This window comes from Rhinopithecus roxellana, chromosome 8 (genome assembly GCF_007565055.1).
Source record: "Rhinopithecus roxellana isolate Shanxi Qingling chromosome 8, ASM756505v1, whole genome shotgun sequence".
In the NCBI taxonomy this organism is placed as follows: Eukaryota; Metazoa; Chordata; class Mammalia; order Primates; family Cercopithecidae; genus Rhinopithecus; species Rhinopithecus roxellana.
Genome location: NC_044556.1, coordinates 77,291,869 through 77,434,686, shown reverse-complemented (window position 1 = coordinate 77,434,686; position 142,818 = coordinate 77,291,869). Strand labels below are relative to the sequence as shown.

At 47.4% G+C, this 142,818-nt stretch overlaps 3 protein-coding genes, 1 non-coding gene and 2 pseudogenes across 4 annotated transcripts; 4 read left to right on the top strand and 2 right to left on the bottom strand.

The window, feature by feature from the left end:
• Positions 1-2,260: 2,260 nt before the first annotated feature.
• Positions 2,261-3,174, top strand: LOC115899245 (annotated as a pseudogene).
• Positions 3,175-26,295: 23,121 nt separating this feature from the next.
• Positions 26,296-60,237, top strand: MFSD4A (major facilitator superfamily domain containing 4A). Its single transcript, XM_010362471.2, has 10 exons — positions 26,296-26,610; positions 37,358-37,556; positions 38,259-38,519; positions 41,512-41,680; positions 42,403-42,518; positions 43,566-43,739; positions 49,690-49,837; positions 55,109-55,179; positions 56,457-56,577; positions 57,743-60,237. The coding sequence occupies exons 1-10, from the start codon at positions 26,381-26,383 to the stop codon at positions 57,796-57,798; spliced, it is 1,545 nt and encodes a 514-aa protein (XP_010360773.2). The 5' UTR covers positions 26,296-26,380; the 3' UTR covers positions 57,799-60,237.
• LOC115899375 lies at positions 52,408-52,514 on the top strand. Its single transcript, XR_004059098.1, has one exon. It is a non-coding gene; the product is annotated as a U6 spliceosomal RNA (small nuclear RNA).
• A 12,143-nt stretch (positions 60,238-72,380) lies between the features above and the next one.
• ELK4 (ETS transcription factor ELK4) lies at positions 72,381-88,108 on the bottom strand. Its single transcript, XM_010362472.2, has 5 exons — positions 87,854-88,108; positions 80,104-80,319; positions 76,361-77,233; positions 75,294-75,410; positions 72,381-72,930 (listed from the first exon to the last, which is right to left on the bottom strand). The coding sequence occupies exons 2-5, from the start codon at positions 80,308-80,310 to the stop codon at positions 72,832-72,834; spliced, it is 1,296 nt and encodes a 431-aa protein (XP_010360774.1). The 5' UTR covers positions 80,311-80,319; positions 87,854-88,108; the 3' UTR covers positions 72,381-72,831.
• Positions 81,891-82,543, top strand: LOC104661716 (annotated as a pseudogene).
• Positions 88,109-113,799: 25,691 nt separating the features above from the next.
• On the bottom strand, positions 113,800-138,046 carry SLC45A3 (solute carrier family 45 member 3). Its single transcript, XM_010362473.2, has 5 exons — positions 137,826-138,046; positions 120,426-120,827; positions 118,759-119,544; positions 117,792-118,057; positions 113,800-115,614 (listed from the first exon to the last, which is right to left on the bottom strand). The coding sequence occupies exons 2-5, from the start codon at positions 120,595-120,597 to the stop codon at positions 115,177-115,179; spliced, it is 1,662 nt and encodes a 553-aa protein (XP_010360775.2). The 5' UTR covers positions 120,598-120,827; positions 137,826-138,046; the 3' UTR covers positions 113,800-115,176.
• Between the last annotated feature and the right edge of the window lie 4,772 nt (positions 138,047-142,818).

Here is a 142,818-nt window from a genome sequence, read left to right as displayed (position 1 = left end):
ATGACACCACTTGGTGACCAAGTAATTTTTAAAATAATTATTTGGGTTTTTGTTTGTTTGTTTTTATTTTTTGAGATGGAGTTTCACTCTTGTTGCCTAGGCTGGAATGCAATGGTACGATCTCAGCTCACTGTAACCTCCGCCTCCCATGTTCAAGCAATTCTCCTGCCTCAGCCTCCCAAGTAGCTGGGATTACAGGTGCGTGTCACCACACCTGGCTAATTTTGCATTTTTAGTAGAAACAGGGTTTCACCATGTTGGTCAGCCTGTTCTCGAACTCCTGACCTCAAGTGATCCACCTGCCTCAGCCTCCCAAAGTGTTGCAATTATAGGCATGAGCCACTGCACCTGGCTAATGTTTTTAGTAATTATGAAAATGCTTTCATGCCCAGTAGCGCTTGTTGCCTCACCTTCTGTGAGGGAGACAGAGCATGCACGATTTCCCCAATTCAGTGGATGGGGAAACTGAGGCTTTGGATTTTGAACTCCTTGCACATGGTTGGTTAAGTGGCAACACTTGGCTTCCTATCAGGCACACCCCTGCCCCAATGCTGTGCACCATAGGTCAGTGACTCTGAACTGCTTTATTTGCCAGCTCAGGTTTTAATCCGTTTCAGCATTGGGGCAGTGAGCAGTGGCCCCAGGGCTGGCAGGAGAGCCAGAATAAGCAGATTTGACTTCTAATCTGACTCACCCAACTGGTTCAGAATGCAGCCAAGCGGGGAAATTTGGGTGAGCTCCTCCTCTTCCCCTCCCTTGCTTGCTCTCACAGTTGTCCTCTAGCCCCTCTCTCTACCCTCCCTCGCCCCCCCATGTTGGGGCGGGGTCCTAGGAGGATGTGAGCCCAGGGACACGCGGGCGGGATGTTTTTCTCCTCGGCATTGTTCTCCCATGCCCATTGTATGCGCTGAGAGCAGCACGTCACCAAGTCGCCTGGCAAGCTCTCAGCAGAGTTGGGGAATGTTTCCGGAGTGGACTAACCCATTACCAATGGCCGAAACTTTTTAAAAGCTCTGGCATTTCTTTGGATGGCCAGACTGGGAGAGCCAGAGAAGGAAGGACTTGGAAACTCCTGACTTTGAGGCTAAAGGTCCCAGGGACCTTGGCAGAACCGTAGTTTGCCAAGAGGCCGTTCAGACTGGGCCTGCCACCCAGTGAGGGATCTGGGAATGTCACATGGAGGGGAAATGGCAGGTGGGGCAGTGGATGGAGGGCTCAGCTGGAGGTGTGGAGGGAGTCAAAATTGTATTATATTTTGTTTACAACACCTGACCCCAACTTGGAACTTGGGATGGCTCACACCTGAGTATGGGAAAGGACCTAGTCACCTTTGAAAGCTTCACTGAGCTCCCCCCAGAGGAAGTGGAAAGTCAGAATTGTTTTGGAGCAGGTCAGTGTTGGCCAGTGGGTGAGCAATGCTCAGCGCTCCCAGCAATTTCCTCCCAGAGAAAGTATTCCTCTATGCATCCCTCTCTTTACCACTAGACTGGGGGTGCCATCTCTCCGAGGTGCTTTGCGTACATTTCCTCATGGTTTGATTGGTCTTGTGAGGATCAACTCACAGCAAGACCAATAAGCTTGTGTAGTAACCCATTTCTTATAGATGAGGAAACTGAGTTTCACAGAGGCTGAGATTGCTCCAGACCACACAACTACTTTGTGGCAGAGCTGGGACTGGAACCCAGGTCTATGACACTCCAAAGTCCATGTTCTACAACAGAATTTCTCAAGCATTCATGTGCATAAGTGATGACTGGGGTGCCAGCTGAGAGTGCAGATTTCTGAGCCCTGTCCCCTCTTCCTCATCCTAATTCAACAAATCAGAGTTGGAGGCAGGGATCTGTATCTTTGACAAATAACAGGTGACTCGGAAGCTGCTGGGGCACAGGTTGAGAAACACTGCCCTGGGGCTCTGTTGTTTTTTGAGACAGTCTTGCTCTTGTCACCCAGGCTGGAGTGCAGTGGCATGATCTTGGCTCACTGCAACCTCCATCTCCCAGGTTCAAGCAATTCTCCTGCCTCAGCCTCCCAATTAGCTGGGATTACAGGCATGTGCTACCTACCATGCCTGGCTCATTTTTTGTTTTTATTCTCCAATTTAAAACTTTTAATTAAAAAGTAAACTTTAATGTCAAAAATTCAAATTTGGGGAGGGCAGAAGTATCACACACAAGGCTGTCACGTCACACTTGGAGGGTTGCACAGCAGGCTGGGCAGAGGCGCTCCTCACATCCCAGACGATGTGGGGCCAGGCAGAGGCGCTCCTCACTTCCCAGACGATGCGGGGGCTGGGCAGAGGCACTCCTCACTTCCCAGACAGGGCGGCAGCCAGGCAGAGGCACTCCTTACTTCCCGGACAGTGGGCAGCCGGGCAGAGGTGCTCCTCACTTCCCAGACAGTGGGCAGCCGGGCAGAGGTGCTCCTCACTTCCCAGACAGTGGGCAGCCGGGCAGAGGTGCTCCTCACTTCCCAGACGGTGGGCAGCCGGGCAGAGGCGCTCCTCACTTCCCAGACAGGGTGGTGGCCAGAGAGAGGCGCTCCTCACTTCCCAGACGGTGGGCAGCCGGGCAGAGGCGCTCCTCACTTCCCAGACGATGCGGGGGCTGGGCAGAGGCACTCCTCACTTCCCAGACGGTGGGCAGCCGGGCACAGGCGCTCCTCACTTCCCAGACAGGGTGGTGGCCAGAGAGAGGCACTCCTCACTTCCCAGACGGTGGGCAGCTGGGCAGAGGCGCTCCTCACTTCCCAGACAGGGTGGCGGCCAGGCAGAGGCACTCCTCACTTCCCAGACAGTGGGCAGCCGGGCAGAGGCGCTCCTCACTTCCCAGACAGTGGGCAGCCGGGCAGAGGCGCTCCTCACTTCCCAGACAGTGGGCAGCGGGGCAGAGGTGCTCCTCACTTCCCAGACAGGGTGGCAGCCAGAGAGAGGCGCTCCTCATTTGATGCCTGGCCAATTTTTGTATTTTTAGTAGAGACGGTGTTGCACCATGTTGACCAGGCTGGTCTTGAACTCCTGACCTCAGGTGATCCGGCTACCTCAGCTTCCAAAGTGCTAAGATTACAGGCGTGAGCCACCGCACCCACCCGGGACTCTGTTTTATGACTTCAGCCAAAAGAGCGACAACCTGGTCTGAAAACACAGGCGCAGCCCAGGGCCCTGCTGAGCCCTCAAGGGGTGGCCCTCATCCCTCACTCCACCTTGATCTATGGAGTGAAACCCAGAAGTAGCCCAGTCTCTCAGAAGGCAAAGGACCCATCTTCTGCCTAGAAAATCTCCCATTGCACTTTATAACATTTTCAACCCCCAAAAGAGAAACCTGAAACACACCGGAACATGTATTCATCCCTTAGAGGTTTATGGGCCCCTTGCCATGAGTAAGGGATTGGGACAGATACCACTCAGGTGGGTAAAGCAAGTTTCTCAGAGATGGTTGCATCAGAACCCTCCTGCTTCAGAATTATCTGAGGGTTTGCTAAGAATGCAATCTACCCAGACCTCCAAAGTCAGAATCCCTGGGGGATGAACTCTGGGAATCTGCATTTTAAATACTCTCCTCAAGCAATTTTGTAGCAAGTAGAAGTTTGAGAAGTGGTTTCCTGAGAGTCTGGGAAGAAAAGGAACTGGGAATGCTGTAGCTTTGGGTCCTGCGGGTTAAAGACCCTGGTAAGACACCCAAACTACATTTGTCAGCCAGGAATCCCTGGGGTGCAACTGTGGATTTGTGAAAGGAGAGCTGTACGTGGCATGTGGAGGTCTGGGTTTGAATCCTGGCTTGGCTACTCTGTGATTCTGGGCCAGTGACTTAACCTCATGGAGCTCAATTCCTCACATGCCAAATGGGATACTCTAGTCCACCTCCCAGCATCACCACGAGGACCTATTGACATGCCGCAGCTCCAAATGAACAGCGTCGGCTTGTGTTGGAAAGAGCTCATTCTGCATGATGTGGCTCTAGGCAATGCCATCAATGGGCTCCTAGTAGCCTCGAGCTGGAGCAGACCCACTTCACTCTGCTGGGGAGCCAAGGGCTGGGGTGGGGTGGCTGGTTAGAGTTCAAAATCAGACTCTGGACTCATGGGGTGGCCCAGGGTACCCAAAGAGGGTCAGAGCTCAAGTTGTACCTCACAAGACCCTGAAGAGGACAGTATAGCCCTGGCAGGATAGCCTTGTGGTTAAGGGCATAGGCTCTAGAGCCAGAGGGCTCAAATCCTGGCTAGAGTACTTGCTAGCTGAGCGACCTTGGGCCACTTACTTCACCTCTCTGTGCCTCAGTTTTCTTATGTGTAATATGGAGATATAAAAAACATACCCACTTCCCTGACACAGGGGAAAAGCCCTCAAAATATGTCACACATATTAAGTACTAGGTAAATATTAGCCATTATTGACTATTAATGGAAGGATTTTATGCATGGGGAGTCTTTTAATGGTTGACTTCATAGTCACAAATGTTATAAAGTGCAATGTTATATATATATATATATATATATATAGTTATATATATATATATATATATATATAGTTATATATATATATATATATATATATATAGTTATATATATATATACACACATATATATATACACAAATATATATATATACACATATATATATATATACAATGTTATATATATATATATATATAAAGTGCAATGAAAATGTTATAAAGTGCAATGGGAGATTTTCTAGGCACAGACCTGTGTCTGTGCAGGGCTGTGTGCCCTCCACGTCCAAGTTTCTCCCTGGCTGTCCTAATCTGGAGATGATGTCGAAAATGGAGCCAGATGTCCAAGTCTTCCAGCTGGGATTTATCCTCTTGGTAAATCTGCTAGGATATAAGGATGAGGATGAAAGCAACGGCAGCCAGATTAGGAAGCATCTTTATTAGTATCTCTTAAACAAAGGCTTAAGAGAAAGCATAGATGGACATAAAAGGAATTCAACACCTGCTCTTCTCTTTTTTTTTTTTTTTGAGGCAGAGCCTCACTCTATTGCCCAGGCTGGAGTGCAGTAGCGAAATCCCGTCTCACTGCAGCCTTGACATCCCGGGCTCAAGCCATCCTCCCACCCCAGCCTCTTGAGTAGTTACAACTACAGGTGTGCCCCAGCATGCCTGGCTAATTATTTTACTACTTGTAGAGATGGGATCTCAATATATTGCTCAGGTTACTCCCTAACTCCTGGGCTCAAGGAATCCTTCTGCCTTGGTCTCCCACAGTGCTGGGATTACAGGTATGAGCCACTGCACACGGCTTGCTCTTCTCTTCCATTTCCTTTAGGTTCAGCCAGGCATTGTGGCTCACACCTGTAATCCCAGCACTTTGGGAGGCCAAGGCGGGTAGAGCACTTGAGGTCGGTTCAAGGCCAGCCTGGCCAACATGGTGAAACCCCACCTCTACTAAAAATACAAAAAAGCCAAGTGTGGTGGTGCACACCTGTAATCCCAGCTACTCGGGAGGCTGAGGCATGAGAATTACTTGAACCCAGGAGATGGACGTTGCAGTGAGCCAAGATCATGCCACTGCACTTCAGCCTGGGTGACAGAGCAAGACTCCATCTCAAGAAAAAAAAAAAAACCGGCCAGGCGTGGTGGCTCACACCTGTAATCCCAGCACTTCGAGAGGCCAAGGTGGGCAGATCACCTGAGGTCAGAAGTTCAAGACCATCCTGGCCAACGTGGTGAAACCCCATCTCTACTAAAAATACAAAAATTAGCTGGGCGTGGTGGCGCGTGCCTGTAATCCCAACTATTTGGGAGGCTGCGGCAGAAGAATCCCTTGAACCAGGGAGTCAGAAGTTGCAGTGAGCTGAGATGATGCCACTGCACTGCAGCCTGGCAACAGAGCGAGACTCCATCTCAAAAACAAACACAAAACAAAACAAAACAAAAAACCCCAATATTTCCTTTAGGTTCAACTTCCATGTGGACTGGGGGCAGGGCCTGGGTAAGAGATGGGTGCAGGCAGTCTGTGAATTACGGGATCTTTGCATGCTGAGAAACTGGGAAGGAATGGGATTCTTTGCCAGCTATGCTCTTCTCCATGAAGCTGCTAAAAGGCAAGGAACCATCTCAAATCCTCTGAGAGGAAAGGAGACAGATTGGGGTTGGGCCCTGCTTCAGTCACTCCCCTGCTCCTGTCTCCTCCCTCCTGCCCAATTTTCTTCTGGACAGGTGCAGGCAAGAAGACTTGGAAGGTTCCCAGGAGGGAGTGGAAGTGTCAGGACAAACGTGTTACCTGGGCTCCCAGCCCCACTTTCTCCAAGATTACTGATGGGATGTGAGAAAAAGCCCTCTCCTGCCCCTCTCCTGAGACCAACCAGCCGTCCCGAGAGCACTTTCTCCTCCAGCTAGACCTCTGGGGGTTGGTCAGTACCCATCCTTGGTTTGGAAGATGCAGCTCTGTCTGAAGGATGCTGCTGAGTCGAGGGCCCCCTGAGTGGAGAACAAGCACTGCAGTACATCTGGCAGAACACCCTGAAAACAGTGATGCACAGAAAAGAGACACCGTGGTGAAGAGAGGCCTGTGGCCAACTCGGACTCTCGTAACCCAGCCATCTCACAGAAGGTGGAGGAAGCAACAAGGGCTTGTGGTCATTCAGCCTGCATTTGCCAGCACGCGGCACACCCCATGAGTCAAGGCGGGGGCCATCCCAGGTGGCAAAGGGACAAGAAGACAAGGTCCACACCCACTGGGAATCCAGGTCATTGGGAAACAGTTGGCTACATGGGCACAAAGGAAGGAGCCGCTGATTCTATCTGGAAGGGGGTAACACACGAGCTGCACAGTGGAGGCTAGTTCACATTTCTGCAGGACAGAGGAGAATAACCAAGGGGCCATGTTCAGAAACCACTGATCCTGCTGTGCTGGGGGAGGCTGGGAAATGATAGGGGAGGAGGATGGAAATGCATTGAAGACACTGAGCTTGGTCCTGTGCACCATGTGGAGAAGGGCAGCATCCATTATTTTTTTGCTGATTATTAGAATTGATATGTTTATCATACAAAAATTGAGGGAGAAACAGAAATAGGATAAAGAAAATTAAAATCACTCATATGCCAACTACCTATAAATAACCACTGCTAGTTAATATTTTAATGCTTTTGTAAACCAAGAATTTTCTAGGGCAGGTGTCAATTAATTTAGAGGTTTATTTTCACCAGGTTAAGGATGCATGCCCAGAAGACAGGTCTGTGCCTGTCTCCAAAGATGATTTTGAGGGCTTCGATATTTAAAGAAGAAAGGGTGGATGTTGGCAAAAGAGGAAGAAATTTTTAAAAGGCATGGGGAGATAAGAGGCAAATGGTTGCATTCTTTTGAGTCTTTGATCAGCGCTTCACGTGTGAGAGGTGGGTAGAGGACTAGTCACCTATGCACTCATCTAGCTCAGTGAATCTGCGTTTTTACATAAGATAAAATAAACATAGGGACCAGCATGGTGGCTCAAGCCTGTAATCCTAGCACTTTGGGAGGCCAAGGCAGGTAGATCATTTGAGCTCAGGAGTTCGAGACCAGCCTGAGCAACCTGGCAAAACCTAACTTCTACAAAATATGCAAAAATTATCTGGGCATAATGACACATGCCTGTGGTCCCAGCTACTTGGGAGGCTGAGGTAGGAGGATCACCTGAGCCCAGCAAGATGGAAGCTGCAGTGAGCTGTGATCACGCCACCACGCCCACTCTATAATCTCTTGCTTTTATAAACAGTGCTGCAATAAATAACTTGGTACATATGTCATGTTTTACATGTACAACTCTGTATGCATGATAACTTCCTGGAAGTGAAATCGCAGGTCAAAGGGCAGGGACAGTTATAATTTTGGTGGATATTGCCAAATAGCTCTCCATAGAAGTGATGTTAATTGCTTTAAAATGTCCTTCTTTTGCTGTAAACGAGGGACATAATCAAGTCTGAATTTAGAGCCAGTAAGGCTGGATTAGGGGAGAGTCGGCAGGCACCAGCTAGGAAGCTGCTACAGTCGTACAGGATAAACCGCCTGGAACTGAACTGTGGGCCAGAACCGCTGGACTAAGGCAGTAGAAGAAGCTGGACCCCTGAATCCAAGGAACATGCCAGACTTAGAACTGACAGGACACAGACATAATTGGCATTTGCAGGTGAGAAAGCAAAGGTCTCTGACACAGACGAGTGGGAAGCTGCATCTGAAGTCAGAAACGAAAGTAGCCCAACAAGCTGGGCATGGTGGCTCACATCTGTAATCTCAGCACTTTGGGTGGCCAAGACAGGAGGATTGCTTGGGCCTGGGAGTTCAAGACCAGCCTGGGCAAAAAAGGCGATCCCTGTCTCTATAAAAAATACAAAATTTAGCCAGGTGTGTTGGTGCGGTGCCTGTGGTCCCAGCCACACAGGAAACTGAGGCTGGAGGATCACCTGAGCCAGGGAGGTCGAGGGTGTAGTAAGCAGTGGTCATGCCACTGCACCCCAGTCCAGGCAACAAAGCAAACCACTTTCTCAAACAAAACAAACAAACAAAAAAAGAGCCCAACAGAGAAGGATGGAAGCTCTTAGATTTCAGGAACCTCTGTTTCACACAGGGAGAGATATTCATTACGATGATGAAACTCTCAATTTGTGTCATTCTCTTATGTTAGGAGAATGACCATTCTGAAAAAGATAAAACACACACATTAAAAGGGAATTGAAATTTTCCATTCATGGGCCAGACATAGTAGCTCACACCTGCAATCCCAGCACTTTGGGAGGCCAAGGCAGGTGGATCACCTGAGGTCAGGGGTTCGAGAGCAGCCTGGCCAACATGGTGAAACCCCGTCTCTACAAAAAAAATACAAAAAATTAGCCAGGTGTGGTGGTGCACGCCTGTAATCCCAGCTACTCGAGAGGCTGAGGCAGGAGAATCGCTTGAACCCAGGAGGCAGAGTTTGCAATGAGCCAATATCGCACCACTGCACTCCAGCCTGGGCAACAGAGTGAGACACTCCAGAAAAAAGAAAGAAAGAAAAGAAAGAAAAGAAAAGAAAGAAAGAAGGGAGGGAGGGAGGGAGGGAGGGAGGGAGGGAGGGAGGGAGGGAGGGAGGGAGGGAGGGAGGGAAGGAAGGAAGGAAGGAAGGAAGGAAGGAAGGAAGGAAGGAAGGAAGGAAGGAAGGAAATAAAATGAAATCTGCCAGCTGACCAGGCTGGCTCACTCTTAAATATGAAAAGACAAAGATCGTCAGACATTGAAAAATGACCTTAGCATGAAAAAGAGACAAGGATAAATGGCGGTGGAGGTCAGGGCAGTGCTCCATAAGAAAGAGAAATAATTTAGGAAACGGAAGACAAAAGAACATTTTAAATATTTCAGGCATTTTCAGATAGATTGGAGAGGTGTTACATCCCTAAACAAGGACAGGATGCTATGAAAAGCAGTAATCAGAGAATAAGTGTGAACTACTGGAAATTAAAGATAGGATCACAGAAATAAAAAAGTCATTGGAAGGTGTTGGAAGGTAAGAGAATTAGTTTTATATCCAAATGATAGTATATCTAGATCCTAAAAATTTCCTTAGAGGTAAAAAAAGAAAGAAAGGTTACCTAAAAATTTCCTTAGAGGTAACAAAAGAAAGAAAAAAGAAAGGGTACCTCTAAAAATATAGGCATCAGAGGCTGGGCATGGTGGCTCATGCCTTTAATCCCAGCACTTTGGGAGGCCAAGGAGGGTGTATCACCTGAGATCAGGAGTTCGAGACCAGCCTGACCAACATGGAGAAACCCCATCTCTACTAAAAATACAAAATTAGCCGAGCATGGTGGCACATGCCTGTAGTCCCAGATACTCAGGAGGCTGAGGCAGGAGAATCGCTTGAACCTGGGAGGTGGACGTTGCAGTGAATTGAGAATATATATATTTGCCTCTCTCTCTCTGTATATGTATCTATCTATCTATCTATCTATCTATCTATCTATCTATCTATCTATCTATATGCATCAGACTGGCCTCAAAATTCTCACCAGCAAAGGCTAGAACTATGCCTTCAATATTCAATGACCAAAGCAATTTTCAACCAAGAATTCTATATCTGTCCAAATTACCATTCAAATGTGAGGGTGGAGCAATGATACTTTCAGACACGAGGGACTCAGTAAACCTACATACCACACACTCCTTGAGAAATTAAAGATGTGGTGCAGCAAAATGAGAGCATAAACAAAGAAGAAACAAGTAGAAGAAAGGAAGAGAAGGAGGGAAGGAGGGAGGGCTGCCCCAGGCCAACACCTACACCTATGTGGCGGAAGGACAGAGGGCTCTGTGTAACCAGATAGATTACATGTCTGTAATCCCAGCTACTTAGAAAGATGGCTTGAGTCCAGCCTGGGTGACATGGTAAGACTCTGTCTAAGAAAGAGAGAGAGACAGAGAGGGAGAAAAAAGAGAAGGGAAAGAAGAAGAAAGAAAAAAGGCAATTCGAAACTCTTATGAAAAACTAGAAGAAATGAAAGAAAATTCATCACAGGACATTTTGTGGCTCTGTAATAAACAATGTTTGTAACATTTAAATCCAATAAATAGTGTTTACATTTTGTGACAATGTAAATATTGTTTATTACATTGAGGTTAGGAGTTCAAGACCAGCCTGGCCAACATGGCCAAACCCTCTCTCTACTAAAAATACAAAAACTACCGGGGTGTGTTTGTGCACACTTGTAATCCCAGCTAGTTGGGAGACTAAGGCAGAAGGATCACTTGAACCCAGGAGGCGGAGGTTGCAGTGAGCCAAGACCATGCCACAGCACTCCAGCCTGGGTGACAGAGCAAGACTCTGTCTCAAAAAAAAAAAAAAAAAAAAGTAAATGTTCAGGAGATAGAAGTTGGGAAGGGTAGCCTAAAGGGAAAGGTAGGAGTGATGATATCTTTATCCTATAAACAGTGAGTGAAAATTACTATCAACAGCTAGTGGGATGAAAAATAAAGATGTAGTCACTTAAAGCAACAGAGGTAACTGACAGATTTATTTTTATTTTATTTAGAGGAATTAAATAAGAACAATTATATAACTATACTGAGAGTAGGGTGGGGGGAGGGTTGTTTGGATTAGATATGTGAACTAAATCCTCATTTTTGATAAATTATTATTATTATTATCATTGTTTTGTGTATATGAGACAGGGTCTGGCTTTGTCACCTAGGCTGCAACCTCCGCCTCCAGGGTCCAAGCGATTCTCCTGTCTCAGCCTCACAAGTAGCTGGGATTACAGGCACGTGCCATCACACCCAGCTAATTTTTTGTATTTTAGTAGAGACAGGGTTTCACCATGTTGCTCTGGCTAGTCTTGAACTCCTGAGCTCAGGCAATCCTCCTGCCTCGCCCTCCCAAAGTGCTAGGATTATAGGCGTGAGCCACCATGCCCCGCCTCATTTGTGATAGTTATAAATTAATAGAGGATGTTTAAACTTGAAAAACCAAGGAACAGTGGCATTAGCATATTATTTAGAGATATGGAAGTTACTCCCAGAATAAAGAGCTAAAAGAGTTAGAAGCAGTTGCCTCTGGGGAGCAAGACTAGAGGTGGGAGGGATGAGGTAGGGGACTGTAAGCTCTTCTGTTCTAGTTTATTTTTAACCATGTGCATGAATTACTTTGATATAAAAAATTTTAAGTGTGTCACAAGACAGATACAAAGGTGGAGGGTGAGAGCTTTTGTGGCCGTAGATGAGTTCTGGGGGCCCGATTCAGATGAGACACTGGAGTCATGAAATCCCTTGCAGGTAGGACTGAAAAACAACCTAGATACATGAGGACACTGGAGATGGGAAAACATTCCGATTTTTACCAGGAGACAGAAGGTATTTCTGGAAACTATAGACCAAACGGCTCAATATAGAATCCTGGCAACATTCTAGCACAGATTATTAAACAGATGGCTTGGGAGTGCTTTGTGACTTTTTATTTATTTATTTATATGCCACCTCATTCCAAAAAGAGGAACCTGTAGTGGCTTACAGAAATACATACTATACTACAATATAAAAACATTTCTTTAAACGAGGAAAGGGTCTCAAAAAGTTAAACACAGAGTTACTATCTGACACAGCAAACCACCCCACTAGTATGTACCCAAGAGAACTAAAGCATATTCACATAAAAACTTGTGCATGAATATTCTCAGCAGCATAATTCATAACAGCCAAAAAGTAGAAACCCAAATGTCCAAAAGCTGATGAATGTATAAACAAAATGTGGTATGTCCATACAATAGAATACTATTCAGTCATAAAAAAGGAATAAAGTACTGATACATGCTACACCATGCATGAACCTTGAAAACATTATGCTAAGTACAGGAAACTGACACAGAAAGCCACACATTGTATGATTCCATTGATATGAAATATCTAGAACAGGCAAATCCACAAAGACAGAAAGTAAGTCGAGGGGAAGAGAGAATGAGAAGTGACTGCTAATGGGTATGGAGTTTCTTTTTAGGGTGATGGAAATGTTCTGGAATTAGTAATGATGGTTATACAATCCTGTAAATACACTGAAAACCACTGTACACTGTACACTTTAAAAGGGTGAATATTATGATATGTGAATTATCTCAATTAAAAAGCTTTATTGTAGAAAAAGTTCAAGAAAGGAGGGTGTATTCATCCATTCTCACACTGATATAAAGACATACCTGAGACTGGGTAACTTATAAAGAAAAGAGGTTTAATTGACTCAGTTCTGTGGGCTATACAGGTTTTTGCTTCGGGGGAGGCCTCAGAAAACAATCATGGTGGAAGGCAAAGGGGAAGCAGGCACATCTTCATATGGCCAGCAGGAAAAAGAGAGCAGAGGAGGAGGTGCTACACGCTTTCAAACAACCAGATCTCATAAAAACTCACTCTTGAGAGAACAGCAAGGGGGATGTCTGCCCCCATGATCCAATCACCTCCCATCAGGCCCCTCCTCCAACATTGAGAATTATAATATGACATGAGATTTGGGTAGGGACACAGACCCAACAATATCAGAGGGTGAAGAGAAAAAGACAAAAAATAAAGTGGAACTAAGTCAATATGTAACACATACACCACAAAATTCTTTATAGGTGATAAAGATGGACCATGGCTTTGATCTTGAGATTTGCAGCAGCTACCACAAACCTGGAAAATAGTGTTAATTAAATGATTCCTGGAATCCATAAGATAAACATGAACTGGTTGTTCAGGAGGATCATGGCCTTTTTTTGGTGCTGATGCCCAATAGGTATCTCTTCGTTGTGTCTTCATAAAGAGGACCCATTGACAACAACATCTCTCCATACCTCCAGTGACAAGAGTCACACAGTTATATCCTAGGGTCACTCAAATTGGACACAAAGCCCAAGTATAATTCAATAAACGCACTTTAGTGCGGGGCCTAAATGGTACAGGATATGCAGGCAGTTCTTCAGTGGTAAAATGTGGATTTTCTGGAGCAGTGGTTTCCAACCCTAGCTGCACATTAGGAAGCCCTGGAAACTTTTGCAAAATACCAACACAGGACTCCACCAACCAGAGATTCTGACTTTTTCTATGTTTCCAGGGGATTTTAATATATAGCCAAATCTGAGAACTGGAGATCGATAAATTGTACATTTTTCATGAAATCCTCTATAATAAATACTATTTCTTGCCTCAGAGTTTCATCAACTCAAGGTTATAATACTTAAACATATTTTTATGTAGCTAATATTTTCTGAATGCCAGCTATGTACCAGGCAGGTGCTGTGCTCCAAGATGTAAGGATAATTGTGTGACCCAATCTCTATCCTCAAGGAGCTGATCCAGTATTGATTCGGGTTACAGACACCTCAGCTGCTCTTCACAAGGGAAGATAGTGAGGAGATGCAGAGAACAAAAGGCAGGCACCCGGGGCAGCTCTGGGTGGGCGGAGCACTCCCAGAAGAATGAACAACTTAGTTGAGTCCCAAAGGAAAGATTAATTACGAAAAAGGGGGGTGGGAGAGTGGTACATTGTGGTCAATATTTTTCTCAATAATTTGGATGACTATTAGTAACCATTCTATATGAATGTGAGGTGCCATGATTAGTCAAGAACAGCTGGAGGAATAGCCCCTTGCTACGTGACTGAATGGGAGACAAAAGTGCACCCGTGGGGGACAGGAACTCAAACTAAAATTGACACTCCGGATCAGGGGAAGGTAACTAAGAAGGGTGAGCAGTGCCACCCTGAGTGTTTTAACAGAGGCTTCACATGTGTTATCGTGTAATCCTACATCGACATTTTATAGTTGAAGAAAATCAGCCTTATAATGTCAAGGTAGCTGCCTTGAGTTGGCACAGCCAAGTGTGTAGCCAGAACTCAAGTCTAAGCCTGTCTCACTCCAAGGTCCAGGTTCTTTCTGTTATTCCACATGTATCAAGTCCTGTACTTAGATTCAAAGAATCAACTGCTCATAGACAAGTTAGGAAGTCTTGGTTCAACTGCATTTTCTGTGGGGGAAAATGTTAACAGCTATCAGCTTATGCAGTAGTCTTAGATGTGTGTATTGGAGTTGAATGTGAGAGGTAGACATTCTCATGGGAAGGATCCAGACTTTGGAGTCAGGCAACGCAGGCTCGAAACTCAGCTTTGCTACTTATGCTGTGTGACTTTAGGGAAGTTACTCTGCCTTCCTGAGCCTCACAGTCTTCTTATCCATAAAATAGGGATAATAATGCCTACCTCACAGGACCATTGTGAAGATTAAAGTTAATTTATATGCACGGGAATGTTTTGCAAGATAGACCATATGTGAGGCCACAAAATAAATTCCAATAAATATTAAACAATCAGGCTGACTAGGCTGGGCATGATGGTTCACGCCTGTAATTCCAGCACTTTGGGAGGCCAAGGCGGGCAGATCACTTGAGGTCTAGAGTTCAAGACCAGCCTGGCAAACATGGTGAAACTCCATCTGTACTAAAAACACAAAAATTAGCCGGGCGTGGTGGTGTACGTATGTAATCCCAGCTACTCAGGAGGCTGAGGCAGGAGAATCGCTTGAACCCAGGAGGCCACTGCACTCTAGCTTGGGCAACAGAGAAAGACTCCATCTAAAATATGTGTGTGTGTATATATATATATATATATATATATATATATCTGGCTAGCTACAGTGGCTCATGTTTGTAATCCCAACACTTTGGGGGGCAATAGGATTTCTTGAGCCCAGGAGCTCAAGACCAGCCTGGACAACATAGAGTGAGACCCCAGCTCTATGAAAAATCAAAAAAGAAATCGAAACCATACCAAGTATTTTCTCAAACTACAATGGAGTGAAACTAGAAATCAATAACAAAAGGACCCCTGGAAACTATACAAATACATGGAAATTAAATAATACATACTTGAACAATGGGTCAATGAAGAAATTAAAAAGGAAATAAAAAAAATCTTGAAACATGAAAATGGAAACACAACAGACCAATACCCACAGGATGCAGTAAAAGCAATACTAGGAGAGATGTTTATAGCAATAAATGCTTATATCTAAATAATAGAAAGGTTTCAAATAAACAACCCCATGATGCTCCTCATGGAACCAGAAAAGCAAAAACAAATTGAACCCAAAATTAGTAGAAGCAAAGAAATAATAAAGATCAGGGCAGAACTAAACAAAATAGAGACTAAAAATAGTACCAAAAGATGAAAAAAATGAAAACTTGTGTTTTCTAAAGATAAACAAAATTGACAAATCATTAGCTAGACTAAGAAAAAGAGAACACCCAAATAAATAAAATCAGAAGCCAGGCACTGTGGCACATGCCTATAGTTCCACAACTTTGTAGGCTGAGACACGAAAACGCTTGAGGCCAGGAGTTCGAGGCTACATTGTGTGATGATCGTGCCTGTGAATAGTCACTGCACTCCAGCCTGGGCAACAAAACGAGCCTCCATCTCTTAAAAAAAAAAAAAAAAAAAAAAAATCAGAAATGAAAAGGGAGACATAATTGACACCACAGAAATACAAAGAATCATTAGAAACTATTATGAACATCTATATGCCAAAAAATTGGAAAACCTAGAGTAAATGGATAAATTCCTGAATATACATAAACTACCAAGATTGAGCCAAAAAGAAAACCTGAAGAGACCAATAATAGGTAACAAGATTGCAAGACTGCACCAATCATGCCGCTGCATTCAAGCCTGGGTTACAGAGCCACACCCTGTCAAAAAAGGAGAGGGGAGAGGGGTCTTACACAAATTCTTCTCAAATTATTCCAAAATAATTAAAGAGGAAGGAATTCTTCCAAACTCATTCTATGAGGACAGCATTTGATACCTACCTAATATCAAAAACCAGACAAGGACAAAACAGAAAAAGACAACTACAGGCCAATATCTCTGATGAACATAGATGCAAAAATCCTCAACAAAATATTAGCAAACAGAATCCAACAACACATCATAAAGGTAATAATACACCATGATCATGTGAGATTTATTCCAGGAATGCAAGAATGGTTCAACATTTGCAATTCAATAAGCATGATACATCACTTCAGCAGAATAAAGGACAAAAACCATGTGATGATCTCAATAGGTGCAGAAACAGGATTTAATAAAACTCTACATATTCTCATGATAAAAACTCTCAACAAATTAGGTTTAGAAGAAACATACCTCAATACAATAAAGGCCATATATGATAAATCCACAGCTCACATCATACTGAATGAAGAAAAGCTAACACCCTTTCCTCTAACAACTAAAACAAAATAAAGATGTCTATCCTCATCACTTTTATTCAACTAGTACCGGAAGTCCTAGCCAGAGCAGTTAGGCAAGAGAAAGGAACAAAGGGTATCCAAATTGAAAAACAGGAGTCAAATTGTCCCTTTGCAGACAACAGGATTTTACATATAGAAAAATCTAAAAGACTACACACACACACACACACACACACACGCACACACACACACAACCTCTTGGAACTGATAGACAAATTGAGTAAAGTTGCGGATACAAAATTGACATACAAAAATCAGTAGTATTTCTATATGCCAATAATTAACTAGCTGAAAAAGAAATCAAGAAAGCAATCTCACTTATAGTAGCTACAATAAAATAAAATACCTAGAAATAAATTTAACCAAGGAAGTGAAAGATCTCTACAATGAAAACCATAAACACTGCCAAAAGAAATTAGAGACACAAAAAAATGAAGACATCTCATGCTCATGGATTAGAAGAATTAATATTGTAAAATGAACATACTACCCAAAGCAATCTACAAACCCAGTACAATCTGTATCAAAATACCAATGACTTCTTCACTGAAATAGAAAAACAATCCTGAAATTCATATGGAACCACAAACGACCCTGAATAGCCAAAGCAATCCTGAGCAAAAAAAAAAAAAAGAAAGCTGAAGGCATCACACTGACTTCAAAATATACTACAGAGCTATAGTGACCAAAACAGCATGGTATTGGTATAAAAACAGACACATAGACCAATGAAACAGAATAGAAAACCCAGAAATAAATCCATGTATTTTCAGCCAACTGATTTTCAACAAAGTTGCCAAAAACATACCCTGGGAAAGGATAGTCTCTTGAATAAATGGTGCTGGGAAAATCAGATATTCATATGCAGAATAATGAAATTAGACCCTCATCTTGCACTATGTATAAAAGTCAACTCAATGGATTACAGACTCAAACATAAGATCCAAAACTACTAGAAGGAAACATAGGGGAAATGCTTCAGGACATTGATCTAGGCAATGATTTTATCCATAAGACTTCAAAAGCATAGGGAACAAAGACAAAAATAGACAAATGGGACTATATAAAATGAAAAAGCTTCTGCACAGTGAAAGAAACAATCAACAGAGTGAAGAGACAACCTGTAAAAAGGGGGGAAACGTTTGCAAAGTATTCACCAACAAGGGACTAATATCCAGAATATATAAGAAACTCAAACAACTTGACAGGCAAAAAAAAAAAAAAAATTAAAAAAAAAAAATTAAAAAGTGGGCACAGGATTAAAAAAAAAATAGACATTTCTCAGAAGGATACATACAAATGGCCAAACAAATATAGGGGAAAATGCTCAGCATCACTAATCATCAAGGAAATATAAATCAAAACTGCAATAGGATATAATCTCACCCCAGCTAGAATGGCTGTCATTAAAATGATTAAAAAAAAAAAAAATCAATGCTGGTAAGAAGGCAGAAAAAAGGGAACTCTTTTTTTTTTCCCTTTTTTTTTTTTTTTTTTTTTTGAGACGGAGTCTCGCCCTATCGCCCAGGCTGGAGTGCAGTGGCCGGATCTTAGCTCACTGCAAGCTCCGCCTCCCGGGTTTACGCCATTCTCCTGCCTCAGCCTCCCAAGTAGCTGGGAATACAGGCGCCCACCACCTCGCCCGGCTAGTTTTTTGTATTTTTCAGTAGAGACGGGGTTTCACCGTGTTAGCCAGGATGGTCTCGATCTCCTGACCTCGTGATCCACCCGTCTCGGCCTCCCAGAGTGCTGGGATTACAGGCTTGAGCCACTGTGCCCGGCCAAAAAGGGAACTCTTATACACTATGGGTGAGAATGCAAATTAGTAAAACCATTATAGAAAACAGTATGAAGGTTCCTTAAAAAACTAAAAATAGATCTACCTACCATACAATCCAGCAATTCCACTACTGAGTATTTATCCAAAGAAAAGAAAATCAGTACATCAAAGAGCTATCTGAATCCTCATGTTTATTGAAGCTCTAGTCACAATAGCCAAGATATGGATTCAACCTAAATGGACATCAACAGATGAATGGATAAAGAAAATGTGGTTTATATACACAATGGAATACTATTCAAACATGAAAAATAATGAAATTCTGTTATTCACAGAAACATGATGAGTCTGGAAAGCATTCTATTAAGTGAAATAAGTTCAGGAACAGAAATATAAATGTAGCATGATTACATTCATATGTGGGAGCTTAAAAAATTGAGCTCATAGAAGTAGATAGAGATAGGATTGTGGTTATTAGAGATTTACAAGGGTAGGGGGATGGGGAGGATAGGGTGAGGATGGTTAATAGATACAAAGTTACAGCTCGATGGGAGGAATAGGTTCTAGTGTTCTGTAGCACTGTAGGGTGAATATGGCTTACAATAATTTAGTGTGTATCTTTGAATAGTTAGAAGACAAGATTTTGAATGTTCGCAACACAAGAAAATGATAAATATTTGAGGTGATATATATGCTTATTGCCCCGATTTGATCTTTACATACACTACATACATTATACCTGTATCAGAACATCACCCCCTGTCCTCAGACTGTGCAGGTAAAAAAAATACTCTGTACCCCATAAGTATGTACAATTATTCTGTGTAAACTAAAGATAAAAGGAAAAAATAATGTATGTGCAGGCAAGGAAAAGGTATTTACAATACATGTAACTGACAAAGAACTCATATCCAGCATATATCAAGAACTCCTAAATAAATTTCAAAGAGATGGACAACCCGATTTTAAAAGTAGGCTGAAGACTCAAAGGGATATTTCAAAAAAGAGGATGTGCAAATTGCCAATAAGCATATGATGAGATACTGAACCATATTTGTCATGAGGGAAATGCAAATGAAAACCTTTGAGATACTAGTACCCTTACAGGGGAACAGGGAGGAAGGGAAGGGAGAGGAGAGGGGAGGGAAGGACTGACAATGCCAAGTGTTGACAAGGATGAGGAACTAAAACTCTAGTAGGAGTGTACACTGGAACAACCACTTTGAAAAACTGTCTTGCTGCATCTGCTAAAACCAAACCTATCTGTGACATAGTAATTTCACTTCTGGACATAAACTGAATAGAATTGGAGCTTCTGTCCACCAGAAAATAAGCATACAAATGTTTAGAGTAGCTTTATTATAGCTGCAAACTGAAAACAGTCTGAATGTCCATCAATAGTAGATGAGAAAAATATACTGTGGTATATCCATGTAATGGAATACTACATAGCAATGAAAAGAATGAACTACTGCTCTCACATACATAATGTGGAGCAAGTACACTACTGTTTCTGGCATGGGTGCTGGAAATGTTCTATATCTTGAGGTGGATGGTGGTCACATAGATGTGTACACATATAAAAATTCATCAAGCTATTTAAGACTTGTGCACTTTAATACATGTAAGTTTAACCTCAAAACAGTAAACTAAAAAATACTATATGTCATGTGTTTGGCATGGAGTGGACACTGAATAAATAGCTGTCAGGATTTGTAGAGAAGAGGAGGCAGCAAGCCCATTGCACTGTGCACTGCTCAGACCATTGGGGAGCCCTGGGTGCAGTGCTGGGAGCCACCCTATTTGAGAGGGTCGCTGACCATGAGAGCATGGCATGACAGTACAATAAGAATAGCAAGGGAGTACTTGGTAAATGAGAAATGGCTGAAGGAAGCAGAGACGATGGTGTCAGGAATAAGACTTCAGAAGAACATAGAGTGTATTCCAATAGTGAATGGCTCTCTGTAGAATGGGAATTAGATTTCTGCTTTGTGGCTCTAAGGCAAAAGCAGTGATTCTCAAACTGTAGCTGTATCTCAATCCCCTGGAGGGCTTGTTAAAACACAGATTACTGGCGGGCACGGTGGCTCACACCTGTAATCCCAGCACTTTGGGAGGCCAAGTCGGATGGATCACTTGAAGTCAGGAGTTTCAAGACCAGCCTCGCCAACATGGTGAAAACCCATCTCTACTAAAAATAGAAAAGTTAGCCAGGCGTGGTGGCACACGCCTGTAATCCCAGCTACTCAGGAGGCTGAGGAAGGAGAATCACTTGAACCCAGGAGGCGGAAGCTGCAGTGAGCCAAGATCACACCACTGCACTCCAGCCTAGGTGATAGAGCTAGACTCTGTCTCAAACAAAAACAAAAACAAAACAGGTTACTGAGCCTCACCCCTAGAGTTTCTAATTCAGCTAGTCTGGGGCAAGACCAAGAGTCTGAATTTCTAACAAGTTCCCCAGACATGCTGCTGCTGGTGGTCCAGGGACAGGCTTTGCCAGCCACTGTTCTAGTGCACAAAATGAGGATGGCAGTTTGTGTTGTTGTTTATAATAATAATAACCATGAGAATGTATTGGGAACGTGGTGTACCAGCTCCTGTGTTACATACTGTCTATATTTTCTCACAGTAAGGGGTTCTTATTCACCCCATTTAAGAAACAGGGAAACCGAGGGTCGGCTTCTCACTGATTTCACAGCCTGGGCTAGATTCTCTGATTCCAAGCCTAGGCGTGCTCAAGCTGAGGCCAGGTGGCTACCTGCAGGGATGCTGTAAGTGGAATCCCATTTCTGAGTGGGAAGTTGCACTAATTTCTTTATTTTATGTATGTATGTATGTATTTATTTATTTTGAGACAGAGTTTTACTCTTGTTGCCCAGGATGGAGTACAATGGTGAGATCTCCGCTCACTGCAACCTCTGCCTCCTGGGTTCAAGTGATTCTCCTGCCTCAGCCTTCTGAGTAGCTGGGATTACAGGCATGTCCCACCACGCCCAGCTAATTTTGTATTTTTAGTAGAGACGGGGTTTCTCCATGTTGGTCAGGCTGGTCTCAAACTCCTGACCTCAGGTGATCTGCCCTCCTCGGCCTCCCAAAGTGTTGGGATTACAGGAATGAGTCAACACGCCAGGCTGGTTGCACTAATTTCAGGGGGTCCTTCCAACTGTCCTTTAGACTAGCTTCAACTAGCACTTTTAAGGACTAGCACCTAGTAAGCACCAACTAAATGCCAGACACTAGGCGACACCTCTCCAGGGTGTTTATGGCCACTGGTCTAACTCTAAGATGTTTCTGGGTCATCTCACCTCCTCCTGTCCCTCCCTTTCTTGGCACTTGTGTGACCACTCCCTTTACTCTCCAGGCAGGCTAGCACTAAGTAGCTCATCCGGATATTTGGTAAAGGAGGCTCTTTGTATACACACCCACCTCTGCTGTATTTGCATTCATGTGCCTTAGGATGGCTGGGCCATGCAGGTATAGTCCTTGGCACCAAACTATCTGCCATCTGCCCCATGCCAACCTCAGACAGAGCCTTCCAATCCACCCCCACACTCTGGCCAGCAGAACAACCATATAGGGAGTGACAAGACAAAATCTGGAGATGGGAGAGGGTTGGCTTCATGACCCTGAATGGCCAGAGGAACTGCAGGATGTGCTTAATGACCTTGAGCAGGAGACTTCACTCTACTGCTCCTGCCTGGCCTCTGCAGAATCTGTGAAGCAGAAACCAGAAGGCCCTAGGGACAGAGGGCAGCCCCAGGTCACTAAGAGGATCCTGCTAAGCATGAAATCAAGCCCAAGTCCCAGTGACTCCCCACCAGGCTGATGAGAATCAGGCCTCTTCTCTTTATATCTTGTTTAAATATTTAAGGTTTTCAATTCTAACAGAAACAGTAACAAAAACAAAATACACTACATGGGTTTATATACTAAGGAATTTCTGCAGCTGTAATGCATGTGAAAGGATAGTGGTGAGGGTATCTAAATCTTATTTCATTGTTTGCTTACTTTCTCCTGTGTGTTTCCACGACATAGATTACCTATAGATGGTCCAAGATCTGCAGGTGATTTATTGCTTCTCAACTTCCAGGTATAAAACATAGGAGTTAGCCGGGTGTGGTGGCTCACGCCTGTAATCCCAGCACTTTGGGAGACTGAGATGGGCAGATCACCATGGGCCAAAATGGTGAAACCCTGTCTGTACTAAAAATACAAAAATTAGCCAGGTTTGGTGGCGTGCACCTGTAATCCCAGCTACTTGGAAGGCTGAGGCAAGAGAATCACTTTAAACTGGGAGGCAGAGGTTGCAGTGAGCTGAGATTGCGTCATTGCACTCCAGCCTGGGTGACAGAGCAACACTCCATCTCAAATAATAATAATAATAATAAATTAAAAATAAAAGAATAAATAAAAGGTCGGGCGCGGTGGCTCATGCCTATAATCCCAGCACTTTGGGAGGCTGAGGCGGGTGGATTATGAGGTCAGGAGATCGAGACCATCCTGGCTAACACAGTGAAACTCCGTCTCTATTAAAAATACAAAAAAATTAGCCAGGCGTGGTGGTGGGTGCCTGTAGTCCCAGCTACTCAGGAGGCTGAGGCAGGAGAATGATGTGAACCTGGGAAGCGGAGCTTGCAGTGAGCCAAGATCATGCCACTGCACTCCAGCCTGGGCAACAGAGCAAGACTCCATCTCAAAACAAACAAACAAACAAAAGCACAAGAGTTCAATGTAGTATAAACACCTCTCACCAAGGAGTCAGAAATCCAGGTACCCAGTGATGAACCAATCCTGTGGTCCTTGCCTTGGAAGGGCGGCACTAAACAGAGAATGAGCACCAGGATAGATTGGGAGCCCCAAAGAGGGAGCCTAGGAAGGTCAGAAAAAGGCTTCTGGAGAGCCAACCCTTGAGGCAATAAATAGATTTCAGTCTCCAAGAGCTTAAGAACCCTTTACTCCCACAGATCCTTTATTCCAATTAATGCAACATTTCCATATTTGGGAGTCTCAGATCACTTTTCATGGCTTGTGAGGGTGGGGGATAATTCCCTTCTAATTTATAAGGGGGGAAATCAGAGAGTAGTTAAAGAAGGATGCAAGGTTTTGCCCTTCAAATTTAAGAGTAACCACAAGGTACCCAACTAAGAACTGACATTTGAATACACAGCACAAAGGAAAGACTGGATAGCCTCTGCCCTTGGGGAACTTGTAACTTGGAGATAGGACATGTAAATGTCAAGCCAAAAGTAATTACATAATTTTTGTGCAAACAATTCACCTCACCAGCTATTTATCCAGGACTTGCTATCTGCAAGGCATTCTTTTATGTGAGGCACATGAGAAGGGGTGGAGTTAGAACACAGGTAAATATGCTACCAGCCCTTAGGAACTCATGATTTAACTGGCTCCTGGAAGGGGCTGGAGGAACAGTCCATGGAATGTAATACCTGGCCCTGTGAAGATGGGGTAGAAGTACAGGAGTAGATGAGAGTCTTGCTGGAAATGAGAATTTAATAGAGTTAATTCATCTGGGAAAGATGCTTAGAGGAGGTGGACAGTGTGTGATGCTGGAAAATAGAAGAGACAGAGAAAGGGATGAAGAAAGCAATAATAAGTAAAACCTTTTCACATATAGACTTGTTTTTCAGACCCTGCTCAAAAGTCACCTCTTCCATGAAGCCTTCCCAGGCAGAATTAGAGACACTTATCTCTCCAGGCCCTCAAACCGCCCCATTATAGAACGTACCTCACTGCTGTACAGTGGCCCCCTGTCTCTGTGGGTTCTGCATCTGTAAATTCAACCAACTGCAAATCGAAAATATTTGGGAAAAAAATTCATCTGTACTGAACATGTTCAGACTTTTTTCTTGTCATTATTCCCTAAAAAATACAGTATAACTATTTACATAGCATTGACAGTGTATTAGATATTATAAGTAATCCAGAGATTATTTAAAGTATACAGCAAGGTGCTGTAGTTGGGGAGCGCCATTTAGGGAAATTATGGAAGGATTTCAGGTGTTTGGGCTAGAGAAGCAAAATCACTAGAGCAAGGTCATTTTGGGTGTGAAGGACTTACATGACAGAGCAATTAGATTTGTTCTGTGTGGGGCTGTGGGGAGCAGTTACAGGGCGGAGCATTTCAATTTTGCCTGAGACCCTTTCTACAACCAGAGCTCATCCACACTGCAAGCAGAGCCCCTGGGAATATGCAAAGTCCCCAGCACTAGAGGTGTCAGTCAAGAACAGGACTGGCAAGCATTCAAAGGCAGTTATGGGGAGGGGACAGGGGACTCAGTTGGAGGCTACTCCTTTCAACTCTGAGCTTCTATGGTTCCTGGAGTTCTGTGATAGTGGCAGAGAAGACTCAGTCAAAAACTTGTGGTTATGATGTGTTTAGTGTTCCCCGCCCCCCAGAGGGTAGCTTTTTAGTTTATTATAATTACTGTGCAGGCCCCCCATCATCACTATCAAATAGGTACTTGTCATTACCCACAGAGTGATGAGCCAGAGGGACCCTGGGACTCTCCCCTCTCTGGGGCTCACTATCCAAGGAGGGATGGGGCAGATGCAGGGGTGCCACTGTGAGATGGGACCAGTACCTGCAAGATCAATTGGTTGCCCCACATCATGCCAAGTTGTCTTGGGGACACCCGCCCACATACCTCCTCAGTCTTTTCAGCCCTGGTCCCCCTGGTGGGCCAGTGAACATGGTGTCATGGCTCCTGTCACTACTAGAACACCTGGGCAGAGGTGACACCGCAGGGCCTAACTGTTCTGCCTCTAGGAACCAGATCCTGGCTCCCTTAGGAGCGGGACCACACAAAACCCACCAGGAGCCCGAGGCTACCTGATGAAGGGACAGCCTAGGTCAGCTGCAGGCTCCTGGAAGGACACCCAGTCTAGAGACTAATCAACCCCTACTCACTGCCAAGGCTTTATCCATCGAAGAAAGGATTTTCCCCAGAAGTCTTTTTAATTTTTTTTTTTTCTAGGAGATTACTTCAGAATTCCTCCTGGGGTTCCTCCAGGACGCGGTCCTTCCTCTCTGCCCTCCTCTAACTAGTTAAAAGGAGAGAGACAGAGAGTCAGCATAGACCAGCGTCATCCTCCTCCCTCCCGCACCTGGCCAGGGCAGGGATGGGATGAGGCTGGGAAGGGCCTCATCTCAGGCCCTTCCAGGGAGTTTAGTGTGAGGAAGATGTTGAGTTTCTAGGGTTCTCCTTCTAAAGGGCAATGTGATTAACCTCTTGGGGTTCTAATGAAAGCCATGCATGAATACTCTCCCAAGAAGAAACGTATGTACAACAAGATTTTGCCTTCTGTTCTGGGGGAAAAGGGGGTGCCGTTAGACCCTCGAAGTCCATCTGTGAAGCGCCTAGGTTTAAAGGGGTCCGGGTTTCCTCCACTGCCACAGCCCGGGTGCGGGGAGAGGGCCCCTAGCCTCTCTCTGGAGATACAGGATGTCTCGGGCTCTACATCTGCCGGGCTCTAAAATGGGCGCTCGGGCCCCTCGGTCCCTGGGGGCTGCATCCGGAGGCTGGCGGGACTGGTCGAGGGAGAGCGGGCGGGGGGCAGCGCGGCTCCCGGTTGGTCTCCGCAGCCGGGGGAGGGCGAGCATGTGCGCTCGGGTAGGAGGGGGAGGCCGGCGCCTGGCACCGCACGGGGAAGGCGCGGGAGCGGACGCGCTGCCCACCCGCCGCAGACGCGCCCCCGCCGCCGCCCGGGCCCGAGGGCGGGGCCCCTCGCTGGGGCGGCCCCTCCCCGCCCCTCCCTCCCGGCCTCGGGCCTCCCCAGCCCGGCCGGCCCTCCCGCGGGCGGCACTCGGGCACCGGGCTCGCCGGGACCAGAGCCGCGAGCCCGCCAGCCGGCGCCATGGGCTGCGACGGCCGCGTGTCGGGGCTGCTCCGCCGCAACCTGCAGCCCACGCTCACCTACTGGAGCGTCTTCTTCAGCTTCGGCCTGTGCATCGCCTTCCTGGGGCCCACGCTGTTGGACCTGCGCTGCCAGACACACAGCTCGCTGCCCCAGATCTCCTGGGTCTTCTTCTCGCAGCAGCTCTGCCTCCTGCTGGGCAGCGCCTTCGGGGGCGTCTTCAAGAGGACGTGAGTGCCGCACCCGTTCGCCCCCGCCCCGCGGCCCCCGGCACCCACCCTCGCCGGGCCGACCCTTCCCTCCTGCCCTGCGACCCGGCCTCTGCCCCAGCCCCGTGGGGCTGCCCGTCGCCCCCGCCTCCCGGCTGCGACCACCCCTCCCAGCTCCGCCTTGGCGGAAGAGCTGCCTCCCTTCCTCCCTCCCCCGCAGCTCTCCCTGGAAAACTCTCTCCAGAGACTGAAGGTGACTTCTGGCTTATTTATTTGTCATCACTTATCCCTGTGAGAGGATAAAACCAGTTCCCACCTGGTTCCCCCACCCACCGCCCCGTGGGGAGAGGAGTGATAGAGTTTGCAGAGGTGGGGAGGGTGCCCCTCTTACACAGCTCCTCTGGGGTTTATCAGTAGCCCCGGCTGCCGGGGGCAGGATTGGCAGTGAGGTGGAGGGATCCTGGGAGGGCCAGCTCTGTGGCGGTGCGGGGTGCTGAAGGTGGCCTGCAGCTTGACTGATTCCCAGGGCCAGGCTCCACTGTAGGCAGCTCCACATCAGCTAACACAGGCTGTCCCTTCCCCCGGGTAGCCACGGAGTCGGTGGGTCCTGTGTAGCCCTCCTCCTGAGGCAGCCAGAACATGGTTCCTGCATTGGCCTCCGAGACACACAGAACCTCACCGTTAAGGCCAGGTTGGGAGGGGCAGGGCACTTTACCCATAGCTTGGTAAGGTGACACTCCAGCCTGGTGCCAAGGTTCCTCTCCACTCCCCACCCACCTCATGCTACTCCTGCTTGGCCTCTGCCCCAGGACAGGGCTCTGGACTCTCCCTGGCACCACCGCCAGAAATCCCCCTTTGATACCATTGCAGCGCCTTATTCTCTCGACTTAAATTGAACAGGGCCACCTCCGGGGGCCCTTGTGGAAAGACAGCAAGATTCACTCTTCCAGTGCAGCATGGAAAACAGAGACCCATAATAGAATAGGGAATAGATGACTTGCAAGCCAGAGGCTGTTGTGTGATTTCTCCAGTCCCCAGCTCCTGGCTGAGTGGTTTCCCAGATCCCATGGACTCAGTCGAGCAAGCAGCCGGCCTGGAGACAAAACCACAGTTGGGCTATCCCAGAGAAACCCCTGGAGGGGCTGTAATGGGCTGTGCTCACGCCTAGAGGTGTTGGTGAGGGCAGGTGTTTCCATCCATCCACCTCGCTTCCAGAGCTGGTGGAGGGAGCACAGGTGTCAGTACAGATGGACCCCCCCCCCACTTTAAGCCTTAAAAACATGACCAATTTTGGAAGTGATTATCCCCATTTTCCCCAAATCCTCTTGTAAACCAAATTATTCTCCTCTTAAAAAGCAAGTCTCCTTGTGTACACCAGTGTTTCATGGGTGTGGTACAGGATTGGAATATACAGAAGATTCAGAAAATCTTAAGAAAAAGCTCAAGATTTATTCTGCCTAGAGGTTTAATTAGAAACCAAGGTAAAGTATCTGTGGCTAGCACAGGTTTTTTGGTTTTAAGTACTTTGACTTACAAAAGCTCCTTTACCTAGAACTTTTAAAGAACATATGTAGTGCAAAGAACACGAAGGGGAATGAGGATAATTTGAAATGACAGGTTGGCAGGGCAGGGTTTGTGAAGCCACGCAGAGATGCACACCCACCCAGCTGGGCCATCTCTCCCTGGGTAGCTTGGTGTCTCCCTCAGCACTGCTTACCCAACAGGGGGCTCTGAACAGGCAGCAGAGAGAACCCTGCAGCAGGAACTGGCTCACAGAAGAGAAAAAAAATCATGGTAACAATGATAACTAACTTTATTCTGCACTTACTGTGTGCCAGGCACTGTTCACAGTACTTCACATGTATCAGCCCATTTAATCTTCACAACCACCTTGCAAAGTAGTACTGTTATCTCCATTGTATGCATAAGGAAGTGGAGGCACAGAGAGGTTAAGAAACTTGGCCCACAGCACATGGTTGTTAAGAAGAGGCCTAGCCAGAATTTGAACACAGGCGTTGTCTCTAAAACAGATACTTAGGCAATGCCTCTTGTTTTGTGAGTAATCAGTGTAAACTCTGCGGATCAGGCACAGGTTTGGGATGAGTAGCCCTGAGGATGCTCATGGGCTGGGTGTTCCTGAGCTCTGACAACTTCTAGGAATGTAATGGTGACCCTCTGGGGCTTCCTGCTGAGATCTTTGGGGGGTGGGGTAGATCCTATCAGTGGTTGAGGTTTGAATTCTGAACCTCAGTCCTCCCACCCCCAAGACAAAATGCCATGAAGAACTCTTGCCTTTGGTTAAGAGAAGAGCAGATATACAGTGGAAACAGAGGGATGTCCGGGGTGGCCTTGAGTGTAGGCGACAGTCTCCCTCCACCTCGCTGACTCTGGGCAGCGCTCATCACAGTCTCCCATCCCCCCCAACAGAAGCTCCACCAGCCCTGCAACAAAGCTTTAAAGCTGGATTCCGTGGGACCATGTCTCAGTTAAAATGCAATACCCCTGCAAGCAAGTGCTTTGCAGCTTAAGTGATTACCAGCTAGCGCTCTCGCTTGGTTTATACTTGTGAGTGGGGGATTGCTTTAACAAATCTGTGAGAGCCAGCTGTTGCGGGGGAGTGGGGGAAAGTTTAGGATGACACATAGGAGAGGAGAGTTGGGGGCAGTGTCTTTCTCGTGGGTTCCTACTCAGGTCCTGCCTACTGCTGGGCCCAGACTGAGGGCGCAGGCTGAATGGGGCTTGTGGATGCCTCCATAGGGATGTACTTTGGGAGGACTACGTGCGGAAGGTGGAGAGCCTTGGCTATTGGAGTGGGTGCGGGGGAAGACTTGAGCTCAGGGCAGCACCAACTTGCTCACTCTCTCAGAGAAAAACTAAAAGCCACCTGTTTGGCAAGGTGTGTAGGTATGTGCTTTGTCAGGCAGGAAAGGGGAAGGGGTATTTAGATTAAAGGTTGGGATTTGTCCTGGTTTCTTGGGGACCTGTCTAACCATCCTAGGCAGTTGGGAGACCCCTTTATCTCAGAGGCATCAGAGTAGGTAAACAACTTTCAGAGCTTCCCCAGGCTTCTCACAGCCTCACCTGGGCCTCTCCCCAGCCCATGCTCTCTTAACAGAGGGTTTGTCAGAGGATTTGTTGAGTTCTTCCTCTCTTTGCCCTGTTCTCTTTCTCTTTCTCCCTCAAATTCCTTCTAATCTGCAAGTCCTACCCTGCCCCAGACCTAGCTATGACTCCCTCCTGGCCATTGCATCAAACCCTGTCTTCCATACACTAGTTGTACAGGCCACCCCCGGATATGCTGGCCCCCTCCAGTCCCTGGAACACAGGACAAACCAGCTTCTCCCCCTGAGCTGGGCCCTGGTTGGTCTCCTATCCAGAAAGCCTCTGCCTCTCCCTCCAGCACCTTGTCTACCAATCAGCATGCAACAAACCTGTGCCAAAAGCCTACTGAGTGTCCAGCACCAGATATTGTCCTTGCTTTAAAAATCAGTCTCAACATGGGGCTGTCATATGGTCCCAACTCCCAAGTATGATCCCCAAATAACTGAAAATGTATGTCCACACACTAAACCTGTACGTGAATGTTCATAGCAGCATTATTCATCCCAGTCAAAAAGTAGAAACAAACCAAATGTCCATCAGCGGATGGACGGACAAACAAAAACGTGGTCTATTCAGCCAGGTGTGGTGGTGGATGCCTTGTTGTTCCAGCTACCTGAGAGGCTAAGGTGGGATGCTCGCTTGAGTCCAGGAGTTCAAAGCCAGCCTGGGCAGCATAGTGAGACTCCAGTGTCAAAAGAAAACAAAACAAAAATGTGGTGTATTGGCCGGATGCGTTGGCTCACTCCTGTGATCCCAGCACTTTGGAAGGCTGAGGCAGGTAGATCACCTGAGGTCAGGAGTTTAAGACCAGCCTGGCCAACATGGTGAAACCCTGTCTCTACTAAAACAACAACAACAACAAAAAAACCACACACAAAAGTTAGCTAGGCATGGTGGTGCGTGCCTGTAATCCCAGCTACTCGGGAGGTTGTGGCAGGAGAATCGCTGGAACCCAGGAGGCAGAGGTTGCAGTGAGCTGAGATTGTGCCATTACACTCCAGCTTGGGTGACAAGAGTGAAACTATGTCTCAAAAAAAGAAAAAAAAAAGTGGTATATCCATGCAATGGAATATCAGTCAGCCATAAAAAGGGATGAGATACTGACACATGCTATACCACAGATGATCTGGAAAACATTATGCTAAGTGGAAGAAGACTGACACAAGAGATCACATATTATATGATTTTATTTATGTAAAAGTTCAGAATAAGGAAATCTGCAGACACAGAAACTAAATTAGTAGTTGCCTGGGGCTAAGGGTAGGGTGTGGAGATGAATGGAGAGTGACTACTAATGAATATAAGATTTCTTTTTTCTTTTTATTTTTTGAGACATAGTCTTGTTCTGTTGCCCAAGCTGAAGTGAGGTGGCGCAATCTCGGTACACTGCAAACTCCGCCTCCCGGGTTCAAGCAATTCTCATGCCTCAGGCCTCCCTAGAAGCTGAGATTACAGGCATGTGCTGCCACACCCAGCTAATTTTTGTATTTTTAGTGGAGACAGGTTTCACCATGTTGGCCAGTCTGGTCTCGAACTCCTGACCTCAAGCAGTCCACCTCCCTTGGCCTCCCAAAGTGCTGGGATTACAGGTGTGAGCCACTGCGCCCAGCCTGGATATAAGATCTCTTTTTGGGGTGATAGAAATGTTCTAAAGGTAGATTGTAGTGATGGTTTTACAACTCCAAATATTCTAAAAACCATTAAATTGTATGCTTAAATATGTGAATTTTATAGTATGTAATTTATATGTCAATTTTTTTTTTTTTTTTTGAGACGGAGTCTTGCTCTGCCACCCAGGCTGGAGTGCAGTGGCCGGATCTCAGCTCACTGCAAGCTCCGCCTCCCGGGTTTACGCCATTCTCCTGCCTCAGCCTCCCAAGTAGCTGGGACTACAGGCACCCGCCTTGTCGCCCGGCTAGTTTTTTGTATTTTTAAGTAGAGACAGGGTTTCACCGTTTTAGCCAGGATGGTCTCGATCTCCTGACCTCGTGATCCGCCCGTCTCGGCCTCCCAAAGTGCTGGGATTACAGGCTTGAGCCACCGCGCCCGGCCCCTGTCAATTTTTTTAAGTTAAAAAAACCTCAAAGCCACGTTAGGTGGCTCACACCTGTAATTCCAGCACTTTGGGAGGCAAGGTGGGAGGATCACTTGAGGGCAGGAATTCAAGACCAGCCTGGGCAACAAAGTGAGACCTTGTCTCTAAAAAAATTTTTAAATTAGCTGGGCATGGTGGTGCACACCTGTAGTCCCAGCTACTCAGGAGGTGGAAGTGGGAAGGTCACTTGAGCCTGGAGGTTGAGGCTGCAGTGAGCCATGAATGCACCCCTGCGCTCCCACCTGAGCAACAGAGCGAGATCCTATCTCAAAAACCAAAATAAAAATCTCAAAACTTATCCCACCCATTAATTCACTCATTCAACAAATACCTCTTGAGCCGGATCCTGTTTTAAGGGTGAATACGACAGACAAAGTAAAAGTCACTGCACTCATGGAGCCCACACTCTAGAGAATTTTACATTGTGAAATGAAGGCAATCAAGCAGGGTAGCATGGAGAGTGGCACATTTTGGGGGCTACTTAGCTAGGTGCTCAAGGAAGCCCTTTCTGGGGAGGTGATATTAAAGCTGGCTCTTGCGTGACAGGAGAGAGCCAGGCATGCAAAGAAATTGAGCGAGAGGTGTTCCAAGTGAACAGACTGCAAGTTCAAGCTCAACCAACATCTAAGGAGCACGCCCTGTGTGCCCAGCACCAAGGTGGGCCCCAGGGGATGCTGTCATGCACAAGTTACAGCTCCCAACCTCAGAGTCTAACAGGGTGGTCCTGCCGTAGCTTGGAATCTCCCCAAAGACCAGTTTGTCTGCCCCCCCTTTGGATCTCTCCAGCTTTAACATGGGGTCTTGAACAACTGGAGTATCAGTGTGAAGGCTGGGGTGACCAAGTTTGAGGGGGGCCTTTTTACCCCTGGCCTTACCCTCAGTCTCAGCTGCCCCTTCCCCATCAGCCTGGCCTGAGATAGAGTTACTAGCCTGCCCTAGCTCCCAGGGGGACTCTTGTCACCTGGTTTCTTGTCCTAGGTCCCCAAACCATCTCCTTCTGGGCTGTTGCCCCTTTGGGTGTGGATAGGGGCTAGGGACACTTCCATCTGTGACTCTTCCACAGTTCTGCTCTCTGCACCTCTCCCCTGGTCCTTTGAGGAAGGGGATTATCCAGGCTAGGAGGGGAGAGGCAGGAGGAAGATATCCTGAGCATCCCTGCTGGGCAGAGGGATCACCTGGGACAAAAATGTGAAGAGAATGTCAATGCCATCAGGCCCTACCCAGGGTGGCATGGGGGATGGGCCTCAGCAGCATTCTTCCCCACCCCTGGGGTAGCAGGCAGGAGTGGGCTGCCTGGCATCTTACTTCTCAGGACCTTCCCCTGTTTCGGAGCCAACCATTCCCTCCTCTTTTCACAGAACCAGGAAGGCAAGAACAGGTGCCCAAGGCAGAGCCAGGTCAAAGTGATCATGTGTCCCCTGTGGATAAGGCAGAGCATGGGGCTGAAGGGGGTAGCAGCAGCTCAAGGTCACCCAGCAAGAGGGGCTGGGTAGGGACTCCAGCAGAGCCACAGCTCACCTGGGGAGATCTGGCTCCCCTCCTCTTCCCTCTCCCACTTAGACCTTCTATGTGGAGCCATTAATAAGTAACTTGGTCATTTCTGAGACCTCCTGAAGTATGTTTTCCAGACTGTCCAGGCTATTTCTTGGGTCTCTCTGGGCCTTGGGGAAAGTGAGGCTCTTTCTGTAATTGGCCTGAATTAACCTGTGAGCCCAGGACCAGGGGAGGGAAGATCAATGCCACTCTGCCACTCTGCTGGCTTTGCCTGGGTTGGGAGCCAAGACTTTGGATCCTGGCTTAGTTCTACTGCTCTCTTTTCCCCTATCTGGGCCTCAGTTTTCTGATCTGTAAAATGAGGGACAGGACTCATGTCATTGCTGCCACCTTAGCTGGGATGCTGCCCAGGGTGGGGAGTTAGTGGGACAGGGGACAAGGGGCAGGAGCAGGGGTACCTCCCTCCAACAGTTCCTGGGCCAGCCTCCCAGGGTCACCTCAAAGGGCCCTGCAGCAGGAATAGGGGCAGGCCTGGGAGGGTAGAATCTGGGAGCTGGCACTGGTCTCTGTACCCTGTCAGCTCAGTGTAGTTCTCTGAGCCCAACATTGCTCTTTGAGGAAGTCAAGGCCAGCAGGGAGGCAGTGAGCACCTGGGAGGGGTGGCAGGTGGCCAGGGGAAAAATCCCAGAGAGTGAGCAAAGGAGGATGAAATGTCACATCACATGGACTCCTCCTGGCAACCTCATGCAGAGCTTGTTATCCCCATTTTACAGCAGAGGAAAGTGAGGCTCAGAGGGGCTAAGCATAAGTGGCTTGCCCAAGCCACACGACTGGGAAGTGGCCGAGGTGGGCCTAGAACCCAGTATTCTGATTCCAGATCCCACTCCATCCTGGATGCCAAAACTGTTTTGACATGGTTATTCCCTAATTTTTAATGATCCACATTCCTAGAAGGGGCTATTGACCAAGCCATTTAAAACAGGCAATAAGTGTATTTCAGTCTGGCTCTGGGATGTGTCTGGAACTTCCTTTTCCTTGGCAACAGCATATCATTCTAAAGAAATTTGTTCAGGCTGATGTTTGGAATGCCCAGGCACAGCCCTGTGGAAGCATCTGGGGAGGGTGGGCAGCCTGGGATCTACAGACAAGATTTCCTGTGGTACAGATGTCCCCATTTATTGGGAACAGGTCTCCATCGCCCTAACCTCTAGGCCTATCAAGCTAAAATCACAGCCCAGGGAGATGCAGGGAGGGGATTTCCCAGGCGTGGTTCTCTCCAGCCTCCCTTTTCCGTCTTTTCTGTCTTTATTCCTCCCTCCTGCCTGTGGCTGAGCCTGGGACAGACCATGTCCCCAGTGGGCACCTAGTGTCCTTCTCAAGAATGACAGGTGAGATGAGACAAAGAGCAGCAAACAGGACAGAGATGAGACCTGGACAGGGCTTCCTGACCCCTTCCAGTCCTTCCTGACCCCTTCCCCTTTTCCCGATCCCCCACTGTGCACCTGGCACCTTCCTGGCAACCCATCCCTACATGATTCTTTCTCTGCCTCTGTCTCTGTCACCCCTATCAGATAAACTAGCAAAACTCCCACATCAGCCTCCCAGCAGTGCCTAGTCCCTTCTACCAGGCCATCCTGTGTGGGGTGGCAAGACAAGCATTCCCCAAGCACTGCGCCAGTCACTAGCCATATCCAGGAACCTGGGTTGAGCATCTGCAGGGCCGAACTTGGGGCCAGGCATGGCTTCCACAATGAACAGGCGGAGGCAGATGCCTGGGGAAGCTGGTGGTGGAGCCAGCAGTGATGCTCACGAGCATGTGGAGCTCTGCTAACCCCCGCAGAGGGGTGTTAGAGGCGCATGTTCTAGAGACTGCAGCTGCTCTCCAGTGCTTCCTAGCCCTGCCATTCAACGCTCTGCAGAATCTGGCCTCCTATTCTCGGCTGGCGCTCCCCTCTCCAGCCTGGCTGGGTCTGTGGCTCCCTCCCCTCCCCTCCCCTCCTGCATTTGCACCTTCTGAGTGGAGCCATTAGTGAGTAACTCGGTCACATACCCATACACATGCACCCACATGTGCACACACACACTCCTCCCTGGAAAAGCAGCATAGCATAGGGACTATCAAGCCAGAAGACCTTGGTTAGAGTTCAGGCTCTGTCTGCTGCTATCTTAGCCTTTCTCAGCCCAAGTTTACTCACGGGTCAAATAGGCACAACGACAAAGCCTGCCTCACAGCCTTGTCATATGCACCAAATGACAAACGTTAGCAGTTGTCGGCAGACCACAGTAGCACTCGCTGTTATCCTGGTTTCCTTTCCCATACCTCTGCGCAGCCCCCGCCCATATCAGTTCACTGATCCCAGATCCCGTTCCCCTCAGGACTTTGCTGCAGGATGCATGATTTCACCACTTCCCTGCAGGACTGAAAGGCAATAATGATAATGGGCTAGTTCTTCAAGAGAGTTTTTGCACTTGCCTTGGGGCATCCCTGCTTACACAAAGTGATGAGTGAGGTGGTAGAAATGTCATGTCCTGGTACTGGCGTCAGTGGGGGGACCTCTGAGAGTGCAGACAGGTGACCCTCTTGCTATTCCTGAAGTCAGGCCACTCAGGAGGCTGCCTAGTCTGTCTTGTCCAGGGAAAGGGAGGGGAAGAGAGAGAACTATGATGAGCAGCCTGCTGTTTCATCAGCCGCATGGTGTGTGTTAGCATTGCCTCTCCATGACGCACTCTCCCTCCATCTCCTTCTAACAGCTGGCCTTGAGGTTGGTCCCCTTCCCCTCCCCCATGAGTTCTGAGTTGGGAACACACTGGGGTCATGACTGTCATGATCGGTAATCTCCCCAGCAGATCAGCCTGGAAACAAGAAAAGAGAAAATAATGAACTGCTGCTATCAGCAGAGCCGTTCTGATAGAGGATTTAATCAAAGATGGGGCAAGATGAGATGGCTGAGGACCAAGGCCAAGAGCCAAGGGGGTCAGGGCAGAAGCTCTGGAAAGACAGCCTGAGGCCCTCCCCTTTTTTTTTTCAGTGTGAAACTCCGAGAGGCCTTTCCCCCTCTGTCTCTCAGCTCCCACCTTTCCAGGTCCAGCAGCCACAGTGGAGGCTGATGAAGGGGCTCTCTCACTTTTCATAATCTGCGAAAGTTCCTCTACAGTCTCCAAAACCTTCCTGCTGCCCAATCTCTCCTCTCCGACATTAGACTTTCAGACTGGTCTCAGAAAATACAAGTCTTAATCCTTTCTCTGAGAGTCTGGTTATTGGGCAGAGTGTCCTAAAAAAGACCTTGACAGAGCCTGAGACACTCCATCCATTCATTCACTCATTCATTCATTCACTGGTAGGGTAGCAGGCCCTCCCCCTGCCTCCTGTGGGCTTTTCTATTATCTGAAGAAGGGGAAGATCAACACGGTCACCTCTCAGTGACCACAGTGGCCACAGTGCCTCCTTTCCCCACGTCTGCACATTTGCCAGGCACAGAGCCTGAGACCTCTGCCTGCTACAGGGGTCACAAAATCACCTGAATACCTGGGCTGTGGGTGCTGGTGCGGGTGGCTCAGGCCGGGTGCCTGTGAAGTAATGGCTGCCTTACTATTCCTGTGTGGAGAGGGCACAGGGCAGCCAGTGCCAAATCCTGCACAGGAGGAAATGCCCAGCTCAGGGACTTCTGGGCTCAGGTTCCATCCGGGTCCCACCTGCGGTTGCATGCCTGTGGCACAGGTCTCTTGAGATGCTCAAAGCAGGTTCCTTGTAAAGGGTGGGAAATATTTTTGCATTTAATTGCTTTTAAGTAAACCATTTAGGGTTTAAGGAAATAACATACAAGTGTTTGTCAATAGAATAATAGTGGCTAGGCTTTGTGAAGTGTCCTGCAGCCACCTTGTGAGGTAGATTGTTATCTGAGCAGACGTTGACAACTTGCCCACAGCTAATAAGTGAGCAGCTTCTTCCTCAGCTCTCTTCCTTTTCTGCCAGAGGGGGAGAAATGTCTTGGCTGCCCAGACCACCCAGTGAATGGAGGAGAAGCGGGAGGGGATGCTTCCAGCCCCCTCCCCTGACATCACCCTTCCCTCCTGCAGCCTGGCCCAGTCACTATGGGCCCTGTTCACCTCCTCTCTGGCCATCTCCCTGGTGTTTGCCGTCATCCCCTTCTGCCACGATGTGAAGGTGCTGGCCTCAGTCATGGCACTGGCGGGCTTGGCCATGGGCTGCATCGACACCGTGGCCAACATGCAGCTGGTGAGGATGTACCAGAAGGACTCGGCCGTCTTTCTCCAGGTGAGCCCAGCCAGCAGGCACAGGACTGGGAGCTGGGGAGGGTGTGGGAGCTCTCTAGGCCCCCTCAGTCTCTCTCAGCCTCCTCCCCCAGGGAGCCACTTACCAGCAGGGTTAGTAAGTTCTGGACTCCCATCTCTAAAGCAGAGCAGTGATCCCTGCCCTCACTGCAGGGTGTCCCATGAGCCTCAGCGCTCAGGAAAGAAAACTTTATGAACTGGAAAGAGCGTATGACTCAGGGCTTGCCTCCCCTCTCCTTCCCCTCCTTCCCTCTCTCTCCTTTCTTCTTCCTTCTCCCCCCAGGATTCAGCCAGTCCTTCCCTTTTTGTGCCTAGGATTCAGCCAGTCTTTCCCTTTTTGTGCCCCCTTCCCTTTAGAGTGTTAGCTGGTGGATGCTACCATGGGGATCAGTCCCAACTGGGGATTGACAGAGATGGGGAGGGAACTGGGCACTGTCACCCGAGTCATCCCAGGCCGGCAGCGTGGTTGAGAGAGGATTGTCACTCCTCACGTCTCCTCACCTTTCCTGCTTCCTACCCCCATGGCTCCCTACTCCAGGGCTGGGCAGCAGGCCCCAGATGGGGCAGAGGGTGGGATTGGGGGAGGGGGCTCAGTGTGGGTACTCTGGGCTGGAGGCCAGGCCACTGCTTCCCTGGGCTGAAGACTGAGCCACGCCCCTACCTGCCACCTCTCCTCTGTCCCCAGGTGCTCCATTTCTTCGTGGGCTTTGGCGCTCTGCTGAGCCCCCTTATTGCTGACCCTTTCCTGTCTGAGGCCAACTGCTTGCCTGCCAATAGCACAGCCAACACCACCTCCCGAGGCCACCTGTTCCACGTCTCCAGGGTGCTGGCCCAGCACCACGTAGAGGCCAAGCCTTGGTCCAACCAGACGTTCCCAGGGCTGACTCCAAAGGACGGAGCAGGGACCCGAGTGTCCTATGCCTTCTGGATCATGGCCCTCATCAATGTGAGTGTCCCTGGGGCGGGCCGGGTAGGGAGCTAGTGGACAGTCCACACATCCCAGTCCACCCCACACCCAGTGCAGATTCTTCAGATGCTGAGAAGCGTGCTGGGGCTGAGGTGTGCATCCCAGAGGCAGGAGGATGGGAGGACTAACCCTCCCCGGGATCCCCCACGCTACTCCACCTGTGATTGCAGTTCTCAAGGAAGGTAAAACAATGAGCAGGCTGAGCGCAGTGAAAATCAGGGTCAACTGTCCAATTATCTGAGGCTCTGTGGGAAACTCGTTTTTTTCTCCAAGGCCAGATGAAGTGGGCCCTGGACAGACCCTGGCAGGAAGTGGCAGGTTTTTCTCTGGGGCCTTTCATCGATGGTGGGATTCTCTTGTACCCTGCTGTCAGGGACTCCTGTGGAGGCTAGGGGACAGACAAGATGGCCTCTGAAGGGCCCTGCCTGCCACGGCAGCCTGTGGCAGGAACAGTGAGAGACCCCTTCACTCCATGACTGCGTCAGATACCGAGGCCCGCTTTGTACACCCCTGCCAAGTCAGCACTGACTCAGGCCTCTGGCTGGAAACCTCCTCTGGTGCTCTGCAAACCCAAGTTGGGATCTCTCACGTTAGCCCATACTGGAGCCAGAGCGTCAGGTGGGGAGACCCTCTACCCACATCCGCCTGGCTTGGGGAGGACAGTCAGGAACACCAGAGAAGCCCTGGCTCCTGGGCTGGGGGTGGGAAGCACTCCAGTGGCCACTGTCATGGCTGTGGGGTGGAGGCACCGTGCTGCTTGTCATGGTGGCTTAGAGCCTCTCTTTGCAGTGGGTGGACTTCTCAGCTCTCCTGGGGCAGGTGGGCTGGACTCAGGCACTAGAGCAGCGGCCCAGCTGCTGCTGAGCCTCAGAATATGCCACACACATAGCACTGAAGGGAGCCTTTGAGACCACCATTCCAGTGAGCAGCAGGGCAGGGGTAGGGGTGTCATGCCATCACCAACTCAAAGCCCTGACAAGGGACTGGTAGGGGGCTGAGCCCGGCTGGAAGCCCTGACCCTCAGCATAGACCATCTACCGGCTGCCCCCTCATCACCGGTCCTTTTCCTTCCTTTCCTTTGTAGATTTCCTTTCCCTGGTCGGAATCTCCTCTGGGGGCTCTCATAAACGCACCCTCTCCCTCTGCTCCTTCCCTTTCCAGCCCATGCCCATCCAGTCCTTCCAGGAGGGACCTGTGAAGGGAAGGAGCAGTGTCAGTAGAACCTCTAGGCTGGGACTCCCAGACCAGGAAGCCGGAAGGTCCGGCTTAAGCCCGAGGTTTGTTCTCTCTTGCCCCACGAGGTGCAGACTGGAGGGACTTTGTTTGCTGCAGGATTTCCGGACTTTTTCTGTTGGTTTGTGTCTGAAAATAAACAGTCCAGCACAGAGGAAGATGAGGCTGTGCATATACTCATGAGGGTGCACACGCACACACACATGCACACCCCACCTGTCCTTCTCTGACTTAAGGTGGGGCTGCCTTCCCTGAATGGAATTCTTATAACATCAGGCATGTTCCTGCCAGCAATGCCAGCCAATCCTCTGTGAAGCCCTTCCCAGCACCCACCTCCCTGGAAAGCCCCACCTGAGTGATCACACCTCTCGTACAGCTGTTTCCCCTTGGCCTTCACTCAGGCACTCTGCCACTACAGGCCTCTGTGGGTGGGTTTCCTGTTTCCCCCCTCACACTGGAGGGAGGGCTGTGTCTCCTCCATTAGGGCTCAGCAGGGGCTGTTCTCTCCCCACTCAGGCCTGACTGCCAGGGGCCACGTCTGACCTTGACGTCTTTTTGAGTGTGCAGAAAGGCTCCCAAGGTCACCATAGGGAGGTGCCAACACAGGGGTGGTTTTTGTCTTTCACTCCTGTTAGGTGACTTTGGGAAATACTGGTGAGAGCCAGCCTGCCTCCAGGGGCAGGGAAGGGCTCCCCTAGAACAGCACCAGACAAGGGCTGGCAGTCTGCCGGTCTTCCATCTCTACCCTGCCGGCCTCTCCCATGGGCCGGGCAGACCCCAGTAGCTGGGTGCTCTCACCAGCCTCTAGGAGACATCCGCAGCTCCCTGGGCTTCCTCTCTTTCCTAAGCAAAAGGAACTGGGCTGAAGCTGCAGCAGGAAGGACAGTAGTTAGACTTGAAGTGGTACTTCCTGGCAGCCAGGGTGGTGAGACATAGGCAGGGGCCTCTGAGGGAGGTGGTGGAGGCTTCCCCAGGCAACCTCAGAAGCAGGAGCCATTTCCCACTGCTCTGAAGGAGTTCTGATTTAGCACAAATAGCAGCAGAAGAACATTGGGCTTATGTGTATGGGCTGCTCATAAACATGCATTTTTTCAATCAAAAGGAGACCACGTTTTTGTTTTCAAGCCCCTGAGGAGAGCCTCTGTGCCCTGCTGGGATAGACATCACCAAGGCGGCTCCTCAGGTGGAGATAGCGCTGGAAGAATCAGGATGCCAGGCTCTGTTCTGGCTTTGCCCTGAGTCCACTGTGTGACCAGGGCAGTCTCTCAGTCTCTAGTTTATCCCTCGGATCTCTTCCAGTTCTAACAGGTTATGACGAAGTGATAACATCCCCCAGCATATTTTGTGGAGATGTGATGCCAAAAGCAAAGCTGCTTTGTAAAGCATCATGTGACCCACCAGCATGAAGGAGTGTGAGGTGTGACGCTCCAGCAGGCTCACCCCCAGCACCTCTCCTGGGCCAGCAGAGAGTTTGAGTCTAAGCTCTGCATGTGACAAATACCTGTCTTTTCAGGGAAGTGAGTATGTTGATCAGGCAGGAATTACACCAAGCCTCCCCACTCCTACCTTGGTCAAGGCACCTGGCTTCTTAGGTAGGGATGGCTCAGCTCTTAGCTGGGCACCCTTGGAAAAGAGCTGTCTTCTCCTAGGACTATGCACATGCAGTGTGTGCAGAGGTCAGGCATGGGAAGGGGGAGCCTCAGGGTAGGGCTCTCCTGACCCTCCGCCTGCTCCCCAGCTTCCAGTGCCCATGGCTGTGCTGATGCTGCTGTCCAAGGAGCGGCTGCTGACCTGCTGCCCCCAGAGGAGGCCCCTGCTTCTGTCTGCTGATGAGCTTGCCTTGGAGACACAGCCCCCTGAGAAGGAAGATGCCTCCTCACTGCCCCCAAAGTTTCAGTCACACCCAGGTAGGGGCTAAGATGAATTTGCATTCTCACAGCCTCATGTTGAGGCTTCCTTGGTAACCCCTCTGCCAGAGAGAGTGAATCTAGATCACAGGTGATTTTTTTTTTTTTTGAGACAGAGTTTCACTCTCATCACCCAGGCTGGAGTATAGTGGTGTGATCTCAGCTCACTGCAACCTCCGCTTCCCGGGTTCAAGCGATTCTCCTACCTCAGCCTCCCAAGTAGCAGGGATTACAGTCGCACGTCACCACACCTGGCTAATTTTTGTGTTTTTAAAGTAGAGATGGAGTTTCACCCCATTGGCCAGGCTGGTCTCGAACTCCTGACCTCAGGTGATCCCTCTGCCTCAGCCTCCCAAAGTGCTGGGATTACAGGTGTGAGCCACCATGCCTGGCCACAGGTGATAGTCTTTTTTTTTTTTTTTTCTTTTTATGGTGCAACCTGGCCAAGAGACTGAGGAAGGCAAGCTTCTGGCTCCACCCTCCATTCTGCTCAGCCTTGCCTTTTGTTATGTTGGGCAAGTCACCTGACCTCTCTGAGCCTTGCTTCCACCAAGACTGGGAGATGGACAGGGGTTGTCCCTAACAGAAAGGTAGTAAAAGTGGAGGTAGTAAGTGGGCCCCATCCTGCTGGGCTCTTCTGACTGCCAGCCACAGCCCTGGGACGTGCAGAGGGAGGGAGCAGAAGCTGAGATTCACCCCTGTTTTTCCTGTGCCTCCTGCAGGGCATGAGGACCTGTTCAGCTGCTGCCAAAGGAAGAACCTTAGAGGAGCCCCTTATTCCTTCTTTGCCATCCACATCACAGCCGCCCTGGTCCTGTTCATGACGGATGGGTTGACGGTGAGCCTGCCTCAGAGGGCGCCCCCTACTGGGGGACCCTTCACCCCAAGACTCCAGTCTGGGAAAGGCAAGAGAAAGAGAGGAGCATGCAGGTTTCCTGGAGACCTCTTCTGGAGTACAGTTGATTCAAGAATTTAATCTAAAGCCCTAGGGAGACTGACTCCAGAATCAGTCACAGCGTGTTGGTACTATGGGCTTCTGTCTTGGTCAATTGTTTTTTATTTTTGTTTTATTTTTGTTAGTGCTATATAGGTAGGGGCCTAACTGGTTTGTTGTCAAGGACAGGCTACCTGCATTTTTTAAAGGGGTGGTGCCCTATTCCCCAGTTAGAGGTCATGCTATATAAACGCTAGGGCACTTTGCTTCCTGGAATACATTACAAACCTGGGTGTCTTGAGCCAGTGTTGTAAACAAGCTTCAGGTGGAATTTAGGCCCAGCTGTTCATTCCACTAGTGACCTCTGTTACGTTAGTCAGCACCTTTTTCCAGAAACTTCTTAGGATTATATTAGGGCAGTCGTAAATGGCTGACCAACTGATTGCCATATGATGGCCTCTCCAGAGAAAAAGCCCCAAGAACTTAGATGACCTGATGGAAAGTACTCGTGCCAGTACTGGTTGGCTTCTAGCACTTGGTGTGACCTTGGGCAAGTCACTTCTGTTTACTTTCTCATCTGTAAAACCAGATGCTTGCACACACCTTTTTTTTTTTTTTAAAGTGGTGTTCTACTCTGGTTGAAGTGGGGAGCAGTGCCTGTCTGCCCAGGCCCTGCGGGCACTCCCATGGAGATCCAGAGCCACCTCTCTGGAACACCTAGGTCTCCGCGGTGCAGTCTGTAAGCTAATGCACCCCAGGTTCTGTCCTCAACTTTGGCAAAGTGTGCTCTGTGGCCTTGGCTTAAAGCCCAGCACTGGCTGAGCCTCTGGGAGCGGGAACAGGCAGTCCTCCTTCTGCCCTCACCACACCTGCCCAGCCTGGGCTCCCTTTGTGAGAGTCGTTGTCTGGCTGGGCTGCAGGTGGGCTCAGCGGCACCCGGTCTCTCCACAGGGTGCCTATTCTGCCTTCGTGTACAGCTATGCCGTGGAGAAGCCCCTGTCTGTGGGACACAAGGTAGCCGGCTACCTCCCCAGCCTCTTCTGGGGCTTCATCACACTGGGCCGGCTCCTCTCCATTCCCATCTCCTCAAGAATGAAGCCGGCCACCATGGTTTTCATCAACGTGGTAAGCAGCTGAATAGCCTCCTCTCACTTCCCCTCCTGGGAGAAGCCTTCCCCTCCTGGCCCTACCGGAGGCCTGCACTCTGCCAGCAGGATGGGAACTCAGGAGTAGAGGGAAGACAGGAGAGAGAGGATGACCAGGAAGGGGTGGGAGCCTAGGAGGTGGAGCCTACCTGTGTGACCATGAAAAGTCTCTTCCCCTCTCTGGGCCTCTGATCTTATACCATTAAAACATAAAAGGAAAGGTCTGTAGGAGGTGCTGGCTGCAGTGTGTGGAGCCCCTCTCAGCCGACAACCGGCCACGAGGATGAGGAAAGCCAGTGCTGGCCCTGGTCCTCCTGGGTTTACCTTGGTGCCCAGCTGCTCAGAGCCCTCCAGTCAGTGGAAAGCTGTGGAGGCCAGGGATCCTGCAGCCTTCGGAGTCACCACCTCTGGGCTGGGGCCTGGGGATTTGCATTCTGTAGCTCTCCCAGGGGATTCTTTTTTTTTTTTTTTTTTTTTTTTTTTTGAGATAGGGTCTCACTTTGTCACCCAGGCTAGAGCTCAGTGGTGTAATCTCAGCTCACTGCAACCTCTGTCTCCCAGGTTCAAGTGATTCTCCTGCCTCAGCCTCCCAAGTAGCTGGGATTACAGGAGCCTACCACCATGCCTGGCTAATTTTTGTATTTTTAGTGGTGATGGGGTTTCACCATGTTGGCCAGACTGGTCTTGAACTCCTGACCTCTCAAGTGATCCACCCGCCTTGGCCTCCCAAAGTGCTGGGATTACAGGAGTAAGCCACTCTACCCAGCCCTAGGTGATTCTTAAGTAGGCAGAAGGGCATGGAGGATGGCCTTCAAGGAACCGATCTGCCTGGGAGGCAGGAGGTCTGGGCCTGAGCAGTGGGTTAAGACTCTTGCCTTGGTGTCCATCCACATCACCATCCATGACACAGGGGTCCACATTACAGACTCCTGCCAAATAGTCTAGTCCAACCTCCCATCAGGCTTGAGCCACCTCTGTAACATCCCTTCCAAGGGGTCCGCTGTCTGCTTAAACACCTCTAGTAACTGCAACTCACTACCTTTCCAAGTAGCCCAATGAGGGTACTAAGCCCAGGAAAGAAAGCATTTCCTTGGTTGAATTTCTAGCAGAGAGGGGGTTTGGACATAATGTTGCAGTTTCAGAGACAAAGATCATGATCCCTGAGAAAGGCCTTTGGATTTGACCTTGTGCCACTTGACCCTCAAGAAAGAAATTTCAGTTCAATGTAGATGGGAGGTGGGTGGGTAAACCCAAACTCAGGAGGTTGAGGGTGAGAGGGAGATGAGCAGTGGAGGAATTTGCATTTCTCTTTGTCAATATTTTTGAGTTGAAGGGAGTTGTGTTCTGCAGGACTCGGGGTGGCATGGGCCTGTTTATAGTAGAGGATGAAGGGAGGACACCTATTAGGAAGAGGAGTCTGTGAAAATACCATTGTGGGAGAGTAACTGAATGAGGAGGGCCCTGACAGAGGGGAGGTGGGATGGAGAGTGGGAGTGGAGGAAGCGCTAAGCTCAGCAAGGAGGAAGGTCCCTGTCCATGGAGCTGGGGCAAAACGATGTCAAAGGGGAAAGGTTCCAGAAGAAGAAGGGCACAGATATGGTGGCCAGTCCTGGCTTCCTTGTCTAGGTCAGACACAAGGCCAATTGCTAAGACAGAGGAGAGTGGGTGGAAATCTGGGTTTGGGAAAAATAAAGGTCTGAAGCATCCACATGTGTTAGGCATTGCCCATAGATACTCACCTGGGGTGCTGGGTTTTAAAAAGGGAAATCAGGTTCCTGGGCCCAACCCAGACTGAGTGAATCCGAATGTCCCGGAGAAGGCATAGCAATCTATATATTAAACAAATGCCTCACGGGAATCACATCATCCAGCAAGCTTAGGAAAACACTGTCCTAGAACAAGTGACTCCCAAATACATTAGATTCACTGGAACTGCTTTTTGAAAACAGGATCATGAAAAGGCCAGGCGCAGTGGCTCACACCTGTAATCCCAGAACTTTGGGAGGTTGAAGCGGGCAGATCACGAGGTCAGGAGTTCAAGACCAGCCTGACCAACATGGTGATACCCCATCTCTACTAAAAATACAAAAATTAGCCAGGGGTGGTGGCATGTGCCTATAATCCCAGCTACTCAGGAGGCTGAGGTAGGAGAATCGCTTGAACCCAGCAGGTGGAGGTTGCAGTGAGCCGAGATGGCGCCACTGCACTCCAGCCTGGTAACAGAGCGAGACTTCATCTCAAAAAAAAAAGAGAAAATAGGATCATGGACCCTGTACCCCAGAGATTCTAATTTAGGAGGTGTGGAGAGGAGCCTGGGCCTCTGGCTTGTTTTGGAAGCTTTCCAGGTGCTTTTGTGGGCACCCTGTTTGGGAACTGCAGCTGAGTGGCCCTGAGCAAGCCTCTCCTGTGTAGATGTGATGTGCCTGTGTCATATTCACTGTGACTATTTCTGAGTATTCCTCTCTAGGTTAAATTAATGGCCACCTGTTCTTAGCGTTCTCCTGGAGCTCAACAGCTACTTCCTGACTTAGTATGTTTGTGCTGTGTGCAAAGCCTCGCTGCAAACTGCAGGCCGCCAAATTCTGGAAGACAAGGTTCTTACTTTCAGAGAACTTATGGCCGGCCAGAGGAGGGCAGTGTGCCCTGGCACAGATGGAGGGTGAGGGGGTGTAGGCAGTGGGGATGCAGGCTCAGTGCCAGACTGAGTCACTGGCTGAGGCAGGGGCCACACCGCGTGGGAAGAGAGTTGGTGGAGCTGATAGTTCGCCCTGGTTGTATTTAGTCTTCTATCACCAAGGCTAAAATAAGACTTGGGTGTCTTTAAAATTTCCCCAAATCTGGGGATTTTCAAGGTGACAGTCTTTGAGGCTTGGCTGGAAATGCATGTAGTTTGTACATGGGATAGCCAGGTGGAGGAAGAGGAGCAGGAGTGGTGGCTTCCAAACCCCGGCATCTGTCCCAGGCTCCTAAGTTGAACACTGAATATCAGGAAGGGGCCAGCCCCTGAAGGCAGGAGGTGAGCAGGCCTGGCTGAGGTTCAAAGGCCCATGTTCAAAGGCCTGGGTTAGGGGGTAGGAGGCTAACTTCGGGGGAGCATGGTAGGCAGGGTGGGGCATGGGGAGCAGAAAGAGATGAGGATGGGGAAGTAGACAGGGGCTACATCCTCAGAGTTTTGTAAGCCGGGCTTTGAATTTCATTCTAAGTGGGCAGGAAGCCAATAGAAGGTTTTAAAAAGGTCTGTATTGCATTTTCTTTTTATTTTTTTGCATCTCACAGATACATTTATTCATGCTATGAAGTAAACGGCATTTATACAAGCATCCCATGATATTTCACATTTCCATCTAACATAGCTTGCATTGCATTTTTAAAATTTATTTATTTATTTTTTATAGAGACAGGGTCTCACTATGTGGCCCAGGCTGGTCTCGAACGCCTGGGCTCAAGCGATCCTTCCTGCCTCAGCCGACCAAAGTAGTAGAAGTAGACAGGAACCACCATCTCCAGCCTCTTGCACTGCATTTTAAAAGTGTGCTCTATGTGGAAGAACAGACTGTAGCTGGCAAGAGTCAAGCATGCACTGTCTGTTATTGTAGTCCAGGCACAAGAGGGAGGCGGTTGGGTTGGGGGTAGTCTGGACAGATCCGGAGCGGTGCAAAGATTGAACATGTTTTTTGAGGTGGTATGGACAGGACTTGCTGCTGACCCAGGTGTGGGAGGAATCAAGGACCTTAGACACAGGACTTGAGCAACTGCATGACTGGGATGCTCTCACAGGATTGGCAGAGGAAATTAAAAGTCCAGTTTGGGCCACATGGTTAGTCATCCAGGGACTGACTATATCTAAGGGGCAGCTTTAGGTACAAGTCCGGAGTCCTGCACACAGCTCATGGCTAAAGGGATAGATGTAAGGACGCCTGCTATAGAGGCAGGTGAAACGTGGAGCAGAGCACTGCGGATATGGAAGAGCCAGAACAGAATCCTGGGCCACCTCAACATTAAGAGAGTGAGCAGAGGGGGTAGCAAGAACAAATGGATCTCAAGGACCATGTTCCATGCCAAAGAAAGACATGACCTTTGGAACCACAGATAGGCTATTACTTTCATATTTTTACTGCATGAAAGAAGTCTTTTGTCTTTCCATTTCCATTGTGAAGGGAAGGTGTTTCTCTCTTTCAGCCACTGTTTTGTGGTTGATCCCTCCCCAGGGCAGGAAGTCTGTCTGGGTAAGGCCTCTGAGCCTCGAGAACACCTTCCACCTAACAGATCCTGTGGCAGAGACTGAAGGGCTGCTAGAGGAGCATAAAGGCCTCAAGGATTAGGAGCACCGCCTTTGATTTTCCAATTGGAGTAACTCTCCCAGGATCGGCTCCCAACTCTCCGAAAGTCTTTTCCTTTCTGCATGCCCAGAACTGGAGGGGTTGGGAGCTGGATGAGATTTCTTGCCTAGCTCTATAGTCCGTACTTACTTTTTAAAGAAACAGATGTCCTCATCCAGGAGATTTTTACCTCAAAGCCATAGGCTGCTACAGATCCTTATTTCCTGAGATGTCTAAGAAAAGCCCACAGAGAAACACTAGGACTCATATTTGTCTGATGCACCACAGTGTACAGAGCCCCTTCATTTATATTATTTCACCACCACTCTTTAGTGTGGCTTTTGTAACTATTCCTATTTTGCAGATTAGGAAGTTAAGAATCAGAGCAATCAACTACTTCCGGGTTCCACAGCCGGTAAAAAACACCATTGGGACTTCCACCTGGGTCTTCTGACCCCAAATATTGTGCTGCCTGGGTTTATTCCCGGATACATCTTGCATAGAAGTGACTCAATGCAGACATAAAAACGTGTTTAAAGAACTTAGAAATATGGTTATATTAACAAAAATATGCCTGAGTGACAGAGACCTTGACTGAACTAGAAAGATTTGGCCGGGCATGGGGGCTCATGCCTGTAATCCCAACACTTTGGGAAGCTGAAGCAGATGGATTGCTTGAGCCCAGGAGTTCAAGACCAGCCTGGGCAACATGGCAAAATCCTTTCTCTACTAAAAATACGGAAAATTAGCAGGCCTGGTGGCACGTGCCTGTAGTCTCAGCTACTCAGGAGGCTGAGGTGGGAGGAACGCTTGAGCCCTGTAGGTCGAGGCTGCAGTGAGCTGAGATGGCACCACTGTACTCCAACCTGGGCAACAGAGTGAGACCCTCTCTCTCTAAAAAAAAAAAAGAAAAGAAAAGAAAAAAGATTTCTGGGTCTCCAACCATAGGTTAGCATCTGCCCATGGGAATCTGAGTCAAATCTGAGGGTGCCAAGCTGAGCCACTGACCCTCTCCCTGGGAGGCTGGCTAGGATTCCCAGGGATCCTGCTGCCACCATCCCTCTTTCCCTGCTATCTGATGGCTTCCCGTCTGTGCACTGTTGGCTTTCAGAAGAGAAGCAGCTTCTCACAAAGAAACAGAGGACTCTCCTACCCCCAGGGCTGGCAGGGCAGAGAGAGCTGATGAAACTGGCTTGGGTAGAGTTCCAGTGGTTACAGATGAGACCTTGGGGACAGGTAGTCCTCAGTCGCCAAACGCTTACGCAGGGTGTGCCGTAGCTATTAGGGGAGATGTCTAGGTGGGGAGATGTCTAGGTGGGGAGATGGCTAGGTGGGGAGATGGCTAGGTGGGGAGATGGCTAGGTGGGGAGATGGCTAGGTGGGGAGATGTCTAGGCGGAGTCTCCTTTCCACGCTTCCTTCCGGATATCAGAACGGTCCCGGGAACACTGCGGTTCCCGCCTGGTCCACGGGGTGGCGCGCGGGTGACACAGCTGGGCTCCTGGGGCCAGAGAGGAAACGCCGAGTCAGGAGACGCTGACTCCTGGCGGTTCCTCAGCACGGATGCTCAGCTTTTCGCAATTCCTAACCGCCTCCACCTCTGCCGCGACAGGTCGGCGTGGTGGTGACGTTCCTGGTGCTGCTTATTTTCTCCTACAACGTCGTCTTCCTGTTCGTGGGGACGGCAAGTCTGGGCCTGTTTCTCAGCAGCACCTTCCCCAGCATGCTGGCCTACACCGAGGACTCGCTGCAGTACAAAGGTGAGGGCCGGGCCCGAGCCAAGAGGCGCGCTCTAGCTGCGCGCTGCCGCCTCGCTCTGCGCCCTCTGTGTGCTCTTCTAGGCCAGCACCATCTCCCAGCGAGAACGCTGCCCTAGCTCCCTGGAGAAATGAATGCCCCGCTCCTGACTGGCGGGAGCAGGCTCACAACGGGGGTCATTCTGACCCGCTGGGCTCCCTCCATTCAAAATGATCCCCGTAATGGTAGGATTGCAAGTCACAGAGAGCAGTTAAGCTTCTTTTTCTATCTGCTTTGTGCCCATTGTAACGTCTGCTGACCTGCAGCTGACATTTTGTGCGATATGCATGTGCTGGAAGTGCCAAGTTCAAAGAGAAGCAAAGATGCACAGGAGAAGTTATGGCATAGGAAAGGCATTTTGTAACCTAATTTTCAGTAACAGTACGTGCCTGCCTCGTGGCTGTGGTGGATGTTGTTAAAAACATAGAGGATTAGAACACTGACTGCACATCTGGTTTCAGGAGTGACACGGCCTCTTTGATGTCAGAAATCTCGAATTCTCTCTACTAATCTCCCTCCCCTTTCCCTAGCCTCCCAAGTGCCTATAGCAAAGATCTCTTTTTTAATGAGTTAATTAAAAATAATTATGTTTTGAACATCACCAGAGACGCACCAGAGGCTGGAAAACCTTAAATTGCTTAAGATGAGCAATTTCTGGCCGGGCGCGGTGACTCACGCCTGTAATTCCAGCACTTTGGGAGGCCAAGGCGTGCGGATCACCAGGTCAGGAGATCGAGACCATCCTGGCTAACACGGTGAAACCCCGTCTCTACTAAAAATACAAAAAAATTAGCCGGGCGTGGTGGTGGGTGCCTGCAGTTCCAGCTACTTCGGAGGCTGAGGCAGGAGAATGGTGTGAACCCGGGAGGCGGAGGTTGCAGTGAGCTGAGACTGCCACTGCAGTCCAGCCTGGGCGACAGAGCGAGACTCTGTCTCAAAAAAAAAATAAAAAAATAAAAAAATGATGAGCGATTTCTTTAGAGAGGAGTGGGGGAAGTTGGTGTACAGGGAGAGTCAGGGCAGTTAGAGCTGCACCCAGCTGTCATCCACAGCCTGGATCCTTGAAATCGAAGGATAAGCCCCAGATAATTTTAGCACGTAACATCACCATCAGTCGTTAGGAATAAAATCTTTTCTATGATAAAGCTGCACACTTTTTGTTTTGTTTTCAAAATGGAATTTTTTTCTTATTATATAAGTCGTATGTGCTCACTGCAAAAACCTCAAACAACAGAAGCATAGTTTAAAGCAGTAAGTGAAAGTAACTGAAAATAACCCTCTTAGCAGTTCATTTCCTCCCAGATCCCTTCTGAGCTTGTGAGACCATTCTCTGCGCTGTTTAATTTGTAGTTTAGAAGATAATTCCTGTGAGAGAGTGAATTAGAGATTCAAGTGCATCTGAGTTTCTTTGGCTTCTGGCTCCTCTGAGTGGGGGTACTATACATCATCTGAGAAACACCCCCAAATCAGGGCACACCTGGTATAAATTCCATTGCATCATGACTCTGAAGAGATCCTGGCCATGGTGAAAACTGAGGGCAGAAAATGCATGAGCCAGTCATCATCCAGGCAGCCCATCACTCACCCATCTTTCTGCTACTCAGGACATCATGCTGGGCCCTACGGGACATGGCCAAGGAAACACAGCCTCTCCCTGCCGCTTGTCCTAACAACAGGACAGCCACGCACCCAGCTCCCACGGGCGAGGGCCCAGGAGCCCTCAGACTCCTCCCTCGCCCATCAGTCTCCAAACCTCAAGGGAATAAATGAAGTAATGAAATAAGGTAGCTATCACATGTCACACAGCATAACTCAAGAGTTTTAGGTGATCAACAAATGTTAGAGCTTAATAATGATAAATGAGGCTGGGTGCGGTGGCTCACACCTGTAATCCCAGCACTTTGGGAGGCTGAGGCATGTGGGTCACTTGAAGTCAGGAATTTGGGACCAGCCTGGCCAACATGGTGAAACCCCATCTCTACTAAAAATACAAATATTAGTTAGGTGTGGTGGCGGGCACCTGTAATCCCAGCTACTTGGGAGGCTGAGGCAGGAGAATCGCTTGAACCCGGGAAGCGGAGGTTGCAGTGAGCTGAGATTGCACTCCAGCCTGGATGACAGAGCAAGATTCCGTCTCAAAAAAAAAAAAAAAAAAAAGTGATATTGATTGATTCTGCCTGCAAATAATCACTCAAATCCATTCTCTTCATTTCTTACTGTCCCTGCCTAATTTAAGGTCTTTATCTTCATTGACCTGCTTGGACTAGTTAATGGTACCCAGCTTTTTCCAAGTTCTAATCACCTCCATCCCTTCTTTGATGGGTCTTGACTTGTCTCCTTGTCTTCATTCTTGCCTCCATCTAACCCAGCTGGCTGAACGTTAAAATCACCTGGAGCTCTGGTACCAAAACCCAGTGACTGGGCCTTACCTCTGAGTCTGATGCAACTGGCCCGGAGCTGCTGGGTGATTCTAATGTGCAGCCAGAGGTGAGGACCATGTACTAAGCCACCCTCCACACGGTAAAACAGGGCTGCGCTTACTTCAGCAGCACATGTACTAAACTTGGACCAACACAGAGATGATTAGCATGGTCCCTGTTCAAGGATGATATGCAAATATGTGACGTGTACCCCAAAAAACCCAGAAAACAGCTGATCACAACCTCCAGATCTACCTATGGAGCGTCTTTCTCTCCAACCTTCTCTCTCCCTGCTTCCCCTCAAAGCCTGCATCCTAGCCACGAATTACACGCTATTCCCTGACAGCACAAAAACTGTTCGTACCTGCCTGCTTTGGCACGTGGTGAACCCTCTGCCTGGAACGTCCTCCCCGCTCCATCTCGCCCCTTCATCTGCCTGCTCTTCCTTCCAGATCCAACTCCAGGAAGCATCCCCTCCAGGAAGCTCCTCTGATCCCCACTGGAAAGGTGTGCCTCCCCTTTGTGCCCTTTGACGTTGCCCCTGTCTCTCATGTTTGACCCATCTCAAGACTTTTGTACCCGTGTTATCTGCTTCTTCTCCTAGACAACATGAGCCCAGCAAGGGACAAGGGTAAGAGCATGGGCTGTGCAGGCAACAGCACACCTGGCAGTCCTGCCTCCAGAGTTACTAGCTTTACGACCTTGTGCAGTTTCACTTCCTTCCCCTCTCTGAGCCTCAGTTTTCTCATCTGTAAAATAAGGATGCAAATACCTGCCTTTTATGATTGTTTTGTGAATCAGAAAAAATGTAAAGCTTTTGACTTAGCATCAAAGCTGGCTCACAGGCACTCAGTGTCTTGTTAACTCTTAGTATTCACCTGAGCATCCTCAGTGGTTAGCACAGAACCCAGTGGTCCTCAGTTTCTTAAACAAATGAGTGGAACAGACAGTTGGGTGCTACTGGAATTCAGGGAAGGGAGTGAGGGGGCAGTGCTGATTTAAATAAAAGTAGCTTCATAGAGGGGATGGGATGTGAGCTGGCCCAGAATCTAGAAAAGCAGAGAGGAAAATGGAAAGGCATTCCTGGGCAGGGTGGGGCAGTGAACAGAATTGAGAGCAAAGGCACAGAGACAAGTCTGAACATAAGTGAGACTGAACGAGCTAGAAGGAACATGAAGTCCAGAGTAGACAATGATGACAACCATTTCATTAAAAAAAAAAAAAGTAGCATCTACTATGTGTTAGCTGCTGTGCTACTAACAAGCACTGGTTGATGCCAGTGATCTATATGACAAGGCATGGCCATCCTCTCCTGGACTTCCAGCCTTGTGGGGAGGGCTGGCTGGTCAACACAGTGTGGTGAGAGCAGGTGCAGGGTGATAGCACAGCACAGAGAAGCAACCCATCCAGGCTTGGGGACCAGGGAGGAACATTACTGATGGAAGTCAAAACTAGGACCTAAAAGATGAATGGGAACCAGCTGGCCAACATGATGGAACCCCATCTCTACTAAAAATACAAAACTTAGCCAGGTATGCTGGTGCATGCCTATAATCCCAGCTTCTTGGGAGGCTAAGGCACTAGACTCCAGCCTGGGTGACAGAGCAAGACTCTGTCTCAAAAAAAAAAAAAGGTGAATGATAATTTACCAGAAAAGAGGAGGAGGAGGAATATTCAGTGGGGAGTAAAGGTGTGTGTTGGACTGGAGGTGAGAGTATGGGGGTTGCAGGGGCAGAGAGAAGCCTGAGCCGTCAGCAGGGGCAGAGTCTAAAGGGCCCTGCAACCACATGAAAGCCCTTGGCCTTCATCCTGAAGGCAGTGCTGAAGGGCTTGGGCAGAGAGTTGGGCTGGTTTTGAGTTGACTGTGTGCCAGTCCTATGCCGGGCTCTTGGCATGTCTTACATCAGAGTTACCCACACAGTAACTCTGTGAAGGATGTGTGAAGCCCATCTTACCGAGAAGGAAACCAAGGCCTAGAGAAGTTAGAGAACTTGTTTAAGGTCACATGGATAGTAGGTGATAACCTGGGCTTGGAACCCAAGTCTGACTCTGAAGCTTGGGCTCTGAAGGTCTGCGCCATGCTGCCAGACTCATCAAAGCGTATGGCTGGTCAGTGCAATGCCAGGACAACGAAGACACTAGTCTGCCTGCACCAGAGGGCTAGTCTCAGGATATCAAGAAATTTTTCTAGAAAGGTAGGTAGCAGTCAGAATGGGAATGGTGCTGAATGCCAGGGCTAAGCAAGATGGGATTTACCCTGAGATAGTGATGAGCAATTGAAGGTTTCAGAGCAAGGAAGGGACAAGATGACAGTAAGACCTCGGCATTCCCAAAGCAAAGTTACAGGCTCACGTCTGAGAAATCCAAGGTAGTCCTTTCCACCATGCCATCTTCCAGAGGTTTCCCAGAAGCAACCTAAGTTTGCTTTTTTTTCCCCTTTTTTGACAGGGTCTCACTCTGTCACCCAGGCTGGAGTGCAGTGGTGCGATCATGGCTCACTGCAGCCTCCAACTCATGGGCTCAAGGGATCCTCCCCCCATAGCCTCCCAAGTAGCTGGGACTACAGGTGCACACCACCATTCCTGGCTAATTTTTTAAAATTTTACTTTTTGTAGAGACCAAGTCTTGTGATGTTGCTCAGACTGGCCTTGAACTCCTGGCCTCAAAAAATCCTCTCACTTCTGACTCCTAAAGTGCTGGGATGTGCCTCCCAAAATGCATACGCCACTGCGCCTGGCCAACAACCTGGATTGTAACACTGACTTCTGTCTCCTTAACTTGCCTTTACCAAACCAAACCTTCTCTTTTTGTTAGGCTGTGCAACCACAGTGCTGGTGACAGGGGCAGGAGTTGGCGAGATGGTGCTGCAGATGCTGGTTGGTTCGGTATGTGGGGACCTTTAAGGGCGAGGGGAGCATTTGGGGAGCACTCCTCTGACAGTGAGAAGATGCAAATAGCTGCCTTCTGAACTCAAACTGTCCCTTTCCTGAGTCTCCTGCAAAGCCAGCAGGGCCACCTGTGCCGGTGTTACCTGTTTCCGTTTCCAAGCCAGCCCTGAGAGCTGAGTCTCCATATGTGGGATCTGGAGATGTGAACGGATGCATGGAAAAGTCCAAAGCAAACACAAGCCATGTCTGGGAGCGGGTCCAGAGGGGGCCCGTGGGAATGCTATTTAGCTCTCAGAGCCTGAGATGGGTTGGAACTGCAGTCAGAGTTCTTTTTCCATCCCTTTGGAACCCACCACTCCCTACCCCACCTCTCACAGCCCCTGGCTGCACTGCAGAGGGCCCAGCTTCCTGCCCAACTCTGGCCCTGACCGACAGGGCCAACTCTTCCAGTTCTCTTCAGATCTACCCATGTTTCATTTATTCACCAGGATAAAAAAAAATAAAACCTAACATCTACTTTTTATTGAATACTATAATGTAGATATTATTCCCCTTTTTACAACAGAGGATACGGAAACTCAGATGAATTTAGCAACTTGCCCGAGGTGAATCATACTTCCAGTAACTGACAGAGAGGACCTCACATCTAGATCTTTCAGCCTCCAAAATCTCCCTCATCATGACTCAATTCTCCTTTCCTCCTCTTTTGCTCTGCTGGAGGGAAAGAGCTACATCTCACCATACCCACCTCATTGAAATGACATGATGTCTGGGACTTGCTTTAGTGTAACCTAGTGCAGAAAAGAAGCACAAGGCCACAGAGGAAACTGGTGCTGACGGCTGAAGTTGAGTGATGGGTTCGTTGGAGCTCCATATACTACTTTAACATGTTTTAAATTCTCATATTAAAAGATTAAAACAATATATATCCTTTGCAAAGTTCTGGTTAGGGCTTATGGGTATAGAAGTACCTAGTATGACTGGAATTTCAGTGATGATAGAGATTGTCAGAAGGTTCCAGACCACAGAGCTGCAAGGGACTGCAGGGGGTCACCAGGTCCAGCCCCTGCCTTTGAGCAAGACTTCTGCCTTCTCCAGACACATCAACTTGAAACAAGGCCAAGGTCTCCCTCCTCCCTGTGATTCCATCTCTTAGTGTGACGGGCCTCAACTTGACTGAAAAACCAGCCAAGGATGGAGAAGGCTGCTTCCTCCAATACACCTTCCACATGAAGTTTTAATGGTCTGTCTCTTTGTGTTTTCCCCTTTGGCAGATATTCCAGGCTCAGGGCAGCTATAGTTTCCTGGTCTGTGGCGTGATCTTTGGTTGCCTGGCTTTTACCTTCTATATCTTGCTCCTGTTTTTCCACAGGATGCACCCTGGACTCCCATCAGGTAAGGAAAGAATCTGTTTCTACACAAGAGGAGGAAAACAGAGCGGGGGTTGGGGTGGGGGTTGGGGGAAACGGGGGACATGCTATGGATCTTAACGTGCCAGAAACGCTGCTCTGTTCCAAGTAAAATGCAAGGAAATGTTTATTTTTCTACAGCTTCCTTTTCCCCCCTTCCTGCTTTCCATACGATTGTCTGCGCTGGACTCTTAAGATAGGCGAGAGCTGGGTCAGCTGACTCATGGTTTCTCCATTAGCAGAGGGGCATGGATTGTGAACTTGGCTTCCTGCATCCCACCATACCACGGAACCATGAGCCAAGAATCTCTTTCCAGCCTGTTCAGGGCACTGAAAGGCAGAGCCTGACTCCTTGGCTGGAACTCAGCCCAACGGCCTAATTGGCCATCTCTTTGCAGTTCAGGATTTTGATTCTAGTCCAAATCTTTTTTTCAAAAAAAAGTCCTTCAGGCCAAGTAGCAAAGAAAGCCTCCTTCAGGGCAGAGACACCTCCTAAGAATAGTCTCCCTTCTAGAGACCCCAGGCAGGGGGAGTCCCAAAGCTATTTTCATAACCCTGAGCCCTTACCTGCCCTTTTGCCCACTGCTTTCAAAGTGCCCAGGGACTGCATCAGCTGTGTGCAAAGCCAGTTCTTAAGAGAAGGTGCCCAGGCAGAGACTTTGTCCTCTCTATAAAAAGCAAAATAATCACGAAAAGACTAAAGGAACAGGCATCCACCATCTGCTCTCAGTGGGTTAACATATTCATCCTCTAAACACTCAGTACCAAGGCCCAGAAGGAAAGGTGGCCCCCAAAGCAGCACTAACTAGAGCCTCACTTCTGAGACAGCAGTACTGGTTCCCACAGTGCAGAGTTTCATTGAAGACCTACATTCAATTAATATTTACTGAATATTAAATGAATAACACTTAATGGGTTCCTTATTCATGGGAGACAGACACATTCCCCAAGCCCTAGACAGTAGTTTCAGGAAACTGCCTCCACCAACTGTTCGCCAGAACTAGGGGGTCTGACTTTTCACTTTGCTCCCTCTAGAGCCACAGAATGGCAGAGTAACAAACAGACTGGGTGAGCTCTCAGAATGAATCATTGCTGCATCTCATCAGAGCTGCTGAAACAGGCTACCTGTTTGTTTTGTTTTTCTTTTGTAGTTCCTACCCAAGACAGATCAATTGCAATGGAAAACTCTGAGTGCTACCAGAGGTAAAACTGGGTGAAGGAGGCAAGAGAAGACTTTCAGCCTCTTGATCACCAGCACGACCATACTGTTTCAGAAAGCTGGGTGGTGGTGGAGGCGCTCTCAATGACCGTTAGTCTTCTCCACTAAAGCTTGGTTGGGTAAAGGAAATTAAATTGGGTCCTGGTACCTGGTCAAAATCATTAGAAATTTACCTGGCTTCTTTCTCAAGTTACCTTCTTCCCTGGTTCAGACTGTTGGTAAGAGCTGTCCAGATACCCAGATGGGAAGGAAGGAGACAGCTGCGTGCTTCACTCCATTTGTCACTTCATGCATGGACCATACTCTGGGTTTGAGATCATTCTTCATTGAAGTTTGTAAAAATAGGTTGAAATTGTAAAGCTCCACGATCATTGCTATATGTAGATATATTTCAATTTAAGCAAAACAAGCTGCAAGTTATTCCCCGGCATGCTCAAAGGATTTTTGTGCTTTTCACTTAATAGTCCAAAGTCCCTTAAATTCCTGCTGCAGACATCAATAGCTTATCTATATTCTCAGACACCAAAAGAAGTTGAATCTTGCTCTCTTTGGTATACTAATGTAGTGGTATGCTAAGCTAGCTCATACCAGCTTAGAAAAGCTGATTGTAAAATTTTCATGTTGACAGCTGGTTATTAAATGCAGCCATTATTAAAAATCAAATCATACAAACATAATTAAATCAATTAATTTAAAACAAAGGTAATAAATATTCAAAGCGTATCACTTCCTAATTTTATCTTGCTGCTCTTGAGGTAATTTCTGTCCATGGTACCTGTGTGGTGGAATTACTATGCACGATGGTGTGCTACTGTGCACCTTGTCCAACCCCACTCTTGGTGATAGCATGTTGGTAGCTTGCAGTCAGCCAGGTGGGAGTGTTAGCATGGACACTGGCAAAAGCTACAGATCCCGGAGAGCCAGTGTTTAAACATTTACCAGCATACCACTGCTAGTAATCAAGGCTAACTGGTCCAGAAATTGCCCAGGAGAAGGAGATGGATGTTCCATTTTCCTCTATTGATACTGACTAGCATATAAAAGATATAGAAACAGCACTAAGAATTTCTGAAAATACCTAATGAAAATGTTACATTTTTTTTGTTTTTTTTTTGAGACGGAGTCTCACTCTGTCGCCCAGGCTGGAATGCAGTGGCGTGATCTCGGCTCACTGCAACCTCCGCCTCCCAGTTTTAAGCGATTCTCCTGCCTCAGTCTCCTGAGTAGCTGGGACTACAGGCGCATGCCACCACACACAGCTAATTTTTTGTATTTTTAGTAGAGACGGGGTTTTGCCGTGTTAGCCAGGATGGTCTCTATCTCCTGACCTCATGATCTGCCCGCCTCAGCCTCCCAAAGTGCTGGAATTACAGGCGTGAGCCACTGCACCCGGTCAAAAATACTACATCTTTTATAGGGGGAAAAAAACTCTTTATACCGTGGCAAGGCCTTTTCTTTCACAAAAAGCTGGGCGTACTGAACAATTCAAGCTGTGCAGTAGTAGACTGAAAACCGAATTTGTTCAGGAGTTACAGCTTCTGTCCAGAGCAAATCCTGTAGTGATACAAGGAGAATGTAAACTTGCCAGCTTTAGACAGGGATCAGTCCTGAGACTGTTGGCAGGAGCAAATGGCTGTTAGAGTAACTGTAAAATGGTTTTGCCTGCACTTTCTCTATGTATATACAAATGTACATGTATAAATATAAAAATTAAGTGATCATGGTTCTTGGTAACCTGTCCCAAGTGCTGTAATTCACATGCCTGACACTAAAAGGTTCTTCCTGGTCCAGTCAGCCAGCTGTGACCAACAGCAGCACAGCTGAGTGCTGAGAATCTGGCTGGAAAAAGAAATGTGGCTCAAGCACTAGCTCACTTTCTAGCTGTGTGGCCCTGGGCAGGTTACTGAGGCTCTTCCAACCTCACTTTTCACATGTAAAATGGCATTTCTAAAAGTACCTACCCTACCTCAATGGAATTCTGAAAAAATTAAGCGAATTTGTATAAAGCACTCACAATATGCCTGACACAGAAACTGCTTAATAAATGTTAGTAATTTTTAAAACCTCTTCAAAAGCAGCTTAGAAATTATTCATGTTTGGTACATATTTATTGCAAGTCAAGCAGATCCAACTTTTTTGAAAGCTGGTGGTCTAGGAGTATAGTTTTAATTATGTTTGTAAATACTCAAAAGTATTAGATGCCAGTCTAATTTAAATGCAGTCTGACTGTAGCGAGTGACTGACCTGGGCAATGAAAAAGCAGTTGTATTTTTCTTGCGGTTTTTCAAGAAAATATCCTTTTTATACAGACTTAGGAAGAAGAATCAATGGCTATATTGAAGTTGATTGTGACTAATTTGTTAATACAGAAAAGAACATTAAAACAAATCTAAGAGTACCTTTCCTAAAATAAAACATTTCAACTTATTAAGTGTGTTATCCATTACGAAGAACAATTGATCCTCTTGTATAAACTCAGAAACAAATGGACTGATGTTCCCAGAGACAGGTCTCTCTCATACTAAAAGTTAATATGCCTTATATTTTAGAAGAAAGAAAACTGTCTCACAAGGGAAACTGATTTAAAAAAAAAAAATTAAAAGAAGAACCTCTCATAGCAAGGCTGAGTGCCACTATTCCCTATTACATAAAATCAGAATAAGGAAAAGGCAGATTGATTCTTACACCACACACTTCTCAATCAGTTACACAAGTAGGACATTCTTTCTCAACTTCCTTTCAGGAATTTGGACATTTCAGAATCCTGTGGAATCACCCTGTTCCCAGATTTCCCTCTGCTACTTGTGTATGGAAATCTAACCCATCAGGCACATCTGATTCACTAAAAGAAGACACAGTGACATAGAGTTCTTTTAGAGTGAATTTCATTTATTCAGTCAAAAAGGATTTGTTAAGCACCTGCTATGTTCGACGCACTAATCTACGTACAGACATACAGTGGTGACTGAGACAGAAGTCCCTGCCTCACAGGGACTATACCACAGGTGAAGACATACAGACAGCAAACAAATACTATATGTAACATGCCACAAGGTGAGGGGTAATGTAGCACCACAAAGAAACATACAGCAGGGAAGGGGGGCAGGAATAGGGAATGTCAAGAGATGCTCTGGGGCCAGGCTCAGTGGCTCACACCTGTAATCCCAACACTTTGGGAGGCTGCGGCGGGCGGATCACCTGAGATCAGGAGTTCAAGACCAGCCTAGCAAACATGGCAAAACCCTGTCTCTACTAAAAATGCAAAATTTAGCTGGGCGTGGTGGCGCACACCTGTAGTCTGTAATCCCAGCTACTGGGGAGGCTGAAGTGGGAGAATTACTTGAACCCGGGAGGTGGAGGTTACAGTGAGCTGAGATGGTGCCACTGCACTCCAGCCTGGGCGACAGGGTGAGGCTCTGTCTCAAAAAAAAAAAAAAAAAAAAAAAAAAGAGAGATGCTCTGGAAGGCGTTTCTAAGGAGGTCCTATTTGTGTAGAAAACTAAATGATATGTAAGACCAAGCTATCCAAGTATGTGAAAACATCCTATCAGGCAGGGGACACAGCAAGTACAAGAGCCTTAGGCTGGAATATGCTTATGGTACTGGAGGAACAGCAAGTAGGCTGGTATGGCTCAACTGCAGTGAGGAAGACACACACAGAACGAGTGGGAGTGGTTGCTACAGGCCAGATCATATAAGCCATGGTATGTGTAGAGGTTTTTTTGTGATATAAGACGACTGGGAGAGTTCTGAGCAGGCAAATGACACGATCTGATTTACATATGTGAAGTATCACTGGTTGCTATGGAAAAGAGACTGGGGCAAGCATGGAACTGGGAAGACCACCTGAGTACCACTGCAATAGACTGAAGAAATAATGGTGGCTTGGAAATGTACATAGCAACGGAAGTGGTGAAAGTGACTGGATTCAAGCAATATTTTGAAGGTGAAACTGACAGAATTTGCTGATGGATTGGGTGTAGGGTGAGAAAGATAAGAATCAAGGATGAGCCAGGCACGGTGGCTCATGCCTGTAATCCCAGCACTTTGGGAGGCCGGATCAGATGGATCACCTCAGGTCAGGAGTTCAAGACCAGCCTGGCTAACATGGCAAAACCCTGTCTCTACTAAAAACACAAAAATTAGCCGAGTGTGGTGGCAGGCGCCTGTAATCCCAACTACTTGGGAGGCTGAGGCGGGAGAATTGGTTTAACCTGGGAGGCAGAGGTTGCAGTGAGGTGAGATCACGCCATTGCACACCAGCATGGGTGACAAGAGTGAAACTCTGTCTCAAACAAACAAAAAAAGAATCAAGGATGACCTGAAGGAATCTGACCTAAGTAACTGGATACATGATGAAGCCATTTAACTCTGGAAGGCCATGGGGAGACATTCAGAGTTCTATTTTGGACATGATCATCTAATGATACAATCTTGGATGTCAAGAAGGCTGTTAGATATAGAAGTCTAGAGTTTAAAAGAGAAGTCAAGGCTGAAGATATAAATTTTGTGGTCACATTGCCCAGGTTGCAATGGCGCGATCTTGGCTCACTGCAACTTCCGCCTCCTGGGTTCAAGCGATTCTCCTGTCTTAGCCTCCCAAGTAGCTGGGATTACAGGCATGCACCACCATGCCCAGCTAATTCTGTATTTTTAGTAGAGACAGGGTTTCACCTGTTGGTCAGGCTAGTCTCCAACTCCTGACCTCCAGTGATCTGCCCGCCTCAGCCTCCCAAAGTGCTGGGATTACAGGCATGAGCCACTGTGTCCGGCCCACTCCTGTTTCATTTAATAAAATGAAGTCATTTTCATTGACTCCCTGCAGTTACAGGATGTCCTCCAGTAAGTACAGTGTTTTGTAGCAACAATGTAAAATCATATAACTGTTACTTATTATCTCCTACCTGATAATGCCAACCCCGGGAAATTACCCAATATTAGGGTATTAGTTTGTCATTAACTGCACCTATGAAACACAGAAAGTGCTTGCAAAACAGGTAGGCTTCTCGAAAGAAGTGTCAACAGTCAGAAAGGTTAGAAAACGGTGGTGACTTAAACAGGCTTTTTTTTGGAGATGGAGTCTCGCTCTGTCGCCCAGGCTGGAGTGCAGTGGCACAATCTCGGCTCACTGCAAGCTCCGCCTCCTGGGTTCACGCTATTCTCCTGCCTCAGCCTCCCGAGTAGCTGGGACTCCAGGCACCCACAACCACGCCCGGCTAATTTTTTGTATTTTTAGTAGAGACGGGGTTTCGCCGTGTTAGCCAGGATGGTTTCGATCTCCTGAACTTGTGATCCACCTGCCTTGGCCTCCCAAAGGGCTGGGATTACAGGCGTGAGCCACCGTGCACAGCCTAAACAGGCTTTTTAACTGAAGGACTTGGCACTCTTTATATTTTGAAATCCCTTTTGAACTTTCGTGAAGAACCCATTTCCCAAACTAATTTTGCCTCATGGGGCTACCGTCGCAGGTGATACTCTGAGAGCAGTGTGTTAGGAGCATGCAGCACTCCTCACTATGCTCCACATGCTGACTGACCCATCAACCAAAGTGACATTTCACCCATTTCACCAGGGTAGTGAACTGCCCCCTTTGCCCCAGAACAATCTGTCACTCCATCCTCCTGTGATTTTCATTTAGAGATATGAAACAGCTCTCTCTGCCGTCAGTTTGCCACCTATAAACCCCACTTTCGGGCTGGGTGCGGTGGCTCATGCCTGTAATCCCAGCATTTTGGGAGGCCGAAGCGGACAGATCACCTGAGGTCAGGAGTTTGAGACCAGCCTGACCAACATAGTGAAACCTCATCTCTACTAAAAATACAAAATTAGCTGGGTGTGGTGGCACATGCCTGTAATCCCAGCTGCTCAGGAGGCTGAGGCAGGAGAATCGCTTGAACCCAGGAGGCGGAGGTTGCGGCAAGCCGAGATCGCGTCACTGCACTCCAGCCTGGGCAACAAGAGCAAAACTCCGTCTCAAAACAAAACAACCCACTTTCCCTTATGTGTATTATTTTGACCCAATTCTGAAAAAGCCTAATTTCATTTGCTAAGTGAAGTGTAAATTGCTTTTTACAAGGGCTAGATAAAAGCCTCTAATTTTATTTATTTATTTATTTATTTTTTTTTGAGATAGGGTCTTGCTCTGTCACCCGTGCTGGAGTGCAGTGGTGTGATCTCAACTCACTGTAACCTCTGCCTCCCAGATTCAAGTGATTCTTCTGCTTCAGCTTCTCAAATAGCTGGGACTATAGGCACACCCCACCACGTCCAGCTAATTTTGGGAGGTAAATTTTTAGTAGAAATGGGGTTTCACCATGTTGTCCAGGCTGGTCTCAAACTCCTGACCTCAGGTGATCCACCCGCCTTGGCCTCCCAAAGTGCTGGGATTACAGGTGTGAGCCACTGCACCCAGCTGATTAAATTTTTGAAAACTCTTTTTGAATGTAAACAAAATTTTCAAGTAAAATAAGAGATTTCACATAGTGAGTATTTTTTCTAGCCACTCAGTTCTCTCTTAATTCCTTTTATGTCAACAATCATTTTACAATCTCCCCTGTTCACCACCTATCTGAATCCAGACTTTAAATATTTTAATGCAGATACATATCAAATTGTTGAAGGCCAGATTTTAATGATAACCACTGGGAAAACAACTCTTTCCTGACCTACAGTTAGCATGGATGAAAATGTAATACAGAGACTGTAAAGAGACCACTTCAATGAATGTGAGAGAAGGGAAATAAATAATCAATTCAGAAAATCATTTTGTTAAAAATATTTATTTAAAAAAATACAATTGCTGTCCATATCTAGTTGCACATATATCTATTAACATATCTGTATACTTTTAGACTTGTAGTAAATTTGCTACAGTGCTTTTGTAAAGCCAGCTTGCATTATACAAAGCAAATTCCTCTGTCAGTTCTTACATAAAATAGATTTTAAAAAATGTATATCTTTCCTAAAAGATGCATAATATCACCATTATAGAATTTAACAAAATTTTTGCATAAAACCTGGGAAGTGATAGAAAAAATGATCACCTGATTGGTCAGAGCAACCCCTTACTATGTCTGGAGATGCACTGAGTATCAACTACACATTTATTTTTCAAGCAGCATATTATTATAAAGCCCTCCAAGTGCTTTCGCATCCTTTTGCTCACCTCTCTACACTCTCTATAAAGTTTCTCTGCCGCATACAGATAGAATTCAAGACTCTAGCTACAATCATCCTAATCAATCTTAGAGCAGTATCTCTTTTGTTTTCCAACAGGTAAGTCAGACTGCTTAGCTAGGTGATACGGCAGCTTCCCTACAGCTGTTTCATCAACTAATATGAATTTTAACAAATGTTAGCAGTGACCATTTTAATTGCTTTTTTAGGAAAAAGAAAAAAAAAGGTGCTTCTAATACTCTGAAGGTGCTTTTTAGGTCTCCCTAATGTAAATTATGCTGAAATTAACTAAGATAAGCTATTAATAACACTTTAACAGTTATCCATTCCTTTGGGTAGGTATGCACTTACATTATATGTAAGTATCTCTACAAAGTGTTAGATACTGGATATGATATAGATTTCAATAAAACAAGGGAAAAATAATGAAGTAATTGTCTTCTCAGTTGAGCTGACAGGTTTGAAGAAAGCACTCTTGACATGTTCTTACTACCACATATCCCAAACTAAGACATACACATAAAATAACACATCTGTCCTGTGTTAACACTGATGGAGACACACTGCAATAGTCCCGTGGCAGACATATGCTTTTCTTCTGAATTACAGACTGGCGGAATGAAAATTAAGAGTTTATTATTAAATATCTTTTAATTTTTAAGTGATGTCCATACTTGATGGTTCACAAACTGCCACTGCCACCGTGGTTAAATCACTGGGTGTATGAAATTTAAAATAATCTAACCTAGAGTTATTTCCCATTAATCAAACTCATCCCTAATTGTCTCTTAGGAAGGTCTTCTTAAAAGAAGATCGAGTAGGGCTCATGAAAAATTACTGGTTTATTCTTCAAAATGAAAAGTTACATACCCTTATTTTTTAGCCAATTTGATTATTTGATAAAGCAAGGGCATAATTCTAAGAAACTAATTTTAATCAAAAATTTTTACTTGCCTCAAACTAAAGCTAACCGGTAGCAAAATGACTGGACTGAATTCATATTTAATCTTCCCTGCCCACAAAGATAAATTAAAATGCTCAAAGGCAAAAGTAAAGAAATATAATTGTGATTAGAAAAGATCCAGGGCCAAAACAAATAAATAGGACTCAACGAATAAAAAATCAATTGCATTCATTTCTTTTCTATCTTTACATATATGCATCTGTTAATTTCACTAATACTGAACAGGGAAGTTCATAAAAATGCTACTCTACCACATAAACAATAAATGTAAGCAATGAATGTACATACAAAGGCCACTGGTTAATACTGCCCCAAGAAACAAAACAATGAAATATCTTAGGATTGTGTCCCCTACACAATAGACAATAAGCAACAATGACCAAACGGAAAAGAAACTTAAAATTGGATACTTTAAAAATTTAAGTGTAATCTATCAATTGCAAATTATTTTTAAAAATCGTTAATTTCTACAAAGCACAATATTAAAAGCTTGCAAATTATTTTAAAATATCCTAGCCAAAAGGGCATACCTTAGAGAGCCCAGAGGAACAGCTCATTAGGTAACCCATTTATCCCTTCTAAAAACACCCTATAAATTCCAGAAAACATAAACAAGAAATAAACCTTACTTCCCTGACCCTCAATATCCTTAAGTTGAAATTAAACAAAAATAATTAAGTGCTTCCAGTTATTAAAAATCAAACAGTGCTAATATTGGTGCCCAAGAAAGTGCCAAGTGATTAACACCAATATATGGCATTCCCACCCCTGAACTTTAGGCATTATTGAATGATTCCATTGGCTAGAACTCTGGGCTAGCCACAGGAAACCCCCACCTCCTCCCTGATCCCATCCAGAAGACACCAGGCCTGTGTGAGCATGACTCACAATCCTTGGAAGGGAAAACAACCAGAAGGAGCCTTTATGAGATGGGAAACAAGGCAAAGTTGAGAAGATCATTCAGCCCAAGACACTCTACTCAGAGGTTTTGGCTAATACTAATGACATACAGTTTAAAAGGATAAATTAGGCCACAATGCCAGCATTCCTCCACTACTGTATTCAATCCATGGTCGAATCTCTGTACTTTAGAAATACTGCTTCCAGTATAAACCTCCTCTTTGAGAAACTTATAACACAAACTAATAAAGATTTTACACAAAAGCAAACATAAATGTAGAAATTTTAAGAAAGAACATCCTTATTTGCTCAATAATACATGAACCTAAGAGAACAGTTGACGATGACTTTGTTTAGAGTATGTCACATGTAAGCAATGTATTTCTAAAATGTTGGCAAGCAATTCGTCTTTAAGGCCTACTGAAATGTGCAAAGCATTAATCTTTTAAAAAGTGGCAACTGCAAAGTGCAGCAAAATTTTTTTTAAGTTTTAGTATAAAATAGACTAGGAGCCATCAATGTGTGTTCCCTCTGAAAACAGATTTACACACACACACACATTCAGTCAACACATCAGTATATACGCATACACACACATTTACTAGGACAATAAATCAGAATGACTTGGAAAGAAATGGTCTAGTCTCCCAATTAAATATTTCAAAGTAAAGTTTTCAACCTCATAAAACTTCCTGATGTGGACTATACTCAAATGGTTAGCGCTCAAGAGATTAACTATGTTGACTGTATCCCTCATGAATATTCTTGTTAAAAGTTTCCTTTAAAATTATGTCAACAACAGCATGAATTTCCTGTTTTCTGTAGAAAGCTTGGGGCCAGTATTTCCCCTCTCACACAAACCACTCTGGATTTTCATATTTCACAATGAGTAAGTGTGGATGGCAGCACCTTAGAAACTGCTATTTTCTGGCAGGCTATCCATCTATCACAACTTTTTTCAGAGAAGTGACTTGAAGAAACTGACAGCTTCAAATGAAACAATAATACTACCATTAACGATTCACCTTTCAGATTTGCTCGGCTTACAGGTCAAAACATGACTCCTATAGTAACAGGTTCCACCAAGTACAAGAAATAAAATCAAACCAGCTTCTTTTCTTAACATACCACCAGCCACAAGAATTCTAGATTCTAAGATTAAAACTTCAACTTCAGTAAGCAGAGTTCTGATGACATAAGAGGAATAACAGGGCACTTTATTTCAGGCAATGCCAGCAAAATTAAAACAGTAACACAACATTTGTTGATCCCAAACCAAGAATATAATTCTGTTTTCCATAGAACCCGGTCTCTCGTCAAAGTATCTGCTGAAGAAAGACAATTATGCTGACCTCCACACTTCACTTACACTACAATGGACTGAACAATTAACTTCTCAATACTATTTTAGAAATAATATATTCTATCATAGCTTCAGATGACACACTACATCATGAGTAGTCTTTTTAACTTTCCTACTGGTTTGGTAATTCATTTAGAGCCCCAGGTTTCTGCACAGAGACCTGCATTGGTCTCCAAACTTGTTTTCACACCTAAGAATGGCACCTAAGCACGATTCTAGATTCCTGGCACGGGTAAATAAAACATATACAGTCAATGAGGTTAAAAACAGAACAGACCTATGAAGAAAAGTATTCCTTCAGTTGCTGAAATATCAGATTTTAAAAATAAAAAACGTATTAATGCAGCAAGAAAATGTAACTTGTTATATATTTTAACATAAAACAATTTGAAATAATTCTAAATTTGTTGGTAAAATACAACATAAGGCCCAAACAAGTTTGTGAGCAGACTAGTAAAATAAAAAGAGAGTCATATCTAACATGAAGATAAGAGACAACAGACTGACGAAAATAATTAGAATGAAGCTGTGGAAAACATATGGTAATGGATGATTATTTGGGAATTTATCAAAAAGAATTAATGTGAAATTTCAAAAGCGGACAATAAGCTCTCCTGAAAAACTCCAAATCTCTAGAATGTCTCCATATATCATAAGAGGAACATCATCTATGTTTGGAGATTGGACTGGGAATGTGCTGAGTCAGCAGTCTTCAGGTAAAGCGTATGCTTCTGGAGGGTGCACAAGACAACCAACTGGGGTGTGGGAAGAAAGTATTATAACTGTTCCTCAAGATTTACTCTTTATGCCATCCTTCATTTCAATTTTTGTGTATTTTTTATAACAGACATATTACTTTGGTATAGCAGTATATAGTTTAACATATACCCATATGAATTCTTAATAGGGAAAGTTTTTATGTTTGATAACTTTTACTGACCAATTTGTGTGTTCAAAAAGGCTGGACACTCCTTTTCTGAACCACTGCTTCAGAGGTATTGAGAAGTGGTACTGAGTGGCTCTAACTGTGCTCACATTCACCAAAAACATAAAGCGACACCTGTAAGAACTTGAGAATCATGGTAGAAAGTCTGAGATCAGGATGAAACAATGCTGTCAGACTGGACATCACACAATGCAGGGGTGAATGGAACTGAAGTGATACTATCAACAGCCTGGAGTTACAGCTCCAGAATTCCAAACCTCTGATTTACTTCAGTCAGTCTTGACTTTTAAAGTCTGTAATATAGTATGTAAATCTTCAAGGAATTTTCCAGTTAAAAAAAATCCAGTACCCTAATAGAAGCTCATAGGCTTACTGTCCCTATCAAAATTTCAACTGTCAAAATGTGGGAAAAAATTAAACTCATATTTTAACTCTAAAAAGCTTACGGTTGACCTTTTAAGGGCCTCTTAATTCTTTTTTTTTTCTTACCATAGTCCTCAAAATCTAGATTCTTTGTGCATAAATTAAAAAAAAAAAAAAAACAATGAAAATTTCCACCTTTGTTCAAACACATAAAGTATGCCATGAGCAATACAACATCACAAACATACTGTGACAAACCATTAATAAAGAAGGATTACTAAGCCAGGTGTGGCAGTGCCTGCCTGTAGCCCAGCTATGCAGGAGGCTGAGGCAGGAGGATCACTTGAGCCCGGGAGTTTGAGTCCACCCTGGGTAACACACCAAGACTCCATCTCTAAAAAATTAAAGGATTACTGAAATATCTCATTTCCAAAAAAAGAAAAAGATCACTGAAGTCAGACATGAGATTTTAATTTTGTATTTTTAAAAGTCAGTATATAAACAAGAAAAATTATTTTAGAAATTATGTGAAAATCCACTCTTGGGTGGAGTAAATGCAATGGTTTGCCAGCACTGGCTCTGAGCCAACTGTGTACATCCCTTCTCAACTCTAAGGTGGTAGGCTTGAAATCAGCCACAGGGGGAGTAATTAATTTATATCAAAGAAATCAGCAAATGCTACAAATTCAGAGCTTCCCCCACCACCACCCCAGAGATCCTGGTTGTTAAATATTTTCTAGCACACTACTGAGTGGATAGTGGCCGGAGCAGAAGGGAAGCTAAGATATCAGAGATGTCTCAAAACCCCATTCAATCTGTTCCCCTTCTGTAACTTAGGCTACTGCTGCCCAACAGCATTCATCCTGGCAAAGTGACTAGGGATGGATACGAGCTACAGCTACCAAATACAAGTCTCTCCAGTGAAAACTGATCTGAAGTGGTACATCACCTTTCACACTAAGAATTCTGCGGATATTCAACAGAATATGAAGCTGAGACTTTTCCAGGAAGGAGGTAGTCTATAAACTGAACTGTCTGCCTCATACACCTGCAGTAAGGTTGTAAACTTTGACTTAAAAAAGGATATGCACACATACACTTCTCCAAATTAGTTGATCTCAAAGAGATAGCAGATCACCAATCTGTGACAGCCTTACACCTCTCAGAGGCTATAGGTTTATGCAAAAAGGACTCACTAAAATGGTTTGCTAGGAAGTTGCTTCAACTGAGTTTCAATGGTGCCCTTGGTTCCAAGGTACCTCTGTGCTGAGACAGTTAATTATTAAAAATACCATCTGTGAAAACAAATCAATGGCTTTTCTCCTTTAATTCAAAAAGATGAAATACCTTTGTGCTTTCAAAATTTAACACATCTACTTAAATCAACCATCTATATCTACTTATTTAATGTACAAAATGTTAACCTAATAAAACTATTCCAAAGTGCTGCTGAGAGGTCCAATTTCAAACAGGCATGCAAACTAAATAATTCAATATGGAAAAAAAGTCAATATGTCTGTTCCCCATCACTATTAAACACTACCTTTCAACACTACTATTGCACATCTCAGGAACAGAACCTTCAGCTGATAACCACAAATGAACCAGTAACAAGTCTCCGACACTACAGATACAAAGGCAGCTCACTGAATATGTTCCCACTACTACTACTAAGTTAGCTAGCATAGATGTCTTCTTATACAAGAGCTTCTCTACACGTATATAAGCACATTTAAAGTAAATACCATGCATCTGAAGATGCTAGTTTGTAACAGTGTCAGTTTGAGCCTTCAAGTCCTTACTCCTTCATTCCATTTAGTTCATGTGATTCTACAGGGTTAGAAGACGAGTTTAACCAGTGGGAGAGGTTGGTGGGGGAGGGTAGTAGTGGTGGTAAATGGTGACAACATATAATTTAATCCTGGACTTTAATGCCAAATTTTTCAAAAGACTCCACTGTGATACTGGTATCAATTCAGTCTGGGGAACCAACAAATTTGTACCTGGCATTGATTAACATATGGTAATATTTTAAAAATTTGGTAACGTAGAGAAGAAGGACTACATTTTTTACTACTAATATGAACAATCCAATCCCTATGTATAAGCATTCCTAAATGAACTCTGCTCTTCCCCATTTAAAAAACAAAAAAGTTGAAAGAAATAAGCACATCTTTACTTCGCTACTGACTGGGGAGGCTTCGCTTTGAATTCTACCTTCCTAATTGCATCTTTAAAACTATCATAACCTCTGACAACCTTAAACATAAAAGAAAGGTGATAAATATTTAACAGAAAATGAGGTAAAATGAACAGGAAAAACACAGGGTCCTTCACTTGGTTATCTTCCAATTGAGAAAACCCCTACATGTTGTTTCAAGTTATTTGATCAAATCTTTTACTCAGAGATGTTTCAACTATTCAAAATCCAAGTTCATCCTCCTAAAAGTGATCCTTGCCCATGCTGTATTCCATGGGCATATAATCATACCACCCAGAAGGCAAACAGCATTTCTGTGCTAGATGTGAAGTCCCACATTCTCACTAGGTGTTCCAAAAACTGTCTTAAACCCCAGGTCTAAAAATCTTTCTACAGTGAAATAGACTAGCTCCATGCTCTGTTGACAGGTTCAGACAGGATCATACATATGGCTATGAGACCCACCCTGAATAAACGTAAACAAGATGCCTTTTCATGGAGTTGCTTACACATGTTATAGTTCACACAAAACAATCTCCCCAGTATGACTGCTCCAATCTTACTTTGTATGAATAGGAATGATCCTTCTTCTTCCCCTGCTTAGGAACAGCTCATTTTAAGCCATTCTACAGACCACACTTAGTCCTAAAGACACCAATTCATTTCACAAATATTTCTTTAAATAACAGATTCTAAGCATAATTTTTCCTGGCCAAAGGGTCCCAATACACAGAAGGAGTAACTTTGTTCTTCATTGCTCTTGCAAAGCACAACCACTGAACCCCACCAAAAATTTCTTCAGCACAAAGCTCAAAACATTTTGAAAGGAGAAAAGAAAAGAAAGGAAGGAAAAGAACGAAAGAAAAACAAAAGAAAAAGACAGAGGGAGGTGGAGTTTGGACTCCAATTAAGGCATTTTTATACATATAGTCCAACTTGAGTCCTATTCAAAGACAATCCTAAAAAGATGCTTTCAATGGGGAACGGCAAAAATCACAACAGTCTATTATTAACATTGTAGAACTATCAATTGCTCACTTCAAATGCCATCATGTTGAATGTCTCTCTGTTCTTTGTTCCTCAGTTCACTCATTCCACAAGTGCATAGGTTATGTCTTCTGCAGGTCTGGGGAAAATGGGCCAGGGGTGGAAGGTCCATCCAGCCCAGACAGAGTGAATGGCCCATGACTGTTCAGTACAGAAGGAAACTGAGAAATAAAACAAAACACATTATCATCCTATTACTCAACCCCAGCTTTTACTTTCTGTCCTACTCTATTACCCGAGGCAAAACACAACAGCCTTCTGCAATGGCTTACAGGACAAAGGCAGTGGCTGTTTATCATGAAAGAATATGATGTCATAACAAAAACTAAAACCAAAAATCGTTTGTCCTAACATATTAAATATTAACATTCTCCAACTTACCTCGATGGAGTAGAAACAAAGAACAACCTGTACCTTCCTTCATATCCTAAGGTACACAGGTTTACAATTAACCTCAAATGAAGGTTTTAGAAAGTTCGAGAAAATGACAATATGCACTATAGAGTGTAATTCAATTATGAAGCAAATCATAAACCCTCAAAAAGAGATTCAGAAAGGTACAGCTAGTTAGAGGGTGCTCATAATAGAAAAGGGTTCCCCATCAAGTATTCTGAGGCCAGCTCTATAGGGAGATTCCAGGCTGAAGCTATAGGAGCACTATGACTTTGCTTAAGGTCTCACCTGACTCTATAACTCAATCTGCTCATGAGTGGCAATGAAAAAACATATGAAAAATTCTCAACTTTTTTTCCTATTCAATAATTTTAAATGTTTGCCAAAAAAAAAAAAAAAGCAGAAGTAGATTCTTAATTTTCTTCTTTTTCCCTACCATTCCATTTCTAAAAGAATGAGAAGTTAAATTACAAAATATAAGAAAATCAGAGAGAGTCAACCCTGAATAAGTAAATGAATTGACTCCAAGAAAGTCTTTAAGTTATAATGTCTAGGTGTTTTGGGCAAAATAATGGCTAAACCCATTAGGAATGGCAAGAACTTTCCTAACACCTTGGTGAAGAGATAATATTCACTTTTTAAAAAATGTATATATAAAATGTTGATTATCAATTCTGAGTGAGAGAGAAACGGGAGTGTTTGATGTACCATTTTCAAGACCTTTCTCTATTTAAAAAAAAAAAAAAATTATTGGGCTGGGTACAATGGCTCATGCCTGTAACCCCAGCACTTTGGGAGGCAGGCCGAGGCGGGCGGATCACCTGAGGTCAGGAGTGATCAACATGGAGAAACCTCGTCTCTACTAAAAATACAAAATTAGCCTAGTGTGGTGGGCATGCCTATAATCCCGGCTACTCAGGAGGCTGAGGCAGGAGAATCGCTTGAACCCGCGAGGCAGAGGTTGCGGTGAGCTGAGATAGCGCCATTGCATCGCAGCCTGGGCAACAAGAGCGAAACTCCATCTCAAAAAAAATAAAAAAAAAATCCTTAATTAAAAGAAGGAACCTATGTGCAGAGATTCCCCGTATGTGTATGTGTGAATGTGTGTGTGTGTGTGAGACAGAGGGAGAGACAGTGAGTGAGGAGAGAGAGAGAGAGAGAGAGAGAGAGAGAGAGAGAGAGAGAGAGAGAGAGAGAGAGAGGATTTTGTTTTTTTTTGAGACAAGGTCTCATTGTGTCACCCAGGCTGGAGTGCAGTGGTGCCATTATAGCTCATTGCAGCCTTGATCTATTGGGCTTAAGCGGTCCTCCCACCTTAGCCTCCCAAGTAGCTGGGACCACAGGCACGTGCTACCATGCCTAATTTAATTTTTTTTTTTATTTTTAGTACAGACAAGGTCTCCTTAGGTTGTCTAGGCTGGTCTCAAACTCCTGAGGTCAAACGATCTTCCTGCCTCGGCCTCCCAAAATGCTGGGATTACAGGCATAAGCCACACAGTCCCTGGCCCTTTTTTTTTTTTTTTTTAAATAGAGAATTTCTAGTGACAAAAAGTGGGGGTGGGCTCTAAATCTCCTACAATATTGAACAATTCTTGGTCTAACTCAAATGTAATAGTAAATAATGAAAATGAAACTTTGCTGTATTTATCCAAGCTGTTTGCCAGCTAGAAAAGTAACATTTGGAAATTCAAAAATAAATCTAAAGAATATTTATTGGGCAGGGCACAATGGCTCACGCCTGTAATCCCAACACTTTGGGAGGCCAAGGTGGGCGGATCACCTGAGGTCAGGAGTTGGAGACCAGTTTGGCCAACATGGTGAAACTCGGTCTCTACTAAAAACACAAAAATTAGCCAGGTGTGGTGGTGCATACCTGTAATCTTAGATACTCCGGAGGCTGAGGCAGGAGAATCGCTTAAACCTGGGAAGTGCAGGTTGCAGTGAGCTGAGATATGCCACTGCACTCCAGCCTGGGCAACATGGTAAGGACTCCATCACAAAAAAATAAAAAAGGAATATTTATTAAATAGAAGTTTTATAATGATTAAACTGAATAGTGGGACCCTGCCTTTTTGCCTCTTTCTTCATTTAACATGCTCCAACTACAGAAGACAGACTTTTATAAAATTACCTGGAAAAGTGTGTTAGCACCTTGCAGTCTGGCTGGACTTAGGGGAGCAACGGGACTGAGAGTACTCCAAAAGTGGATACTGGAGAGCAAGGGGCTTGGAGTCAGTATGATAGGTGTCTGCAATACACAAAGCAAAAATATTCACTGAATGACTTACCAGGATGTTTTATCCTTGAAAAAGGCATAGGCAGTGGCTGTTTATCATGAAAGAATATGATGTCATAACAAAACTAATGTTTTTTCAAGGATGTTTTATCCTTGAAAAAACAAATAACCAAACCTAAATATTGCCCTATCCTCCACTCCAATTATCTCCAAGTCTGAAATTTTATCATAACTCATAAATGATTTTTACAAGCTAAGAAAGATAAAGGTGATAATAACTACTTAAAAATTTTAAATTTTTATTTCAATAGTTTTTGGGGGTACAAGTGGTTTTTGGTTACATGGATGAGTTATTTGGTGGTAAATTCTGAGATTCTGGTACTTAACCTCTTTTTAAGTCAACATTTATAAAGTCTTTTCCAAATAGAAAAACCAACCTGAATTCAGGTACAGAGGAATAATGGGTAACCAAGACACCAACATGTTTGTTTTTTTTTAATAATGAGGCCTGGGAAAAATCTATTAAAATGTTCTATGAGATGAGCAGGTTAATAAATAGCTAAAGTAACTGTACCAACTTGTTACTCAACATCACACTGGTCATTTTTCTTACGGTTCTCAGGACCTACTGTTTTCTAACTTGAGATTATCACTGTTTTATAAGATACCAATGAGTTTTATAAGACCGAGAGAGAGCGAGAGAGCGTGTGTACTTTCTTTAGGAGGAAATAGAAAAATCAAAATATTTATTTAATTGTAGAACAATGAATTTTTTAAGAAAATACTCCAAACTTTCTATTTTAGCAATCCTAATTAAGATGAGAAATGGGGTAACTTTCACATGATAGTCACACACAACCTTTCTAAGACAAACCTAAGTAAAAGAAAGCAAACTTAATTCTGGATTTGCTTAAAAGGGCAAATAAATGAAAGCAATGGTGATACCATAAAGAGCAAGTTACCTGTGAAAAAAATGCTGGTGTAAGAGAAGCTGTAGGGAGAGATGGGCTCAGTATTCCCAGTGGGCTTGGATCACTGCTTGTGATCACAAGGGTGGGTGCCAGTTCTAACCCTTTGGGTTTCTTGGATCTTGATGAATTATTTGCTTTGTCCTTTTCTGGCAAGACTGAATCCTGGTCTTTAGGCTCCAGTGACAAGTTCTCTGCAAGTTCCATTGGCTGAGAAGCCACTGAATCAATGTCTGTGTCGATGTCTGGGTGAGAACTCAGTGGTGGTGAAGGTGTTCTGGGAGGTTCCTGCAAAGGGGGTATAGATGAAACGGGTGGTGTGGTGGCAAAAACAGTCATTACGTTAGATGCAGAAGTTGGGGCTTCCAGGGAAGGAAGTTTTGGGGAAACCAATGTCTCCAATGCTTGGATAGTTTCTTCTGAAGAGGGAGAAATACTTGGGCTGGTTGAAATAGTAGCAACAACAGGTTCAACTGGTGGCTTTTTGGAAGGTGTCGTGACAAATTTGATGACAGATGGTGTGGGCTCCTGAGGAGATTTTTTCTCTGCCAGTTTCTCGGCTGGATTCTCAGTCTTTATCAATTTGAAAAGCTTTACATTGGAGGAGTTCAAAGAGTTGAGAGTAAATGAAGAATATAAGCCAGAGTGTATGTAGTCATTGCGGCTAGAGGTCTTGGCACCAGGCTGAGGTGGTTTCTCTTTCCCTCCATTCTCCACATCTTTGGAACTACTGCTGACTTCACTGAAGTTTAAACTTTCACAGTCACCTTCAATCCTGCCCACTGTCATAGGATCCATGTTCAAAATCTCTGGATAAGAGACAAACTTGTACACAAACTTCTGACCATTCACTTTTTTGATGATATTCTGTAGGTTTAAAAAAAAAAAAACCCAGCATTCTTATCCTTTCTTATAAACTTATATCCCATAGTTCATGAAAAAGCTGGCGTCGGCCAGGTGCAGTGGCTCACGCCTGTAATCCCAGCACTTTGGAAGGCCAAGGCAGGCGGATCACGAGGTCAGGAGATCGAGACCAGCCTGGCCGACATAGTGAAACCCCGTCTCTACTAAAACAGAAAAAATTTGCAGGGTGTGGTGGCGTGCGAGTGTAGTCCCAGCTACTCAAGAGGCTGAGGCAGGGGAATCATTTGAACCCAGGAGGCAGAGGCTGCAGTGAGCCAAGATCACGCCACTGCACTCCAGCCTGGGGACAGAGCAAGACTTGGTCTAAAAAAAAGAAAAAAAAGAAAAAGCTGGTGTAATAAGGTTCTCCATTTTAGAAGTAGACATCACTTACTTAAAACTTTCAAAATCACCTAAATTCATCTAGCCATACCAAACACAGTCCCTACTATTATGGAGAAGTTAAGGCAAGAACACTTAAATGTCTTATTAACAAAACCGAATATGTTACATAAAAGCTGAAGGATTTTAATTGCTTACCACTCTCAACCAAGTATGTGTACAGGTTAGAAGTCCCTGAACTGCAATCTCAAACAATTCCAAAGGTATAACCCATACACATCCTGAGTAAGCAAAAAGGAATTTATTTACTTATTTATTTTTTTGAGATGAAGTCTCGCTCTGTCACCCACGCTGGAGTGTAGTGGTGCGATCTCAGCTCACTGCAACCTCTGGTTCCCCGGTTCAAGCAATTCTCCTGCCTCAGCCTCTCAAGTAGGTGGGATTATAGGCACATATCACCACGCCCGGCTAATTTTGTATTTTTAGTAGAGATGGAGTTTTGCATTGTTGGCCAGGCTGGTCTTGAACTCCTGACCTCAACTGATCCACCCACCTCGGCCTTCCAAAGTGTTGGGATTACAGGCGTGAGCCACTGCGCCCAGCTGCAAAAAAGGAATTTAGAACACAGTATCTGTTAAGGTTCTTACTTCCTTCAGAAATTCCAGTTTATCTCCAGACAGGAAAGCTGGTAAGATCAACCACTTAACTGTGAAAGAGCCCGGCATGGTGGCTCACGCCTATAATTCCAGCACTCTGAGAGACCAAGGCAAGTGGACTGCCTGAGATCAGGAGTTCAAGACCAGCCTCCTGTAAAGATTGTGAAACCCCATCTCTACTAAAAATACAAAAAGTAGCCAGCCGTGGTGGTGCATGCCTGTAATCCCAGCTACTTGAGAGGCTGAGGCAGGAGAATCACTTGAACCTGGGAGGCAGAAGTTGAAGTGAGCTGAGATCACGCCACTGCGCTCCAGCCCAGGTGACAGAGAGAGACTCTGTCTCAAAAAAAGAAAAAAAAAAGTGAAAGAAACTAAGATCTCAGATATTTTAACTAAAAAACCAACTCTGTGTATAAACAACTACTACTTAAGGTATAAGGTGTTAATTTGTATTCCCTGGGTTAAACTAAAACTAAAAATTAAGATATAAAACAAGTATATATATGTAGATATATATGTGTGTGTATATACACATATATGACGCGGCCCCTCCCCTAAGACAGGGTTACTTGTCACTCAGGCTGGAGTGCAGTGGTGTGTGATCATGGCTCACTGCAGCCTCGACCACTTGAGCTTAAGCGATCCTCCTGCCTCAGCCTCCTGAGCACCGGGACTACAGGTGTACACCACCACCACGCCAGGCTGTTTTATTTTTTGTAGAGACGGGGTCTCTCTGTGTTGCCCAGGCTGGTCTCGAATTCCTGTGCTCCAGTGATCCTCCTACTGCAGCCTCCCAAAGTGCTGGCATTACAGGCATGAGCTACTACTCCAGGCTTCACAATTTTTAAAGTAAATTATGACACACACGAGAATATTTATTTATCCTCAAGAATCTCAAATTGCCTTTGTCATATTCCAATTCTGTACATACTTTTCCTTTCAAAGATAACTGTAATTAGGAATAAAATATGTGTAATGGGAGTAAGTTAATAAATAAGATCTGGGGTGGCTGGGTGTGGTGGCTCACACGTGCAATACCAGCACTTTGGGAGGCCAAGGCAGGTGGATCACCTGAAGTCAGGAGTTCGAGACGAGCTTGGCCAACATGGTGAAACCCCACCTCTACCAAGGAAATAAATAAATAAATAAACAAATAATAAAAAAGTAGCCGGGCATGGTGGTGGCCACCTGTTATCCCAGCTACTTGGGAGGCTGAGACAGGAGAATAGCTTGCACCCTGGAGGCAGAGGTTGCAGTGAGCCAAGATCGCACCACTGCACTCCAGCCTGGGCGATTCTGTCTCAAAAAAAGAAAAAAAAAAAGAAAAGAAAAAAAGATTTGGTAGAAATACAGCCAGAACATTTATACCTTGTATCCTAATTCCAAACTGCTGAAGCTGTAAAATACACTGGATTAAAATAAACTAGGACATTGGTATCTATAACCTCAACAGAAAAGAAAGAATCATTCTTTTTTTTTTTTTTTTTTTGAGATGGAGTCTCACTCTGTTGCCCAGGTTGGAGTGCAATGGCGCGATCTCGGCTCACTGCAACCTCCGCCTCCAGGGTTCAAATGATTCTCCTGCCTCAGCCTCCTGAGTAGCTGGGATTATAGGCGCCCCCCACCACGGCCAGATAACTTATTTTGGTATTTTTAGTAGAGACGGGGTTTCACCATGTTGGTCAGGCTGGTCTTGAACTCCTGACCTCAGGTGATCCACCCTCCTTGGCCTCGCAAAGTGCTGGGATTACAGGCCTGAGCCACCGCGCCCAACCAAGAAGGAATCATTTTTGTCCTGAGGTTCTCTGTATAGTGTAAGACCAGGATGTGTACTACCTTTACATAATAGTATCTGAGGGCTCGGCTGAGTTTGTCATAATTCATGTTAGGTTTGTTCTTGCGAATCCCCCAGAGACGAGCCACTTCTTCTGCCTGCAAAAGCTTAAACTGCCCATCATTAGAGGTCCAACAGATCATGTGCTTGTTCTGAGGCTTCTGCAGGAGCTGAAGAAGGAACTGCCACAGGGTGATAGCACTGTCCATAGCAATGAGCTGAAACAATATAGATAAGATATGTGATAATATTAACAGCCTATTTAACACTGTATGTCACGCACTGTTTTAAGTGCTCTAAATGTATGAATTCATCCCCACATTTCTATAAGGTAGATACTACTGCATCCTCATTTTACGTAAGAAAAAACTGACTCATAAGCGGGTTAAGTAACTTGTCCAACATCACACAAGGAAATGGTGAAGCTAAGATATAAGCCCAGGCAATCTGGACCCAGAATCCAAACTCTTAAGGATGCCACGCTGCTTAAGAAATGCCTTAAGCAACAAGCAACTTGCAAGGAGGAGAAGCTAGTTCCCTAAATTATAGCAAAAGACAATGATTGTCAATCACTAGTGACTGTCAATCACTGTTGTTAAATTTGAATCCTAAAATCTCATTGCTGTATTCTCTCAGGAGACCACCATTCCAGCATCTGTCTAAATCAACCCAATTTGGTTATTTGCCTGCGAGTGTGTTTGTGTCTATCTCAGGATGGCGCAGGGGCTGAGGTGTAGGGAATAACCTACTTTGGCTCCAACTGGTTTCCATCACCATAAATGTCATTTACATACAAATTGACAGCATTTTGAATTCAACAAAGTGTTCTCTTAATTTTTCTGTCACTGTTCTGTCCACAGGGATTCCATCTGCAAAGATTCTCCTTTGATTAGCAACCTTTATGTGATTATCAAGACATGGATTGAAGAAAAATCTTTTAGTATCTTAAGTTTCAGGATCTCCCTGTGTAGGCCACAGTTTCTCGATTTTGGCATTATTGGTTTTGGGGGCCAGATAATTCTTTGTTGCGGGAAGTTGTCCTGTACACTGCAGTTTGTCTAACAGCATACCTGGCCTCTACCCACTAGATGCCAGTAGCACCCCCTGCCCCACTGAGACCATCAAAAATATCTCCAGACATTGCCAAATATTCCCCCACCGGTCAAAATCATCCTGGTAGATAACCATTGGTTTAGGCAAAGGAGCAGCAAGGAATGCTCTCTCATAAAGGTATTTTCCTCATAGAATTTCAAAACACCTTTTTATTAGGAAGAATTATTTAGGGCAGAAATTCTGGCCAAATCCGTATAAGTGTGTCCTAAGAATCCTAGGATTGAATACTTCACAACACAACAAAAACAAAAACAAAAACAAAAAAACCTTCCTTTCTCTAGCAATGAGATCTCAATGGGTTAGAATAGAGTTTGAAAACAAATTAAATCAATACCATTAAAACACTACAAGAACAGATCAAAACTGGACTACATCAAAATTTAAAACCATTGTGCTACAAATAATGCCATCAAGTGAGAAGACAATCCCCCAAATGGGAGAATATTTTCAAACCATGTATCACAAAAGGAGCCTGTATCCAAAATATATAAAAAAACAAAGCAAAGAATTTGAAAAGACATCATAGCAAAGAAGATACACAAATAGCCAATAAACACACAAAAAAATGCTCTACATTGGCTGAATCTGCCCACATGTCACCACTATCACCACCACCCCCATCCTGGCTCCCCCAGGTTCCCTCAGCTCAGGCTAGTTCAGCCTGGTTCCCGGGAGGATGAAGTGCGTGTACAAAGAAGAGCATCCGTTCAAGAAACGCGCTGCTCCCAGAGCGAGAAGATTGGAATGAAATACCCAGACCGGGTGCCGGTGATAGTAGAAAAAGCTCCCAAGGCTTGGATAGGAGACCTGGACAAAAAGAAATACCTGGTGCCTTCTGATCTCACAGTCGGTCAGTTCTACTTCTTTTTTTCTGAGATGGAGCCCCATTCTGTCACCCAGGCTGGAGTGCAGTGGCGCAATCTTGACTCACTGCAACCTCCGCCTCCTGGGTTCAAGCGATTCTCCTGTCTCAGCCTCCTGAGTAGCTGGATTACAGGCACCCACCACCACGCCCAGTTAATTTTTGTATTTTTAGTAGAGGTGGGGTTTCACCATGTTGGTCAGGCTGGTCTCAAACTACTGCCCTCATGATCTGCCTGCTTCAGCCTCCGGAAGTGCTGGGATTACAGGCGTGAGCCACCGCACCTGGCCCAGTTCTACTTTTTGATCCGGAAGCGAATTCATCTCCGAGCTGAGGATGCCTTGTTTTTCTTTGTCAACAATGTCATTCCGCCCACCAGTGCCACAATGGGTCAGCTCTACCAGGAACACCATGAAGACTTCTTTCTCTACATTGCCTACAGTGATGAAAGTGTCTATGGTCTGTGATGCGGCTGCCCTTGAGCTGAAGAGGGAGGGGGCATCTCATTCTTCAAAGAGAGGTGGCCTCCCTTTCTTGACCTCCTCCTCCAAGCTCAAACACCACCTCCCTCATTCAGGACCAGCACTTCTTAATGTTTGAGGCCTTCTCTCCAGCCTCTCTTAGCATGGGTAATGGTGGAGTTGGCATCTCGTACCTCTCCATTCTCCTTTCTTTCCCTTTCTCTGCCTACCTTTCCCACTCTGCTTTAGACTTCTTGATTGTCAGTCTCTGTAACATCCAGTGGTTGTTTTGGTTTCTGTTCCTTTTCTGACTGCCCAAGGGGCTCAGAACCCCAGCAATCCCTTCCTTTTACTACCTTCTTTTTGGGGGATAGTTGGAAGGGACTGAAATTGTGAGGGGAAGGTAGGAGGCACATCAATAAAGAGGAAACCACCAAAAAAAAAAATGCTCCACACAATTAGTTATTAGGGAACTAAAAATCAAAACCACCTAAGAAACCACTTCATCCCTACTTGGAAGGCTATATAATCAAGAAGATAGACAATAACAAATATTGGCAACAATGCAGAGAGATCGAAGCCCTTGTACATTGCTGGTGGGAATGTAAAATGGTGTAGCCACTTTGGACACATTTACCACATGACCCAACAATTCTACTCCTAGGTATATACCCAAAAGAAATGAAAAATACGTCCATACAAAAACTTACACAGTTTAATGTTCATAGCAGAATTATTCATAACATCTAAAAAGTAGAAACAAACTAAAAGTCCGTCAACTGATGAATGGATAAATAAAATGTGGCACATTCATAATGGGGTATCATCCAGCCACAGAAAGGAATGAGGTACAGACACACACACACACACACACACACACACACACACACAAGGACGAACCTTGAAAACATTATGCAAGTGACTAATAGAAGCCAGTCCACAGAAGACCACATATTGTATGGTTCCACTTATATGAAATGTCCAGAATAGGGAAATCCATAGACACAGAAAATAGATTAGTGATTCTTTAGGACTGGGGGCCAAAAAGGGGGGGAAGAGAAGTGGGGAATGACATATAATGGGTACAGGGTTTCTTTTGGGGGTGATGAAAATATTATAAACTTAGATTGTGTTGATGCTTGCACAAAACCCACAGCATATTACACCTAAGGAGATGAATTTTATGGTATGTGAATTATATTTCAATAAAGATGTTTAAAACAACACAACAAACATTACAAAAGTTAGGTCTGGGAAGACTAATTCTAACAACAACTCACAGAAGATGGGATCCTTAAGGGTCAACTATGCCTACTTCCAAAAAGAGCAGAGATAAGAAACTGTAGTGGAAAATAGTTGGGTTTCCATAACTTTTCTGAAACACTGAGAATGTTCTCCAATAATCCTCATGATTATCACTTTGATGCTGGTTGTACAGAGACAGTCATCTAAAAGCAACGATGCAAAAATAATAAAGGATAGAAAGGGAGAGATGCTGCCCACAGTCAGAATTCACGGAAAAGCTGAGGCCATGAGTCCCAAGTCTCTTTCATCACAGTCACATACTCTATCCATTAGGGAAACCACTTTCCCAATGGATAAAAGCACTCACATCATTGATTGATTGTAAAAAAAAAAAAGCATTACATATTAGATAACGATAACAATCCACAAATATGAAGTGCTACCTTAATGCCAAATAACCGTGCCCGTTGTAAATCATAGTTTCCCATAGCCTCACTTAAGCGGGGCTAAAATAGTGGTTTTACACTATATCCGTTAAGCATGGTGGAGGCAGGTAGGGGTTCCCTGTTATGTCTCTGAGTTTACCTGATAGGCCTTTCTTCTGATGATGCCTAATGATGGCAAGTTACTGTTCTACAACACAGTTTTCCCACTTACACAATTATTTCTAATCTAATCCTGTTAAAACTACTTTCTAGTAAATGTTATCTTAAGCCAAGAACTCAATTTCCACATTTCCAGACATCACTTTCATATAAGACTGCTTTTAGGGGTGGAGTATGAATCCATTTGTGAGATGATGAAGGAAAGACAGAGAATGGGAGTCTCTAGCCTATACAAATGGGGTGCCTATTACTCCATTTGTTTTTGAAAAAATTCCAACACCCGAATCCTAGAGTCTTAATACCTATTAGGTAGATAACATTTGAGCCCTGTAAGTTTAAAGCCTCGGCTATACATCTAAAAAGACAAAAACAACAAATTAATGTGTCCATAATGAGCACTCAAGGAGATTCCCCAAAATACAGGTGTTCTCCAAATGGTACAGTTAACTTGCACCTTCCCTGTTGGTTATCAGTGGAGCAGCATGTATTTAGTCAAACGCTGGTGAGCTGTTGGCTGCTTTAGGGTAGAACCCAGCTGTTGTCGAAAATGCTGATGCTTCTTTAGCATCTAGTGTGTCTACGATAGAAGACTGTGGACAGCAAAAGAAAAATGGCTTTGGCCAGGTATAGTAGCTCACGCCTGTAATCTCAGCACTCTGGGAGGCCGAGGCGGCTAGATCACGAGGCCAGGAGATGGAGACCATCCTGGCTAACAAGGTGAAACCCGTGTCTATTAAAAATACAAAAAATTAGCCGGGTGTGGTGGTGTGTGCCTGTAGTCCCAGCTACTCGGGAGGCTGAGGCAGGAGAATCCCTTGAACCTGGGAGGCGGAGCTTGCAGTGAGCTGAGATCGCGCCACTGCACTCAAGCCTGGGCAACAGAGTGAGACTCCCTCTCAAAAAAAAAAAAAAGAAAAAGAAAAAATGGCTTTGCGGTTTTAGACTGAAGTATTAGAAATGATTTTGAGAAAAACAAAGATATAAAATGGACATTTTCAGTGGGTACTTTAAAGGAATATTTTATTAATTCAATTATGATATCGTTATTCTTTTGATTGAAAAGCACCTAACGTCTTCGTATACAGTTAAGTCAAAACTCTTCATTTTAGTTTCAAAAAGTGTGGTATTAACTATGATCTTCAATGAATAAAAGAGAGCTGGCCGGCCATACGTCTATCATCCCAGCACTTTGGGAGGCCAAGGAGGGCAGATCACGTGAGGTGATCTCTAGACCAGCCTTGGCCAACATGGTGAAACCCTGTCTCCATTAAAAATACAAAAATTATCTGGGCATGGTGGTGGGCACCTGTAATCCCAGCTACTCGGGAGGCTGAGGCAGGAGAAACATTTGAACCCGGGAGGCGGACGCCACAGTGAGCTGAAATCACGCCACTGCACTCCAGCCTGGGAGACAGAGCAAGACCCTGTCTCAAAAAAAAAAAAAGGGCTGGAGAAAAAAAAATCCCCTGACAGTTATTAAAAACTACGTGGTGGCCGGGCGCGGTGGCTCACGCCTGTAATCCCAGCTCTCAGGCAGGCAGAGGCGGGAGGATAGCTTGAGCCCAGGAGTTCGAGACCTGCCTGGGTAACACAGCGAGACCCCGTTCTCCACAAAAAGGAAAACAAACAAACAAACAAACTACGTGGTGGCTTCATGCCTGTAATCCCAGCACTATGGGAGGCCAAGGAGGGAGCCTGAGCTCAGGAGTTCACCACCGGCCTGGACATGTTGAAACCCTGTTTCTACCTAAAATACAAAAAATTAGCCGGGCATGGTGGTGCGTGACTACTCGGGAGGCTGAGGTGGGAGAATGGCTTCAGCCTGGGAGATGGAGGTTGCAGTGAGCAGAGATCACATCACTGTACTCCAGCCTGAGCAACAGAGTGAGACCTTGTCTCAAACAAAAACAAAAACAAAAACACAACACAACAAAACCTTTTATTCTTATCAAAAAAAAAAAAGGAGGAAAATTACTTGATTTTCCTTCTCACAAGAATCTCGAGTTTTCTACAATTGCAATTTTTAAAGTTTAAAATTATAACAAAGGAAGAAAACACTTAACTGGTCCAAATGAAGGAGTTTGATTTTTGAGGTGGTAAAGGCTGAAAACATAATTGATTCTATTTTAACACTTCAAAGATAGACCAATCCCTGTGTTAAATTGAAAGAAGTGAGCATGTTGAAGTAATGTATCAAGGAAAGGAAGTATCTATTAAATAAAACCTTTTCCACCCTAAACATGTTTATAATACACACAGTCCAGTTGCTGTGGTGACCCATAGCCCAACTATTTTTCAGAGACAGTAGCTAAGACCCAAAAAAACACAAAAGTCTCCAAATTTTCTTCAGCCTGCAACTTAAAACCAAGTATCAAGCCTAGTTTCGAATCAAAATACTCACCGTTGTCAAAAAGTAACCAAAAGTAACCAGACGTTTTTAACTACACAGGCTCCTAAAAAATATTCTCTTTGTATAAGATCCTGCAGTTCTTAAAGTATTCTTACAATAAAACTTGAAGACACTGCTTCACTAGGAATGAACAGATTCCACTTATGCAGTTTTAATGTTTAAGTAAAATCAAAAAGAAGAGTGTTCCTGAAGGGAAAATCTTGAATCATACTACATTTTAATGAAAACATCGCTGCCAAGCCTAAATATTGAAGCACCAAGTTTTCCAAGCCAGGGGGTGGGAAAAGAGGACACAGGATCTGATCTATCAACCAAAGAGATGGACAGACCATTCTGATGACGCATAAAACTCCAGAATCTTTATTTAAATCCCCCAAATTTCAAAGAGCAATAGCTGGAGAAAAAGTCAGGTGTGTACTTTTGACTACTTCAGTCAACAACATCCCTATTTCCTTCCAAAGCCAGTTACTATCCCGCCCCGAAAGATGTTTCCAATTGATCTTCCCAGGAACGAAGCTACCAGCTTTGATGCAGCTGTGCACAAGGCGGAAAGTAAAGAGGGGCGGGGGGCCGCTGGAGCGAAATAGCAAAAGAAACGAAACTCGACACCGGATGACTAGCGAGCTTGGGGAGAGGAAGAAACACGGACGGCCGCGCGTGCCCCACAGGAGATCAAAGTCCGGGGGAAGAGGTGCAACCTCACCGGGCCTCGGTAAGCACTGAGTTACTGTACTTTCATTTTCCAACTTCCTGTCACTACAGAAAGTCAGAATTGCTCCCCTCCTCCCCACCCACGCCGAAAAAATCGCCGCCACCTTTCGCCCACGGGACCTCGGGGGACCAAATAAGAGGCGACGAGAGCTGAGCGGTGCGCTCCGACAACCACCTGCGCGCCGCGGTGCCCGGCGGGCCGGGGGCGGACCCAAGAGGAACGCGCGCCCGGCCCCCGCCCCCACTTCCTGTTGTGCCTCGCACCCCTCGGCCGCCGTTCCCGCTCCCGACCGGTGAGGCTGCGGCCGCGAGATTCCGAGGGGGTGCGCGGGGCTGGCCGCTCACCGACGCCACGCGCGGGGCTCCCCCTGGGTCTCCGCCTCGAACACGATGCGCCTCTCCGCCCTCAGCCTCTTCGTCACGCTGGAAACTCGAGGACGGCGCAGCAGCCGCTGCGACCCCCGCGGCGGAGCCGGAGAAGGCGGCGGCGGCCCACCCGAGCCCGCCGGGTGCTCGCAGCCGTCCGCATCTCCCGCCGCCGCGACTCCTCGCGCCCCGCCCTCCCCGCCTCCGCACGCGGCAGCGGCGGCGCGGGTCTTGGGGCCGCTACACGCCGGGCGCGCGCGCTCGGGGCGTTCCTCGCAGCGGCGGGGCCTGCCAGGCGCTCCGCGGCCGCCGCCACTCTCAAACCCCCCGGCTGCGCCTGGGTCCCTCCCAGACGCCGTAGTCGCCAACGTCACTTCCGGGGGGAGGGGCCGCGATTCCGAGGGGGTGTTGTGAGCCGCGGCTGCCCGCAAACCCGGGTTTGGTGTGACTAGGGGATGCAGCTAGGGCGCCTCCTGGAGTCATCTCGCTGCTCTCCGCCGCGTTCGGTGCAGTTGCTTCCAGTTCCCTTAGGCGCCCGTCCGGGACGCGCCAGGACCCAGGCTGCCGTCTGGGCCGGGACCTTGGACGACTCAGGGGCGCGCCACGTTCTCCTCGGTTGGAGGGAAGAGGTGGCGCTCGCGGAGCAACCTGCTGGGGACCACTTCTGTTGGTGTTAAGCTCTGGCAAGAGGCTCCTCCCTCCTGTGTCGCTTGTCCGCCTTACCACTCGCTCTTAGAAGTTGGAGTCGCTACAGCTTTCTCACCGAAGTGCCAGATACCAGGACATTACAAACGCTTGATAAATACTAAATTAGCACTGTGGCTTTCTAGCCTGGGGACTAACAAATGGGAGCGCTGGAGTCGTCGGAAAAGTTTGCCATGGCGATGGAGGCAGCGACCAGAAATCCATTCGTGGCTCTACCCTCACTAACTCACCAATTTTAAGCAACCTTAACCTCTCCAAAACAAAGATGGAGAGAACACAGTTTCTCAGAGTAGTTGTAATGATTAAAGAAGCTAAGGTGCATGAAACACCTAGCAAAAGTTTCTAGCTTAAAGGTTCTCATTAAGTAAAATTCTTAAGGAACCAGGTCACACTTGGTACAAGAAGCTACTTGAGCAGTTTAGCACCAGAAGGAATGTAAAGTCATAAATTAGGACAGCTGAACAAAACCTCCAAGAAATAGATTACATGTTTGTTTAACAAGAAACCAAAGACAGGTCAGTGTCTGAGTTACTGGTTATTCGTGACCATTTACTAGCTGTGTGACCTGTAGTGAGTTGCTTAACCTCTCTGAACCTCAGTTTCTTCATGTAAAATGACGATAATAAGCAGCATTGCTGAGAGGATTAAATGAAATATAGGGCATAATGTACTTAGTGCATTACCTAGCACATAGTGGATACCCAGTAAATAGTGATGTCATTTATTTTTGCCCCCACAATTGAATTTATAGTTAATTGAACTCACTGAAATGTGATTCTGTCATCCTTTTTTAGGCTTTTGGAAGAGAATCATCACTTCCTTGATTTCCAGCTTCCTCCTCCATAATGCAGAGTAATTATAATCCACAAAGGTAGCTTATTCCTGTAAAAAGCAACTCTACCAAAAGATGTTAGCTTTCCAAAATAAATTTTCCCAAAGCATGCAAACGTATTAAGACATGTATTATAAGGAACGTACGGTATCTGAAAAGCCCTAGCAGTCTTGGCCCCTAACATAGAATTTTCCTTGCAACAACTTCCATCTTGAAAACCAAGAAAAAAAAAAATTAAGGTAGGCTGTTTAAGATACACCTATTGGAAACATTTGTTTATAGAAAGATTTCATTTTAAAGCCCCCTACGAAGAACAGTTAAGGGTTGTGGAGATTTGCAGACTACCCTGCTGTGTTCAAACTGGCAGTAAACATCTGATTCAGCCTTAGGGTCAGTAGTTGTGTCATACCCCTTTTAGACTGAGCTTACAGCATTGTCAATTGCAGTGTATTTTTGGAAAACAGCCTGCTTTGGGAGTTCTTAAATTAGTCATAGCAAGTCTGTCTGCTTTTAAATTGACTTTTTTTTTCTTTAAGGCAGTACATGTTGACAGAAGAGAAAGGAAGAAAAGTGGATTTCTAACTAGAGAACTTGAGGGGAAAAGTTAATTAATGTGCCTGGTTTTCCCACTCAAGATTCTATAAATACACAATCTCTCTCCATGGTTCCCCACACAACAGATGGTTCTGTTTGTGCAAACTCCATGGTAGTTACGTTGGTCAACCAAAAAGAGTCAACCAAAAAGACCGTGCTCTTTTTCGTTATCTTGTTTGGTCACTTTCCCACCAGATAGATGGATTCCTAATCTTAGCCTTAGTTACTCAGGGTCATCCCAAAGAAAATTTGTAGGTTTTATTAAAATGTTTGTTTATTTGTTTTTTTGAGATGGAGTTTCGCTCTTCCTGCTCAGGCTGGAGAGCAATGGGGCAATCTCGGCTCACTGCAACCTCCGCCTCCTGGGTTCAAGCGAGTCTCCTGCCACAGCCTCCCAAGTAGGTGGGATTACAGGCATGTGCAACCATGCCCAGCTAAATTTTTTTGTATTTTTAGTAGAGGGAGTTTCTCCGTGTTGGTCAGGCTGGTCTCGAACTCCCAACCTCAGGTGATCCGCCTGCCTCGGCCTCCCAAAGTGCTGGGATTACAGGTGTGAGCCACGATGCCTGGCTTAAAATGTTTAAATACGTATTTTCTACCTGGTCTGCCTGAGATTTTTTTTTTTTGAGACGGAGTCTCACTCTGTCACCCAGGCTGGAGTACAGTGGCACAATCTTGGCTCACTGCAACCTCTGCCTCCCAGGTTCAAGCAATTCTTCTGCCTCAGTCTCCTGAGTAGCTGGGACTACAGGCGTGCACCACTACGTCTGGCTCATTTTTGTATTTTTAGTAGAGACGGGGTTTCACCATGTTGGCCAGGCTGGTCTCAAACTCCTAACTTCGTGATCTGCCCACCTCGGCTTCCCAGAGTGTTGAGATTACAGGCGTGAGCCACCATGCCCGGCCTAGATTTTGTTTCTTAATCATTGCAGTTATCTCAGCTCTGCAACCCCTTCCCCCTAATTTAATTACATTTCCTATCCCAATAACACGTAGTTATGATAATTACTTCTCAAGACAACTTCTTCCCTCTCTTTTATTTCACTGCTTCATCATTACTCCCAGTCACTATCCCTTATTCCTAAAGAAGCGTTTCACCGATTCTGACTGACTAAGCAAGCGTGGAGCCATCCAGTTGCCTGTTACGGCTTTCAAGCAATGTCTTGCACGTGACATCAAGAAGAGATCTCTTTTAAGTCAAAGACAGCACCCACAACCCCAGGTGGGGATAAGTGTGGAGCAAATTGCAACATGACTGAGAAGAAAGAAAAAAATCTGGGATATCTGGGTTCTAGCCTTTGAATCTCCCTAAACGCAAAGCTTGAAACTTACCCTTTCTGGGTTTCACTTTCAATGTCTTTAGAAATAAAAGAGACATACCTTTCACTTCATGCCTGTGATGGATAGACTAAAACAAAGGCAGTAGGCTGGTTGCGGTGGCTCATGCTTGTAATCCCAGCACTTTGGGGGGCCGAGGCGGGTGGATCACCTGAGGTCAGGAGTTCAAGACCAGCCTGGTCAACATGGCAAAACCCCTTCTCTGTTAAAATACCAACAAAATTAGCCAGGTGTGGTGGCAGGCACCTGTAATCCCAGCTACTTGGGAGGCTGAGGCAGAAGAATGGCTTGAACCTGGGAGGTGAAGGCTTCAGTGAGCTGATACACGTAACTGCACTCCAGCCTGGGCGACAGGATCGAAACTGTGTCTCAAAAAAAAAAAAAAAAGGGGCGGATGATGAAATGATGCTTTGAACTCTTGGTAAATGGCCCTATTGCTATTATATTTGTGTGGACTGAGGTCTTAGATAGAGGGAAAGTTATCTTTGAAAAGAAAACTCTCACTAGCTGTATATTGAATCTGGCAGCACTGGCAACCCCTACTACCTGTTAAGGTCCTAAACTTTACCAAATATAACCAGTAAAAAGTTTCATCCCCAATAATAAGGCTTTTAATCAGAGGGTATTCAGGGCCCAGAGAAAACCCAATCAGAAGGTCCTTGAACAAGGTACTTGTGGTCTCTATAGACTGTGAAGTAAACTCATGGCAACATCTTTCAGGACTCGCTGTAACCTCCACACAGTACATTGTTTTCTCAGAGAGGGCATGACAAGACATATGTGATTGCAATTACTCCCTGGGGCATAGCAACTATGTAATGTTTGATGACCTGTCACAAACACAGTTCAGAAAATCGCTTCATATAATTTTCATTCTTGATCTCTACACCCAGTCTACTTATTTTCTTTTAACATTTTTAACCTCAATTTTACTGGTCTTTGATAAATGTATTATTTATAGGCCTATAAAAATCGATATGGAATATATAATAGAGAAAGAAGAGAGAATATATCAATTTTTGTTTCTGAGACAAAATCTCCCTCTGTCACCCAGGCTGGAGTGCAGTGATGTGATCTCGACTCATTGCAACCTCTGCCTGACGGGTTCAAGCGATTCTCCTGCCTCAGGCGCCTGAGTAGCTGGGATTACGGGTGTGTGCCACCACACCTTGCTAATTTTTGTATTTTTAGTAGAGACGGGGTTTTGCCATGTTAGCCAGGCTGGTCTCGAACTCCTGACCTCAGGTAAGCCACCTGCCTTAACCTCCTAAAGTGTTGGGATTACAGGCATGAACCACTTTTGGAAAAGGTGTTCCTTAATTGATAAAAGCTCATGAAATCTGCCTCTTGTATAATTGTTTAAGAGTCTGGTGTTTGGACCAGCTCCTTGCAGAATACATATTGCTCTGAATTTTAAGCCAAAAGAATTTTTCCTCTCTGGTGTATTTTATAATCACTGTCTGGAAAAAAATTCTTCAATTAAAATTAATTAAGGAACCACCAATATATGATACTATGCTGTTATTACAGAAGAAACTCAAAGAGCATTTGCTCTTCTAGGAATTTTGAGTCTTAAACTGGCAACACGGACACTCTCAGGGACCATCATTGCTATCCACGACTTCAGCATTTTCAGAATTCTTTTGCTATCCCATTCACATGAACAAAGAATTCAGCTAAGGATCCAGAAATGATGTGAGAGGCAGTCAGGCTGACAAACGAAGATATAAGTGCAGCTCTGAGCAGGGTTCTGTGTTGCTGTGAGGGAAGGAAAGTGAGGGTTTGGAGAGGGTAAAATTGCCACCTCCTACTGCATTAAAGAACATTTCCTGGAAAAGGTGGAGTTTGAAAGACTTGGTGCTAATTCAAAGAGGTGGAATGCCATCTTTTTTCTTCCTTGCTTTATATATCCAGCAGCAAAACAAAATTGTTCTGCTGTGCTAGAGAATTTAGCTTGTGAGCTGTGTACACAACTCAGGAGTGTGACACAGCTACCAGCTTTCCTCCTCCTAACTCACAAGGGAAGAAAATTCAAGTTCCGTCTAGGCTTGCTCTGTAAAGTGGGAAACTTGCTGGGTTTGTAGGCTTTTTTCCCCTTCTTTCCTTCTCTCAGCTTCTCCCTGCTTCTTAGAAGATGCAGTTGTGGTGCCTGCAACTTACCAAATTTATCTATGAATCAGATTCCAATGGGAGACCCCTAAAGTAGAGGGAGAATAAGGGGTTCTCCCCATGATGGAAAATATCCAAAGACAAAGTTTTATGGAGCAAAGAATTCTGGCTAGATTTGGTTTGTAAGTGGATCCCTCCCCACTGTATGTACACTATCTTTGTGTCTTTGCTTCTTCCCCACCCCCTTTCCCAGCTCTCTCTCTCTCGTTCTCTGAACCCTTTTTCTTCCTATGCATACTTTTTCCTTTCCCTTTTTTTTTTTTTTTTTTTTTTTTTTGAGACGGAGTCTCCCTCTGTTGCCCAGGCCGGAGTGCAGTGGCCAGATCTCAGCTCACTGCAAGCTCCGCCTCCCGGGTTTACGCCATTCTCCTGCCTCAGCCTCCCGAGTAGCTGGGACTACAGGCGCCCGCCACCTCGCCCGGCTAGTTTTTTGTATTTTTTTTAGTAGAGACGGGGTTTCACCATATTAGCCAGGATGGTCTCGATCTCCTGACCTCGTGATCCACCCGTCTCAGCCTCCCAAAGTGCTGGGATTACAGGCTTGAGCCACCGCGCCCGGCTCCTTTCCCTTTTTAACCTCTGTGTCTTAATCCTACCAATGGCCCTCTGAAAATTTATTAGCCATGATAGGGATTCTTAGGCCTGAGATTTCTTATCAAAAAATATTTTTAAAGCATTAACCATGTGCTGAGCTCTGTGCTGGATATTTTGGGAGATTCAAAAATAAGATCAGTCTCTTCAGAAGTTTCCAGGAGATAAAGGGGTAAAAATCACTATAATATAGGAAAGAGTATTTAGTGGAGGTAAAAACTGCGAATGTTGAGAGTAGGGAGGAGAAGATCAGGACAATCTTCGTGTTCCCACCCCAGAACAAACCTGACCACTCCAGGGTATGGTATTCAGGCATTTGGCCTAAATGTCTTCTCCTTTACTCTCTCCCATCTGACTGTCTCCTACTTTAGGTCTCAGCTTAGATGTCCCCTATTCCAGGAAGTCCCCCAACACCCTAAACTGGGTTTGGGACTTTCCAGGTGTCTCCCATCATGTCCAGTACTGGTCCTTCTTGCAGCACTCTCCACACTGACTTGAAGTTTCTTGTCTCTTCAAGTCTTTGAAATGAATTCTGGAGAAGAAAGTCCAGGTTGTTTAGCTTTGCAGCACAGCTCCAGAATAATCCCTGCCCCAGGAGTGGCTCAGTAAAGGTTTATTGAAGAGATCATCCAGGGGAAGGGAATGGCATGGCAGAGCTCAGAGGCACAAACTGCCTGGCATAGAGAATTGCAGCATGGCTTGCACTGGAGCCCGTTTCCTCTGCCTCTTCATGGCCTTTGCTTCACCCACTATTGTCTCTCTCACCTTTGGCCTCTCACCTCCTTCTCCTTCTGCTAGTAAACATGCTCAAGTCCCACCCATTCTCAGAAAACTTCCCCCTTCAATTATCAGCCTTTCCTTCTCTTTAGTATTAAACTTCAAAAAATAATGGTTTGTATCTCCTGCCTACCCATCCTCACCTTCTGCTCACTCTTCAACCCGCTGAATCTGTCTGCTGTTTCTACCACTGACTTTTCCCTAGTAAAGGCTACAGCTACCGATTGCCAAATCTCACATTCCCTTTTCAGGCACTGTCCCGTTCGCCGTCTTCGGCTGTTCCTCAAGACCAGTTTAGATGTAGCCTCCTTAGGTACACATCCCCTGACCTGCAGAGCAGACTTAGCTGTCCCTTCCTGGCACCCTCCTGGAAACACTCTCTTCTCTTGGCCTCCATGATTCTTCTGTCTCCCTGACCAGTTTTTGTCTCTCTTTTGGGACTTCTCTTCTACCAGCTCTGAAAGAAGGTTCTATCCTTGCTTCAGGTTTCTATCTTCGGCCTGTTGTCCTTTAACACACTTGCCGTACCATTCTCTCCAAGCCTTCATTCATCACCTAGATGCTAATGAGCCCTAACCTTTATCCTGACTTCTCCTGTGAACTCTGGATCCAAGTTTCCAGTGTCCTACAGGATTTCTCCATCTGAATGTCTTCATGACACCTCCATCTCAGAATATACAACTTGAACTCATTACCTATACCTGCCACACCAAAGCAGATCCCCTTTCCCAGTTTCAGTTGAAAGTGTTACCCAGACACCTCAGTCATCAGCAACGATTCCTTCTGCCTTACCCTCCACAGACAGTTGGTCACCATGGCCTGATGTATGTACCTCTAGAATATCTCACATTAATCTGTTCCTCATGCCTGTCCCCAAGGCTCTCATCATCATCATCTCTCTCTCTCTTTTTTTTTTTCTTTGCTGAGACAGAGTCTTGCTCTTTTTGCCCAGGCTGGAGTGCAGTGGTGCTATCTTGGCTCACTGCAACCTCCGCCTCCCAGGTTCAAGTGAGTCTCATGCCTCAGCCTCCCAAGTAGCTGGGATTACAGGTGTGTGCCACCACCAGCTAATTTTTGCTTTTTTTTTTTTTTTTGTAGAGACAGGGTTTCACCATGTTGGCCAGGCTGGTCTTGAACTCCTGGCCTCAAGCAATCTACCCACCTTAGCTTCCCAAAGTGTTGAGATTACAGGTGTGAGCCACCGTGCCCAGCCTCTCATCATCTCTTGCTAGGACTATTGCAGTAGCCTTCTAACTTGTCGCCCAATAACAAGGCAATCCAGTCCATCCTCCACATTGCCACATGGAAAATTTCTGAAGTACACATTTGATTGTATCACTCAGCTGTTTAAGAGTAGCCAGTGATTGATTTCTCTGCTGCTTCCAGAATCAAGTTCAAACTGTAACCTGAAAGACCTGAAAGCTGCAAAGTTTAAAGGCCATATCACCTTACACTGTTCCCTACTTTCACCTTTTACTGTCTAGCCCTTTTTAAGCCTAATCCCCTCCCTCATAAACTATATCCCCTGCAAACACATCAAGTGTTTTAGGACTCCAGCCTTTTGTTTGTATAGTGCTCTCAGCCTGGATTGTCTCCTCTATCCCATGGGATTCCAAAAACATAAATGCTGTGTCAGTCATCTCTGTATATCCAGTGGGTCCTTGCCCAATGCCTGGCATAAAATAGGGACTTAGTAAATATTGAATGATTAATTCCCACTTCAAGGAAGACTCAGCTCTCAAATGTTATTTCTTCCCTGCTTCCCCTGACCACTGCCCACCTCTACCCTATGAGATGTGATTGTTCCTCCTGTGTGAATGTTCCTATTTATTTAACAAATATTTCATGAGTTCCTGCCATACACCAGGCACTGTGCTAAGAAAGGGGAATATAAGATGCTTTCAGGGCCAGGCACAATGGCTCACACAGGTAATCCCAGCACTTTGGGAGGCCGAGGTGGGCAGATCAGTTGAGCCCAGGAGTTCAAGACCAGCCTGGGCAACATGGCAAAACCCCATTTCTATAAAAAAATACAAAACTTAGTTGGGCGTGGTGGCACGTGACTGTAGTCCCAGGTACTTGGGAGGCTGAGGTAAGAGGATGAGGATCACCTGAGCCCAGGAGGTGGAGGCTGCAGTGAGCTATGATAGCACCACTGCACTCCAGCTTTGGTGACAGAGCAAGACCCTGACTCAAAAAAAAAAAAAAAAAAAAAAAAAAAAAAGAACAAGACATTTTCAGTTAAGGGTAATAGACTGATAAGTAACCAATGATAGCACTGTATGAATTTGACTTCTCTAGGAACCTCATATAAGTGGAATCATTAGTATTTGTCTTTTTGTGACTAGTTCATTTCACTTGGCATAAATGTCCTCAAGGTCCATCCATGTTATAGCAGGTATTAGAATTTCCTGAATAATACTAGAGACTCACTTTTATAGCATACCCGTTTGTTCTAATTTTTTTTTTAATGGAGTCTCACTCTGTCGTCCCAGCTGGTGTGCAGTGGCACGATCTCGGCTCACTGCAACCTCTGCCTTCTGGGCTCAAGCAATTCTTCTACCTCAGCCTCCCAAGTAGCTGGAATTACAGGTGCCCACCACCACGCCCGGTTAATTTTTGTATTTTTAGTAGAGACGGGGTTTCACCATGTTGGCCAAGCTGGTCTTGAACTCCTGACCTCAGGTGATCCACCCTCCTCGGCCTCCCAAAGTGCTAGGATTACAGGAGTGAGCCATTGCACCCAGCCTGTTCTGCCTAAATTTTTTTAAACCGTGCATTAATGATGAAATAGTCACCTCTTACATGACAGCTTTCCTTGCTCTCCAAACTGTGTATTATTACCATCTCTTCTGTATCTAACAGAGGAGGAAGAGAGGTGTATATGCCTCTTTATAGCCTGTGTAACATTCTGTTTTGTATTATAGCCATGTGTGTACTTGAGATGGGGACCTTAGTGTCTCTTGCTGAACTGAGTGCTTTATACACAACAGACCAACCCGTTTGGTTGGATGAATGGTCATATTCAACCTCTTCAGATGCCACTATTCATAGCAATTTACCATTGTCCACAGCCTCAAATCAGAGAATCTCAAGGTTAGAAGGTAATTAAAAATAATGTAGCCCAAGCATCCCTTAATGCTTCAATCTCCTTCACAGCCCTGCACCAAGCATTTATCCAGCCCATGTTCCAAAACCTCCAAGGCAGAGCCCTTGACCCTTTGCCTACCAAAACCTGTATTCCTGTAACCTCTCCTGGCCCCATTCTGATCTCTGGGGAACAGAGAACAACTCCATCCCTTCCTCCTCAGAGCAGCCTTTTCAATAGCTGAAGACTGCTCTTGAGTCTCCTGAGGAATCTCTTTGCCAGGCTAAATATATCTCCATCCTCTAGTGGATTTCAAGAACCTTTACTATCTTGCCCATTGCTCTTGCTGTAAATAAGAGGTAAAATGATAATAATGGCCAGATTGGGCACAGCATGGGTTTTCTGTTGCAAGCTATTGACCCCAAATGAATAGTCATAAGCTTTATATAAGCAAAAAGAAAAACAAGTTACATCAGGTTTGAAAACAGGCTGCCGGCTGCCTCACTGCTCCAAACACCCTGCTGCCCACTTTGCCAGCAGCTACCAGGTGAGATTAGTGGGTTGTGCAGTGGGAAGAGCCTTCCTCATTGGGCCTCAGTTTCCTCATCTGTAAACTGAGGGAGTGGTTTGATCCCCACTTCCATAACACAACCAAGAAAGGGGTGGCATGCCTAAAAATGCCATTGTAAAGAAGACGCGATGCAGTGCTACTGCTAGACTGTTTGCAGAAATCTTCTACCAGCTCACTGAAATTAAGCATTGGGTCAGCTCCAGCCATTCATCCCTCTGGATATGTACTGTTGATTTAGTTTCCCAGCGTAACATAGACTACAGTGGTCTGGGACAGCTCTCAACAGAGTAACAAGGAGGCAAGGTCTTTGGGCCTGGCCTGCCCCTCCTGTACCCCGTCTCTCATTGTCCTGAATGCTCACTTCCAAGAACCAAACTATGCTCACTGTGGATAGTTTGCTTCTGTGCATCTTTGAAACTCATTGATCAGGGATCTCTGAGAGGATAGGGACTGTGTCTTTTCACCCTGTGCCCCTGCCTTCCCCCATTGCACCTTGCTCTTCCGAAAACAAAATTCATCCAATTGTTTATATTTTCATATGAATTTATTTCATATGAAAAATTTCCCATTTTAAGTCTTATTTCTAATTATGGTCTCCAATTAAGGGGATTCCATCCTCAGCTAACAGGTAAGATTAGTGGATTGTGCAGTGGGAAGAACCTTCCTCATTGGGCCTCAGTTTCCTCATCTGTAAACTCAGAGAGTGCTTTGCTCCCCAGCTCTGCTATCTATGGATTGATGATTTATTGATATTAGTAAATAAGCCTAGGGGCCCTCTGTGCATTCCCAAACCCCTGTGCCCCCATCACAACACTGTCACCTTGTATTAGGCAGAGTCTTCAGATAAATAGAACCAATTGTGTGTGTGTGTGTGTGTGTGTGTGTGTGTGTGTGTGTGTGTGTGTGTGTAAAGAGATTTATTACAGTGAATTGGCTCATGCTTATTGGAGGCTGACAAGTCCCAAGCCCCAAGATCTGCAGGGTAAATCAGCAAGCTAGAGACCCGGGAAAGCCCATGGTATAGTTCCAGTCCAAAGGCTAGCAGTTACAGACCCAGGAAGAGTCAATATTTTAAGTCCATAGGCAGGAAAAAGTCAATGTCACAGTTTAAATGCAGATAGGCAAGAGGAATTCTCTCTTACTCAGAGCAAGGATCTGTTTTGTTCTGTTCAGGACTTTCCTGATTAGATGAGGCCCACCCACATTATGGAAGGCAAACTGCTTTACTCAGTCAGCCGATTTAAATGTTCATCCCATCCAAAAACATCTGGAATAACGTTTGACCAAATATCTAAACATCCTGTGGCCCAGTCAAGTTGACACATAAAATTCATCATCATACCCTTAGAGGTAGGTAACAGCCACTCAAAAGGCCTAGCCCTGTCATGAACAAGAGAGACATCAGACAGGCAAATTCTTTGAACTCCTGAATATAAAGGTAAGGCCCATCCTTGATTTCCGACTCCACCTCTTCCCCCAACACCCCTGCCCACCATTCCTACAATTTATTTTCACTGCCATTCACACCGTTTTTTTTTTTTTTTTTTGAGACGGAGTTTCACTCTTGTCGCCCAGGCTGGAGTGCAATGGTGCGATCTCGGCTCACTGCAACTTCCACCTTCCAGGTTCAAGCGATTCTCTTGCCTCAGTCTCCTGAGTAGCTGGGATAACAGGCACCTGCCACCACACCCAGCTAATTTTTGTATTTTTAGTAGAGACGGGGTTTCACCATTGTTGGCCAGGCTGGTCTCGAACTCCTGGCCTCAGGTGATCCAGCTGCCTCGGCCTCCCAAAGTACTGGGATTACAGGCATGAGCCACTGCGCCCAGCTTTTTTTTTTTTTTTTTCTACATTAAGAAAATTTTAAGCCAGGCGCAGTGGCTCACGCCTGTAATTCCAGCACTTTGGGAGGCCGAGGCAGGCAGATCACTTCAGGTCGGGAGTTTGAGACAATCCTGAACAACTTGGTGAAACCCCGTCTCTACTAAAAATACAAAAATTAGCTGGGCGTGGTGGTGCATGCCTGTAATCCCAGCTATTCGGGAGGCTGAGGCCGGAGAATGGCTTGAACCCAGGAGGCAGAGATTGCAGTAAGCCCAGATCACACCACTGCATTCCAGCCTGGGTGACAGAGTGAAAACTCTGTCTCAAAAAGAAGAAAAAAAAAAAGAAAATTTTAAAGGATGTTTAGGAAAATATCACTTATAAAATTTCTAGATATTCATAAATTAAATAAAATTATGCTTTTTATAGCACACGGAAACAAAAGCCACAAACTCATCTGACAAACTGTAAAACCACTCATCATTCATAGAGTATTACTAAACTGAATCTAAAGGTCAAAAAAAAGTACTGCAGTAAACCACATGATATGCAAAAGTAAAACACAACTTTTATTTTAGGCACAGCCACCTGATATTAGAAGCTGGAGCGTTAAGCTGAGGTTGTCCACTTGCTCAAAAGTAATACAGTTTTCATTTGCCCATTCATTTTGTTTGCCCAATAATTCATTTAACTAAACAAGCAAATGTAATGAGCACCTACTATGTGTAAATACAGAGCTAGACTGGGGGCAACACAACAATGAATAAGATGCAGCTTTTCCCCGGAAGATCTTGGTGGAGGACCAGATTGCAAATTCTTGCCTGGGCTTCAGAAATCAATTTAGAATCATGGCTGGGCATAGTGGCTCACACCTGTAATGCTAACACTTCGGGAGGCTGAGGTGGGCAGATTACCTGAGGTCAGAAGTTTGAGATCAGTCTGGCCAACATGGTGAAACCCCATCTCTACTAAAAAAAATACAAAAATTAGCTGGGCGTGGTGGCACGTGCCTATAATTCCAGGTATTGGGAAGGCTGAGGCAGGAGAACTGTTTGAACCTGGGGTGGAGAGCTGAGGTTGCAGTGAGCTGACATTGAGTCACTTCACCTCAGCCTGAGTGAAAGAGCAAGACTCTGCCTTAAAAAAAAAAGCATCGTTTCTCCTGGGAAGCCCTCTTTGATCCCCCAGGGCCCCTCTGAGACTGGGCCCCTGCAGCCACTCCCCCAGGCCTGCACCCCCATCACAACACTGTCACACATTCTATAATTGCCTCTGCATATCTCCAACCCCCTCACTGCTTGGAGACATCCAAGAGACAGGGACTGCATCTGTCTCTTCACCCTGTCGCAGCCCTAGCATGTGGTAGTTGCTTAATAAATGTTTGTGGAAAGACTTAGCAGATGATGAAGTCAAATAAATTTCTGCCCAGTGAACGTGAGGACCACAGTAGCAGTATGCTATGGGGAGACTGAGGCGGGAGTGATTAACTTCAGAGGCTATAGAAGGAAATATTTAAGCTGAGGGTTGGAGAATAAATACAAATTCAGTAGGCAGAGACCTCTCCATGAAGAGAATGCAGCCAACAGCAAAGGCACTGAGGCTCAAAAGAGCAAAGTTTGCTTGAATGGAGGGAAGCAGGTCATCATGGCTGAAGCAGACTTTGAGGGGCTGGGAGAGCTGGGGTGGTGGACAAAGGAGATAAAGAGGTGTACAAAGCCACACGTGAAGGGGCTTGTTTGCCACATGCAGAAACGTGAGTTTCCTGAGGGTCCTCCGCCAGCCCGAGCATGATGTAGTCAGCTCAGTGCTCTGGCCAGATAACCCAGGCTGTAGTACAGGTGTGGACCCAGCGGAGGGACAGGTGGGACTGGAGAAAGGAAAAGGGATAGGTTCATATGTGAGCCCAGAAAGAGATGCTAAGGGCCCAACCATGACAGTAGCAGTGAGGATGGCAATGAGACAATCAATGTGAGGGATATGTAGGAGATAAAATCAATAAGACTTGGTGAGGTTTTTTTTTTTTTAATGACTAATGCATGAAGACTAGGAAAATATAAGTACAATCAATTGAAGTGCTCATGTCTTTCAAAAGAGTTCATTATGTCAAAAACATTCTGCAGCTGTTTCATACAAGGAAATCTTTTTTTTTTTTTTGAGATGGAGCCTTGCTCTGTCACCCAGGTTGAAGTGCAGTGGTGCCATCATGGCTCACTGCAACCTCCGCCTTCCGGGTTCAAGCCATTCTCCTGCCTCAGCCTCCTGAGTAGCTGGGATTACAGGTGCCCGCCACCACACCCAGCTAATTTTTTTTTTTTTTGTATTTTTAATAGAGACAGGGTTTCACCATGTTGGCCAGGCTGGTCTTGAACTCCTGACCCCAGGTGATCCACCTGCCTCAGCCTCCCAAAGTGCTGGGATTACAGGCATGAGCCACCACACCTGGCCAGGAAATCATGTTTATCTCTATTTTAAAAACAACCTTCTAGTGGTCATTTCTCTCCACTTCCCCCAACTTTGTACCTCAGTGTACTATTGGCACTTATCAAACAGTCTCGTGCTGTTAGAAATAACTTTTCTGGCCAGGCTCGGTGGCTCATGCCTGTAATCCTAAAACCCTGGCAGGCCGAGGCCGGAGGATGACTTGAGGCCAGGAGTTTGAGACCAGCCTGGGCAACATAGTGAGACCACATCTCTAATAAATAAAAGAAGAATAATCATAAAATAAAAATTATAAAAAAAGAAAGGACTTTTCACTTGAACATGTGTTATTTTCCCACAGGGAAAACTGAGAACTCAAAGAGAGCAAGGCCAGTGTTTTAGACATCTTCATACCCACCCCATAGTTGTACGAACCGTGGTGCTTTATACCTACGAGGTATAAAGGGAGGTTCCCAGGGAGAAAGTATCAACCAGTAAGCAGCAATGGCTGGTTGACTGGTTGGCTGGTGTGTATCAGAAGGTGATGAGATGGGTCAGAAGTCCTCCACTTTAAAAAAAATAACTGGGCCAGGCGCGGTGGCTCACACCTGTAATCCCAGCACTTTGGGAGGCTGAGGCGGGCGGATCACCTGAGGTCAGGAGTTCAAGACCAGCCTCAACATGGAGAAACCCCATCTCTACTAAAAATATAAAATTAGGCATGGTGGTGGTGCATGCCTGTAATCCCAACTACTCAGGAAGCTGAGGCAGGAGAATTGCTTGAACCTGGGAGGCGGAGATTGCGGTGAGACGAGATCGCGCCATTGCACTCCAGCCTGGGCAACAAGAGCAAAACTCCATCTCAAAAAAAAAAAAAAAAAAAAAAAAATGAAACAACAACAACAAAAAAACACCTTTTTATTTTGGAATATTAGAGTTACAGGACAGCTGCAAAGATAATGCAAAGGCTTCCTCTACAGCCTTACCTCCACCTTTGAAAACTGGTGATGGTAGAGGAAAACTAACCCTGAACCAGTGTGCCCTTGGGCAGGTCACATCACCTTAGCAGGCCGCAGTTTTGTCACTGAAAGCAAGATAGCAGGCCTGTCTTAGTCAACTTGAACTGCTCTAACAAAATACCATAGCCGGGCATGGTGGCTCACACCTGTAATCCCAGCACTTTGGGAGGCTGAGGCAGGTGGATCACAAGGTTAGGAGATTGAGACCATCCTGGCTAACATGGTGAAACCCCGTCACTACTAAAAAAAAAATACACAAAAAAAATTAGCCGGGCGTGGTGGTGGGTGCCTGTAGTCGCAGCTACTTGGGAGGCTGAGGCAAGAGAATGGAGTGAACCCGGAAGGCAGAGCTTACAGTGAGCTGAGATAGAACCACTGTACTCCAGCCTGGGCGAGAGCGAGACTCCATCTCGGGGGGGAAAAAAAAATTCCATAGACTAGGTGGCTTGTAAACAATGGGTATTTATTCCTTACAGTCCTGGGGCCTGGGAAGTCCAAGGTCAAGGCTCTGGCAGATTGAGTGTCTGGTGAGGGCCTGCTTCCTGGCTCATAGAGGCCATCTTCTCACTGTGTCTTCACATGGCAGAAGGGGTAAGGGAACTCTTTTAAAAGGGCACCAATCCTATTGATGAGGGCTTCTACCCTCATGACCTAATCGCCTCCCAAAGGCTCCACCTCCAATGCCATCACACTGCGGGTTAGGTTTCAGCATAATCTGGGGAGGAGCACACTCTGTAGCAGCCACCTGCACACTATTCACCCATCACTGTAATAAAATCACTGAGAAGAGGCCAGCCAGTGCCGTGTTCTCTGGGTCTAGAGCCTCTCCAGGATCAGGTCCCTTGGCAGGCAGGCAGCTGCTCCCTGCCTCCTCAGAGCCGAATCTGGGCTGCCAGTGTGTCTTTCATTGCCACAGCCCCAGAACTAACATGAGGCTCAGCATACAGGAAGGTAGACAGATATTACTGGATGGAAAGAAGGACAGTGCATTAACTAGGGACTGTAAAATGCTAAACAGTCAATTGGGGGAGGGGAGTACAGAGTGAGGTCCTGGAATTCTAGAGTTGGGTCTGTAATCCCAGCACTTTGGGAGGCCGAGGTGGGCGGATCACGAGGTCAGGAGATTGAGACCATCCTGACTAACACAGTGAAACCCCGTCTCTATGAAAAATACAAAAAATTAACTGGGCATGGTGGCAGGTGCCTGTAGTCCCAGCTACTCGGGAGGCAGGAGAATGGCGTGAACCCAGGAGGTGGAGCTTGCAGTGAGCCAAGATTGTGCCACTGCACTCCAGCCTGGGTGACAGAACGAGACTCTGTCTCAAAAAATAAATTAATTAATTAAATAAATAAAATAAAATGATCTGCTAACACCCTCACTTGTTCACACAGTAGTAGAGTAACTAACTGTCCAAGGTCATATGCTAGTCAGGGGCAGAACGGGGCCAAGTGCTTTTGTCACAGGGCAACAAGCTGCCCCTAATGTGCATGGAGATCTAGTGACAGTGTTGGGTGCCAGAAAGTCCCAGCTCTAAACAGCCCTTCTGCCAAGGGTGATAAAACCGTCAGGCTGCTGTAATCAAATCTGACCCTGGAAACCAAGGGCTTTTTCCCCAGCAGCACCAGGAGTAACCTTAGATCCAAGCTCCCCGAGAGATGTTTCCCACCCCTACGCTGGCTGCCCACTGCCCCATCTCTCTGTAACTGGTTCTGCAGGGAGGGATACCCCAGGCCAGAAGGGAAGACCCATGAAATGTGCAAAGGATGGGGCATTGCCCATCCAGTACCCCTCCAGCCCCGCTCTCTCCAATTCCCAGCCTCAAATGCAGGCCAGAACCCAGGGCTCCACCCCCCTGTGGGAGATGGGCAGGACCCAGCATGATGGGGCAGTGAGGGCTGCTCCCTCCTCCTCCCCACCAGGAGTAATCATGCACCTCCCTCCTCTAAAATCTATTTGTGGCTCATGTTCTGCATTTTCTGCTTTCATCCTCCCTGACACATCTATGCACGTTTGACTCACACATGCTTTTTCCTTTCCACGTAAATTAAGTGGTCCTTAAGGGCCAGATTGCACTTGTCTTAGACCCCAGGTGGAGAGACCTCAGTAAACGTGACATTTCTGAGGCTACTTGCAGTTTCTAAAGTCTCTCTTCTTCCTGATTCTCTCCTCGCTTCTGTACTTCTTAGCAAGTTGATGTTTCTGTGAGGAATGTGATTTAAAATCAAGAAACTACCAATACAAGGCCCCAACTGCCTGTGAACTGGTTTAGCGGTCCCAGATATTTATTTATTTTTTTGAGACAAGTTTTGCTCTGTCATCCAGGATGGAGTGTAGTGGCGTGATCCTGGCTTACTGCAACCCCCGCCTCCTGGGTTCAAGTGATTCTCCTGCCTCAGCCTCCCAAGTGGCTGGGACCACAGGTGCACACAACCAAGCCCGGATAATTTTTTTGTGGAGATGGGGTTTCGCCATGTTGCCCAGGCTGGTCTTGAACTCCTGAGCTCAAGCAATCTGCCCACCTTGGCCTCCGAAAAGTGCCGGGATTACAGGTGTGAACCACTGTGCTTGGCTTTGGTCTCAGTTGTTTAAAACGTGTGCTAGAAACGCTCCTCTGTGCCCCTGAGCTTCCTGTTCCTTAAGGACTTCCAGGCTCCTTTTGTGTGCCCTGTTGAGTGTCAGGACTGAAACCGTTCACACGTGAGGAGGACAGCTCCTGTTCCCAGGGAGAAAGGATGAACGCGTCTGTGGGCCAGGTTCTAGGTGTTGGTACCACAGAAAGGCTGACGCTGATGATTGACTGGTGGTTCTTCTTACTTCTCACATCACCCTTAACACCCACCTCCACACCAAAAGCCTCTGGGCCAGGCCTTTAACTCTGTTTCAATGGGGGAGAGATTACAGAAGTTGCATGTATATAGAAGATACACAGTTCTGAACTTAGATTGGAAATATCGATATAAACTCACAATGTAGTTACATTTTTCAGCCTTGCACTGTAGCTGGAGCCTGTAATCCCAGCACTTTGGGAGGCTGAAGTAGGAGGATCGCTTAAGCCCAAGATTTCGAGACCAGCCTGGGCAATATAGTGAGACCCCAACTCTATTTAAAAAAAAAAAAAAAAAAAAAGGCCGGGCTCGGTGGCTCAAGCCTGTAATCCCAGCACTTTGGGAGGCCGAGACGGGCTGATCACGAGGTCAGGAGATCGAGACCATCCTGGCTAACACGGTGAAACCTCGTCTCTACTAAAAAATACAAAAAACTAGCCGGGCGAGGTGGCGGGAGCCTGTAGTCCCAGCTACTCAGGAGGCTGAGGCAGAAGAATGGCGTAAACCCGGGAGGCAGAGCTTGCAGTGAGCTGAGATCCGGCCACTGCACTCCAGCCTGGGCGACAGAGCGAGACTCCATCTCAAAAAAAAAAAAAAAAAAAAAAAAAACAGGAAAGAAAAAAGAAAATAAAAAACATTTCCTGGGCACATGTTCTCAGGGCCTCCTGAGCCTGTGTCACAGGCCATGATCCTTACACACAAAATCACACATTTCCTAGCTTTGTCAACAGAAAAAGCCTAAAACCAATGACCAACTCAGTAACAACAAACACTTCTGATGGTCATGATATTTATGGTCTCTAAATCCCATTTCCACAAGAAGCAACTAAAGACCCTTAAAAGAAATAGCTCATTCCAGGTCTGTGGCAACAAAAATACAAGCTAATCCTGCACGTCCAGTCATGCTAGAAAGCAAAGAAGCTTTCAAAGACTACTTAGTCAAGACTGCAGTGAGCCATGAACGCACCACTGCACTCCAGTCTGGGCAACAGAGCAAGACTGACTTCAAAACACAACAAAACAAAGACCATTTAGGATTGTGTCAAAAGGACTCAAATCAACTTGAAGAGGCTCCCACCTGCCAGAGATGGGGACAATTTGAACATGAATAGGGATAACAACTGCAAAGGATTTAAACACAACAAATATGTTTAAATCCATGAATACATCATAAACTAAGGAAGAAACCTCTCCTATCATCAGGGGATGCTAGGGAATCAATTCATTATTTTGAAAACTGGTGAGTACAAGGAAGAAGGTAAGCACTTGTTGAAGAAATCATAGAATATCCTGTGGTAGATAGAAATGATAGAATATCCTATGATAGATAGATAGAAATGATAGAAGGCGGAGGTTGCACTGAGCTGAGATCATGCCATTGCACTACACCCTGGGCAACAAGAGCGAAACTCTGTCTCAAAAAAAAAAAAAAAAAAAAAAGCCAAGTGTGGTGGTGCACACCTGCAGTCCCACCTACTCAGAAGGCTGAAATGGGAGAATCACCTGAGCCCAGGAGGTCAGGCTGCAGTAAGCCATCACTCCAACCTAGGTGACAGAGCGAGACCCTGTCTCAATAAAAGAAAAAAAAAAAAGCCAGACAGTATATGCTCCCTTATATAGAAGTACAAATCTATTAAGTATTCTTGCAAAAACAAGCAAACCAAATCTGTTGTCTCTGACTTTAATTACTAGTTTACAGAAAATACAGGGGCAGTAAAAAAAAAAAATTACCATGGGAATGCAGATGGTCTAACGGAAACTCCAAGTTTAACAAATACAGAAAAAATAATCAAAGACATACCTTTGGATTTCAAGGTTACAAGAGAAACAGGCGCTGTGGCTCACGTCTATAATCCCAGCACTTTGGGAGGCCGAGGTGGTCAGATCATGAGGTCAAGACCATCCTGGCCAACATAGTGAAACCCCGCCTCTACTAAAAATACAAAAAAATTAGCTGGGCGTGCTGGCAGGCACCTGTAATCCCAGCTACTTGGGAGGCTGAGACAGGAGAATCGCTTGAACCCAGGAGACAGAGGTTGCAGTGACCGAGATCACGTCACTTCATTCCAGCCTGGGTGACAGAGTGAGACTCTTTCTCAAAACAAACAAAGATTACAAGAGAATTTTAGAGACATATCAGCCCATTGCAATGTATGGAATTTATTTAGATTCCAATTTGAATAAAACTATACCCCCAAACATTTATGAGGCCGAGAAATGTAAACAGTGACTGGATATTCACTTACCTTAAAGAATTACTACTCTTAGGTATGATAATGGTAGTGTGACTACTTAAAAAAGCAGTCCTGGCCCGGCACGGTGGCTCACGCCTGTAATTCCAGCACTTTGGGAGGCTGAGGTGGGCAGATCACCTGAGGTTAGGAATTCCAGACCAGCCTGGCCAACATGGTGAAACCCTATCTTTACTAAAAGTACAAAAATTAGGCATGGTTGCTCATGCCTGTAATCCCAGCTACTTGGGAGGCTGAGACAGGAAAATTGCTTGAACCCAGGAGGTATAGGTTGCAGTGAGCCAAGATCGTGCCATTGCACTCCAGCCTGGGCGACAAGAGCGAAACTATGTCTCAAAAAAAAAAAAAAAAAAGAAAGAAAGAAAGAAAAAGAAAAAGAAAAAAAGTCCTTATCTTTTAGAGATATATTCTGAAATATTTCCTAATGAAATATGATAGCTGAGATTTGCTTCAGTGTTATGTAAGAGGAATGTATGGAAGTATTGATGGAACAATGTTGACCATGAACTGGTAATTGCTGAAGCTGAATGATGGGTACATTGGCATTCTTTATACTCTTCTCTCTGCTTTTGTAGGTATTTAACATCTTTAACATCTTCCATGATAAAAAGTTTAAAAAAGGCCGGGCATGGTGGCTCACGCCTGTAATCCCAGCACTTTGGGAGGCCAAGGCAGGCAGATCACTTGAGGTCGGGAGTTCGAGACCAGCCTGGCCAACGTGGAAAAACCCCGTCTGTACTAAACCTCTACACCAGGTGTGGTGGCATGTGCCTGTAGTCCCAGCTACTCAAGAGGCTTAGGTGGGAAAATCACTGGAACTCGGGAGGTGGAGGTTGCAGTGAGCTGAGATGGCGCCACTGCACTCCAGCCTGGGCAAAAGAGCGAGACTCCATCTAGTGTTATTGTCAGCAATATATTCCTATTGTCACTTTGGAAACTTATGTAGACTGAATAATAAAGCATATAAGTAATTATGTTAATATGACTAGGAACCTAAAATTTCAAGACAATTGATACAAATGAAATAAATACAAACCCTGCAAAAAAAAAAAAAAATATATATATGTATTTTTTTGAAATGGAGTCTCCCACTGTCACCAGGCTGGAGTGCAGTGGCACAATCTTGGCTCACTGCAACCTCCGCCTCCCAGGTTCAAGCGATTCTCCTGCCTCAGCCCCCCGAGTAGCTGGGACTAGAGGTGCGCGCCACCATGCCCGGCTAATTTTTGTATTTTTAATAGAGACGGGGTTTCTCCATGTTGGCCAGGATGGTCTTTGACCTCGTGATCTGTCCGCCTCGGCCTCCCAAAGTGCTGGGATTATAGACGTGAGCCACAGCACCTGGCCCCTGCAAAATATATGTATTTTTGAGATGGAGTTAAGCTCTTGTCGCCCAGGCTGGAGTCCAATGACACGATCTCGGCTCACTGCAACCTCCGCCTCCGGGTTCAAGCAATTCTCCTGCCTCAGCCTCCCAAGTAGCTTGGATTACAGGCATGTGCCGCCACACCCAGCTAATTTTGTATTTTTAGTAGAGATGGGGTTTCTCCGTGTTGGTCAGTCTGGTCTTGAACTCCAGACCTCAGGTGATCCACCTGCCTCAGCCTCCCAAAGTGCTGGGATCACAGGTGTGAGCCACCATGCCCAGCCACCCTGCAATATTTAATTTGACTTGGAACATCAGTATTAACTTACTTTTTGTTGTTTCTGAAAGATAAACATCTCCTGACTATGCCCACTGAAAAAGACCTTTAAAAAAAAAAAAACTAGTAGCAATCCTAGGACTCAGAATGTGGTCTCTGACATGCACCAGAGACTGAGAAATGGCCGAGTCCATGTCTAGGGCAGGAAATGGACAAGTTGAACTTGAGCTATCTTGTGCCTAAAATCAAGGAAACATCAAAGGCTACTGGAGTGGTCGAAAGAACACAGGAAACATCCAGAAGGAGGTCCCAGATGGACAGCTTGAGCCTCAACAATACCAACTGCAATGGATTGAAACACAAATGCATGAAATCCACAAGTTTGTAATGATAATTAATTTAAAACAATAACCTCATTGATCACCTTTGGTAGCTGTTAGAGCATCATCTGATTATTCCAAAAATTGGTAAGTGATGGGAAAGTATCAAGCGTTTATCATACTTTTCCCATACAAACCATATTTTAGCATAATCAAATAATGAATAAGGAAAACATTTTCTTTATGGAAGACTCATACCCAATTAAGTAATTAAGGAGTGATAGAACTAGAAAATCATAACTTTGCAGTATCTAATGCAATAGAATCTAGGCAATGATCATCAATGGTTTAGGAGAAAGATTAATGAGAAACTTTATAATGGCCAACGTGGGCAACATCTCTACAAAGATAAAAACTAGCTGGTGTGGTGGTACGCACTGTAGTCCTAGCTACTTGGGAGGCTGAGGCAGGAGTATTGCTTGAGCTCAGGAGGTGGAGGCTGCCGTGAACTATGATTGCACCACTGCACTCAGCCTGGGTGACAGAGTGAGACCCTGTCTCCAAATAAACCAACAAACTGTATAACAGATAGATCAGTCTGATATCACCTGAACCCACTGAAAGTGGAACAGCAAGGCATTATGTGCCACATGAGATGATGCCGGCTCCACTTATGAAATAGTCCTGTCAAAAAATAAATAAACATCTGGCTGGGTGCGGTGGCTCATGACTGTAATCCCAGCAGTTTGGGAGGCCAAGGCAGGTGATCACCTAAGGTCAGGAATTTGAGACCAACATGGTGAAACCCTGTCTGCACCAAAAAATACAAAAAAATTAGTCGGGCATAGTGGTGCATGCCTATAATCCCAGCTACTTGGGAGGATGAGGCACAAGAATTTGCTTGAACCTGGGAGGCGGAGGTTACAGTGAGCTGACATCACGCCACCACACTCCAGCCTGGGCAACAGAGCAAGACTCTGTCTCAAAAATAAATAAATAAATAAATCTAAATTTATTCAACCTCCTAGCTCTTATTATCTTACAGAAAAAAAAAAAAAAAAAAAAAAAAGAGGACAAAGAGGAGTATCTTTTTATTTTTTGCACAGATGGGGTTTCACCATGTTGCCCAGGCTGGTCTCAAACTCTTGGGCTCGAGTTATCTGCCTGCCTCGGCCTCCCACAGTGCTGGGACCACAGATGTGAGGAATCAGTGCCTGGCTCAAAAGGAGCATCTTAGACACCACTCTGAGGATACAGTTAGCCAAATACAGAATGGGGGCCATTCTGTAGGAAAAATTATTGTTCATCAATAAGTAGCATTGAAAGAATAAAAGAGCTGTTAGAGATTAAGAGAAACCTGAGAGACACAGCAACTAAATACAATTTGTTTATCTCAGTTGATTCCTGATTCAAACCAACCAAAGAATTTTTGAGGCAATTGGAGAAAACTGTCCATGGACTGGATAATTGATAAGGAATTACTGCATACTTTGTGGGATATCATGGTATTGTGATAAAGTTGTTAAAAATTTAGTCCTATTTCTTAGAGACACATACAAAGTATATACAGGTGAAACTAAATTGTCTGGCACACGCTTTAAAAATACCCTAGGGGGCCGGGCGCGGTGGCTCAAGCCTGTAATCCCAGCACTTTGGGAGGCCGAGGCGGGCGGATCACGAGGTCAGGAGATCGAGACCATCCTGGCTAACATGGTGAAACCCCGTCTCTACTAAAAAATACAAAAAAAAAAAAAAAAAACTAGCCGGGCGAGGTGGCGGGCGCCTGTAGTCCCAGCTACCCGGGAGGCTGAGGCAGAAGAACGGCGTGAACCCGGGAGGCGGAGCTTGCAGTGAGCTGAGATCCGGCCACTGCACTCCAAACTGGGCGACAGAGTGAGACTCCGTCTCAAAAAAAAAAAAAAAAAAAAAAAAAAATACCCTAGGGGATGGGGGGAAGGCAGATAGATGAAACAAAGGGGCAGAATGTTAATAACTGTTGCAGCTTGGTTCTTTATATTCTGGCTCCCTACTTGTGTACGTTTGAAATTCGCCATAACAAAAAAGTTAAATGTAGAACCTTTTTAAAAAATAAGCAAAACAAGCCCTTGCACAGGTGTTCACGGAACTGAACTCTTGGGAATTTAAGGAACTGGAAAGCCAGTCAAGGGTAGAGGTGTTGGGGAGATGGCAGGGCAGGGAAGACTCTGAGTTTGACCTGGGCCCGGCATGACGGTGGAGGAGAGGGGAACGGGCATGAACCAAGGCACAGTAGGGTCAAAAGCCTCATCGTGCACATGCCAAGTGCATTCCCTATTCCCATGCTGTGGGTGATGGGTGCTTGTTCCATCTCCTGGCCACACTATGGAGCCTTTTTTTTTTTTTTTTTTTTCATTTTTTGAGACAGAGTTTCGCTCTTGTTTCCGAGGCTGGAGTGCAATGGCACGATCTAGGCTCACTGCAACCTCCACCTCCTGGGTTCAAGCGATTCTCGTGTCTCAGCTGCCCACGTAGCTGGGATCACAGGCACACACCACCACACCTGGCTAATTTTTTATATTTTCAGTAGAGACGGGGTTTCATCATGTTGGCCAGGCTGGTCTCGAACTCCTGACCTCAAGTGATCCACCTGCCTCAGCCTCCCAAAGTGCTGGGATTACAGGCGTGAGTGAGTCATCATACCCAGCCCTACTCTGGGGTCTTTTAGATGGAAAATGCCACCATTGTCCCACACTTCAGACTCTTCCAGACCCCCTCTCCCCAACTCCTAAACCCCCCAGTCCAAGGTGCAGCACAGCCCCACCCAATTGGCAATTGACACAAAGAATGCTGGTCTATGCCTCCACCTGCTGGTGGCTACTGGGAAGTGAACCTGCCAAAAGCCAAAGGGCCCCCTGAACAGGGAGTTAAGAATGTTGTAGAAAGATCTGGTCTTTCCCTCATAAAAGAAACACATGCCAATAAACATATAAGAAAGCCTTTAATTTCATCACCATAAACATTATACTCTGATTGCTCACTTACAGTATAAAATATTTGCCCCGCTAAATAAATAAGACATTATTGCAAACGGCACTTAAACCCCCCTGAGAGATAAGACCTCCTTAGCTCAGGCAGGGGGTGCTCCTGAGTTTCTGTGTGAGATTCCCCAAGCACAGATATACTCTGGGGGGCTGAGATGGACAAAGGCCTGGGAAACCACACTTTGTGCTTCTGGTCCTGCAACAGCTCCAAACAGGGTTGTGGAGCCAGTGGGGAAAGTTGGGGGTAAGGGAAATTTCAGGCAGTGCCTTCATCAGCCCAGTCCTAGAGACAGTAGAGGGGAGTAGAAGTTGGGGGAACCAGGCTGGGCCGAGAGAAAAGGGGTGGTTAGGGAAGCTGTTGAGACCTGAAGCCCCACCCTCCACCTTCCTTCAACCCCCTAACCTTGGGTAACAGCATTTGGAATTATCAGTCGGGATGAGTAAAATTTCCAAGGTCCTGGGTTAGGCATTTTGAGGAGCCAGACCCCAGGAGAAGAAGATTCTGGCAATGATCAGCCCAATGACCAGCGATCTCAGTGGACCTGATTGTTGGGGATCCCACCCTACCCAAATCTTAGACATCAACACAGAAAAGCTAGCAATGGATTCCCTTCTACTTTGTTAAATAAATAAGTTAAATATTTAAATGCCTGTGTCCCTATGATGGCAACAAAGGGACCAATAGACCACGTCCTGATAAAAGGTAAGAGTCGGGGGATCAGCAAAAAGGCAGTGCTGTGGGCCGAGGGGACCTGGTTCTTGTGTGTTGCCCCTCAGGACTCTTCCCCTACAAATAACTTTCATACGTTCAAATCCCACGGAGGAGTGTTTCATCCTAGAAACTCCCATGCAAGAGCTACATTAAACGAAGCTGCAGGTTAAGGGGGCTTAGAGGTGGGAAACCAGGTGACTGAGTTTATTCAGCTCCCAAAACCCCTTCTCTAGGTATGCCTCAGCCAGGAGGCTAGCTGTTAACCCTGAGCCTGGGTAATCCACCTGCAGAGTCCCCACATTCCAGTGCATGCAGCGAATCAAATGCCCTGCCCTTCTGGCTTCCCTGTAGGAGTCCAGACTGAAACCCCCTTGGAAGGCTTCCAGTCAGGCAGCCCTAGAGACTAGGGAGAAGGGAGAGGGATGCCCCAGCCCCCAGCTGTGCAGCTACGCACCTCAGCAGCACAGGGTGGCAGCAGAGAGCCACATTACTTTGGCAGCAACAGAAACTGGCGGCCAGCCCGGCAGCCCCATGGGGCTAACAAAGAGTGGGGAGCTGGGACCCAGTGAGGCAGGCCCTCCACCCCAATGTGCTGCAAGTTTTCTACACCGAGTACTTGGCCAAGTCGCTCTTGTCAAATACTACCTGTGTAGCAAAGTAAATGGCAACCAGACCCAGGCCTGCAGCAGACACCATATAGGCAGTGACAGACTGGCTAAGCTGGACAATGGAGCCCATAAACAGGGACGGGGCCACCTGGGACAGCAGGAAGGCACTATCCAGGATGGCGAGGTCCAGGCAGATGCCCCGGCCCGGAACCACCCTGGCCTCGGTGGGCTCACCCACCACCACACGTACGGAGACATCGCAGGCAGAGGCCCCGCAGAGCGCGGGTGGAGGCGGAAGCAGACCACTGCCTCCAGCACCCACGTGTCCATTAGGGAAGGGAGCTCCAGGCTTAGGGCCTGGCAGGAAGCTGGTCATCAGGCTGTCCTCACTGCTAGTGCCTCCAGCGTCCCCTCGGTATTTGGGCAGGAACACCTAAGGCGGAGGGGTGAAGAAAAGGGGAAGAGGACAGGTGTGTACCCAGCACTGGGACCCCCACGCCCCCTAGCTGTGAGAACAGACCCTCACCTCCACCCCAGGGGCCAGAAAAACACAGGCAATGGGGCTTCATGAGAATCAGGAGCAGGAGAGAAGATGAAGACCCTACTTGGTGCAGGTCTAACCAGGACCCTTCCTCAGGAGTTGGAGAAGGGTAATGGGTGGGGCGGGGACAAAATGTGAACCCCAAAGTCTAGGTCTCCTCTAGCCTCTTAGAACAGGTAAGAGGCAGACAAACTCAATACCACAAGTCAGAGACAGAACAGAGCTCCAAGGTAAGGAAAAGACACAGGGGGAATGAAGATGGAGGAGACGCACAGAATAGAGGAACAAAAGCCAAGGCAGGGCCCCTGATAGCCCAAACCCCACACAGCTCTCCTAACCTTCCTTCCTGCCTGCCCTCCGCTTTGACATCTGGAAATCCTCATTGCCCTGTGCATAGAAGCTCTGCCTCTCTGGCGTCCCAGATGCCACTAGGGTAGCTGCCCTGCCATGAGCTCCCTTGTCCCCAGCCTTGGGGCAGGGAGAATCCAGTAGACCTTGAGCAGGAGGAGTGCCCCTCTTCCCACCTCCTCCAGCCCCAGCTGCGCTAATGTTGAAGGCTTCCCACTTCCTTCCTGTCTGACTTAGATCAGAGTGACTGGTCGACCAGCATCCCCCCAACCCCTGCCCTTGATGACCCAGAGCCTCCTATTTAAGGACAAGGCCAGGTCTTATCCAACATTGTCCCCATGCCAGAAGAGTTGAGTTGGCTGCATTTGCGAGCTAGGAGCCATGGCAAAGCTCAAACCTAACACCAGGGAAGCCCACGGCTCACCATGCAGCTCAACAAGTGGGTAAAGGAACAGGCAGACAGCGTGCAGTGCCAAGTCTGCCATCAGCTGCTGTTAGGAAGGGGCCTCCCAGGACTTCTCCTCCCTGCCTGCCACCCCAGGAATGTCTGCTAAGGCTGGAGTCCGGAGTGGTCCGAGGATAGACATGCTGTTGCATCTGGAAAAGATGGCTAGCCCCAGAATGTTCCCTGGCACGATGGCACACACTCAGGCCTGGATGCTGATGCCAGCCCCCTGCCCCCAGCCCAGGCAAGCAGAAGAGTGAAGGCTGAAGGTTATCAGTGGGCTAACAGGGGTCTTGGGGATCAGGCTCCCCCAACCAAAACCTTAGTCCCTCCCCTCCATACCTCTCACCCCCTGCAGCTACCTACTCAGTTAACCAGCCTCTCAGCTACAAACTTACCTACTCCTCAAGTGCTGTAAGAGGCAGGGACAGGTCTTCCCTACAGTCTGAGAGCTCTCTGAGAGCAGGCCTGCATCTCCTCCTCCCTTGGGACACCCCAACTTCATGCCCCTCAAGGCAGAGTCCAGCACCCAAGGTTGTAGCTCAGTGAGGTCAGTGGAGGGGACAGGGTGACCACACCGCCTGGGTTAGGTGGCTTCCCAAGGAAGGGGGCCCCTGGAGGGCTGGTTAGTGTAGGGCTGACCAAGCAGGAGGTCCCCACAACTCACACAGTGCCCAAGTGAGTGGGTCAGGTGTCAAGCTCAGATATCTGCCACGGGGGAAGGGGAAGGGGAAAGGGAAGGAGGCAAAGGAGGGAGGCAGGAAAAGAAAAGGGAATTAGAAAAGCCAGAAAGGAAGTGGGTAGGAAGGAGCCTGCCCTATCTTGAGACCAGAGTAGGACACAGGCTAAGTCAGGTTGCTGCTCCCTGAAGAAAGAGGTGTTGCTAAGGCAGGACCATTCCCACTCCCATCTGCTGAGGCTGACCGGCCCAGGGGTCATCTGATCTAGCGGCCTGCCTCTTCATAGAACAACCAGCCTAGAAACCTAGGGCTCCTGCTGGCCTGACTCTTCGGGATTCCCACTAATGGTTTTACATTTCCTGCAATCATCCATTCAAGTGCTACACAGTCCTGACCCCAGGAAGTCATTCCCAGAATCTAATCTACACTCTTCTGTAGACCAAGCCTCTGGCCCTGAGGCTAGGATGAGCTTCCTCTCTGATTCAAAGAAGCCTTCTCCAAAGTTCCTTGCCAGATATCAGGTTCTGGGCTAGTGGGCCTCCCAAAAACCCAGACCACCCCTCCCACCCTGACTCCACCCACCGGCCAATGAGTACCTGCCTCTCCCGGTGGTAGAGGGAGGCCAGTGTGTAGGGCAGGATCTGCAGGGCTGAGAAGGTGAACCCGGTGAGGGCGGCTGAAGCCGTCACCACGGCCACGCTGTGGGACAGGCACGTGGCACCGGCAGCCACAGGGAAAGCTGCCACACTGGCCAGATAGACTGCTCGAGTGCCGAATCGCTGCACCAGCCGGTCCATGACCAGAGAGAAGACCAGGGAGATGGCACACTGCAGGAACAGCCCCAGACTGCCCATCCGAACACCTGCAGAGGGAGAGAGGCCATCAGACAGGGCCTGGGAGGGAAGGGTACGCGCAGTCTTGAGGAGATGAGAAGGCGGGACCCCAGGCACCTGCTGCACAAGACCTGCTGTGGACCAGCCCTGCTCCCCAGCACCCTTCCCCTTTCTACCTGTAGCAATGGGAGTCCAGGTTCTTCCCCTGACCCTCAGAGAATGTGGGCAAAGCCCCTCGCTGAAGGCAGAGGAAGGTGGTCTGAAGGTTTCCTGGGAGTCTCAGCTGTGGGGACAGGAGGGTGAGAGGGAACACAAAGACAGCTGGCCATAGGCTTCAAGACGCTTCTAGGACGCCTGAGCTGGAAGGCACTGGTGAGATTATTTGGAAAGTCGTCGGGGGAGCAGAGGCAACACTGCGGCTGGAACCAGGCAGGTCTGAAATCCAGCCTTGACTCTTCCACTCCCTCAAGACTTTGAATAAGCTCCACCTTTCCTTCTGTCAAACTGGGGCAATGACTCTGATCAAACTCCTAGAGCAGCCAGAGGCCCTCCTGAAACTGCAGGCAGAGATGTTCCACACCCATGAGGAGCTGTGTGTGCAGACTGGGTCCATCCCCACTTTCCTGACAGAGAAGGGCCAGGATGGAGAGGCACCAGCCCAGACACAGCCCCAAGTGTCGTCTCTGGTGGGCGGCTCCCACACCAGCCTCTGCTGGCTGCCGAGCCTTACCTTCATCATAGTGTCTCCGGGCCTCGGTGCCCAGCTCAGCTCTGGGCACGCCCTGGTACAGCCCCTCACCCACGAAATCCGTGTAAAACAGCGTGAAGGTCATGAGTGCCATCCAGCTGCACAGCTCAGCCACGAAGAGCCGGCGCAGGGTGCGGGGCATGCGGCAGCACAGCTGGTGTAGCCGGGGAAGCAGGGCGCCCAGGTTCTGGAAAGCCAGGCGGGCCCAGCATGGACAGCAGTGGGACGGCAGGGAGGGGGCAGACAGCCCTTCCGCTGGCTCGGCGGGGCCCAGTGCTGCCTCCTCAGCCACCAGCAGTGTGGCTGCTACGCAGGTGAGGAAGATGAGGGTGAGCAGGCCAAAGAGGCACTCCTCCTGGGTGCCCAGGTAGGGGGCCAGGGCACTGGTGTCCCAGTCAATGGCAGGCAGGAGGTAGCCCAGGCAGCCCCCAAGACTGATCATGAAGGCATAGACGGAGTAGGCCTGGCGACAGTGGTCCGGGTCCCGGAAGAGGTCAGAGAGCAGGGCCTCCAGTGGAGTGAAGCACACCTGGCCACAGAAGTCCAGCAGCCCCACGCCCAGGATGAGCAGTGCCAGCTCCAGGGGCCTGGGATCCGGGCACAGCAGCCCTGCCAGCCAGCCGGCCCTTGGGATGAGAAAGAGGCTCAGCAGGATGCCCAAGGACAGCGCCCAGATGAAGGGCCGCCGGCGGCCATAGCGTCCGCGCCAGTGGTCACTGGCTGAGCCTAGGAGCGGGACAGAGACCAGGCCCAGCACTGGACCGATGCCTGCAAGAAGGGAAGTAGTATGAGTCAACAGCTGGGACAAGTAAAGGGCAAAGGGAAGGGGACCCAAGCTCTGTGAGAAGGATGGAGATAACATTCCGTACTCGACACTGTGCTACGTCTTCACAGGGATGCTGTAATTTACTCCTCATAACACAGGCATTACAGATGCCCCCATTTTCAGATGGACAAACTGAGGCATGGAGCAACTAAGAAGTGATACTTATTCAAAGGTGCAGACCTAGGGAGAGTAAGAGGCAGTGTTCCAACAAGCAGTGTGACTCCAGAGCCTGCAATCCTCAGAGGGACACCTCTCCCTGGGGGTGAGGGGTTGTCACACAATGGTAACTACTTGCCTTCTGTGGCTTTTGCAGAATTTATCTGCAGTCAGAAGTTTGCCCCTTGTCCTAGGGGTAGGAGCAAGCCCCGGCTGGGAGACCTTGATGGAGTCCCAGCTCTACTGTTCAGCTGCTATTTGGCTTCGGCTATGGCTTACCTAATCTCTTAAAAGCCTCTGCTTCCCTCTCTGCAAAATGGATCACCTCAAATGGTAGTTGTAAACATTGAATGATTGTAAACATTGAATGAGATAATCACTGTAAATTATAAAAGGGCTAGCCAAAGGTTAGGAGCCTTTCTCCAGTGTCTCCTATGAGCCAGGCACTGTGCAGGACCAGGGATCCAGAGGTGACTAGGGTATGTCCTTGATATTCTCTTCTTTCTCTTGGTGTGCCCCCTCAGCCCAGGGTCACCCTCCTGCCCAGCAGTGCCTTCCCAGCAGATCACCTCTCCCTCCAAGCAGCTCCCAGGGCAGAGGTACTCCTGCCCCACATCCCAGGTGGCACATATCTGGAACAGGAAGGAAGGAGGATGTTGTGACTCACCCAGCACCATGGTCATGAACTTCTCTTCTACCCCTACTTCCAGCAGCAGAGGCGGCACATAGGTGATGCCTGCAGCCAAACACACCTCCAGGCCAAAGGTTAGCAGGTTGATCAGCAAGAGCTGGGCTTTCCGGTGCCGCAGCAGGCGGCTCACCCACAGCCTCTGGACCATAGTGGGCCAGGCAGGTAGGGCTCAGGGGGCCGTTTAAGCACTCCAGAACTGCTTCGTCTCCGCTCTGCTCCAGAAGCCACGGCCTCTCCTCCTTGCTGCCGCCAACTGCCTAGGAATCAGCCAGGCGCCCATTTCCGCCAGCCCTTTGGTGCCGGTCCAGCTTCTCAGCCCATGCTCAACACCTGCTGCTGTGGGGCACCTCAGTGGGGACACATCTCATCACTCAGATCCTAAAAGGGCGGGGCAATCACAAGCACACGGGGTGTTAAGTTCTGAGAGCCAGGTCTCCAGGATTTGCTCTAAATCGTCTGGATCCTGATCATTCACAGGCTGGCGATTGGCCCTGCCACCAAGGTGCCACCCCCTGCTGCCCAGTCAGGAAATGCATGTTAATATTAGCCTAAGGCTGACATAATTAATAAGGTAAATATGATTTTTTAAACCTCGCACTCTCCAGAGCCAAACAGATGTTGGTTGTTCTCTGTTTTGAAAAATCTACAATTGCCCTTCCCTGTTAGTACTGGGGAGGGGAAGGGGAAGCAATCAAACCAGCTAGCAAGGTGCCCCCGGAGACCCTCTGCCAGGCCTGGTTTGTTTGCTTTTCCCTTTCTACTCCCCAAACCTGGGGTGTTCAGTTCCCATTTGTTAAGAGTAACACTTCCTATTCCACATTGCTTGGCCATGAGCCACACTGTACCACAACCCCTAACCAAAGACCAGGATGAAGGGGAAAGGGAGGAGAGGCTGTTTTGTTAGGTTGGGTTTTAACTTAGAGAAGGCTCCCTGGGATGAGCCTAGGCCTGAAAATCTCTACCTTGAGTTCCTCCCTGAGGTCAACGTTTAAGGGGAAGAAACAATCCCACACGTGGCTGTCCAACTGTCATGGGAGAATGGAACCGTCCCCAGGTTCTAGCTCACAGGGGCATGAAACCACACCACCTGGCAACACCTGTAATGATACCAGGGACTCCCCCAAGCTGGCAGGATGCCCAGCCACTTCCAGGGCAGCCCTTCTGTGCTCCTTAAATGGCAGAGAAAGGAATTTTTCTGTGCTCCTTTCAATTTTCAGCAGAGAAGTCCCACACCCCTTCCTGCTATATCTGCCTCCTGTGCAAAGAGAACCATCCTGTATCTCCCCCGCCAAGCAAGTGGCCTCCAAGTCTTGCTCCCTGACAATACACCCATTGCAGTCGCCTCTGCTTAGAAGTGACTATGAAAAGCCAGGTGTGGTGGCACACGCCTGTAATCCTAGCACTTTGGGAGGCCGAGGCAGGCGGATCATTTGAGGTCAGGAGTTAAGACCAGCCTTGCCAACATGGTGAAACCCTGTCTCTGCTAAAAATACAAAAATAAGCCGGGCCTGGTGGCAGGTGCCTGTAATCTCAGCTAATCGGGAAGCAGAGGCAGAACTGCTTGAACCTGGGGGGTGGAGGTTGCAATGAGCCACTGCACTATAGTCTGGGCAACAGAGCAAGACTCCCGTCTCAAAAAAAATAAACTTTGGGAGGCCAAGGTGGGCAGATCACTTGAGGTTGAGAGTTTGCGACCAGCCTGACCAACATGGTGAAACCTCGTCTCTACTAAAAATACAAAATTAGCCAGGCGTGGTGGCTCATGCCTGTAATCCCAGCTACTTGGGAGGTTGAGGCAGGAGAATCGCTTGAACCTGGGAGGCAGAGGTTGCGGTGAGCCGAGATCACGCATTTGCACTCCAGCCTGGGCAACGAGAGCAAAACTCCATCTCAAAAAAAAAAGAAAAAGTGATTACAAAAGAGGGAACCAAGTCACGCATCAAGAGTAGATACTACAGAGGGTGAGCCTTGGTGAGGAAAGGCAGGAGGCTCCTTATCTGTCATCCATCCCAAAACAGAGGAAGGGCACGGAGCTTCCTGGTACTCATGGCTGGAGCACGTTCCTTCTGCTCCCTAATTCAATCCCATAAATGCTACTGAAGGGCACCTACTCTGGTGCAAGGACCACAGTGGCTGAGGGCCTGGCTCCAGTCTCCTCCACCAGAGACCACCCCCAGGCCCCACTCATGCCCTCTGCCAATCTCAGCACTTCATAATAAAAGGCACTTCAACTTCTCTTCTCTTTTCACATAATACTAAGCCCCATGGGGCCTTGCATGTTACAAAGTGTGTTTTGGGTGCTCTGACCTGTGCCACAGAGAAATCAGGACCAAGTGTGGTGGCTCACGCCTGTAATCTCAGAACTTCGAGAGGCCAAGGCAGGAGGATCACTTGAGCCCAGGAGTTTAAGACCAGCCTGGGCAACACAGCGAGATCCTCCTTTCTACAAAAAATTTTAAAATTAGCCAGGCGTGGTAGTATGCACCTGTGGTCCCAGCTACTTAAGAGGCTGAGATGGGAGGATTGCTTGAGTCTGGGAGGTCAAGGGTGTAGCGTGCAGTGTGCAGTGATCAGAACACTGCCTCCAGTCTGGGAGACAGAGGGAGGCACTGCCTAAAAATAAAAAAAAAAAATAGATGGCTATCAGTCCTGGGTAAGGTCTGTTCACTCCACCACCACCTTCAAGGGCTTTGCAGCTGGCAGATCATGAAGGAAGGGAATTGAGATAAGGCTGGGCAACCAGCAGCCTCCTTCCCTAAATCCTGGTCAGACTCACCCTTTGGGATGGGGCACAGGGCCTCCTATGGAGGTGGCATGAGAAGGTGTGTAAAATACTGACCCATACTGTCTTCAAAAGGAAGGTGAAGGCCAGACCTCAGTCTTAGCTGAGCTGTCATAGGTTCAACTTGAGCCCCTCATTGCTGCATTTCCACAGTGCCCCCAAGAAGGAAAGCAGGAGACAGCACAGAGACCAAGAGGCAGTGCCATCCAGCCTAAGAGGAGGGATTCTGCGGCCAAAGGCTTCCAGCCCATTCCACTCCCCACCCTTGTTCTGGGAGGGCCCTGAATGCTAACCTGCTCTGGGTTTTCAGGAGACCAGGTCCTCCCTGAGCAAACAGAGACTTTGTTAGACCCAGCCTCGCCCATAACCTGCACCCATTCTCTAAGTCCTGGCTGCTCCCTATTGTTAAAATAATTTGCAGGGCAGACACAGTGGCTCACATGTGTAATCTCAGCACTTTGGGAGGCTGGAGTGGGAGGATGGCTTGAGGACAGGAGCTTAAGAACAGCCGGGGCAACACAGCAAGACCCTGTTTCTACAAAAATGAAAATAAAATAGGCAGGGCACAGTGGCTCATACCTATAATCCCAGCACTTTGAGAGGCCAAAGCAGGCAAATTACCTGAGGTCAGGAGGTTCAAGACCAGCCTGGCCAACATAGTAAAACCCCATCTCCACTAAAAATACAAAAATTAGCTGGGCATGGTGGCGTGCACCTACAATCCCAGCTACTTGGGAGGCTGAAGGAGGAGAATCACTTAACCTGGGAGGTGGAGGTTGCAGTGAGCCAAGATCATGCCACTGTACTCCACTCTGGATGACACAGCAAGATTCTGTCTCGAAAAATAAATACAATAGCTGGGCATGGTGGTTCACGCCTATAATCCCAGTACTTTGGGAGGCGGAGGCAGGCGGATCACCAGGTCAGGAGTTCCAGACCAGCCTGGCCAACATAGCGAAACTCCATCTCTACTAAAAATACAAAAATAGCTGGGGGTGGTGGCGGGCACCTGTAATCCTAGCTACTCAAGAGGCTCTGGCAGGAGAATCGCTTGAACCCGGGAGGCAGAGGTTGCAGTGAGCCAGGATTGTGCCACTGCACCCCAGCCCCTGCAACAGTGCAAGACTCCATCTCAAATAAAATAAAAAATAGGCTGGGCATGGTGGCTCACGTCTGTAATCCCAGCACTTTGGGAGGCCGAGGCGGGTGGATCACGAGGTCAGGAGATCGAGACCATCCTGGCGAACACGGTGAAACCCCATCTCGACTAAAAATACAAAAAAATTAGCCGGGTGTGGTGGCAGGCGCCTGTAGTCCCAGCTTCTCGGGAGGCTGAGGCAGGAGAATGGCGTGAACCCAGGAAGCAGCGGAGCTTGCAGTGAGCCGAGATCGCGCCACTGCACTCCAGCCTGGGGGAGACAGCGAGACTCTGTCTCAAAGATAAATAATAATAATAAAATAAAATAAATAATAAATAAATAAAATAAAAAATAAAAATTAGCTGGGCATGGTGGCATGCACCTATAATCCCAGCTACTCAGGAGGCTGAGGTGGGAGGATCTCCTGAGTCCAGGAGTTCGAGGCTGCAAGTGAGCTATGATCGTGTCACTGTTCTCCAGCCTGGGCAACAGAGTGAGACTTGATCTCTAAAAAAACAAATAAATAAAAATAAACCACAGCTGTCCAGCAACCATTAATCACCCCACCTGCTTTGCCCCTCCCTTAATCCAGTTCCCAGGCCCCCCAGGAATTAGCAGGATCCTTCTTAGCCCACATGGGAAAAAGACAAAAAGAAAGGGATAAAGAGAAGAGTGCCCCCCACCATCCTCCTACAGCCCAGATAGCTCATTAGTAGCTTCCCCCTTCCTGGGTTGCCTTTCTCCAATGCCCCCCAACCCCACCCAGAGATTTTTTTACCTGATAACTAGGGGTTGGACCAGGTGGGGAAAGTATTTGACTAGGAAGGGGGCAGGCTTCAAGCACCCCTGTATTTGGTCGCAGAGCCCGTCCTCCCTTGTTTGAGTTCTACTCTGCCCAGGGGTCCAGAGTCCTCTCGACACCCCCAGACTTTACTCTTCCCAGCTCAGAACTGCCTGAGGAGTTCCAAGCCCATAAGCACACTCTGCCCTCCAAAGCCCCCTTTTCTTATCCTTGCATCCTTTCCAGTGCCTGGGTCCCTGTCATTTCATCCCTACTCCAGGGTCCTCAGGCTAAGGAGACCACAGAGGACTCCTGAGCACTAAGTCCAGCGGCTCGCCATCCCCCTTCCAGGGCCGCCTTCCCTGGAGCACAAATGGAAGAGCCCAGCCTTTCTCAGTTCTCAGGCTCAGGGAGGTCAGAGAACAAGAAGTCTTTCAGTACCACTTTCCTGGCCACCACTCCCATCAGCAGCCCCAGGGCAAGCTTCTTGCCAAAGCTTGCAAGTGACAGATCAGTGTTGGAACCCCGCCTCCTGCCCCAAGTCTGCAGAACTCCCCCATCCTCCTGGGGACAGGGTCCAATTCTCCCCTACACCCTCCGGTCTTGGAGATGCTTCTAAAATCCTCCTGCCCCACTACTCCTGGAACACTTTGTCTGGCAAAGACAAGATCAATCAGAAGAGCCAGCCTCACAGTGTTCACCTGGCAAGGAGTGGGCAGGAAGAGGAAGGAAGTGGAGGGGCTGACCTCTCAGAAAGGCAAGGAACAGACAGCCTTCTAGGACAAGTCCCTCTCAAGTTCCAACCATCTCCCCTCCTCTCTGGGCCCAGCAATGGCAAGACAGCAAGAAAGCTGGAGGAAACCCAAGGCCTCTGGGAACCTTTCTGGAGCTCTGCCCCAGGTCATCCTTCCTCATCCTTGGGGGAACAGAATCAAAACCCAGAGAGACTGAGGGCCCTGGGCAAGGTCAGTGAACCTGGATCCTCACTGCTCCCCTCCAGGTACTGGGAGATACATGCCCCTATGCACCCCAATATGTGACACCCCCAGGGCTGGCTCCCGCCCCAGCAAGAAAAGGGACCTAATGAATGAATGGCTAAGAGCAAGGGGTGGCAGTAGAAGCAAGGGTGAGGGCTTAAGTCCTCCCACATCCTCCCACATGCTCCCCACACACTGAGGACTTTCCAGGCCCAACTCCAGAGGGAGCAACTCCTATGGGCTCAAAGGTGGTGAGAGGCTCAGATAAACCCTCCTGGATTGGAAAGCCCCCACTTCAGACCAGACCCCGAGCAGGGAGTTTTGGGGGAAATGAAACTGAGCAACAGGAACAAACTTGGCCTGAACTTTGTCCAAAATACAGAAGACAGAGTGGCAGAGGAGGAGGAAAGCCGACCCAAGCCCACTCCCTGGTAGCTCCCTAAGGGAAGGGAGGGTCAGAGGGGGATGTATAAAGAGGCCTTTGAGGGCTTTCAAAGGGAATCCTGCCACCCCGCACGGCTGAGGTGGAGCTGGGGGAGCAGATTCCCTCTGCTGACAGACAGAGGCCAGTGGAAGCCCAGGCTGGGGGCAGCCCCCGCCCCAGGCCTGTGTCAGGCAGCAATTCTAAGGCTTCTTTATGTAGGCCAGCATCAAACCCCACCCAGGCACATCAAACGGCTGCAGCCCCCACCCTGACCCCGCAGGCTCGGCGACCCTGCGTGTTCCCTGCACACTCACAAAGACCCGCTGCTTTCTCCCAGGCTCCTCAGAAGCGGCTCCTCTCCCCTTCACAGCCACCCCGCAGCCCTCCCCACAGAAGGGGAAACCGGGGGCTGGCGAGGCACGAGGAATAATGACTCAGCTGAGGAAAGCGGGTGGGGTCACCCTGGGCCAACCTCCTGGACACACACCCCACCAAGGCTGCCCTGCCCCAGGTCGGTGAGATGGCAGAAAAGGGCGACCCCAGCACCTTGCTCCAAACTGAGCTCTCCAGGGTCCTCTAGGTTGGGGACAGGGAGCGGACCTCTCAGGTCTGGGGGGTCCCCAGCCCTCATCCCCATTACCCACCCCCAACTCGCCCCAGTCCCAGGGCACCAATGCTGTCAGTTTACCTAATGAAACCTGGTACACTGCACTCCCCACATGAGCCCCACCCTCACTGCAGCTCCACAGGAGCCTTGGGGACACCCGAGAAACAGCCTCTACCAGTCAGACCTGGAAATGAGCATTCTTGTGAGACAATGAGCTCCCCATGACGGATCCCTTGTGAGGGGTGCTGTGTGCTTGGGCTGCCAGGGAAATGGCGGGAGGGACACGGCATGAGACAACCACGGCTTTGGTGACTCCCAACCCACTCAGTCTTTCCTTCTCTGGGGCCAAACATTTCCAAAGCAGTGAGGGTCTCTGCTTTCCCCAGGCCTGCCCTAGAGAAAACAGTGATTTGCAGAAAGAGCGGAGGCTCACAACCTCACAGGGCTTCCAGGGGTACCTAAGGACCCCACTCAGAATGAAGCCCCCCAACCTCAGGGACTCCTAAGAAAGAATAAGGGCCAGCAGTGGGACAGGGGGAGCCCAGCCCCACCCCGGACTTGCTCCCTGGTGCCTGCCTCCCCCAGGGCCAGGAGGCCAGGGATTTAGAGTTCGCCCTGCTGAGCTGCCTTTTCTTCACCGGGACTGGAAGCCTTCTGCTTAGCAGCTTGTCAGAGAGGGTGAGGGGGCTGCAGGCCGGGACACAAAGGGGGATTAGGGAGAAACCTCTCGGCCTGCAGAGTAATCCATCAAACTCTCTCCGGCTGCCAGCGCCAGCCCCTTCCCACTCAATTCCCCTTCCAGCTGCTGCTGGCCCCCACCCCCTCCGGCTCCTGAGCCCATCACATCGGGCAGCAAAGAGAATCCCAGGCCCTAGGGGGGCAGAGGGGGCACACCACAGACACTGGGAAAAGGGCAACGGCTCCCTCCCCCCACTCACCCCCAATGTGTGAAAACCCAACAGGTGGCAGTGGCGTGGTGGAGAGTGGCTTTTGTTGCCCTGTCTGAGAGCCCCAGTCCAGCTTTGGAAAGGAAACAAATGCCAGAGGAGATTGGGGGAAGGGGAGGGAAAGGGACAGAGGGGCAGTCCCTAGAGCCAGCACTGCCCTCCCCTCCCCTCTCCTACCCAGTGACAGGGATTCTGGGGCTGGCCTGACCCTCACCTTGGCCAGTCAGTCCTGGACAGACTAAGCTGGGGCTGAAGCATGGGTACTCTCCCAAGGGTCACCTGGCAATCCCGTGGTGACAGTCAATATAGACACAGTCTGACTCAAGGCACCTGGGCCTCCCAATCACACTTCGTTTCTGAGAACAGCTGCAACCCAAGGTCACACTGGACATGCCCTCCAAACCAGGACCAGCAGGGCTCTTCAACCTGGAGCTCTCTTCCACCCGAGGCACGACAACCCTCTGAATCCTGACGTCCCCAAACCCTGGCAGACTCTGCAGGTTGACCTGGGTTTGCGAGTCTGCCCGACCTGGGTTTGCATGCCAGCTCCACCACTTATTAGAATTGCATGAGCCTGTAACTTCATCTCCGGTGCCTCAGTTTCCTCATCCACAATGAATAATAGCAGGCCGGCCACAGTGGCTCACGCCTGTAATCCCAGCACTCCAGGAGGCTGAGGCAGGAGGATTACCTGAGGTCAAGAAGTTCTAAATCAGCCTGGCCAAAATGGTGAAACCTCATCTCTACTAAAAATACATAAATTAGCCAGGCCCAGGCATAGTGGCACACACCTGGAATCCCAGCTACTCAGGAGGCTGAGGCATGAGAATTGCTTGAAACCTGGAGGTCAAGGTTGCAGTGAACCAAGATTGTGCCACACTGCACTCCAGCCTGGGCAACAGGGTGACTCTGTCTCAAACAAACAAACCACAAACACACAAAACAGAAAAGAAAACGCACAATAGCAGCCAACATTGAGGTTGCAATACATGCCAGGCACTCTGCCATGCGTCTTTGTCTTCCAACCATCTGGTGAGGTAGGTACAATTAGTATACCCATTTTACAGGCACGGAAACTTAGATTAACACCACCAACTTTATAGATGTGGAGTGTGTTTGAGATACAGGATATGAAAGTTCCTGGCAGCCACTTCTTCGGTTGCCTCCTCAATGGAGGAAGGGCTTTCTCATTCCCAAACAGGAGCAGCCGTGGTTAGGGGAAACCAACTACATTTTCTTCTCGGTTTCCATTCCCCTCTCACCCATGTGCCTCCCTCACCGCACCAGCGCCTCTTCCAGCCCCTAGCAGCAAGAGGAATGCCAAGAATGCAACTGCCTCCCCAGGTGCTGGCCCCAACAGGTGAGGAGAGGTCACTGCAGCAGACCTGCCTGCTGGAGGAAGGCTGAGAAGGGAGGTGGAAGGTGGGACAAAGATCCCGTAGTTATGAGACAGCACGATTTCCATCCACAGGGAAAATGAACACAGTGGCCGACCCCTACTAACTGCCTCAGAGGCGTCTAGCGTGTGCTAGGTACTTGATATATTGTACCTTCTCTCCAATAACTCATATAATTCATACACTCCAAATCCAAGGTATTTAATATTCATATTCAAGGATGAACAGCTCAGTCTCAGAACGTAACATGCCTAAGGTTGCACAAATAAACAGTGGTTGAGCAGAAAATTCGAACCATTTGAAAATGCTGGAAGGTGCTCTGAACTGGGAGCCAGGAGACAGCAGTCCTGTTTCAGCCACTTTTTTTTTTTTTAAGAGTTGTGTACCCTAGACAGGCCATCTCACCTCTCTGGGACTCAGTTTCTACACCCGTAAAATGAGAGCTAATCTGGATAATGCCGAAGGTTCTTTACATCTGTGCAGCCAGGTGATCTCACACGCACCCCCTACCCCCCGTAGGTGATTTTTCACCAGCAGGTACCCCCTAAGGGCTCACTGACGAGGCTACATGGCATTCAGGAAGGCATTCATGTTCATCCTTGTGAAATAGGAATATAAAATCCCTACTTTGTATTTGGACTTTCATGACCTCCTACCAATGAGTCAAGGGGAATGAGGTGGAGAAGGATGCCCAGCTGCACTTACCCCATCCTTTACCTGCCCACATACTCTCAGGCACCAACAGAGTGCCAAGGGTCAGCGGTCACTTGAAAGTAAGCCGAGTAACCAGGACATCTGGGGGCAGAACTGGCCTCTTCCCTAGTCCTTCCCAGAGTTGGACTCTGTTCCTGGCAGAAATTAGTAACTGAATTCTCTCCTTGGGCCACAATAAATGCTTCCCTACAAGGCGGGGCAGCAGTACCAAGAAATTCCTTGGTCCAAGGTAGGGGAATAGGAACATGGGAGGGACGAGGGAGCTTGGCACAGCGTCCAGGCCACTTGGAAGTTCCTTCCCCGCAATCCTGCCTTTTCATACAGCCCCTGAAAAGAGAAGCCTGAATGGCCTTCCTCCTACTGAACTTGACCCCTGCCAGTCAGCCAGGCTAGACAGCTCTCCCTATCCATGTACAGCCAATCCTACTCTTCCCTTTAGCCTGACCTCCCACAGGAAAGAGGCCAGAAGACTAAGGATCTGTGCAAACCTACAGATGGGCAGCGCCCTGGACCAAGAGTCAGACCACGGTGCTGGTTCCACTTCTGCCATGTCCCACCTCTAGGGTTTCAAACGCAGTGGGCTGTAAGGCTTTATTAGATCTGAGTCCTAGAGTCTATGATCAGTCCCATTTATAAACAGAGGGCTCCAAGTCCGACTCAGTACTCAGAAAGCGTGTTCTCAAAAATAGTCACTCAGTGGTGAGCAAGGAAAGAGTGGGCCCCCAAAGAAACTCATTTTCTGATTTCAAGATCCCAAGCTTGCTGACCCTTGGAAGTATACCTCAGTGCATGCAACCTAACCTCCCCTATGGGAATGTCAAACAGCACTGAAACCCACCCACGCACCCACCACCACAGAGCCTCAGTTGTGCGTAAGCTCGCTGTGAAGGTGCTGGGGACACAGAAACAACTGATCACAGCTCCCTTTGGCAAAAGGGATAAAATGCAATCGGTGTGCAATGAGGTGGCACAAGTGTGAAGACACAAATCCATGGGGGGGGGGACCCAATGTTGGGGGCACATGCAGTTCTTCCAGGGCTTCCTAGTGGGAATGGCCATGTTGCTTAGCCTTGGGGGATAAGCAGGTAGGTACTATGCAATATAGGGGTGGGGGTGGGGGAGATCCCTTTTTCCTCCCCATCATAAAGGTCAGAACTGACACTTCTATAACCAAAGATATGGTAACAAGAGAAAAGCATTAACAGGCTGGGCACAGTGGCTCACGCTTGTAATCCCAGCACTTTGGGAGGCCAAGGCGGGAGGATGACTTGAGGTCAGGAGTTTGGGACCAGCCTGGGCAACATGGTAAAACCTTGTCTCTACTAAAAATACAAAAATTAGCTGGGTGTGGTGGCACATGCCTATAATCCCAGCTACTCAGGAGGTTGAGGCATGAGAATCACTTGAACCTGGGAGGCGGAGGTTGCAGTGAGCCGAGATCGCGCAGGGCAACAGAGTGAGATGCCATCTCAAAATCGACACTGTTTACAAAAAAAAAAAAAAAAGAGAGAGAGAGAAAAGCATACAAATTTATTTGATCATAGTTTTACATGACACAAGAGCCTTTAGAAATGAAAACCCAAGGCTGGGCGCGGTGGCTCACGCCTGTAATCCCAGCACTCTGGGAGGCTGAGACAGGCGGATCACGAGGTCAGGAGATCAAGACCATCCTGGCTAACACGGTGAAACCCCACCTCTACGAAAAAATACAAAAAACTAGCCGGGCGAGGTGGCGGGTGCCTGTAGTCTCAGCTACTCCGGAGGCTGAGGCAGGAGAATGGCATAAACCTGGGAGGCGGAGCTTGCAGTGAGCTGAGACCCGGCCACCGCACTCCAGCCTAGGCGACAGAGTGAGACTCTGTCTCAGAAAAAAGAAAAAGAAAAAAAAAAAAGAAATGAAAACCCCAAAACCCAGGGTGAAGTATCTTTTTTTTTTTTTTTTGAGACTAGCTCTCGTTCTGTTGCCCAGGCTGGTGTGCAGTGGCACGATCTCAGCTCACTGCAACTTCCACCTCCTGGATTTGAGCAATTGTCCTGCCTCTGCCTCCCGAGTAGCTGGGACTACAGGCGTGCGTCACGCCTGGCTAATTTTTGTATTTTTAGTAGAGGTGGGGTTTCACCCTGTTGGGCAGGCTGGTCTCGAACTCCTGACCTCAGGTGATCCACCCAACTCAGCCTCCCAAAGTGCTGGGATTACAGGCATGAGCCACTGCGCCCGGCCCAAGTATCCATTTTTATGCTTAGGTTTGAGGAAGCACACATAGGATACAGAAACGTGATCGGACAAAAAGGGTATGAGCTAATGCTAATAGACTGAATGGTGAAGCCCAGCAAGACCTGTCCAGATTGCTCTCGGCCTCTCTGTTGCAGGATCTCTTCCTCCCAGGAATGGGGTGGGACCCCTCTGCAATGAGGGCCTTACTACCTACTATCAAACAAGGTAGCTCAGATCATTTCTTTATCGCCGGTTCTTACCCAGAAAGTCAGGAGAAAGAGTAATATTTTTAAGTCATATGGCTGGCTTTGGGGAGAAGGGTTCTAGTTTCTATGACCTGCCTTGGAAAAGAGGGATTCACTTTGGCCTGCCTCAGGAGAGAATGAGGGGTGAGAGACAGGAGGTCAGAAAGAAATTTTGCCTCTGAGGCCTTCACTTTGGGGTATTGTTTTCTGAGCCCCAACAGCAGAAAAGGGTGTATGTCTGTAAACCAAGGCCCTTGGAGCCTGGGACTTCTAATCACTCCCACCCCTCCTTTTGGCCTCTCCCCAGTGAGGTGTGCTGGAAACAATACCGGACTCAAAATCATGAGACTGGGTTTTGATCTCGGATCTGGGCTGGCTATCTGTGTGTCACTAGATGACTCAGCATACCTCCATGGGCCCCCAAATAAGAGAATTCATTAGCACTGGGCTTGTTTTTGCTTCCAACGTGGTCACCAGGCTCTGGTTTCTTCCCCTTCCTGGACTGCCTCTCCCTTCCACCTGAGCCCTGCCCAGCTCAAATCTCACACCTCCTCCACAGCCCCCTGGAAACCAAGCAGTCAAGTATCCCCTCTCCCCGCTAAATCTCAACTGCTCTAACCAGGCAGTCTCCAGGGTTGGAGGCTGCCCACAGTCCTCAGGGTCTTGGATTTGCAGTCCTTCCCCCACTGCCATCCTCCCGACTAGTGCTTCAGCTCCTGGAGAGCAAGAAGCACAGGCCCTGAGAAAAGTAGGTGCCCAACAGAAGGCCTATGGGTAAGGCTGAATCAGGATTCCCGTCGGATGTGATTTTACCAGTGTGCCTGGGATCCAGGCAGGGCCACGTTCAAGCTACCTGGGTGCTCCGCTCACTAAGGACAGGAGCCAGGAGTGGGAATCTAAATTGCCACATCCCTAGGGATGGGCCAGGCACTCCTAGCTTGAACGCTATTTGCCAACTCAAAGTACACTTGAGATTAGCAAGGCCAGGGGGCAGGGGGGCACACAGCGACCACAGGGGAAAGACAAGAACTGCTGTTGTGGGCTGGCTACTCCTGAGGGTATCCTCTCTGGCTGGGCATCCTGTCTATATGGTGACTGGGGATTATAGACTACAGCGCCAGGAGGTGGCCTCCAAACCCCTTCTTGCTGGCTGGTCCCCGCTCCCCAAAAAGTGATCTCCAGAAGCAAAAAAGAAGGGGAAAGGAACAAACATCTATGGAACACCTGGCATGTGCAGGCGCTTGGCTGAATATGCACATCACATTTAATCCTCACCATAACCATGCAAGGTGAATCTTATCTCCATTTTACAGGCAATGAAGTCAAGGCTAATAGGGGAAGCAGGCCCATGTCCAGCATCAGAAGCAAGAGATTCCACAAGTCAGTCAGGGCCGGTGGCAAAACTGTGGATTTCTTCCCGTGGAGGGGAAAACACAGACCATGTAGTAGAAAAAAGGATTCAACAGGAAGTTCTGGCCAGGGATCAGGAGCATCCCATGACGGCTCTGTCACCAGCTGCCCCCCTCCCTAGCCCAAGCAGGGACACTTAATACACTGGACAAAGCTCAACACTCCAGCTCTACTGCTGGGAGTCGAGTGGCATCAGTGTTCAAGACACTGGGCCTGGTACCAGCTGGTCCAGTCTCCACCCCTGCTGCCCAGCAAACAGGGCCACTAACTGTTCAGAGAAAGCTAGGCTGGGTTTTTTTTTCTGGACACCAAAGAACAGTGCAAAAGATCCTAAGGGTTGGGGAGGGAGGACAGAGCAGAATCCCAATTTCAGGGCACCCTCCCTATGCAGTTTTCCTAAAAATAACAACAAATAACTGTTTGCATAGAAGGTTCTTAACTTCTCATGATATACATTCATGTTCATGGTACCCTTTTCCAGCCTGAGGGGTATACTCTGGGAAGGTAGGTTGGGTAGGGGTTTCTGCACTAATTAAATACAAGTCACACAGTAGCAGAGTAGTAGACGAGAGACATGGACATCCAATCTTGGTGTGATCTTTGCACAGGACCACAAGTTCAACTGCAGATGTGTCCTTCGTAGCTTACATACAGTTATCTATGGGCTAATTCCCTTGCTAAGAAACTCTGGTTTCTAAGTGTAAACCACAATGATTGGCTCCATTGTCACCAAATAACAGCAGCTGACATTTATCAAGCTCTTTTTATAAGCAGCTGCTGTGCTCAGAGCTTTACCTACATCAGCTTATTTAATCCTGGAAATACTGTGAGGTAGGTACTATTATCCTCATTTTACAGAGGAGGAAGTTGAAACAGTTTAATACTCGCACAAGAGGAAATCAGATTCAAATCATTTTGCCAAAGCTCAGTCTCTCAACGGACTCCCCAAAGTCCAGGAGACCTTGCTACCCAAGAAATAAGGTCTAGAGCAGAGTTTCGTTTTGTTTTTTAAGAGCAAGGCCCAAGAAGAGAGTCCCAGGCTAGGCACTGCTGTCCATTCAGTCCCAAATGATTGATATAATATATAGTTGGTACTAACATTTATTGAGCACTTATTATGTGTCAGACACACAGTTTAGTAGTCTATATATAACAGTGAATAAAGCTGTAATTTTTAGACTTTATATATTACGTAATTATGTTTATAAATTTTATGTCTGTTATAATCTACTTAACAAAGCTATACAGGAAGTATTATCCCCATTTTGCAGCCAGGGATACTGAGGCTTGGACTGAGGTTAAGTAACTTGCCAAGCTGGTGGAGCTCACCTAGCGAAGCAGCCAATATAGTAACTGTCTTTCAGGCGGGGCACGGTGGCTCATGCCTGTAATCCCAGCACTTTGGGAGGCTGAGGCGGGCGGATCACGAGGTCAGGAGATTGAGACCATCCTGGTTAACACGGTGAAACCCTGTCTCTGCTAAAAATACAAAAAATTAGCCAGGCGTGGTGGTGGTGGGCGCCTGTAATCCCAGCTACTTGGGAGGCTAAGGGATGAGAATCGCTTGAACCCAGGAGGGGAGGCTGCAGGGAGCTGAGATCGTGCCATTGCACTCCAGCCTGGGCAACAAGAGTGAAACTCCATCTCAAAAAAAAAAAAAAAAAAAAAAAGAGAGAAACTATCTGATAGTCTGGGTTTTTATCCATAATGTTGACTTATCAGGCTGTGACGTCCAGATGACAGTGCTTAAAGTCTTCAAGTTAACTTTACTTTGAGTCTTCAGACCAGCCCTGCCCAGGCTGAGAGCTCCAGTTTGGGTAAGGGGAGAGCGGGAGGGAGGCCTCCACTATCCCTCCACCACCCAGTGGCCTGGAAGGCGCTCAGGAGACCACCAGGGATTACTATCTACTCCTCCTTCTCCTTCAAGGTTATTCAGGGAGCCAGGAGGGATGGGGAAGTTCACCACACACTCCATTAATACATAGGAAAACTCCCCCTAACACACACCCACTAAATTGGGGCCTATCTGTCCACAGCTGTACATTCATCCACAGCTGTATTTTTATCTTCAAACTCATTCTGCTGACTCAAGCTCCATTTTCTGAGCACTTTCAGAATAACAGAGTCCTGGCTCCACGACAGGCCTGGTGGGAGGAGATAAGGGAGGAATGAGGGAATGGGACTGATTCAACAGAATGGCCTGTGACCTCACATTACGTCCCACTTACCCTACAATATGCTGCTCTATGGGTTTCCTCAGGCTTCCAGTCTAGCCTGGGCCTCCCGGGCCCTTCCCACTCCCAGCCCATAGGCCAGCCTGTTCCCCAGCCCTCGGGCAGGTGAGTCCACACCAAGGTGGTCTCTGCTCTGAAAGGAGATCTGCTAAGTGCATCAAGAAAGGTAGTCCGAAGCCCCTAAGACCTCAACCCCACCCCTGAGCAAAGTTCCAGGACCCCAGCAAGGGTCACTCTGGGCCCTGGTCAACTGGCAATGCCCGGCTGCAGACTCCAGGGCAGCAAGACAGCAGCTGGGTTATTCTTAGTCTGTGCTCCACTGGGATGGGGTCTGCTGAAGGGCGAGTCCTCACCAGGTACCCACCACTGCCAAACCCCTCCCTACCCCCAACTCTGGCCCCTTGGAAAAAGAGGAAGCATAGGGAACACGCCCTGGGGTGGGGAAAAGCTGAACAGGTCAAGAGTGTCAGGAAGATGGAGGCTGATTCAGAGGTCAAGGGCAAGAGCAACTCACAGGACTGCAGTGCCTAGGGGGAGCGAAAGACTACAGGAAGGCCTGACCCGCACTCCGGAGAAAACCTGCAGGTCCCTGGGGCTTTTCCAGCAAGCCTGCTTAGGCCCACAGCTTTGAGAAGCTGCACGGGATGCCCAGGTACCACCACATCACACCTGTTTGCCGTTTGCAGAACTCTCTCCTTCCCCACCTGAGACCACGGAGGCGAGGAAAAAACAGCGGCCTCTCCCCACAGAGGGAGCAACTGAGGCTGAAAAAGGGACACAGTAACACACGCGCGCGCGCACACACACACACACACACACACACACACACACACACACACGGTCCAGCCCCAACTCTGTACCCAGAGCTTGCCCCAGGTCTAAAGTCCAAGAGGGCTCCGTCCCCTTTCCCTCTCTTAATAACTCTCACTCTTCCTCAAGAAAGCCGAACCCGGCCTGAGCACCCCGAGCGCCGCGGCAGTCGGGCCCCGTCCCGAATCCCCCAAGTCCCGGACTGTGCGCGCCACAGTGACTCATCCTGCCCCTTTCCGGTGAAGCCCAGACAAGAGAAGAAAATAAACGCAACTTTCCAAAGAAAAGTCTGACGCGGGAGGCTGCAACAGGAGCGAGCGGCCGGTCAGCCAGCCGTCGGCCCGGCCCGACCCGGCCAGGGGCTCCGGGGAGGGGCCGCTCCCCGCCCACACCGCCCCCCGGCCTGGGACAGCGCGGGCACCTCCTGCCTGCCCGCCCTCCGCGGAAGAAAGCACAGCTCAGCGGGGACCCGTGCAGGCGCCCGGCACTCGGCACCCGCCCCGGCAGAGCGCGTGGGACGCGCCCTTCTCTGGGATTCGCGCGGGGCTCGGCGCGCAGCGCCCCGGACGGCCACGGCGCGGCCACATCCCGCGGGGCGCAAAACACGCGACACCGCGGAGCTCGGCTGCGCAGTGCTGCTCCCTTTCCCGCGCCGGGACCCTCACCCCTGGGAGAGGAGGGGCCGCGCTCCTACCTGGCCTAGGCGCGCGGCTGTCACCCGAAGCCAGCGCGTGCAGACTGGTTTCCCCCCTCTTTTCCTTCCCCCCAACGCGCGCCAGCCGGCGGCTTTTAAATCTCCAGGTTACTCCGCGGGGGGAGAGAGCATGCGCGCTGGGACTGCCAGGAGGGGGGCGGGGCGAGGCGGGACGGAGGTGGGGGGTGCGGCGAGAGGGGATAGAGGGGTGGGGCTGGTACCCAGGGGAAGAAAGCGAGAGGTCTCTAAGCTGGCTTTGTAGCCGCGCCACGACGGGCAGCCCCCGCGTGGCTCCCAGACTGCCCTATCATTACCTAGGGCAGGGCACCGCCCCCTCTGTCGCTTGCCACCAAACATTTAGGTGAAAGCTACCCGGCTTCGCGGGGCACCTCTTCTCCCCTCCTGGGAGCCAGTCTGCTGCGGCCATTACCCAGGCGTGCCATTCTGGCCACCCGATCTCCAGGCAGAGCTGCACCCTGTTTGTCCAGGACCATCCCTTCAAAGGAGAGGTCACGTTTTTCCCGAATTACCCTTCTGCTCTTCGCTATTCTCCAACGCAGATAGAGCTAACTCAAGTCCCTGTTTTCTGCGCTAAAAACCAAATTCCATTTTTTTTTTCTCCTTAAGAGTGTGTATGGGGAAGAATGGATTGATAAATTGCCAATGAAATGTTCTCTTTGTCAGCTGTTGAGCAAGGTCCTAACAGATACCTGTTCCAGAATGCCTTTGATAGAAACGTGCAGGTAAAGGCAGAGAAGTGGAGTTCCAGGCTGGCCCTGGGGGTGGGAGTGGGGAGCAGTTTTGTCTTTTTTCCTCCATGGAGTTTTATTGGGTGGAGAGAAATCCAATTTAGATGGATCGTTGACTTGAATACTACAAAGTTCCAGGAAGATGCCTTTGAAGGGGAAGACCTGGTTGGCCTTAGCCCTGGACTGGGCATTGTGGCACTGGGTTCCAATGCTGGCCCTGTGTCAACAGCTGTGTGATGTGGGCCAAGTCCCTTCCATGTTCTGGGCCTCTGTAAGCGGGAGTTAGCCTAATGATCTAAGGGCACCTTCCAGCTGAGAGGTAGAGGGAGGCAGAGAAGAAAGGGAGATAGAGAAGGGAGAGGAAAACAGTGGCACCCTGGTGGTAGTGGGGAACAGAGAGCAGGTGCCAGAGAGAGCTGAGAAGAGAAAAATCAAGAATTTACCTTCTGAGTCACTAAACAAGTTTAACTTGAAAACTGTCTCAGCGTTGCCTCCCTGGAGCACACACACCTCTACCTGGGGACCCTCCTCGCGATGGCTTTCCAAAGTCTTTGGCATACCCTCTTGTGGCCAGCAGAGAGACTAGGGTGGAGTCCAGGGTCTCTGAGCTGGTGTCCCCTCTCCTCCAGGAAAGAGGTCAGGAGTCAGGGGAAATTTCAGGTCAGCTGGAAAATAACAGAGCCAGGAGAGAGTGGACGGTGTTATTTTGCAGGCTTGGGAAAGAACACTGGGAACATGAGAGAGTTGTCCCACCACAGACAAGTAACAGCCCCCCTCTTCCTCCTGCCTCCCACCACTTCTTTCCAGGGGCCCTTGTGCTTTATGCCTTGTGACAAGGGGATGAGGAAGGAGAGCTCAGGGGAGTGAGCACACAGCCTGGATCCCATGGTGATCCTGGGCCCTACCCAATCACTCCCCCAACCAAACCAGGTGGATGCACTGGCCAGGTCCCACCCAATACAGGGTGCAGTAGGGCTCTCTGCTCTGAAAATCCCCCTCTTTCTGATGATGTAGCCTCATGTTATAATAATAATAGTTAACCATTACTGATTGTGCCAGGCACTGTTTCTAAATACTTTGTGTGTATTAACTCATTGAATCCTTAGGACAACCCAAGAGATGGGTACCATTTTCAGATAAAATGGAGGCAATTGGCCAGGTGTGGTGGCTCACACCTGTAATCCCAGCACTTTGGGAGGCCAAGGTGGGCAGATCACGAGGTCAGGAGTTTGAGACCACCCTGGCCAACATGGTGAAACCCTGTCTCTACTAAAAATACAAACTTTGGTGGGTGTGGTGGTGCACACCTGTAATCCCAGCTACTGGGGAGGCTGAGGCAGGGGAATGGCTTGAACTTAGGAGGCAGAGGTTGCAGTGAGCTGAGATCATGCCACTGCACACCAGCCTGGGTGACAGAGCAAGACTCCGTCTAAAAAAAAAGCGAGGCAATTCCTCAGGCCAGTTACTTCCCTGACAGCCCCTGATTATGCAGAAAAAACAGTCTCTGGGCCCCAGAAACAAGGCAGAGGCAGCAGTCCCTCAGCAAGCCTGGCCAGTGACTTCAGAGCCTCAGAGAAAACCCATACTACTCTCTAGGATGCTGTGGCATTCTGGGCAAATAACAACTTCTCTGGGCCTCACTTCTCCATGAGGTCAGCTGGAGGAAAACCACCACGGCCCCTTGTCTTCCTCTCTCTTCCCCCCCCCGCACCACACACACACACACACACACACACACACTACTCCCCAGCCACTTCCCATTTATAGGAAATGGGGGATGACGTGAGGAGCAAGGCCATCCTTGGGGAACTGCTAATAGTCTAGTTGGATATTGGAGAAACCAAAGATGCTGGCAAAATGCATTAGCAGTCTCTGCCCCACCCCCACACACAGCCCCTCCTCATTGTCCTTGGGCTAAGAGCAAGCATCCTTCTCATTCCACAGAGACAAGATACCCAGCTCCATCTGGTTGGCCTCATGGAAGCCTGAGAGGTCATGAAGGACCTGGAGTTCCCTTGCTGTTCCGGTCTCTTGCCATCTCCATCATCCAGGGCCGGTGGTCCACTTTGAGCTCTCTGTGCTCCTTCCTCTGTCTGCCGCAGGATGAGGGTGAGCAGTCTCTTCAGGCATAAGGGCCAGCAGCAGGGCCAAATCCTGGCTGCCGACTTGGAAGGAGGAGGGATAAGCCCCCCGGGACACAGCAATTCCATTTCTGGAATTTCTCTGGTGGCAGAATAATCAGAGATGTGTATATCAGAAGTATGTAAGAGTTTTTCATCTCATCATTCCTTATAATAGTGAAAAATTAGAAACAATTTAAATGTAGAATAATAAGCCATTGGCTAAGCAACTTATGGCAAATCCACTCAATGGAACACTATGCTGCCATTAAAAATGATGGCATAGAATAATTTTAATAGGCTAGGCATGGTGCCTCATGCCTGTAATCCCAGCACTTTGGGAGGCAGAGGTGGGTGGATCATTTGAGGTCAGGAGTTCGAGACCAGTCTGACCAACATGGCGAAACCCCACCTCTACTAAAAATACAAAAATTAGCCAGGCGTGGTGGCGGGAGCCTGTAATCCCAGCTGTTTGGGAGGCTGAGGCAGGAGAATTGCTTGAACCCGGGAGACGGAGGTTGAAGTGAGCAAAGAACGTGCCACTACACTCCAGCCTGCACTCAATTTTTCTTGAGATGGAGAGCGAGACTCCATCTCAAGAAAAATAATAGTTTTTTTTTTTTTTTTTTTTTTTTTTTTTTTTTTTTTTTTTGAGACGGAGTCTCGCTCTGTCGCCCAGGCTGGAGTGCAGTGGCACGATCTCGGCTCACTGCCACCTCCGCCTCCTGGGTTCATGCCATTCTTTTGCCTCAGCCTCCCGAGTAGCTGGGACTACAGGCACCTGCCACCACGCCCAGCTAACTTTTTTTTGTATTTTTAGTAGAAACGGGGTTTCAGCTGTTAGCCAGGATGGTCTCGATCTCCTGACCTCATGATCCGCCCACCCTGGCCTCCCAAAGTGCTGGAATTACAGGTGTGAGCCACCACGCCTGGCCTAATAATAATAATTTTAACAGCCTGGGGAAATGTTTATGGCTTTTTTTTTGTTTTGAGAGAGAGTCTCACTCTCGGCACAATCGTGACCTATCTCAGCTGACAGCAACCTCCGCTTCCCGGGTTCAAGTGAGCATGTCCAGCTAGGTTTTGTATTTTTAGTAGAGATGCAGTTTCTCTATGTTGGCCAGGCTGGTCTTGAACTCCTGACCTCAAATGATCTGCCCACCTTGGCCTCCGAAAGTGCTGAGATTACAGGGATCTCATCCCTCCAAAAGTGCTGGGATTACATGCCCGGCCTTATGGTATACTACTAAGTGGAAAAAGCCAGCAACCAAATGGTATACAATGGGATATACGTTTTATTTTAAATTGTATATATACTAATGCAACAAGATTGGATCTTGGAACAGAAAAGGGATATTAGTGGAAAAACTGGTGGAGTCTGAATAAAGTCTGTAGTTTAATAAATAGTGCTGCCAGTATTAATTTCTCAGTATTGTTTTTGTTTTTGTTTTTGAGACAGGGTCTTGCTCTGTCACCCAGGCTGGAGTGTAGTGGCGTGGCACAACCATGGCTCACTGCAGCCTCAACCTCCTACGCTCAAGCGATCCTCCCACCTCAAGTCTCCTGAATAGCTGGGACTACAGGTGTGCATTTTTTGTACAAACGGAGCCTCATTATGTTGCCAGGGCTGGTTTCAGACTCCTGGGCTCAAGTGATCCTCCTGCCTTGGCCTCCCAAAGTGCCGGGATTACAGATGTGAGCCATCAGGCCTGGCCAGTTTCTCAGGGTTTTTTGTTGTTGTTGTTGTTGTTGTTTGTTTTTTGAGACAGAGTCTCACTCTGTCGTCGCCTAGGCTGTAGTACAGTGGCATATTCTTGGATCACTGCAACCTCCACCTTCCAGATTCAAGCAAGTCTCGTGCCTCAGCCTCCTGAGTAGGATTACAGGCATGCGCCACCATGCCTGGCTAATTTTTGTATTTTTAATAGAGATGGTTTTGCCACGTTGGCCAGGCTGGTCTTGAACTCGTGGCCTCAAGCGATCCACCTGCCTCAGCCTCCCAAAGTGCTAGGATTACAGGCGTGAGCCACCACACCTGGCCAATTTTGCAGTTTTGATCATTGTAATATGGTATCGTAAGATGTTAACATTAGGGGAAACTGGTTGAAGGGCATATGGGAACTT

What these genes read in the sequence shown, in the direction of transcription:
- MFSD4A (XM_010362471.2), top strand. Translation starts at nt 26,381, where the DNA reads ATGGGCTGCGACGGCCGCGTGTCGGGGCTGCTCCGCCGCAACCTGCAG. An exon ending in GGGGGCGTCTTCAAGAGGAC is followed by an intron (nt 26,611 to 37,357) that starts GTGAGTGCCGCA and finishes TCCCTCCTGCAG; the next exon opens with CCTGGCCCAGTCACTATGGG. An exon ending in ACTCGGCCGTCTTTCTCCAG is followed by an intron (nt 37,557 to 38,258) that starts GTGAGCCCAGCC and finishes CTCTGTCCCCAG; the next exon opens with GTGCTCCATTTCTTCGTGGG.
- SLC45A3 (XM_010362473.2), bottom strand. Translation starts at nt 120,597, where the DNA reads ATGGTCCAGAGGCTGTGGGTGAGCCGCCTGCTGCGGCACCGGAAAGCC. An exon ending in CCGGAGACACTATGATGAAG is followed by an intron (nt 118,058 to 118,758) that starts GTAAGGCTCGGC and finishes CTCCCTCTGCAG; the next exon opens with GTGTTCGGATGGGCAGTCTG. An exon ending in TCTACCACCGGGAGAGGCAG is followed by an intron (nt 115,615 to 117,791) that starts GTACTCATTGGC and finishes CCTCCGCCTTAG; the next exon opens with GTGTTCCTGCCCAAATACCG.
- ELK4 (XM_010362472.2), bottom strand. Translation starts at nt 80,310, where the DNA reads ATGGACAGTGCTATCACCCTGTGGCAGTTCCTTCTTCAGCTCCTGCAG. An exon ending in TCAGATACTATTATGTAAAG is followed by an intron (nt 77,234 to 80,103) that starts GTAGTACACATC and finishes TTAAACCTACAG; the next exon opens with AATATCATCAAAAAAGTGAA. An exon ending in GTGCTAACACACTTTTCCAG is followed by an intron (nt 72,931 to 75,293) that starts GTAATTTTATAA and finishes TTTATTTCTCAG; the next exon opens with TTTCCTTCTGTACTGAACAG.